This window comes from Bufo bufo, chromosome 5 (genome assembly GCF_905171765.1).
Source record: "Bufo bufo chromosome 5, aBufBuf1.1, whole genome shotgun sequence".
NCBI classification, from domain to species: Eukaryota; Metazoa; Chordata; class Amphibia; order Anura; family Bufonidae; genus Bufo; species Bufo bufo.
The window spans coordinates 523611178-523755356 of NC_053393.1; positions in this window are offsets into that span (position 1 = coordinate 523611178).

Sequence of the window (144179 nt, forward strand, 5' to 3'; positions counted from 1 at the left end):
AACAAATGTCAGATTGCCATGACAGAGGTTCAGTACCTTGGACACAGAGTAGGCAGCCAGACCCTGAAACCTCAGATAGGGAAGGTCGATGCCATTGTAGCATGGCCACGGCCTAACACCAAAAAACAAATACAGGCATTTTTGGGAACGGCAGGGTACTATAGGAAGTTTGTTCCATCCTATAGTACTCTGGCTAAACCGCTGACCGATGCAACGGGCAAAAAACAACCCAACACGGTCACATGGAACTCTGAACTAGAACAGGCATTTCGGGCCCTGAAGGAAGCGCTAGCTAGCGCTCCTGTCCTTCAAGCTCCCGACTTCTCCCGTCAGTTCCTAGTACAAACTGACGCCTCAGACCACGGTCTGGGAGCCGTCCTTAGTCAGGTGGACACAACCGGGAATGATCACCCTGTCCTCTACCTGAGCCAAAAACTACTTCCGCGGGAAACCGCATACTGCACCACTGAGAAAGAGTGCCTAGCGATCGTATGGGCCCTACAGAAATTACAGTCGTACCTATATGGACGATCCTTCATGGTCATCACAGATCACAACCCTCTCAGCTGACTGAAACGTACTTCTGGTACCAACGGAAAACTTCTCCGCTGGAGCTTAGCGCTCCAACAGTACGATTTCACGATTCAGCACAAACCGGGAAGTCGCCATCAGAATGCGGACGGACTTTCCCGCTGTAACGAGCTCAAATAGGGAGTTGGGATTGCTTCAGTCCCAGTCTTGCTGACCACTCCTTCCCCAATCTTCCAAAGGGGGGAGGTGTGACGCTTTGCGATACTAGGAAATCGCAAATGCGCCATATCAACATAGAAATATAGAAACATAGAATGTGTCGGCAGATAAGAACCATTTGGCCCATCTAGTCTGCACAATATACTGAATACTATGAATAGCCCCTGGCCCTATCTTATTTCGCAATCACAGAGACACCAGAGCCTTCACTAAGAATCTTCTCTTTTCACTAAAGGAGTAATTCACAGAGCAGAGGTGCCATTATCACCACCTTGTGACAAACCTTTCCTGCCCAGGCCAAGTTGAGTAGCCATCAATCTAGTTCTCTTATGACAGAACCTCATAAACCTGGTCTTTCTGCAGCCATAGTGTCTCCAATGCCAGCAGGGGTCTCACACCTTTAGCCTGGGCAGCAAGCTTCAGAAGAAAAGGACAGATCCTTATCACACAGCTGGTTGGTACAGGAAGGAAGATGACCTGAAAGTCCCCTTCAATCCATAAGCTTCATATTTTTCCCATATTTTCCTAATATTTCATGGGTTATGGAAATGTGAAAGGAACCATCTTTTCAGAGATGGTTTTGTTTCTTCTAACCCCCCTTCTAGGAAACCCGCAGGCAAATCAGAGATTCCCGCTCTGAGGTATAAAGATTCTCAGGCACCCTGTATTATCTTTTAGTCATATTTGTTATCAGATGATGCGTAAAATTGTACTGATTATCAAAATCAACTATATTTCTTGATTGGACTTACGGGATATGGAGAAATGGGCAAAGCAAAGATTCTGCCAGATTTTCTCCCTATGGGGCAAAGGACTGCCCCTGTTCCAATTACACAAGGCTGGACCTGAACGTGTCATAACCACTCCCCGCTTCAGAGTGGGTAAAAACAGTGACACACTCAGGTCCTGCGTCCTTCTTCTACCATCTGACGTCGACTAACATCATGACCGCCCGCTGGACACGGGCACACCCCACCATCTTGGATTATTATACAAAGACTTTGCCTTTTACTGGACACTACCACGGTAATTCTGAACTTACAGACATTCTATTCCCTTCCACCTCTTACCTATTTCTATCCAAACCAATCTGTTCAACTGGCAGGTATATTTATCTGTCAGCTTTAATATATATATTTTTGTGTATAGTTTTAGAATAAAAACTAACGATTTCATCGTTCCAGTTTTGCCCTTGTTACTTGATGAACTGATCTATGCTAAGAACTCTGTCCTCAGAAGACATACTACCAAATTGTTTTATTTTTATAAATTGTTAATGTACTAGCTAGGTTGCAAATAACCGTTTCGTCCCTTTAGGATTAGCTAGCCAGGGTCTCTTCGCCCCGATTCAATACGAAGAGTGGTGGCAGCAAATTAAGTTGATTTCCAGCGTGAAATCAGTAATTTTATTTTTACCGATTGTACATACAATCGTGATTGTATCATGTATGGGCACACCAACCAATCTTAAACGTCTTCTGTGCTCACAGTGGATTCGCCTCCAGAAGTCTCTAGTGGAGACCTGTATGGCAACTGTGGCCTAGTACGACGGGATTGGCGGGTGGTTGTCACAGCCTCAATTAAAGATTTGTGCACCAAATGGTAGTATTTCAAATATCTGTGTATAACCCAAATGTATCAAGGGTGTATCTCACAATGACATATGCAGCAAAGGCTGCCAAATAAACTGTTTTGGCCCAAACGGGTGTTTGTTTAATAATTAAATATGGCAGCAGTATATAATCCAGGAATTTCAAACGTCAAAATGCTGCAAGGCCTGAAATATTGTGTATTTTGCCCCAAAAAGTTTTATTAATGAAAGAATATAAGCCCTGTATAAACAGGGTGTATCTTACATAGCCTGACCCACAGTAGGCCTCAATTAAAGATTTGTGCACCAAATGGCGGTATTTCAAATATCTGAATATTACCCAAATGTATAAAGGGTGTATCTCACAATGACATCTGCAGCACATGTAAAAACATAAATGCAATAGCACTCTGCCCTGCCTCTATGTTGGATGTTGAATGAGGCATTGGTGTACATTTTGGCCAAAGCGTAATAAGCCACTCACCACGTCAAGGTCGCCTCTATGAGTGGTCCCTAACACTAGTTACTACCTGTTTATGGGCCATGATAGCCACACAAAGTCCAGGGAGCGCAGGTACAGCATGCACGCCAGGCACACTCTGCTTTTAACCCCGTCCGGGGCCGTGACAGCTTTCATCGGATCCAGGGATGCAAGTACCAACATGCATGCTGAGCCCACTATATACTTCTCCTGGAGCCAAATGGCTACTGGTAGGCGCTATAAAAGTAGACTCAGTTTTATACTGACTTTAAAACCAGCCTCCAGGGCAGACTAACTGGTCAGGTGTGCATGACTGCATGGAGATCGCCACACCTCCAATATATACTACAAAGAAAAAATGTGGGGGATTCAGTCAGTACAACCCTGTATGCAGGTGCACATCGCTATGGCGAAATACACATACAAACGTAAAAACATAAATGCAATAGCACTCTGCAACCAGCACTCTGCCCTGCCTCTATGCTGGATGTTGAATGAGGCATTGGTGTACATTTTGGCCAAAGCGTAATAAGCCACTCACCACGTCAAGGTCGCCTCTATGAGTGGTCCCTAACACTAGTTCCTTATTGTTTATGGGCCATGATAGCCACACAAAGTCCAGGGAGCGCAGGTACAGCATGCACGCCAGGCACACTCTGCTTTTAACCCCGTCCGGTGCCGTGACAGCAAAGGCTGCCAACTAAAAAAAAATTTCCCAAACAGGTGTTTGTTTAATAACTGAATTTTACAGCACTATATATCCCTGTAATTTCACACGTGCTGATGCTGCAAGGCCTAAAATAGTGTTTTTTGGCAAAAAAGTGTCTTTTTAAAACCCCAGAACATTATAGCTGTATTTCTAGCTTAAATTGCACACTGACTTATCCAGATGATGTATATTGCAAAAAAGTGTTTTTTTGGTAACAGAATATGAAAGCTGTATATATTAAACTTGAATTTAACACTTGCAGATCAGGAAAATAGTGGTTATGGGCAAAAAAAAAGTGTGTTTTTAAAACCCCAGAAAATTATGGCTGTATTTCTAGCTTAAATTGCACACTGACTAATCCAGATGTTGTATATTGCCAAAAAAGTGTTTTTTTTGGTAACAGAATATGAAAGCTGTATATATTAAACTTGAATTTAACACTTTTTCCGATCAGGAAAATAGTGGTTTTTGGCAAAAAAGTGTGTTTTTAAAAACACAGAAAATGATGTCTGTATTTCTAGCTTAAATTGCACACAGACTAAGCCTGCAAATGCACCAGATGTAAATTGCCCAAAAAATTGGGATTTTCAATGTCCCAAAAGCTCATATGCAGTGCTAGTGCACTGAGCTTACATAAAATGGCCGCCGCCGCCCACCTAACTGACTTATTAAAGTTATTTTTTTTTCGTCAATGGGCTCAGGGCAGGATAAAAAAATTGTGCCCTGCACCCACAAAACACAATGTATGTAGATCGCTGAGTTAGATTCAGATTTTGAGCAAAGACTCTCCTATTCTCTCCCTGAAATCACCAGCAGCAGCATCATCCTCTCCCTACACTAAGCACAGCAGAGTGACGTGCAGCGCTACTTGACTCCAGCTTATATAGAGCCTGGGTCACATGCTGCTCTGGCCAATCACAGCCATGCCATTAGTAGGCATGGCTGTGATGGCTTCTAAGGTCAGACAGTTAACCGCTTGTTGATTGGCTGCTCAGCAGCCTTACAAAAAGCGCCAAGAAAGCGCCGAACACCGAACCCGAACTTTTACTGAAATGTTCGGGTTCGGGTCCGGGGTCCAAAAATCCTAAAGTTCGGTACGAACCCGAACTTTACAGTTCGGGTTCGCTCAACCCTATTCCTAACCCCTCCTAAATCTATCCACACTTTCAGCCATTACCAGCTCCATAACTTTGCAGTACAGACAGTGATGGAATAGTTCCAAATTTTATTAAAAAATTGCACTTCCTTTATTTCTAAGCAGTTACTCGTGTTCTATGGTGGGTCCATGAAACAAATAATTTATAGCATAGGTTATTATAGGGACCATTTATGTATTTATCTAAATATATCATATCCCCCCCTCAGCCTTTGCTGTTCTGGGGGAAATAAATTGAGTTTTGATAACCCTTCTTCATAACTGAGATTTTTCATGCCTCATATTAATTTGGTGGCCCTTCTTTGTACTCTCTCTAACTCTCTGGTATCATTTTTTTATGGACTGATGTTCAAACCTGGCCTTCATGCTCAAGATATGGTCGCATCAAGGCTTTAAAAAACTGAAAAATAATACTCTTTTTCCCCTGGAAGCTATTCCTTTTGTCATGTGCCGGGACCCTGGGTAAGCCTCCGGGACGTCAGGAAAACAGGCACAGGTGAAACAGACCAAGGTACAACAGGACTTTATTACACAAGGTGTGAACCCACTGTGCCACTGACTGGAAGTACTCTAGAGCGGTGTAACTAAGCAACACCAGGTCTTCACTAGCGCCTCTGGTGGTGAGGATAGACTTGAGCCACGGTAGTTGCCAGGGGCTACTCCAGAGCGTAAACCGAGTCAGTGGCAGCAGGAACAGGTGGCCACGGAGATACCTATGAAGGTAACTATCAGGGATACATGGGTAACCAAGAACAACAGACACTGGAACCTAGGACAGAACAGAGCCAGAAGCAGATGCCTGCACCCCAAGCACAGTAGAAGCTAAGCGGCCCCCAGCAGAGTTGCACATGGATGGCGAAACCCCCTCTGGGGATCACAGGACCCTCTTCCGAAAGCAGACATAAAACAAAATACAGACAAGGACAGAAACTGACATGGACAGAAACAGACACAGATAAGCTCTGCTAAGCAAACGGACACAGGGCACAGCAACATCAAGGCATAACATAATCACAGAACAAGTACGGAACAGACAGGAAACATAAATGCAGAACTACAGTAGGCGATACCACACCGAAGTGTAGCCAGAAAGTCCCTTGTAAGCGACAAGGGACCTACACCCAGCAAGCAGGACCAGGACAGACATACTCACAGCCTGAACGGAACAGAGTAAACAGAACAGACTGACAGTCTAACTAAACCAGAACTGACCACAGAAACAGGACACACTGGGAGAAATAGGTGCTAGACGGGTGCACCTGCAGGAACAGGCCCACCCACAATTTAGGAGGATTAACCCTATCAGGCCAGGACCAGAACACAACAGAAGCACCGGACATTGCCCCAGGCAACCGGCATACATGGAACACCGCTGCCAGAACGCAAGGGCATACAACAATCCAGGCACCGGAACAGAACCACAGAACACAATCAGGGAGGGAAAACATACACAGGTGGTTCAACACGGATACCGCATCCAGCAAGCTGCCCCAAGTAACCAGCCTACACAGAAGGGCAGCCTGCAGCCAGTACACAAGAGGACAAGCAGCCAGCCTATGCCAGCCTATGCAGCAACTCAAGTACTGAAGCGCACTGTAATACCTTTCTTAATACGGACATATCCTGTGGAGTTTTGATAACCTTTCTTCATAACTGAGATCTTTCATGCTTCAAATTAATTTGGTGGCGCTTCTTTGTACTCTCTCTAACTCTCTGGTATCTTTTTTTATGGACTAATACCCCAAACTGTCCTCTATGCTCAATATACGGTAGCACCTGGGCTTTAAAAAGCTGAAAACTAATTCTTTTTTTCCCTGGAAGCTATTACTTTTTAAATACAGGACATATCCTGTTGACTTTTGATGCAGCAGACTGGCATTGAGTGCTATAAAAAATTTTATTGTTAAGATTTACACTCAAATCTTTGTCGATTGAAGACTCACCCAAATCTTTTTCGACTCAGGACAACTTTTTCTAGACCAGAATATTGTCTCACCGATTTATATCCTATGGGAAGTTCCTTGCGAGCTTCCATTTTAGGTGGTCGTCTCTAAAAGGTCTACACTATATGGAGCTAATGTAGAATTCTTACTCCCACAGAAGTCTTCTCCTTTACGCTTACAAGAAAATTTCCATTTTATGGAGTTTAAGCTGTATTATTCATGAAATGACATGAGTTATATGGAGTCTGGTCCAGAAACCACCTCGCAAGAGCACCTGTTTCTAATAATTGTATAAGGAATTAATCTTGGTGAGATTAAATTTTTTAGAAGGAAAATAAAATGTCAGAGACATATTAATATAGACTCCATAAATTATGTCGCGTTAATTATAACCATTTGGAAGTCAGTCAAGTTCTAAGCAGGAATAAATTGTAAGTTTATCAGATACTTTGAACTCTAGAATAGGCAGAAAATGACCAGTTCAGAAATCAAAGGGTGAAAATCATTGCAGAGGAAATCCTTAAGACTGCAATAATTTATACCAACATGATATAATAGAACAAAAGAGGATAGATCATCAGTTTAAAAAAACTGCAGAACCCCTTTAAGTTTTAAAATCAGGTTAGTAGTTGAGATTGAAAATGTTATAGAAGTAAGTTGTGTAAAATGGGTTAATGGAAAAAAGAGATGTGTCTTCGTTTTGAACACGTTGTTAAGGTGTAAAGATGGATGATTAGATGTTATAGCTTAACCAAGGTTATTAGGAGAAGTATGAACGTTGATTGATGAGTTCATTGAGGTGATTGATACAAAGTAACTCTTTCCTGTTTTTTTATTATACAGAGGTGCGTCTTATAGGCAAAGAAATACATATCTATTTCACCCACTGCCATTTCCTGTGTAGCTGCTCTTCCTGTGGGGCTGCAACAGTGATGTGCACAATATACTCGTGAAACCACTGCAACCAATCACTGGCCTCAGGACTTAGTGGGGCATGACCAATGAGGGCAATGATTGGCTGCAGCAGTCACATGGAGTATTTGGGGCACGTCATTGCTACAGACGAAAAAAAGGTCAGCTGGGAGGATCGGGGCAGCGATGGATGAAATAGGTAAGTATATGTTCTTTTATTATTTTATGCCTATTACTACCACCTAGTTAATAGCTTATAGCCAGCTTCTTGGTATTTACTGGTGATAGTGAACAAAATCAAGCAATCTAGTTGTAACAGCGGCTGCTGTGTGCCGCTGTTCCCCTGCTTATCTCCGCGGTCCCAGGCACTGTCGAGGTCCTTGTGTCCTGATAAGGTTACTGTTATCTCTGCTTGTGTTACTGTGTACCTGACCTGTGCTTGTGTTTCTGGACTCTGCTACCTGTTTGATCCCTGCCTGCTTGTCTTGACTCCACTGTTGCCGACCCGGATTGCCTGAACTGTACCTGTGCCGCCTGCCCAGACCTATTGCTTGTTTGACTTCACCTCTGCCTCATCCTTCGGTCCTGCACTGTTGCTCCTGGTTACGACTCAGCCTGCTGAATACGTCTGTATTTCTGGTACCTTTCTCAGGTACCTCCTGGTCCGCCCGGACCTGCTGCCTTGTGTGCTAATCCTCCTCAAGAAGTAGAAACCTGGTATTCCCCTTGGAAAATTCTATCCCCAACATCAGGGGTACTGTGAAGATCGAGGGGTTCACTTACACAATGCCCTTAGAGGAGGTAGGACATGTGGCACAGTGGGTTCACTCCCGCTGGTTCTTGACACTAGTACACTGATCAGGAGAAATAGTGAGCCCAAGGTCTGTCTCCCATATATTGATGTATAGCAGTCTAAAAACTGAGAGTGGAGAGTTATGTTAGAAACATATAGGGATCAAATAATGAGTGTAATGAGAGGCCCAGAACCAGAGCAGGCCTTTTCAAACAAAGTTAGGGACCTATCCTATACACCCGAGGAAGGAAATTAGGTTAAAAAATGGACTGTGTGGCTCTCCAAGGGCCTAAAGAGCATAGGTCAGATTAGTTAAGCAGTTCAGCATACAAAAACCAGCAGCCCCATGATCTAAAATGAGGCACTCATTATTTCCCCACTGAGCACCATAATTTTAAGGGATTAGTGGAGGAAACTGCAGGAAATTTTTGGTTCCCTAGCATAGGGAACATTTGAGAAGGAGCATGCGAGATCCACTTCCTTGGGAAAAGTATTTGACATATCAGGAGTGTCCGTCCTACGGTGGGGTGAGATTTCGGGGTGGTAGGGATTCGAAGATCTGCCCAGGGGAAAATATGGATAGCGAAAGAAGTAAAAGTTTGCTCAATATTGACCCATTGTTTTAAAGGGGCATGACAGTGCCACTCTAGGACCCACTGGAGCAGAGAGGCTTTAAAGTAACTATGCAAGTCAGGTAAACCAAGGCCTCCATGATGAGATGTCCTCATAGGCAAGAGAGATCAAGCAAGTCTAGCCTTCTTACCAGCCAGACAAATTTTCTCAAGGCCTGGCCAATCAGTGTGAAGAAATATGGAGGTTTAGAAGAAAGATAAGCTGCACTTCAAGCCGCTTAGTGGGATATATCCATATTCAATGTTCAAGTCACCTGGTATGCATCCAGGGAAATGCGGTGCATGCGGTGAGGGGTCCTGGCTCGGGATCCCAGTAGAAACATCAATGTTGAGAAATCCACAGCACTCGTCCAGTTCAGTCAATGGTGTTTTATTTAGTAGTTAGGCAGTATACTGTTATGCAAGCGGGTGTGGACCCACTGCGCCACTGAGTATACTAAGTATACCACTGGGTATACTCCGGAGGGGCGTAACTAAGCAGCTACCTGGTATTCACTTGAGCCCCTGATGGTGGGGATAGGCTTGGGCCATAGGGTAGCTACCAGGCTCCACTCCAGAGTAGTCCCCAAGTCAGTGGCAGCTGACCAGGGGGTCATAATGCTCGGTGCAAGCACCAAGGGGACTTACGAGACCTGGAGGTACGGGTCAGGACAGGCGGCAATCAAGCGAAGTCAACAAACAGGATCTGAGGTCAGGAGCAGGCGGCAAACAGGCAAAGTCCATAAACGAAGTCCGAGGTCAGAGGCAGGTGGAAGAAAGCAAAGTCCAGGAGTACAATAGCAGGATTCGGTACACAGGAAGGCAGACAAGATAAACACCTTTGCACAGGAACTAGACAGGCTAGACACTGAGGTTGCTCAGGCAACTTCCTGTAGTAGGAAATGCCTTTAAATACCTGCTGCAGTCCAGCCATTGGCTGCTGAGACAGAGGGCGTGTATGTGTTGCCACATAGGAAAGAGAGACACACCCACGCAAGCTTCAGCACCAGTGCAAGTCTCCAGCAGCAAGGAAACACTGCCATGGATCACATGTAGCAGAGTTAAGTTAGTTGCTGCCCGTGTTTGTCAGCTGGGTGGCAGGAGGGAAAAGAGGGAGCCCGTGCCTGCAGATAGGGGCAGCGATGCCGGCACGGGCCGCTGGGCTAACAGTATTGGTCATAAAATGTGATCTGATCTTCATCTAAGTCACAACAGTAGACAATAACAGTCTGCTTAAACTAATAACACACAAAGAATTAAGTGTTACCATGTTTTTATTGAACACACCATGTAAACATTCACAGTGCAGGTAGAAAAAGTATGTGAACCCCTAGACTAATGACATCTCCAAGAGCTAATTGGAGTGAGGTGTCAGCTAACTGGAGTCCAATCAATGAGATGAGATTGGAGGTGTTGGTTACAGCTGCCCTGCCCTATAAAAAACACACACCAGTTCTGGGTTTGCTTTTCACAAAAAGCATTGCCTGATGTGAATGATGCCTCGCACAAAAAAGCTTTCAGAAGACCTACGATTAAGAATTGTTGACTTGCATAAAGCTGGAAAGGGTTATAAAAGTATCTCCAAAAGCCTTGCTGTTCATCAGTCCACGGTAAGACAAATTGTCTATAGTTGGAGAAAGTTCAGCACTGCTGCTACTCTCCCTAAGAGTGGCCGTCCTGTAAAGATGACTACAAGAGCACAGCGCAGACTGCTCAATGAGGTGAAGAAGAATCCTAGAGTGTCAGCTAAAGACTTATAAAAGTCTCTGGCATATGCTAACATCCCTGTTAGCGAATCTACGATACGTAAAACACTAAACAAGAATGGATTTCATGGGAGGATATCACAGAGGAAGCCACTGCTGTCCAAAAAAAACATTGCTGCACGTTTACAGTTTGCACAAGAGCACCTGGATGTTCCACAGCAGTACTGGCAAAATATTCTGTGGACAGATTAAACCAAAGTTGAGTTGTTTGTAAGAAACACACAACACTATGTGTGGAGTAAAAGAGGCAAAGCACACCAACATCAAAACCTCATCCCAACTGTGAAGTATGGTGGTGGGGGCATCATGGTTTGGGGCTGGTTTGCTGCGTCAGGGCCTGGACGGATTGCTATCATCGAAGGAAAAATGAATTACCAAGTTTATCAAGACATTTTGCAGGAGAACTTAAGGCCATCTGTCCACCAGCTGAAGCTCAACAGAAGATGAGTGTTGCAACAGGACAACGACCCAAAGCATAGAAGCAAATCAACAACTGAATGGCTTAAACAGAAGAAAATACGCCTTCTGGAGTGGCCCAGTCAGAGTCCTGACCTCAACCCGATTGAGATGCTGTGGCATAACCTTAAGAAAGCAATTCACACCAGACATCCCAAGAATATTGCTGAACTGAAACAGTTCTGTAAAGAGGAATGGTCAGGAATTGCTCCTGACCGTTGTGCACATCTGATCTGCGACTACAGGAAACGTTTGGTTGAAGTTATTGCTGCCAAAGGAGGTTCAAACAGTTATTAAATCCACGGGTTCACATACGTTTTCCACCTGCACTGTGAACGTTTACATGATGTGTTCAATAAAAACATGGTAACATTTTATTCTTTGTGTGTAATTAGTTTAAGCAGACTGTGATTGTCTATTGTTGTGACTTAGATGAAGATCAGATCACATTTTATGACCAATTTGTGCAGAAATCCATATCATTCCAAAGGGTTCACATACTTTTTCTTGCAACTATATACTGTATATATCTATATGTGTATATATATATATATATATATATATATATACATACAGTGGATATAAAAAATCTACATACCCCTGTTAAAATGTAAGGTTTCTGTGATGTAAAAAAATGAGACCAAGATAAATCCTTTCAGAACTTTTTCCACCTTTAACCCCTTAAGGACTTAGGGCGTACCGGTACGCCCTATTTCCCGAATCCTTAAGGACTCAGGGCGTACCGGTACGTCCTGAGTTTAAATCGCGATTGCGGCACCGCGGGGGTTAATCCGAACAGGATGCCGGCTGAAATCATTCAGCTGGCATCCTGTCACAACACCAGGGGGGGTCATGTGACCCCCCCGTATCGGCGATCGCAGCAAACCTCAGGTCAATTCAGACCTGCGGTTTGCTGTGCTTTCTGCAGTTTCTGATCCCGCGGTCCCTGACCGCTGGGTTGAGAAACTTCAAAATGCCCAAAATGTAGATTTTTCACCCCCCCTGCACCCCTGAATGATTTTATGCCGGCGGCTGGTGCGGGGGGGGGGGTTGCAGTGTGGTGCGGGAGGCGGGCGGTGCGGGAGGTGGGATCCCCCGCCCGCCTCTTCTTGAATAATCATTGGTGGCCAGTGGGTATACTAGAGTGTCAGCACATTGCTGACACTCTGGTATAAACGGCTTACATCTGTGCAGATGTCAGCCATTTAACCCTTTCCATAGCGCGGTCCGTACGGACCGCTGTATGAAAAAGGTTAACAGTAAGAGGGGGCTCCCTCCCTCTCCCAGCGGGGGGGGGGGGCTGCTGTGCCTTTGGTAGCCCCCCGACAGGATGGGGTCACAGAGGGACGGAGCCCCCCTCCTTACCCTTCCCCGTCTCCTCTGTTGTGGCCACAACTGAGCAGACGGGGAAGGTTCCCATGGCAACAGGACGCCTTCTCAGGCATCCTGCTGTCCATGGTGCTGAACAGATCTGTGCTAAAGGCATAGATCTGTTCAGACAAAGTGTAAGTAAAATACAGTATAATACACTATATAGTGTACTGTAATGTATTATACAGACATCAGACCCACTCGATCTTCAAGAACCAAGTGGGTCTGGGTCAAAAAAATGAAAAAAAAGTGAAAAAAGCAAAGATAAAAAAAACATTTAGCACTGAATAAAAAAAAAAAAAATACACTACACATATTAGGTATCGCCGCGTCCGTAACGACCTGATCTATAAAACGGTCGAGTTACTTTCCCCACACGGAGAACGCCATAAAAATAAAAAAATAAAAACTATGAGAAAATAGAAATTTTGCCCACCTTACTTCCCAAAAAAGGTAATAAAAGTGATCAAAAAAGTTGCATGTACACCAAAGTAATACCCTACCCAAGATAATCGCCCAAAAACTGAAAAAACTATGACTCTTAGACTATGGAAACACTAAAACATGATTTTTTTTGTTTCAAAAATGAAATCATTGTGTAAAACTTACATAAATAAAAAAAAGTATACATATTAGGTATCGCCGCATCCGTATCGACCGGCTCTATAAAAATATCACATGACTTAACCCCTCAGGTGACCACCGTAAAAAAATAAAAACTGTGTAATAAAAGCCATTTTTTGTCATCTTATGTCACAAAAAGTGTAATAGCAAGCGATCAAAAAGTCATATGCCACCCCAAAACAGTGCCAATCAAATCATCATCTCATTCCACAAAAGATGAGACCCTAACTAAGATAATCGCCCAAAAACTGAAAAAACTATGGCTCTCAGACTATGGAGACACTAAAACATGATTTTTTTTGTTTCAAAAATGAAATCATTGTGTAAAACTTACATAAATAAAAAAAATTGTATACATATTAGGTATCACCGCGTCTGTGACAACCTGCTCTATAAAAATACCACATGATCTAACCTGTCAGATGAATGTTGTAAATAACAAAAAAAAAACGGTGCCAAAAAAGCTATTTCTTGTTATCTTGCCTCACAAAAAGTGCAATATAGAGCAACCAAAAATCATATGTACCCTAAACTAGTACCAACAAAACTGCCACCCTATCCCGTAGTTTCTAAAATGGGGTCACTTTTTTGGAGTTTCTACTCTAGGGGTGCATCAGGGGGGCTTCAAATGGGACATGGTGTCAAAAAAAACAGTCCAGCAAAATCTGCCTTCCAAAAACCGTATGGCATTCCTTTCCTTCTGCGCCCTGCCGTGTGCCCGTACAGCAGTTTACGACCACATATGGGGTGTTTCTGTAAACTACAGAATCAGGGCCATAAATAATGAGTTTTGTTTGGCTGTTAACCCTTGCTTTGTGACTGGAAAAAAAATATTAAAATGGAAAATCTGCCAAAAAAGTGAAATTTTTAAATTGTATCTCTATTTTCCATTAAATCTTGTGCAACACCTAAAGGGTTAACAAAGTTTGTAAAATCAGTTTTGAATACCTTGAGGGGTGTAGTTTCTTAGATGGGTCACTTTTATGGAGTTTCTACTCTAGGGTGCATCAGCGGGGCTTCAAATGGGACATGGTGTCAAAAAAAACAGTCCAGCAAAATCTGCCTTCCAAAAACCGTATGGCATTCCTTTCCTTCTGCGCCCTGCCGTGTGCCCGTACAGCAGTTTACGACCACATATGGGGTGTTTCTGTAAACTACAGAATCAGGGCCATAAATAATGAGTTTTGTTTGGCTGTTAACCCTTGCTTTGTAACTGGAAAAAAAATATTAAAATGGAAAATCTGCCAAAAAAGTGAAATTTTTAAATTTTATCTCTATTTTCCATTAAATCTTGTGCAACACATAAAGGGTTAACAAAGTTTGTAAAATCAATTTTGAAGAGGCGTGGCTAGGCTGCTGAGCGAGATGGCTGCCTGAGTACAGAGCTCCTGCACCTCAGCGACTGTAACCCTGCCTGCCTGCCTTTGACTGTACTACAGTACTACCTAAAGTGCTCCCATAGATGAACAACACCCCAGGCGACATCATGGGGAAAACAAAAAAGCAATTGCAGAAGCTGCAGGACGGTAATCTTGAGAGCTACTTTGATTGGGGAAGATTCAAAGATGGCGCCGACGACGCTGACAGAGCGGCACTAACTTCACCGATAACTGCAATGTCACCAACGCATCCTGCACGGTCGCCCTCCCCACCGGACATCTCCGACAGCACTGTCCTCCTGCATCACTCACCTCCGTCTCTCCCACCGACACCGGAGGAGGCCAAAGCTGCAGGACAAGCTCACCACAGGATCCAAGATGGCGCCCGTCCTCCTGCCCAGCGTGACCAGCCGCCTAATCCTCCGCACCCCCAACTGCATATGGGACACACCGGGTGTAGAACCCAGCTGAGTGAGTACACCTCAAATGCTAATACCACCCCAGATCCCTTCCAACTGCTCCCCACCTCTGACAAGCCAGTCACTGAGGATTCCTTAAAGAATATGCTACTAGCTCTGAAATCCTCTCTACAGACGGACATAGCAGGGCTGATTAACCCTCTCACTGCTAGACTGCAGAAAGCAGAAGAGAAAATCCAACATGTGGAAACAAAGATGGGCGAGTTTGCTGTGTCCCAGAATACTATTATAGACGCCCACAACACCTTAGCTGATGAGCTAGAAGCCATTAAATTAAAAATGGCAGACCTAGAAGACCGTTCTAGGCGCAATAATGTAAAGTTCAGGGGTATTCCTGAAGAAGTCGCCCCTCAAGAGTTGCAAACTTATTTAAAGGGTTTAATAAAAGTACTCCTACCACAGATTCCTACACCGGACATGATTATTGACAGGGCCCACAGGCTTCCTAAGCCCCAACACCTGGGTCCGAGTGTCCCGCGTGACACTTTGGCGCGCATTCATTTCTTCCACACCAAAGAGGCACTTATGGCCGCGGCGCGTAACATGAACTCATTACCTGCTCCGTATCAGAAAATTAAGCTTTTTACGGACCTTTCTATGGTCACCCTTCGCCGGCGCAGATCACTGATGCCCATCACGACAGCCCTCCGGGATAATGATTTTCCTTATAAATGGGGTTACCCCCTGAAGATTCTTGTCCGGAAAAATGGACAGACCCATGCTATCAAAACCCTAGAAGAGGGGAAACAGCTGCTTCATCTGTGGCAAATCCCACTATCTTTAAATGCAGCGGACACAGACCCTGCTTCCGTATCCTACAATGCCGTCCCTACAGCGGTGGGCTGATAACCCTGGATACCCCCGCAACAGAAGACATCATCTACAGCAGGGCTGACATAAGGGTGAAGTTCTGATCACTCTTCCCCCCTTGGCTTCTTTGGGACATTATATTCGGGCATCCCAGAAGCATCCTATAGTTATGGTGCAGGCCCTCTGATACCTTGTCTTTTTCTTCTTTGTTTAGTTCAATTTGGTTCTAGCACCGAACTCTCGCCTTACCTATACTTAGACGGTTACCACCGTCTCGTTTATTGCATACTAAGATTTAGACGGCGATCCCCGTCTTATCTGTCTTGTTTGTTATCTCACCCACCCTCCCTCCTTCCTCCCTTTCTTTCCCTCAATAGTGCCTAGTAATTGTAATCTCACGATTTGATATTGCATACTTTCACTGTGTACTTTTATTTTTGCAGGAGTTGGGATAATTATACTCCTTTGACATCATGGGCCTCAAGATTATGTCCCTCAATGTCAAGGGCCTTAATTGTCCTCAGAAAAGATCCTACATGTGGAAAGAGGCTTTGGCAGCTAATGCTGATGTTTTATGTATTCAGGAGACTCACCTACTACAAGCAGACGCCGATAGAATACGCCACCGCCTGTTTCCTAATCTTCTACATTCCCACTGTGACAGGAAGAAGAGAGGTACCTTGGTTGCTGTCAAAAACACTGTTGCCTATACTCCCATCAAAACCAAAATTGACCCAAGCGGTCGCTATGTTATTCTAGTTTGCTCCATCAATAACATCACATATACACTTGTTAACTTATATGCCCCTAACTCCAGACAATTGACATTCCTACACAAACTGATGCGCAAAGTAAATAAGCTCAAACAGGGGAAAGTAATCCTCTGCGGGGATTTTAATACCGCCTTACAACCTGACATTGACTCCACATCTCCTGCAAGGAGACTTAATAAAGGAGTTGCCTCCTTCCTGCGTTCTGAGGGCCTAAATGACGTATGGAGAGCCCAACATAGCCTAGAGAGGGACTTTACCTTCTTCTCCCCGATACATATGACATACTCAAGGATAGATATGTTTATGGTGGACCATTCCTCCCTACTCCACACAATATCTACCGAGATCGGTCTTATAAAATGGTCAGACCACGCCCCGATTGCTATTACCCTTGAGGAGCAGTTTCAATCTCCAAGAGCCCCTATTTGGAGAAATAACGCATTTCTCTACAATAACCCGAAGCATGTTTTGGAACTTTCCAATCAGTTGAACGAATACTTTCATTTTAACAATGGATCAGTTTCAAACCAATTTGTCTTGTGGCAGGCCCACAAAGCGTTTATACGGAGATCTTTGATTAAGCTGAACTTCACGGTAAGGAAACTTAGAGAGCGAGACATTACACAAACTCTAGAACACATTGCCGACCTAGAGGCCACAAATAAACCCTCCCCCACTCCCCAGACTTCTAATGAACTTAGACTTGCACGGAATAAACTTAGCAACCTACTACTCCAAAACTACCATAAATCCCTTTTAAGGCTTCGATCCAAATTTTATTCCCAAGGAAATAAAGCGGGCAGACTTTTAGCACAACAGTTAAAGGCCCAGCAATCAAAGTCAAAAATCTCCCATCTGATACACCCTACCACTAAGGCGAAATTAATAGATCCCAGAGACATTGCCAACCAATTTAAATCATATTACCAAGCGCTATACAACTTAAGGGATGACACTCCACTACCTGAGAACTACTCTGCTTTAGTAGAGGAGTTCCTCTCGCAAGCGTCCCTTCCTACCCTTTCCCAGCCACAATTACAATCACTTAACGCACCACTTTCAATCACAGAAATCAAGAAAGTGATCTCATCCCTCCCAATAGGCAAATCCCCTGGCCCAGACGGACTTTCTAATGAATATTTTCGCCACTTCCAACATATCTTGGCTCCTTACATGTTGGAACTATTTAGCGCATTACAAGAGGGACACTCTTTCCCCCCAGCCATGCTAGAGGCACTTATTGTCACCATCCCAAAACCTGGCAAAACACCAGATGTACCCCAGAATTTCCGACCCATCTCATTGCTTAACTCTGATGTTAAAATTTTTGCCAAAGTCATCGCTAACAGATTAGCTCCTCTTCTCCCACTACTGATCCACCCGGACCAAACCGGGTTTGTGCCAGGCCGACAAGCTTCTGATAATACCAGGCGAATTGTGGACTTATTCAATTACGCTGAGGTGCGTGGCCTCCCAATGCTCGCGATCACATTGGATGCAGAAAAAGCGTTTGATCGCCTGCATTGGGACTATGCATTTTCGACACTCCGTCACATGGGTTTTTCAGGACAAATATTACAAGCCATCCACTGCCTATATTCTTCTCCCTCCGCGAAAGTTTGGGTCAATGGAGTACTGTCAGATACATTTGGGATCACTAATGGTTCTAGACAAGGGTGCCCCTTATCACCCCTATTATTTATTTTAGCATTAGAACCTCTAGCACAGACTATAAGAAACTCATCTTCAATAGCAGGGATGGAAATAGGGGGAAAATCCCATAAAATCACTCTTTACGCAGATGACATCATTCTCACTCTAACTGACCCCATCAACTCGTTAGACACAGCCCTCAGAGTGATCTCACACTATAGCTCCCTTTCCTACTATAAGATTAACAACACTAAATCCCAAGCACTGCCCATTAACATACCCCAGGAGGAAAGGACCACCCTACAATCTTCCCATGAACTAGACTGGCAATCATCAGAGATCCCATATTTAGGAGTAAAGATCACTTCGCCTTGTTCCCTTCTTTATGATAGGAACTATCACCCCCTTCTAACCACTCTATCGCGCGGCTTGACCAGCTTCGCCATGAAGGCATTGTCTTGGGTAGGTAGAGTAGCTTCTTTCCAGATGATGACCCTCCCCAAGCTCATATATATATTCCGCGCCCTACCGATCCCGGTCCCTGCAACATTCTTCAAAAAAGCACAGTCGATTTTAGGCAAATATATCTGGGGACCGACCAAACCCAGAGTAGCACGAGCATTATTGATTCAGAAAAAATATGCTGGAGGGTTAGGCCTCCCTGACATTAAGGACTACTTCAGAGCCATAACACTTTCCTTTGCTCGGGAATGGTGGGTCCCTGACAATACAAAAGCCTGGTTTCAGATTGAGTCCCATACAATCAAACATGCTACCTTAAAAGATTATCTGATCCGCTCGTTATGGAACCCTTCCAAATTACACAATGAATTATTGACAGTACGGCATGTTGGCAACCTATGGTCCACGGTCCACAGAGCGCAGGCAAACTCCTAATCTACCCTATTATCCCAAGCAGACATAAGCGTACTGGAACTCAGCATCACTGACATCAACCTGACAGTTTGGCGGGAAAAGGGGATCATCTCCTTATCCCAAATAATGACAGATGACTGCTTACTTCCCTTTGAATCACTTCACAGTCTATTCGCATTACCGCACACAGAATTCTATAACTACTTGCGAATACGACATTTCATTGCAAACATTAAACAATCTCCACCTTCAATAAATTCTTGCATTCTAAGACTATTTCAATTCCCTTCCCTCTTCAGAAGACACACCACACGATATATATACGACATATTAGGAGACAAAACTACGTTCACTAAGACCTTACCTATAAAAAATTGGGAAACTGAGCTAGGGAAGACCTTCTTAGATGATGATTGGAACCTGGCTATTGGGTTTCTGGCGTCTAATTTTAAATGTGTCACCCATTATGAGGCAGGACTTAAGACCCTATTACAATGGTACCTCACCCCACAGAGACTTCACACAATCTACCCCTCATCCTCCCCACATTGTTGGCGAGGTTGCGGCGCCAGAGGATCCTTACTTCATATTCTGTGGGATTGTCCAATACTCACCCTCTACTGGCACAGTGTTTTTGACTTGATATCAGGGATGGCAACCCAAAAGATTAAACCTATTCCGGAGCTAGCTCTCTTATTTCTGGGTATACACACTATCCCCCCGGTATTTAGGAATATCATAGGGCATGTTTTACTCAGCGCTAAGCTTATTATTACTCGTCACTGGAAGCAACCAACCTCCCCGACCTTAGCCGAGGTCATACAAGAGGTTAACTCGTCGTGCAGATATGAAAATTCATTATCTTGCACGACTATCTCTCCTAAATCTAAGCAACTTACCTGGGGTCCTTGGCTCCACAATCCTAACTACTCACCCTAAATTTATGATGAATGTATACCACTCAATGCTGAAAGATATCACCAAATATTACTTAAAGACCCTTCCTTTCCTTCCCCCTTTTTCCTTCCCCCCTGTTCCCCTTGGTTGTTATGGTCTTTTGTTGTAAACTTTAATATACTATGTTTACACTACAATTACTATATCCATACTACGCTTTAGGAGCAAACCTATCGTATAAGCGTGTACAAATGCTTTCTTGATGGAGAACATCAGATGTATGACTTTATTGTTATGCTTTATTGAAATACCAATAAAAACGATTTACTCTAAAATCAATTTTGAATACCTTGAGGGGTGTAATTTCTTAGATGGGGTCACTTTTATGGAGTTTCTACTCTAGGGTGCATCAGCGGGGCTTCAAATGGGACATGGTGTCAAAAAAACCAGTCCAGCAAAATCTGCCTTCTAAAAACCATACGGCGCACCTTTCCCTCTACACCCTACTGTGTGCCCGTACAGTAGTTTACGGCCACATATGGGGTGTTTCTGCAAATTACAGAATAGGGGCAATAAATATAGCATTTTGTTTGGCTGTTAACCCTTGCTTTGTTACTGGAAAAAATAGATTAAAATTGAAAATTTGCCCAAAAATCTAAATTCTGAAATTTGAACACCATTTGCCATTAATTCTTGTGGAACACCTAAAGGGTTAACATTGTTTGTAAAATCAATTTTGAATACCTTGAGGGGTGTAGTTTATAGAATGGGGTCATTTTTGGGTGGTTTCTATTATGTAAGCCTCGCAAAGTGACTTCAGACCTGAACTGGTCCCTAAAGATTGGGTTTTTGAATTTTTTTTAAAAATATCAAAATTTGCTTCTAAACTTCTAAGCCTTGTAACATCCCCAAAAAATTAAATATCATTCCCAAAATGATCCAAACATGAAGTGGACATATGAGGAATGTAAAGTAATAACTATTTTTGGAGGTATTACTATGCATTATAGAAGTAGAGAAATTGAAACTTGGAGATTTGCAATTTTTTACAAATTTTTGGTAAATTTGGTATTGTTTTATAAATAAAAATATTTTTTTTTACTTCATTTTACCAGTGTCATGAAGTACACTATGTGACAAAAAAACTATCTCAGAATGGCCTGGATAAGTCAAAGCGTTTTAAAGTTATCAGCACAAAAATGGCCAAGTCCTTAAGGTGAAATAGAGTCCTTAAGGGGTTAAAGTGACCTATAAACTGTACAACTCAATTGAAAAACAAACTGAAATCTTTTAGGTAGAGGGAAGAAAAAATTAAAAAATTAAAAAATATGGTTGCATAAGTGTGCAAACTAATACTTTGTTGAAGCACCTTTTGATTTTATTACAGCACTCAGTCTTTTTGGATATGAGTCTATCAGCATGGCACATTTTGACTTGGCAAAATTTGCCCACTCTCCTTTGCAAAAACACTCCAAATCTGTAAGATTGCGAGGGCATCTCCTGTGCACAGCCCTCTTCAGATCACCCCACAGATTTTCAATCAGATTCAGGTCTGGGCTCTGGCTAAACCATTCCAAAACTTGAATCTTCTTCTGGTGAAGCCATTCCTTTGTTGATTTGGATGTATGCTTTGGGTCGTTGTCATGCTGAAAGATAAAGTTCCTCTTCATGTTCAGCTTTCTAGCAGAAGCCTGAAGCTTTTGTGCCAATATTGACAGGTATTTGGAACTGTTTATAACTCCCTCTAGCTTAACTAAGGCCCCAGTTCCAGCTGAAGAAAAACAGCCCCTTGGCATGATGCTGCCACCACCATGCTTCACTGTGGGGATGGTGTTCTTTTAGTGATGTGCAGTGTTGTTTTTGCGCTAAACATATCTTTTGGAATTATGGCCAAAAAGTTCAACCTTGGTTTCATCAGACCATAACATCTTTTCCCACATGCTTTTGGGAGACTTCAGATGTGTTTTTGCAAAATGTAGCCTGGCTTGGATGTTTTTCTTCGTAAGAAAAGGCTTTAGTCTTGCCACTCTACCCCATAGCCCAGACATATGAAGAATACAGGAGATTGTTGTCACATGTACCACACAGACAGTACTTGCCATATATTCCTGCAGCTCCTTAAATGTTGCTGTAGGCCTCTTGGTAGCCTCCCAGACCAGTTTTCTTCTTGTCTTTTCATCAATTTTGGAGGGTCGTCCAGTTCTTGGTAATGCCATATTTGATGATGACTGTCTTCACTGTGCTCCATGGTATATCTAATGCCTTGGAAATTCTTTTGTCCCCTTCTCCTGACTGATACCTTTTAACAATGAGATCCCTCTGATGCTTTGGAAGCTCTCTGTGGACCATGGCTTTTGCTGTGGGATGCGACTAAGAACATTTCAGGAAAGACCAACTAGAGCAGCTGAACTTTATTTGGGGTTAATCAGAGGCACTTTACATGATGGCAGGTGTATGCTGACTCCTATTTAACAGGATTTTGAATGTGATTGCTTAATTCTGAACACAGCTACATCCCCAGTTATAAGAGGATGTGCACACTTATGCAACCACATTATTTTAGTTGTTTTTTTTTCTTCCCTCCACCTAAAAGATTTCAGTTTGTTTTTCAATTGAGTTGTACAGTTTATAGGTCACATTAAAGGTGGAAAAAGTTCTGAAATGATTTATCTTTGTCAAATTTTTTATAGCACAGAAACCTGACATTTTAACAGGGGTGTGCAGACTTTTTAAATCCACTGTATATATATATATATATATATATATATATATATATACTGTATATAATCTTGTATCATCGTTTAGTAAACTTTAATGCACCTGGTTGTGTTAAGTCTATTTTTTCCTGAATCTCATAATTCACAGTGCAAAAATCCGAATGCGTTAATCTCTGTTTAATGAAAATGATGAAAAAGGTCATACATTCCCCCAAATGATATACAAACTATAGCTCATCACAGCCAAAAGCCCTCACATATCTCCATAGATGGAAGTATACAAATCTATGGGTTTCAGAATATAACAATGCAAAGATATATTTTTTCAAAGTTTTTAAATTTGTAAAAGTATTTTAAAAAAATGCTAACATTAGTATTATAGTGTATTATAGTATAATATAGTACTATAATATAAACAGTATTATAGTACCATATTTTCCGCCCTATAAGACGCACCGGCCCTTAAGACGCACCTAGGATTTAGAGGAGAACAATAAGAAAAAAATATTTTCCATTACACCTCAGGTCAGACCAGCAGTCAGACCACCAAAGTTAATCAGACCTCAGCTTACAGCCCCAATGAGACCCCCAATGTCCATCAGACCTCAGATCAGACCCCCAATGTCAATCAGACCTTAAATCAGACCCCCAATGCCTCAGATCAACCACCCAACCTTCAGCCATCTATCAGCCCCCATATGTCAGCCATCTATCAGCCCCCATATTTCAGCCATCAGCCCCCATATGTCAGCCAGAAGCCCCCATATGTCAGCCATCAGCCCCTATATGTCAGACATCAGCCCCCATATGTCAGCCATTAGCCCCTATATGTCAACCATCAGTTCCATATATTCAGCCATCAGCCCCATATATTCAGCCATCAGCCCCTATATGTCAGCCATCAGCCCCCATATGTCAGCCAGCAGCCCCTATATGTCAGTCATCAGCCCCATATATCAACCCCCATATGTCAGCCATCAGCCCCTAGTGCAAATAAAAGAAAAAAACTCACTTACCTCTTATGCTCCTGGACGCCACCGCTCCTCACCATCGCGATCTTCTTCATCCTGCTGTCGGCTGTGTATCGCAGCGCACAGTGTGAGGTCACAGAACACCCGCAGCCCTGCACAGCCGATAGCCGAGCTGAGGACCAGGAAGCGGTGAGTACAGAGCCTTCACCGCTTCCTGGTCCTACGGTACTAATATGGCGCTTCCATAATGGAAGCGCTTCATTAGTATTCGCCACATAAGATGCAGGGGCATTTTCCCCCCACTTTGGGGGGAAAAAGTGCGTCTTATGGGGCAAAAAATACGGTATATCATAGTTAGAGATAAGCAAAGTTTTGAAAAATTCGATTTAGCAGCTTCGCTGAAGTCCCCCAAGAAATTTGTTTAGTTACAAATTAATTTGTCACGAATAGCTATAAAACAGGTATACCCAGGCCACTTTGTCTTCGGGTATTGCTGTGCTGCGGGCGAGTTGCAGCCATGCTGCAGTGAAGAACCAGGCAGCCAATTAGTCTGCAGCTGTCTTTCATTTAATAAGGAAGACCACACTGTACAGTCTTTCATTGTTAATGACTGCGAGGCAACTTTAATGCGGGGTTTGGTATGGGGTTTGGCTGGTTAGGTGGGGGGGGGGAGATATGCATATTATTGCTGTTCTTGCCTGCAATCTCCTGCAGGTTATTTGCCAGTAAACACAGAACATTAGTCAGCTCTGGCATACCCACTTCTCCAACCGCAGTGCTCTCCTGCCTACAGGTAGGAGCCCTTCTTCTGCCATTTGCTTTTCCTCCTTTTCCACATCATCTGCTATCGATGAGAATATGTCATCAGGAACATGCAGCTCCTCCTCTCTCTGCATCTTGCTGACTTTTCTAGGACATGGAAACTTTGAAGGATGATTTGGAATAAGTGAAGCCAGCAAAAGATGGGATTAGTCATCATTAAGACCTGACCCCTCTAAGGGGTGCAGACTGGATGGTATTGGTTGGCACACTGGCAGTGGAATATTAAATTACATATCTTAGTTTATGGCTGATGTAGGAATAAATAAATAAAACTGATGCAGAATAAGTCTCCCTACACTCTCCCTGCAGTCTCCTTGCACTCACCCTGCAGTCTTCCTGCACTCTCCCTGCAGTCTCCTTGCACTCTCCCTCTCTAATATTCTTCTATTAATCGTTTTCAGCAACACTGTTCCTAGCGCATAAGTGCTAGCAACATCTTTCCCTATACTCACAGTTCACAGGACAATGGTGGAAACCGCATGGAATGGGTTGTGACATCACAGGGATGGCTATCTGCGGATTGTCTGGCTGCACAGCATTATGGATGATCTTGCATTCACGGGCTTGTCTCCTCTACAGTTAGTTTCACTTTGTAACATGTGCAGCCACCATTTTAGGAAAACCTGATTGCTTACCACAAAGTACAAGGAAATTTGGATTTGTTGCGAATTTAAGTTTTCCTAATCTTTGGATCGAATTTCCACTTCGATACACTAATCATAGTATATATAGTATTACAATAAATTATAGTATGATATAAAGTAATATAGCCAAAAAGCATTTAAATTTGGTATTGCTGTAATCGGAATGACCCTCTGAATAAGCCTCATGCATATTATATATTGTCTTTATTGTGGTCTGCAAACCATGGATCCACAAAATACGAATACCTTTCTTGTGCAATCCACATTTTTCTTACTCCCATCACCAGAAATAAGACATGTTCTATAGTTTACGGAACAGAAATACAATGTCCACATATAGACTTTTTTTAAGGAGCCATAGAAGTGAATAGGACCATGTGCGATCCACCAAAAAAGCGGAATGCAAAATACGGTCATGTGCATGAAGCCTAAAGGTAACATAATTTTTACTACACACGGAATGCCTTAAAACCAAAACCCGTATAACAATTGCACAATTATATAATATTTTTCCATTTCGGCCCCATTAGTATTTTTTTTTCAGATTGCCACTACATCATTTGGAATATTAAATGGATTAGAACTTTCAATTTGCCCAGCTAAAATAGGCTGTTATATGTTTATGTGAACAAAAGTATAAAAATGTATGGCTTTTGGAAGGCTGGGAGTAAAAAAATGGAAAATGGCTTTGGCAGGAAGTGGTTAAAATATTGGGTGCAAATATTTGGGTGATCTCTAGCCCTAATAACAAATCCCTAAACTTAATATAATTTGTTAAAGGGGTTGTCCTCACCATTGTCATCACAGGACAAGGGATAAGTATCTGATTGGTGGGGGTCTAAATGCGTGTCGCTGCTCCATTCAACTCTATGTGGCTGCTGAAAAAAGCTGGGTGCTGTACTTGGCTTTTCTTCAGCAATCCAATGGAATTGACTGGAGTTACAGCTCACACATGTGACTGCTGCTCTATTCATTCCAGGGACTCCAAAACCTCATTCTTGTGATTGGTCAGGGTCCCATCAGTTGGACTCCCATTGATCAGATGCTTATCCCTTATGCACAGGTAAGTTGTTATGGCTTGACAATCCCTTTAAAAAGTACCTGAGTTTTCAAAAAAGTTTGCATAATGGCTTTGATTCTTTGTACAATCATAACTGTGAAGGAACAGTTATGTTTGGACTTCCCTAATATTATTTTGAGCCACATTATTCCCTGTTTCAACTACACAGCTAGATGCACTTCTCTCAGAAGCAGAGGATCATGTTTCCCTTCTGCCAGCACTGTACCGCCATGACATTCTTTCTCTTACTTCACACTATGTTTGTATTCAGCTCGTGACTTTTCAGCTATATTTCAGGTGGATGCAGGATGATTTTTTAAATTAGGTGATTTACAAATTTACTAATTACACCATTCTCTATTAAATGAAGTAAAATTGTGTGAATAAACAGTGTCTAAGTATTATTAAGCTGCAGTTAGGTAAGTAGAAATTCCTTCTGCTTGTGAAGGATTGATTCTGACTGTCAGGCTTTAATAGGGGATGTATATTTATGCAATGCTCTCAGTTATTAGTATAGGATTTCCAAATGTTAGCCTGTAACAAGTTTTATTGTAAAACTCTGCACTTTTGCTTTACTGCAGAATAAACTTAAAGAGTTTCCAGTTTTCTCAGCATCTTGAATTCCTACGATACATTTCGTTACAGTACAAATTAATTCATGAAAATGCAAATAATTCATAGAAATTAGCACATCCATTTCCCAGTAATTGCAAGCAATTAAACGATGATGTGCCTGGTTTATGCTCAGAGAATTTTTATCTTTTATTTCAGAAAGATTAGAAACCTCCAATGAAGATCTTAACCATGAAAAGAGCACAAAAGCCAAATGAAAAGAGCAATCTGTGGGATAAATGAAATTAGTGGATTTGACTGGGTTTCATGGAACTGATTATTCTGAGTTGCAGATGTAGCAGAGCTGAAATTTTCATTTAATTGTTTATTTTCTGCATCATGTCAGCTTTCTGAGATAAGAAATGTTTAAATTGTTCATTTTCCAGTTTTTCTAGGGTCTTTTTCAGCTGTCTCCCTGGCTGTTCCACTCTTCTAACATCATCATGCAGTCTCACCATCTCACAGATTCTTCAGATAAAATGAGAAGGAGGTTTATGCTTTCCTTAAAAAAGTCATATACTGGTAACTAAAAATAATAAGTAAGCTTTCAATTATAAAATTGTATCTACCAGTAGCATCCACTAGGGGAACTTAAAAGTTTGGAAAATTGCGACTTTTGTTAATCCATCTGCAGTAAGCTCCCCCTAGTGGTAGCTTCTAGAATGTTATAATTTAGCTTTAGAGCTTTGTGAAGGGCTTTGAAGAAATATGGAGCTCTTACCCCCATAAGGGTATATTGCCTTAATTCTACAAAAATCTACATCCATACAGCACGGGACACAGGCAGGAAGAGGCCTGCATCTCGTCGCTGACAGCCTGATGGAGGTAAGTATGTGAGTTATTTTTTATATGCTACAGTACAGGAGAGAAGCGCTGTGGCCGCACTTCTTACTGGCACATGATTGGGGATGGGGCACTTCTTACTGGCACATGATTGGGGGCATCTATGGGGGCACTTCTTACTGGCACATGATTGGGGGCACTTCTTATTTGCACATTATTGGGGGGGGAATCTATGGGGGCACTTCTTACTGGCACATTATTGGGGGGCACTATAGAGTAATTTTGCAAATACCATCTGTGTTTGAGTTTATGGCAAAGTCTATGTCACTGTTACCGTTAGTGCCATAAAAACTTTACATAGAGAGTAATTGTGCCTGATTGACCATCAGTCCACTCAGACTCCTCCTAGCTACAGTCTTATGGCTGAAAGCAATGCATCTGTGGGGTTGAGGCAGCTGGAGCCCCACAGTTCTAATCTTTATCGCCATTCAGTGGCTAAGCGATAAATGCTTCAAGCCCCTTTAAATTAATATATAATGATTGGCTCACCAGGTAGATACAGAGGTACTGGAAAGTTTTTGAATGTATAAGATTTTTCTATATTTCTTCCTAATTGTGATCCAAAACTACATCAGAGTTTTATACCTAGTCCTAAAAATACCAAGTCCTAAAAATAGATAAAGATAACAAAATCAAACAAATGAGTAAAAAATATTAGACTTGGTAATTTATTTATTGAGGGGAATGATCCAATATCACATATATTTGATGGACAAAAATACGAAGCTTTGCTTTCAGTTTCTGGCGTGGAACCTTTGTACAGGGTGGGCCATTTATATGGATACACCTTAATAAAATGGGAATGGTTGGTGATATTAACTTCCTGTTTGTGGCACATTAGTATATGTGAGGGGGGAAACTTTTCAAGATGGGTGGTGACCATGGTGGCCATTTTGAAGTCAGCCATTTTGAATCCAACTTTTGTTTTTTCAATAGGAAGAGGGTCATGTGACACATCAAACTTATTGGGAATTTCACAAGAAAAACAATGGTGTGCTTGGTTTTAACGTAACTTTATTCTTTCATGAGTTATTTACAAGTTTCTGACCACTTACAAAATGTGTTCAATGTGCTGGCCATTGTGTTGGATTGTCAATGCAACCCTTTTCTCCCACTCTTCACACACTGATAGCAACACCGCAGGAGAAATGCTAGCACAGGCTTCCAGTATCCGTAGTTTCAGGTGCTGCACATCTCGTATCTTCACAGCATAGACGATTGCCTTCAGATGAGTTACGTTAAAACCAAGCACACCATTGTTTTTCTTGTGAAATTCCCAATAAGTTTGATGTGTCAAATGACCCTCTTCCTATTGAAAAAACAAAAGTTGGATTCAAAATAGCCGACTTCAAAATGGCCGCTATGGTCACCACCCATCTTGAAAAGTTTCCCCCCTCACATATACTAATGTGCCACAAACAGGAAGTTAATATCACCAACCATTCCCATTTTATTAAGGTGTATCCATATAAATGGCCCACCCTGTACAGTGATAAATGCAACTTAACACTTTGTTTTAATTGTTGATTTCTCCTGCACATCGCTTCACAATTTTAGCCGATTCCTCCTTACAAATGAGGTTCAGCTCGGTTCTTTAGTTGCTAAAGGTTACCATTGGTTCCTCTGTGATCTTGCAAACTAATAAACATCTCGCTTGTGGCATGATCTTTGTTGGTCAACTGCTCTTGAATTTCCTCCATTTGTACACAATCTGGCTGTGGATTGATGGAGTCCAAACTCCTTAGAGATTGTTTTGTAACATTTTACAGTCTGGTGATGATCAACAACTCTTCTTCTGAGGTCCTCTGAAATTTTCTTTGTTTGTGCCATGATATCCTTCTACAAACATTTGTCGTGAATATCAGACTTTGACAGATCCCTGCTCTTTAAAGGGGTATTCTGGTAAAGTAACTTAATTTTTGAAAAACTGCATTAAGGCTGCAAGCTGTGCCCCAACCAGAACCCATACCTATACATGTAACCATCAATTTACCTTGCAATCCATTTGTCTAGCTCCTGTGTGAGCCTGCAACACACTGAGAGTATCATGGTGCCTGATCTTCCCTCACAAAACTTCAAAGACTACAATCCCCACAATGCCTAGTTTTTCTGCTGTGAGCAGGGCCGCACCGCCAATTAGGTGAGGTGAGGCGGCGCAGCCCTGGTGACAAGTAAGGGGCGACGGCAGGGCACAGGGAGAGGAGCACTTCCATTGTGGAAGTGCTCATCTCCATAGTCATCTGTATTGCCGTCCTCAGGACAGCGATACAGATGGATGCTGCAGGGCAGGGGAGAGGCATCTCCCTTTCCCATTCCTCTAATAGGCTGCAGGCACTAGGCCTGCAGCCTATCAGAGGCCGATGCAGGCGGCGCTATGACATCATTGTGCCGCCTGAGCCATACAGCGCGGGACACAGGCTGGAAGAGGACTGCATTGCATCGCTACCAGCCTGATGGAGATACTTTAAGTATGTGAGTTTATTTTTTTTTAGATGCTACAGTACAGGAGAGGAGCGCTGTGGGCGCACTTTTTACTGGCCCGTAATTGGGGGGCGGGCACTTCTTACTGGCACATGATTGGGGGCATCTATGGGGGGCACTTCTTACTCTCACATGATTGGAGGCATCTATGGGGGCACTTCTTACTGGCACATTATTGGGGTGCACTATGGGGGCACTTCTTACTGACACATTATTGGGTGGCACTATGGGGGCACTTCTTACTGACACATTATTGGGGGGCACTATGGGAGAATCTACTGAGGCCACAAAGAAGGGGTATTTATATGGGGGGCATTATGTGGGAAGGTGGAGAGGAACACTATAGGGGAATCTACTGAGGCCACAAAGAAGGGATATTTTATATGGGGGCACTATTGGGGAGAGGAACACTATGGGGGCATCTACTGAGGCCACAAAGAAGGGGCATTTTATATGGGGGGCTCTGTATAGGGGCATTTTATATTGGGACACATTATGGTGGGTACTATGGGGAAGGGGGGAGAGGAGTACTATGGGGTCATCTACAGGGGCATTAAGAAGTTTTTTTTTTATACTTGCAAATTATGGGGGACACTGGGGCACTATATTGGAGTATTTTATACTTTTATATGGGGGGCACTAGGAGGAAGGGGGGAGAGGAGCACTATGGGGGCATTTACTGAGGGCACTATATAGGGGTATTTTATACTGGCATATTATAGGGGCACTATGGGGACATTAGCTCAACTGGGGGCATTAAAAATGGGTATTTTTTGCACTGGTACACATTATAAGGGGGCATTTTTTGTACTGTCATAAGGAGAATTATTACTACTGGGTGGGGGGCATTTTGGTTGGCTTTATTACTACTGGGTGACTATGGGGAACATAATTACTAGTATGGGCACTATGGGAGCATTATTACTTCTGGGGCACAGTTGGGACATGTTGGGGGCACTGTAGGAGCACTATTACTACCATATGTGCTCTAGCAGAGAATTATTACTATTGGTGGGACTTTGGGGAGCACTATTACTTGGGGGCACCTTGGCACAGTATCAGCTTATCACAGTTATTTTTGGAGGACAGTATGTTTACACTATTAGTGTCTGGGACACTTTTTGCTGGGCGCAGTTATTTTAGGACACTGCGTGCCAATAATTATTGATGGGCACAATCTGCATGGTACTAGTATTATCAAGGGGTTTATCTGTTTCTGCAGTATAATATTGGAGAGCACAGGATCATATACATAACAAACAAGTGTGAAACAACTGAAAATATGTCATATTCTAGGTTCTTCAAAGTAGCCACCTTTTGCTTTGATTACTGCTTTGCACACTCTTGGCATTCTCTTCATGAGCTTCAAGAGGTAGTCCCCTAAAATGGTCTTCCAACAGTCTTGAAGGAGTTCCCAGTGATGCTTAGCACTTGTTGGCCCTTTTGCCTTCACTCTGCGGTCCAGCTCACCCCAAACCATCTCGATTGGGTTCAGGTCCGGTGACTGTGGAGGCCAGGTCATCTGGCGCAGCACCCCATCACTCTCCTTCATGGTCAAATAGCCCTTACTTTCAAAGTTTTCCCAATTTTTCGGCTGACTGACTGAACTTCATTTCTTAAAGTAATGATGGCCACTCGTTTTTCTTTACTTAGCTGCTTTTTTCTTGCCATAATACCAATTCTAACAGTCTATTCAGTAGGACTATCAGCTGTGTATCCACCTGACTTCTCCTCAACGCAACTGATGGTCCCAACCCCATTTATAAGGCAAGAAATCCCACTTATTAAACCTGACAGGGCACACCTGTGAAGTGAAAACCATTTCAGGGGACTACCTCTTGAAGCTCATCAAGAGAATGCCAAGAGTGTGCAAAGCAGTAACCAAAGCAAAAGGTGGCTACTTTGAAGAACCTAGAATATGACAAATTTTCAGTTGTTTCACACTTGTTTGTTATGTATATAATTCCACATGTGTTAATTCATAGTTTTGATGCCTTCAGTGTGAATGTACAATTTTCATAGTCATGAAAATAAAGAAAACTCTTTGAATGAGAAGGTGTGTCCAAACTTTTGTTCTGTACTGTACGTAATGTTAGGAGGAAAGGGGTTAGGTTGAGAATTTGGTATGGGTGAGGGTGGGGCACTTTTTCAATTTTTTCCTCAGGCAGCAGAAAGGCTAGGTGCACCCCTGGCTGTGAGTGTTGATGTTTGCTGATTGGCTGCCTGATATCACAGTCCAGTCTCGCCCCCTCTGCTGAGTAATCACCATCACACTAACACGCCCATTGTTTTACAAGACATTTAGCTAGAGAATTGATAGCAACACACTGAGCATGCTCGACCTAACAAAGGCTCAGAACTACAGGTTTATGCCATGCTAATTTATGAGGAAAAGCAGTGGGTAGCAGAAGAAGAAAACAACTTTTATAACTACTGAACGTTAAATATGTGAAATTTACATTATATTTAGAGTTGAGCGAACACCTGGATGTTCGGGTTCGACGAGTTCGGCCGAACTTTCGAAAAATGTTCGGGTTCGGGATCCGAACTCGACCCGACCTTCATCCCGAACCCGAACCCCATAGAAGTCAATGGGGACCCGAACTTTTGGGCACTAAAAAGGCTGTAAAACACACCCGGAAAGGGCTAGAGTGCTGCAAAAGGCAGCAAAATGTAGTTAAATCCCCTGCAAACAAATGTAGATAGGGAAATGATGAGTTAACATAAAATAAATAAAAATTAAACAATATTAATTGGAGTGAGGTCCCATAGCACAGAATCAGGCTTCAAGTCACCCACCAATGGAGAAGGTCACTTACTATTATTTTGACCACAGCACCCAGACAAAGGAGAGAGGTCCCACAGCAGAGAACCAGGCATCATATCACCCACCACAGGAGTAGGCCACCATTTAGTTACTTTGACCCCTACACCCAGACGGAGGAGAGAGGTTACACAGCAGAGAATCAGGCATTTAGATCACCCACCACAGGAGTAGGCCACCATTGAATCAGACCCCGGCAACCATGTCAGATGGCACAAGCATAAGCTTTATATCAATCAGCACAGGAGAAGGCGACTTTGACAGACTTTGACCCCTACACCCGGACGGAGGAGAGAGGTTTCAAAGCAGAGAATCAGGCATTTAGATCACCCACCACAGGAGTAGGCCCCAATTTAATGGGACCCCGGCAACCATGTCAGATGGCACAACCATCAGCTTCATATCAATCAGCACAGGAGAAGGCGACTTTGAAAGACTTTGACCCCTACACCCAGACGGAGGAGAGAGGTTTCACAGCAGAGAATCAGGCATTTAGATCACCCACCACAGGAGTAGGCCCCCATTGAATCAGACCCTGGCAACCATGTCAGATGGCACAACCATCAGCTTTATATCAATCAGCACAGGAGAAGGCGACTTTGAAAGACTTTGACCCCTACACCCAGATGGAGGAGAGAGGTTTCACAGCAGAGAATCAGGCATCATATCAACCACCACAGGAGAAGCCACCATTTAGTTACTTTGACCCCTGCACCCAGGAAGAGGAGAGAGGCACCACAGCACATATTCTGGCATCATATCAGCCACCACAGGAGAAGCCACCATTGAGTTACTTTGACCCCCGCACCCAGGAAGAGGAGAGAGGCACCACAGCACATATTCTGGCATCATATCAGCCACCACAGGAGAAGCCACCATTGAGTTACTTTGACCCCCGCACCCAGGAAGAGGAGAGAGGCACCACAGCACATATTCTGGCATCATATCAGCCACCACAGGAGAAGCCACCATTGAGTTACTTTGACCCCCGCACCCAGGAAGAGGAGAGAGGCCCCACAGCACATATTCTGGCATCATATCAGCCACCACAGGAGAAGCCACCATTTAGTTACTTTGACCCCTTCACCCAAACAGAGGAGAGAGGTTCCACATCAGAGAATCAGGCATCATATCAACCACCACAGGAGTAGGCCACAATTTAATGGGACCCCGGCAACCATGTCAGATGGCACAACCATCAGCTTCATATCAATCAGCACAGGAGAAGGCGACTTTGAAAGACTTTGACCCCTACACCCAGACGGAGGAGAGAGGTTTCACAGCAGAGAATCAGGCATTTAGATCACCCACCACAGGAGTAGGCCCCCATTGAATCAGACCCTGGCAACCATGTCAGATGGCACAACCATCAGCTTTATATCAATAAGCACAGGAGAAGCCACCATTGAGTTACTTTGACCCCTGCACCCAGGAAGAGGAGAGAGGCCCCACAGCACATATTCTGGCATCATATCAGCCACCACAGGAGAAGCCACCATTGAGTTACTTTGACCCCCGCACCCAGGAAGAGGAGAGAGGCACCACAGCACATATTCTGGCATCATATCAGCCACCACAGGAGAAGCCACCATTGAGTTACTTTGACCCCTGCACCCAGGAAGAGGAGAGAGGCCCCACAGCACCTATTCTGGCATCATACTAACCACCACAGGAGAAGCCACCATTGAGTTACTTTGACCCCTGCACCCAGGAAGAGGAGAGAGGCCCCACAGCACATATTCTGGCATCATATCAGCCACCACAGGAGAAGCCACCATTGAGTTACTTTGACCCCCGCACCCAGGAAGAGGAGAGAGGCACCACAGCACATATTCTGGCATCATATCAGCCACCACAGGAGAAGCCACCATGGAGTTACTTTGACCCCTGCACCCAGGAAGAGGAGAGAGGCCCCACAGCACATATTCTGGCATCATACTAACCACCACAGGAGAAGCCACCATTGAGTTACTTTGACCCCTGCACCCAGGAAGAGGAGAGAGGCCCCACAGCACATATTCTGGCATCATATCAGCCACCACAGGAGAAGCCACCATTGAGTTACTTTGACCCCCGCACCCAGGAAGAGGAGAGAGGCACCACAGCACATATTCTGGCATCATATCAGCCACCACAGGAGAAGCCACCATTGAGTTACTTTGACCCCCGCACCCAGGAAGAGGAGAGAGGCACCACAGCACATATTCAGGCATCATATCACACACCACAGGAGAAGGCCTCTTTCAGTGATTTAGGCCTTTGGACCCAGACAGAGGAGAGAGGCACCACAGCACATATTCTGGCATCATATCAGCCACCACAGGAGAAGCCACCATTGAGTTACTTTGACCCCTGCACCCAGGAAGAGGAGAGAGGCCCCACAGCACATATTCTGGCATCATATCAGCCACCACAGGAGAAGCCACCATTTAGTTACTTTGACCCCTGCACCCAGGAAGAGGAGAGAGGCACCACAGCACATATTCTGGCATCATATCAGCCACCACAGGAGAAGCCACCATTTAGTTACTTTGACCCCTTCACCCAAACAGAGGAGAGAGGTTCCACATCAGAGAATCAGGCATCATATCAACCACCACAGGAGTAGGCCACAATTTAGTTTATTTGACCCCTGCACCCAGGAAGAGGAGAGAGGCCCCACAGCACATATTCTGGCATCATATCACACACCACAGGAGAAGGCCTCTTTCAGTGATTTAGGCCTTTGGACCCAGACAGAGGAGAGAGGTCAGAGATTAGCTTCATATCCCCCAGCACAGCAGAAGACCGCTTTATTTGACTTAGGCCTCAGCACCCAGACAGAAGACAGAGGTAGCATGGCAGAGGTTATGGCTTCATGTCACCCGTTAGTTTAACCGGCCACTTTCATCTGGTTAGGCCCCGGCGCCCAGACAGAGAAGAGTTTCATTCAACTGTGGGTTTCATAAAATTTGTATCAAATAAAGAAGTGGCCCGTAGCACAACAAGACATGTTTTAGGCAGTTAATAAGGACTACTCTGCACAAGGGAGGGACAGGTCCTGTGGGATCCATGCCTGGTTCATCTTTATGAAGGTCAGCTTGTCCACGTTGGCTGTGGACAGGCGGCTGCGCTTGTCAGTAATGACGCCCCCTGCCGTGCTGAATACGCGTTCAGATAAAACGCTGGCCGCCGGGCAGGAAAGCACCTCCAAGGCATAACATGCTAACTCTGGCCACGTGGACAATTTCGAAACCCAGTAGTTGAATGGGGCCGAACCATCCGTCAGGATGTGGAGGGGTGTGCAGACATACTGTTCAACCATGTTAGTGAAATGCTGCCTCCTGCTAACACGTTCCGTATCAGGTGTCGGTGCAGATAGCTGTGGCGTGGAGACAAAACTTTTCCACATTTCTGCCATGCTAACCCTGCCCTCAGATGAGCTGGCCGTGACACAGCTGCGTTGGCGACCTCTTGCCACTCCTCTGCCTTCACCTTCCACCTGTGACATGTGGGAATGCTCTCAAGAGCGCCTCTATCAGCGTGCGCTTGTACTCGCGCATCTTACGGTCGCGCTCCAGTTCAGGAATTAAAGTGGGCACATTGTCTTTATACCGGGGATCCAGCAGGGTGGCCACCCAGTAGTCTGCACACGTTAAAACGTGGGCAACTCTGCTGTCGTTGCGCAGGCATTGGAGCATATATTCGCTCATGTGGGCCAGGCTACCCATGGGTAAGGACAAGCTGTCCTCTGTGGGAGGCGTATCGTCATCGTCCACCGTATCCCCCCAGCCACGCACCAGTGATGGGCCTGGGCTGCCACCCCGCTGTGAACTTGCGTCATCCTCGTCCCCCTCCACCTCCTCCTCCTCATCCTCCTCGTCCTCCAGTACAGTGCCTTGGCTGGCGACTTGTGAACCTGTCCTCTGCTGCTTAAACAAACCTCCCTCTGAGCCACTTCGAACAGACTGGCCCGAAAGTGTTAGAAACGAGCCCTCATCCTCCTCCTCCTCCTCCACCTGGGCCACCTCCTCTAACATCATTGCCCTAAGTGTTTTCTCAAGGAGACATAGAAGTGGTATTGTAACGCTGATAACAGTGTCATCGCCACTGGCCATGTTGGTGGAGTACTCGAAACAGCGCAGCAGGGCACACAGGTCTCGCATGGAGGCCCAATCATTGGTGGTGAAGTGGTGCTGTTCGGCAGTACGACTGACGCGAGCGTGCTGCAGCTGAAACTCCACTATGGCCTGCTACTGCTCGCACAGTCTCTCCAGCATGTGCAAGGTGGAGTTCCACCGGGTGGGCACGTCGCATATGAGGCGGTGAGCGGGAAGGCCGAAGTTCCGCTGTAGCGCAGACAGGCGAGCAGCGGCAGGATGTGAACGGCGGAAGCGCGCACAGACGGCCCGCACTTTATGCAGCAGCTCTGACATGTTGGGGTAGTGGTGAATGAACCTCTGCACCACCAAGTTCAGCACATGCGCCAGGCAAGGGATGTGCGTCAAACCGGCTAGTCCCAGAGCTGCCACGAGATTTCGCCCATTATCGCATACCACCAGGCCTGGCTTGAGGCCCACCGGCAGAAACCACTCGTCGGTCTGTTGTTCAATACCCCGCCACAACTCCTTTGCGCTGTGGGGCCTGTCCCCCAAACATATGAGTTTCAGAATGGCCTGCTGACGTTTACCCCGGGCTGTGCTGAAGTTGGTGGTGAAGGTGTGTGGCTGACCGGATGAGCTGGTGGAAGCAGTGGAGGAGGAAGCCGAGTAGGAGGAGGAGGCTACAGGAGGCAGAGAATGATGCCCTGCGATCCTAGGGGGCGGAAGGACGTGCGCCAAGGAACTGTCCGCCGGGGGCCCAGCCGCCACTACATTCATCCAGTGTGCAGTTAGTGAGATATAGCGTCCCTGGCCGTGCTTACTGGTCCACGTATCTGTGGTTAGGTGGACCTTGCCACAAATGGCGTTGCGCAGTGCACACTTGATTTTATCGGACACTTGCATGTGCAGGGAAGGCACGGCTGTCTTGGAGAAGTAGTGGCGGCTGGGAACCACATACTGCGGGACAGCCATGGCCATCAGCTGTTTGAAGCTGTCTGTGTCCACCAGCCGGAATGACAGCATTTCAAAGGCCAGCAGTTTAGAAATGCTGGCGTTCAGGCCAAGGGCTCGAGGGTGACTCGGGGGGAATTTGCGCTTCCTCTCTAAGGTTTGAGATATTGAGAGCTGAACGCTGCTGTGTGATATAGTGGAGACGCTAGTTGACGGTGGCGGTGGTGGTGGTGTCGGTGGCACATCCTCTGTTTGCTGCTCGGCAGGTGGCAACATTCCTCTCGAGGCGGAAGCCGAGGCAGCAGCGGTAGAGGGAGCAGGGGGAGCCTCAGCGAGTGCCTGGTTTTTAAGGTGTGTACCCCACTGCAGTTCATGCTTTGCATGTAGATGCCTGGTCATGCAGGTTGTGCTGAGGTTCAGAACGTTAATGCCTCGCCTCAGGCTCTGATGGCAGAGCGTGCAAGTCACTCGGGTCTTGTCGGTAGGACATTGTTTAAAGAAGTGCCATGCCAGGGAACTCTTTGAAGCTGCCTTTGTGGGGCTGGGTCCCTGTTGGCGATGTCCAGTAGCAGGCGAACTCTGGGGGCGGCGGCTCGTCTGCTTTGGCCCCCTGCTCCCTCTTTGGCTTCGCTGTTGTCTCGGTCTCACCACTACCTCTTCCTCTGAACTGTGAAAGTCATCGCCACGACCTTCAGTCCATGTGGGGTCTAAGACCTCATCGTCCTCTGCATCGTCTTCCACCCAGTCTCCCTCCCTGACCTCCTCCTGTTCAGTCTGCACACTGCAAAAAGACGCGGCAGTGGGCACCTGTGTTTCGTCATCATCAGAGAGTCGGTGACTCTGCTGTGGTGGTATTCCCATGTCCTCTTCATCTGGAGACATAAGTGGTTGTGCGTCAGTGCATGGTATGTCTTCCTCCACTGGGGAAGGGCTAGGTGGACGCCCCTGGGAAACCCTGGAAGCAGAGTCTTCAAACAGAAGAAGAGACTGCTGCATAACTTGTGGCTCAGACCGTTTCCCTGATATGCTTGGGGGTGATGTGACAGACTGATGGGCTTGGTTTTCAGGTGCCACCTGTGCGCTTTCCGCAGAAGACTGGGTGGAAGACCATGTGGTGAACGTGCTGGAAGCACTGTCGGCCACCCAATCGATTAATACCTGTACCTGCTCAGGCCTTACCATCCTAAGAGCGGCATTGGGCCCCACGAGATATTGCGGTACATTCTGCCGGCTAGTTGAGGGAGTTCGTTCCCTACTGTGTGCGCCTGGGGCCGAACGGCCACGTCCTCTACCAGCAACAGAGGCTCCACGGACACCACCACGACCGCGTCCTCGTCCCTTAATAGTATTTTTCTTCATTGTTGCGATTCAACTCGCACCACAATGAAATATATTATTTTTTATAAGCAAAATCCCCTCACTGGAATACTTTCAGTCTTTTGACTGTATGGATTACAGATGGAATGACTGTTATATGTGAGTACCGCTTTCTTTGACAGATTCTAGTATGGGTACATATATGTTTTCCCAACCCCAGCACATTAGTTTGCTAATTCCAGATGTATGAAACGCAGGCCTAACTGTATCTAGTATATTGAACGCCAGATAAACTAACTTGGCCTTTTTTAAATAAAAAAAATCCCCTCACTGGAATACTTTCAGTCTTTTGACTGTATGGATTACAGATGGAATGACTGTTATATGTGAGTACCGCTTTCTTTGACAGATTCTAGTATGGGTACATATATGTTTTCCCAACCCCAGCACATTAGTTTGCTAATTCCAGATGTATGAAACGCAGGCCTAACTGTATCTAGTATATTGAACGCCAGATAAACTAACTTGGCCTTTTTTAAATAAAAAAAAAATCCCCTCACTGGAATACTTTCAGTCTTTTGACTGTATGGATTACAGATGGAATGACTGTTATATGTGAGTACCGCTTTCTTTGACAGATTCTAGTATGGGTACATATATGTTTTCCCAACCCCAGCACATTAGTTTGCTAATTCCAGATGTATGAAACGCAGGCCTAACTGTATCTAGTATATTGAACGCCAGATAAACTAACTTGGCCTTTTTTAAATAAAAAAAATCCCCTCACTGGAATACTTTCAGTCTTTTGACTGTATGGATTACAGATGGAATGACTGTTATATGTGAGTACCGCTTTCTTTGACAGATTCTAGTATGGGTACATATATGTTTTCCCAACCCCAGCACATTAGTTTGCTAATTCCAGATGTATGAAACGCAGGCCTAACTGTATCTAGTATATTGAACGCCAGATAAACTAACTTGGCCTTTTTTAAATAAAAAAAAAATTCCCTCACTGGAATACTTTATGGCTTTTCACTGTGTGGATTACAGGTGGACTGGTATTAGTAGGGGTGACACAAGCACACCCAAGTCCCTGATGTAGGATTTCTATGGCACAGACCACTATTACAAGTGATTAATGGACGTTGGGAGAGATTGTGCTGCAGCACTAGTCCCAAGATGGCCGCCGCCTATCAGCCCAGTAACATGTGCCACAAAATGGTCTGCACAACCTTTAAAAAAAATAGCCTTGGACTGTGCTGCTAAATCGCTATTGGTCTGAATCCCAGGTGTAGATGTCTGACTTGTTTGGAGCTTTGGAATGCACACTGTGGCAGCTTCTGCTGCAGCACTACAAGTCGCAAAATGGCGGCCGGCGGTCAGCCCAGGTACATGTGGATGGAAAAATCACTCTGGCCACTCTAAAAATAGCCAATCCCTATCAAAAAAGCAGCTCAGCTGCAGTTGTTCAGATGAATCACAGGTGGAGGAGAGAAATTTGCTTCCAGTTATTCAATTATCCCTGCCTATTCTCGCCCTAGCATCAGCTGCGTCTATCCCTGTTCTATTCACATCGGGAGTGAGCACGTCCCGACGTGCGCACAAGCTTATAAAGAGGCTGAGTCACATGCTGCACTTGGCCAATCACAGCCTTGCCAATAGTAGGCATGGCTGCAATGGCATCTTAGGGCAAGTAGTATGATGCATGTTGATTGGCTGCTTTGCAGCCTTTCAAAATGCGCCAAAATACATGCCGAACGACGAACCCGAACCCGAACTTTTACGAAAAAGTTCGGGTTCGGGTCCGTGTCACGAACACCCCAAAATTCGGTACGGACCCGAACTATGCTCGAACTGTTCGCTCAACACTAATTATATTAAGTAATTATTGATGATGAGTTAGTCTAAAACATAAGTTATATTAATGGTAACCGGAATACCCCTTTAAATAAAACAGTGAAAACCCCTGAATCTAATTTCCATATTAAAGGGGTTGTCTCACTTCAGCAAGGGGCATTTACCATGTAGAGAAAGTTAATACAAGCCACTTACTAATGTATTGTGATTGTCCATATTGCCTCCTTTGCTGGCTGGATTCATTTTTCCATCACATTATGAACTGCTCATTCCAAGATTACGACGATCCTGAAATCCATCAGTGGTGGTCATGCTTGCACACTATAGAAAAAAGCGACAGCCTCTCTGGTGGCCAGGACTGTGGAAGCGCACATAGGCTGGTGATTTTTACTATAATGTTCAAGCACGACCACTGCTGCTGGATTGCAGGGTGGTCATAACCATCAAGCCAGCAAACAAAGCAATATGGATAATCACAATACATTAGTAACGGGCTTTAATAACATTCTCTACATAATAAATGTTATTTGATGAAGTGAGACAACCCTTTAACATTATCTGCTGACTATAAAAGTTCATCTATTCTTGCCGCTCATAGACATGTGATATTGGATCATTTCCCTCAATAAATAAATTACCTAGTCTAATATTTTGACTCATTTGTTCGATGTGGTTATCTTTATCTGCTTTTAGGACTTGTGGGAAAATCTGATGTATTTTTAGCTTGAATTTATGCAAAAATAAAGAAAATTCTGGAGGGTTTACAAACTTTCAAGCATTATTGTAAAATGGTGCTCGTGGAAGACCCAGACAATCAAGTCCACACCAACAGTCATCAGTTTCTGAGGAGCTGATACAAAAGGGGCAACCAATATGGCTGCTCTTCCTGTTGGTATTTTATTCCTAAACGGCTACCACAACAAAACAGAAGAATGAGTAAAAGTAGTTACCAAACTGCTGCTCTAACTTCTAATTTCCTATTATATAACAAGTTCTACATTTCGGTCCTTGTTAATGTTCAAATATCAGCTGTAGCCGTTGCTTCCATTTCACTTGATTCCCTATCTGTGATAACATTATCTGATCAACTTTCAGAATTTCTGCTGCTATGGGTGGCGAAGAGCAAAGCACTTGGTTGTGTGTTTTAATCTGCTTGTAACCCTCCATTTATTTCTATAAAATCAAAGATCAGATAGCCCGTCCTGGGCACAGAACAGCTTTGAAGCTTTAGTACAATAAAAAACAGATAAGTCCTGAGCTGCTCTGATATCATCTAGGGCCCCGGTAAGGAAAGAGATAGAACAGAAATTGCCCAAATATCCATAGACTGTTCTATATTGCACATCAAACAAACTGCATTCATCCACACCAGAGGCTTTTCTATTCCTCAGCTTGAACATCCAGGTGTTCCGCAGGAGATATAAAGACGCAGCCGAAGGATAAAACACTTTTTATTCTACTCAGGATAGAAATATAAAATTGTGCATGAGTATTTCCAACATTGACCTCCCTTGTGGATCCACAAACTCAAGTTTCGCCTCTCCAGGCTTTTTCCATGGCTTGCTTGCATGCGATAGAAGTCTCTCCTGACTTCTTCCACGACATGCTCATTGTCTTTAGACTTCCTTGTGTTATTTAGAATAGGCATTGTGAATACTTAAAGGGGTTTCCAATTGGTTGTTTATTGACATGTGACTCAAAAACCCAAGCAAATCGTGTAGCTTCGTATGATTGGGTAAAAGGGAGCACATGGCTTCTAGGGTTGAGCGAACCAGAACTGTAAAGTTCGGGTTCGTACCGAACTTTAGGATTTTTGGACCAGAACCCGAACATTTCAGCAAAGTTCGGGTTCGGTGTTCGGCGCTTTCTTGGCGCGTTTTGAAAGGCTGCAGAGCAGCCAATCAACAAGCGTTTAACTGTGTGCCCTTAGAAGCCATCAAAGCCATGCCTACTAATGGCATGGCTGTGATTGGCCAGTGTAGCATGTGACCCATCCTCTATATAAGCTGGAGTCACGTAGTGCTGCACGTCAATCTGCTGTGCTTAGTGTAGGGAGAGGATGCTGCTGGTGATTTCAGGGAGAGAATAGGAGAGAATCTTTGCTCAAAACGTGAATCTAACTCAGCGATCTACATACATTGTGTTGTGTGGGTGCAGGGCACAATTTCTTTTATTCTGCCCTGTGTCCTGTGACCGAAAAAAAATAACTTTTATAAGTCAGTTAGGTGGGCGGCGGCGGCGGCAATATTATGCAAGCTCAGTGCACTAGCACTGCATCTGAGCTTTTGGGACATTAAAATCCAAGCTTTAAAAACAGCACAAATAATCTGTTTGTAAAAAAAAAAAAAATCAAAATTTTTTGGGCAATTTACAACATCTGGTGCATTTGCAGGCTTAGTCAGTGTGCAATTTAAGCTAGAAATACAGCCATTATTTTCTGGGTTTTTAAAAACACAATTTTTTGCCAGATCTGCAAGTGTTAAATTCAAGTTTATTATATACAGCTTTCATATTCTGTTACCAAAAAAAACACTTTTTTGGCAATATACAACATCTGGATTAGTCAGTGTGCAATTTAAGCTAGAAACACAGGCATAATTTTCTGGGTTTTAAAAAACACACTTTTTTCCCAAAAACCGTTATTTTCCAGATCTGCAAGTGTTAAATTCAAGTTTAATATATACCTACACGAGTTACCTTATGATTATCAAGCTGCAAGGTAACCCAAACTGACTCTAAATTGTTCTCGCTAAGGCTACTTTCACACTAGCGTTCGGGTGTCCGCTTGTGAGCTCACAAGCGGCCCCGAACGCATCCGTACTGCCTTAATGCATTCTGAGTGGACGCGGATCCGCTTAGAATGCATCAGTCTGGCAGCGTTCAGCCTCCGCTCCGCTCAGCAAGCGGACACCTGAACGCTGCTTGCAGCGTTCGGGTGTCCACCTGGCCGTGCGGAGGCAAGCGGATCCATCCAGACTTACAATGTAAGTCAATGGAGACGGATCCGTTTGAAGATGACACAATATGGCTCAATCTTCAAACGGATCAGGCTACTTTCACACTTAGAATTTTTTTCAAACTATAATGCAGACGGATCCGTTCTGAGCGGATCCAAACGTCTGCATTATAGGAGTGGATCTGTCTGTGCAGACATCAGACGGACCCGCTCCGAACGCTAGTGTGAAAGTAGCCTAACTTGTATCAAATTAGATTTTATGCTATCTTTCACATACAGGGCTACCCCTTCCCCTTCTTGCCTGCTATGTCTTTCCTGTATAGAGAACCCTGGTATTGTTATATCCCAGTCTTTACTCCCATTGAACCACGTCTCAGTAACAGCTACTAAATCTATATTCTCAGATTCCATTATAGCCTCAAGTTCATTGATCTTATTCCCTAAACTGCGAGCATTTGTAGACAAGAATCTGAGCTTGTCATTTCTTAACTAGAGTTGAGCGAACACCTGGATGTTCGGGTTCGACGAGTTCGGCCGAACTTTCGAAAAATGTTCGGGTTCGGGATCCGAACTCGACCCGAACTTCATCCCGAACCCGAACCCCATAGAAGTCAATGGGGACCCGAACTTTTGGGCACTAAAAAGGCTGTAAAACACACCCGGAAAGGGCTAGAGGGCTGCAAAAGGCAGCAAAATGTAGTTAAATCCCCTGCAAACAAATGTAGATAGGGAAATGATGAGTTAACATAAAATAAATAAAAATTAAACAATATTAATTGGAGTGAGGTCCCATAGCACAGAATCAGGCTTCAAGTCACCCACCAATGGAGAAGGTCACTTACTATTATTTTGACCACAGCACCCAGACAAAGGAGAGAGGTCCCACAGCAGAGAACCAGGCATCATATCACCCACCACAGGAGTAGGCCACCATTTAGTTACTTTGACCCCTACACCCAGACGGAGGAGAGAGGTTACACAGCAGAGAATCAGGCATTTAGATCACCCACCACAGGAGTAGGCCACCATTGAATCAGACCCCGGCAACCATGTCAGATGGCACAAGCATAAGCTTTATATCAATCAGCACAGGAGAAGGCGACTTTGACAGACTTTGACCCCTACACCCGGACGGAGGAGAGAGGTTTCAAAGCAGAGAATCAGGCATATAGATCACCCACCACAGGAGTAGGCCCCAATTTAATGGGACCCCCGGCAACCATGTCAGATGGCACAACCATCAGCTTCATATCAATCAGCACAGGAGAAGGCGACTTTGAAAGACTTTGACCCCTACACCCAGACGGAGGAGAGAGGTTTCACAGCAGAGAATCAGGCATTTAGATCACCCACCACAGGAGTAGGCCCCCATTGAATCAGACCCTGGCAACCATGTCAGATGGCACAACCATCAGCTTTATATCAATCAGCACAGGAGAAGGCGACTTTGAAAGACTTTGACCCCTACACCCAGATGGAGGAGAGAGGTTTCACAGCAGAGAATCAGGCATCATATCAACCACCACAGGAGAAGCCACCATTTAGTTACTTTGACCCCTGCACCCAGGAAGAGGAGAGAGGCACCACAGCACATATTCTGGCATCATATCAGCCACCACAGGAGAAGCCACCATTGAGTTACTTTGACCCCCGCACCCAGGAAGAGGAGAGAGGCACCACAGCACATATTCTGGCATCATATCAGCCACCACAGGAGAAGCCACCATTGAGTTACTTTGACCCCCGCACCCAGGAAGAGGAGAGAGGCACCACAGCACATATTCTGGCATCATATCAGCCACCACAGGAGAAGCCACCATTGAGTTACTTTGACCCCTGCACCCAGGAAGAGGAGAGAGGCCCCACAGCACATATTCTGGCATCATATCAGCCACCACAGGAGAAGCCACCATTTAGTTACTTTGACCCCTTCACCCAAACAGAGGAGAGAGGTTCCACATCAGAGAATCAGGCATCATATCAACCACCACAGGAGTAGGCCACAATTTAATGGGACCCCGGCAACCATGTCAGATGGCACAACCATCAGTTTCATATCAATCAGCACAGGAGAAGGCGACTTTGAAAGACTTTGACCCCTACACCCAGACGGAGGAGAGAGGTTTCACAGCAGAGAATCAGGCATTTAGATCACCCACCACAGGAGTAGGCCCCCATTGAATCAGACCCTGGCAACCATGTCATATGGCACAACCATCAGCTTTATATCAATCAGCACAGGAGAAGCCACCATTGAGTTACTTTGACCCCTGCACCCAGGAAGAGGAGAGAGGCCCCACAGCACATATTCTGGCATCATATCAGCCACCACAGGAGAAGCCACCATTGAGTTACTTTGACCCCCGCACCCAGGAAGAGGAGAGAGGCACCACAGCACATATTCTGGCATCATATCAGCCACCACAGGAGAAGCCACCATTGAGTTACTTTGACCCCTGCACCCAGGAAGAGGAGAGAGGCCCCACAGCACATATTCTGGCATCATACTAACCACCACAGGAGAAGCCACCATTGAGTTACTTTGACCCCTGCACCCAGGAAGAGGAGAGAGGCCCCACAGCACATATTCTGGCATCATATCAGCCACCACAGGAGAAGCCACCATTGAGTTACTTTGACCCCCGCACCCAGGAAGAGGAGAGAGGCACCACAGCACATATTCTGGCATCATATCAGCCACCACAGGAGAAGCCACCATTGAGTTACTTTGACCCCTGCACCCAGGAAGAGGAGAGAGGCCCCACAGCACATATTCTGGCATCATACTAACCACCACAGGAGAAGCCACCATTGAGTTACTTTGACCCCTGCACCCAGGAAGAGGAGAGAGGCCCCACAGCACATATTCTGGCATCATATCAGCCACCACAGGAGAAGCCACCATTGAGTTACTTTGACCCCAGCACCCAGGAAGAGGAGAGAGGCACCACAGCACATATTCTGGCATCATATCAGCCACCACAGGAGAAGCCACCATTGAGTTACTTTGACCCCTGCACCCAGGAAGAGGAGAGAGGCCCCACAGCACATATTCTGGCATCATACTAACCACCACAGGAGAAGCCACCATTGAGTTACTTTGACCCCTGCACCCAGGAAGAGGAGAGAGGCCCCACAGCACATATTCTGGCATCATATCAGCCACCACAGGAGAAGCCACCATTGAGTTACTTTGACCCCCGCACCCAGGAAGAGGAGAGAGGCACCACAGCACATATTCTGGCATCATATCAGCCACCACAGGAGAAGCCACCATTGAGTTACTTTGACCCCCGCACCCAGGAAGAGGAGAGAGGCACCACAGCACATATTCAGGCATCATATCACACACCACAGGAGAAGGCCTCTTTCAGTGATTTAGGCCTTTGGACCCAGACAGAGGAGAGAGGCACCACAGCACATATTCTGGCATCATATCAGCCACCACAGGAGAAGCCACCATTGAGTTACTTTGACCCCTGCACCCAGGAAGAGGAGAGAGGCCCCACAGCACATATTCTGGCATCATACTAACCACCACAGGAGAAGCCACCATTGAGTTACTTTGACCCCTGCACCCAGGAAGAGGAGAGAGGCCCCACAGCACATATTCTGGCATCATATCAGCCACCACAGGAGAAGCCACCATTGAGTTACTTTGACCCCCGCACCCAGGAAGAGGAGAGAGGCACCACAGCACATATTCTGGCATCATATCAGCCACCACAGGAGAAGCCACCATTGAGTTACTTTGACCCCTGCACCCAGGAAGAGGAGAGAGGCCCCACAGCACATATTCTGGCATCATACTAACCACCACAGGAGAAGCCACCATTGAGTTACTTTGACCCCTGCACCCAGGAAGAGGAGAGAGGCCCCACAGCACATATTCTGGCATCATATCAGCCACCACAGGAGAAGCCACCATTGAGTTACTTTGACCCCCGCACCCAGGAAGAGGAGAGAGGCACCACAGCACATATTCTGGCATCATATCAGCCACCACAGGAGAAGCCACCATTGAGTTACTTTGACCCCTGCACCCAGGAAGAGGAGAGAGGCCCCACAGCACATATTCTGGCATCATACTAACCACCACAGGAGAAGCCACCATTGAGTTACTTTGACCCCTGCACCCAGGAAGAGGAGAGAGGCCCCACAGCACATATTCTGGCATCATATCAGCCACCACAGGAGAAGCCACCATTGAGTTACTTTGACCCCCGCACCCAGGAAGAGGAGAGAGGCACCACAGCACATATTCTGGCATCATATCAGCCACCACAGGAGAAGCCACCATTGAGTTACTTTGACCCCCGCACCCAGGAAGAGGAGAGAGGCACCACAGCACATATTCAGGCATCATATCACACACCACAGGAGAAGGCCTCTTTCAGTGATTTAGGCCTTTGGACCCAGACAGAGGAGAGAGGCACCACAGCACATATTCTGGCATCATATCAGCCACCACAGGAGAAGCCACCATTGAGTTACTTTGACCCCTGCACCCAGGAAGAGGAGAGAGGCCCCACAGCACATATTCTGGCATCATATCAGCCACCACAGGAGAAGCCACCATTTAGTTACTTTGACCCCTGCACCCAGGAAGAGGAGAGAGGCACCACAGCACATATTCTGGCATCATATCAGCCACCACAGGAGAAGCCACCATTTAGTTACTTTGACCCCTTCACCCAAACAGAGGAGAGAGGTTCCACATCAGAGAATCAGGCATCATATCAACCACCACAGGAGTAGGCCACAATTTAGTTTATTTGACCCCTGCACCCAGGAAGAGGAGAGAGGCCCCACAGCACATATTCTGGCATCATATCACACACCACAGACTGTTGGCACCATAAGGAATGGGAAGGGGAACACCGAACCTTCCTCTAGCCCCAACATACCAACCCCAACTAACCCCTTTAATAACGACACTGACACCGTTCCACTTTTAACCTTTTATTTTGTTGGGTGGTAATCGGCCACAGCTTTATTCAAACGGCAAAACCATAACCTAGAACCGTGCTCTCCGCCAGCCGCTGGTCTCCCAGCGGGCGGATACGCCCATTTTTCCTCCAACACCTTTACGCTGCAATAACTAGCCGCCAGCTGTGACTTTAAACATTCCAAGGAGGCACTTTGCCTATATAACCATTCCCCCGAATCACTTCTGATCACACCATCCGAACGAAACACCACACTATCAACTCACAGGGGAGGGAGGGAGGGACAAAGCGCTTCCGCTCAAAGAGGAAGAGGGAAGGCGGGACAGAGGCATATATGCCCTCCTGGCTGACCGCCCACTCTCCTAACCGGATCCCTTCATTAACCCCTGCATGCCCCACCAGAACAGGCATCAGAGGAAATATATATTAACAGGGGTAGGAAAACAGGGGGGGGGGGGGGGGCCACCAGTCCCTGCCCACCCTCCCTAAGCCGTCGGGTGGCCACCAGACTGTTGGCACCATAAGGAATGGGAAGGGGAACACCGAACCTTCCTCTAGCCCCAACATACCAACCCCAACTAACCCCTTTAATAACGACACTGACACCGTTCCACTTTTAACCTTTTATTTTGTTGGGTGGTAATCGGCCACAGCTTTATTCAAACGGCAAAACCATAACCTAGAACCGTGCTCTCCGCCAGCCGCTGGTCTCCCAGTGGGCGGATACGCCCATTTTTCCTCCAACACCTTTACGCTGCAATAACTAGCCGCCAAGGAGGAGCACCGCCCTCAAACGGGGCTCCGACCACCACCCAACAAAAACATGGCTTGCTCTACCCCATCCTGGATACCTGAAAGAAAAATATCTAAACCTATATCATTCAGGTGTACCCCATCGGGCCTCATCAATGAACGGTTATCGCCCTCAAGCTGCCGGTGTCTGACAACCACACCACCCCGGGACCTGACGAAACGGGAAATACGGGCATTAATCGTTCTCCTACACCTCTCGACCGCCTCCCCACCCTGCCATACCACCCGAGGAACAACCTCAGACCAAACCAGGACCACCTCACGAAAAAATGAAGGGAAGCGCTCCAAATCGGACCTGATGAGGGTCAACAATTCCACCAGGGGAACAGAACACATATCGTTCCCCCCAGCATGTAAAACTAAAATAACCGGGCCCCTGGCCTGCGAACCGATTTCGACCACTTGCGACAGGAGCTGAGCCCATCGCAAACCCCGGATTCCTCTCCAGGCTACGTCCACTTCACGGAAGCCGAGGGACCTCCCCCCAGGTCGGCAATCAGCTCTCTGAGCCGCCCAGAAAACATACGAATGGCCCACGATCCACACGGCCGGACGCCCCGGACCTGCAAGAAAAAAGAGTTAGCGCCAAGCAAACGCCATACAAAACCAAGAGACCTGCAAATAAAACAATCTTATTGACCAACTCATACAAGTAACATGTACATAAATAAATTATAATCACATTCTTCCCATATCTTTTTTTTTTTTTTTTTTTATAACAGAAGGTCCGGTCTAATATACCTTGCAAAGCAGGCTGACTTCCACCTGCCAATTCTCATAACCTCCGATTCGGGTAAACCTGCCCTGGCCGCTTCCGTAGCCGCCCCAATACGGAATGAATGAGTACCGAACTCCCTGGGATTTACCCCAACTAACTCCAAACAAGACCTCAAAACCCGGGTGAACTGGAATTTGGTCAAGGGAGAACCGTCCGCATGCGCCAAGAAATTACAGCACTCCGGGCGAACTAAGCTATAGCTACCCACTAACCTAACAGGGCAAGAAATACCAGCCACCGGATATAGCGGAATCCAGGCACCCCTGCCAAACTGGTCCGTCTTAGACCGTCGGACCCGAATCCTCAAAGAATCATTACCTAACACCACGTCCTGACAAGAAAGACCTCCTGGCTTGCTACCAGAAGGGGCCACCAATTCTCCTAACCTCAGGGCCGCAAAGAAGGCTACGCTAAAACTACACGAAAACAACGCTACTTCAAAAGGCGATGTGCAAACTTCAGGAAGCCTGGACAGAAGCCTACCCAGCAAGTTAAACGAGATCGGTCTTCGGCTCTCCCGAGAGACAAACTCCTTTCTCCAACCCTTCATGGCCTGACGGATAATGAACTGCTTAGTCACATCAACCCACCCGCGCAATTTGAAATGAAAGGCGACACCAGCCAGGCGTCGTTGCGCGACCGCTGCAGAAACTCGCGTAGCCCGCAAGCGCAATAACCAATCAATTGTGACATCCAATCGTAGGTCATCCCGGGAAACCACGTCTCTGCCATTCACCATTTCCCACCACTGAGCCCACGCCTTACCATGCGCCTGCCAAGTCGCCGGGGAAACAGATGAACGAACCAGCGACATCAGCTCCTGTCCACCAGGTCCCACAGGTACGACGGGCATTCCCTGCCCTCCAAATCCGCTCCCGGAAGAAAAGACCTGAAATCCTGCCAACGAAAACGGGAAAGAGCATCAGCAATTTTATTATCAACACCTGGAACATGACGAGCCCTAAAACAGATATTACATTCGAGGCACCGAAGTACGAGATGCCGGAGCAACGCCAGAACCGGGAGAGAAGAGGAAGACAAGGTATTGACAGCATAAACCACACTCAAATTGTCCGTCCAAAAAGAAACATGCTTATTGGCTAGCCGGTCCTTCCACAATTCCACCGACACCACAATCGGGAACAACTCCAATAACGTGAGGTTCTTGCACAAACCAGCAGATCGCCAGGCGTCAGGCCACTCACCGGCACACCATTCCACCCCCAAAATCGTACCAAAACCACATGACCCGGAAGCATCTGAAAACAGGGACAGTTCAGAGTTAGGGGTAACCACCGACATGTAACAGGTATGACCATTGAAAGATTGTAGAAAAGCCCTCCAGACCCGCAAGTCCTCCTTCAGTGACGCAGTGACCCGAATGCGATGGCGGGGGGACTGCACACCCCTGGTAGCTAAAGATAAACGGCGGGCAAAAACACGGCCCATGGGCATCACCCTACAAGCAAAGCACAAGAGGCCCAAAAGAGACTGCATCTGTAGGAGGGTAACCTTCTTAACTGCCAAAAACCCATCAATTAAATCTAAAAGCTTCTGAAGCTTATCACCTGGCAACCGAAAAACCATATCAACCGTGTCAATCTCAATACCCAGAAACGACAAACACGTGACAGGGCCTTCTGTTTTCTCCATGGAAATCGGAACCCCAAACTGCGCCATCCTCTCTAAAAACAAATTCAGCAATAACAAGCAACCATCCCCAGATCCTGGAGAAACAAAAAGAAAGTCATCCAAATAATGTAAAACCGATGTAGAGCCCGACTCATAACGGACGACCCATTCCAGAAAAGAACCAAACAACTCAAAATAATGACATGAAATGGAGCAACCCATAGGGAGACACGTATCATAGTAATACTTACCGTCTACACAGCAACCTAGTAAATGAAAACAATCAGGGTGAACAGGGAGCAGACGGAAAGCTGATTCAATATCCGACTTGGCCAGGAGGGCCCCCTTGCCCGCCTCCCTGACCAATGCAACCGCTCGGTCAAAGGAGACGTAAGACACAGAAGCGTCCTCCGGACTAATGGCATCGTTCACTGACGAACCCTTGGGGTGGGACAAATGATGAATCAACCTGAACTTACCCGGTTCTTTCTTAGGGACCACGCCAAGCGGGGAGACCCGTAAATTAGGGAAAGGTACCTCATCAAACGGACCCTTAATCCTGCCCAATGAAACCTCCTTATAGACCTTGTCCCTGAGAACCTCTGGTAACTCCCGAGCCGACTTCAAGTTATCCGAAAAAACCGGAGAACGGTTAAGAACAAAGGGGATAAAAAACCCAAAGGAAAAACCAAACCGGAGTTGAGACGCAGCCTGTTTATTGGGGTACCTGTCTAACCAGGGGCCCATCTCTGCCACGCTCACCGGGGTCCTTATATCCCCCTTGTTCAAACTGTTTGGCAGACCTAACTGCGGGGCGGGTGCACTTACTAGCTGGGTGAGGGCCTCCACAGGCGGAGCACTCATGCTTGAATCTACACAACCCAGCAAACCTGCAGCTCCCTTCGTTAAACAACCAGCAAGACCCGGGACGGCGGACGGCCACCGGTCCATGGGAAGGTGATCCCCCTGAACCAGCGGCCGCCGCTGGAAAGGGAGGGGGCCTCTGTGCCACCATTAATCTCAACCACACGTCCGTCGCCTTCACCCCCCACCCCATCTCTGGATGTAACGCCAAGCGACGACGAAACTCCTCATCGTATCGCCACCAGGCGCTGCCCCCATGCGATTTGTAGGCACTATAAATAATATCCTGATAAACGAACAGCTCGGAACATCGCTCAGGATGACGCTGTCCCATAACACAACCCAAAACAGAAAAGGCCTGCAACCAATTGTTCATGGTCTTGGCCACCCGAGGTCTACGCTCAGAAGGTTTATCCGAGAAGCGCCTCTCCTTGTCCACCGTGTGTTGGTCCACCGATATGAGGGACCAAACATCCACGTACTGGTTAGCCCACACCTTCTCCCTAACCGCTTCCTCCAGGTGGGAACCAAGGAGGCTGACCCCGCAATAGCATGAATCCTTGTGAACCCCCGCAAGTACCGGGGCCTGTTTAACACTGGGAGGAGGGGGTCCCTGAACCTGGGCAGGCTGTTGCAAACGCTCTAACAACATCTTCATTAACTCGGCTGTGTTCATATCCCCCGCCCCCAAAACTTCAGTAGGTTGGTACTCACCAGAAGAAGCGACTGGAACCACCGCAGGAACGGGAACTGAAACCTCAGGCTGAACAGCCGTCGCAGGAGCCAGGCTACGGACCCTGGATGACTGATGACGCGACCGCCCACTGCGACGCGAACGTGCTGCTCTACCAGACTCCACCGATGCCGCCAACGACCCTTCAGAGGAGGACGGCGAGCGCCATCTGGAGGATCTGGAGCGCCTGCTCCACGCCGAGCCTCCAGACCTGCAGCGGGAGTGACGCCTGCGTGAACCCCGCCGACCGCGTCTCCTGCTCTCCGGAGAGGAGGATGACGAACTGGACCGGACCCTGCGCTGGCGTGACCCATGGGGGAGGGGAGAGGGGGGTGGCAGCGGGCAAGAATTAAATGCAGGGGTGGAAAGGGAGGCCACCTGCACCACATCATCATTGTGAGAATGGGGGGCAGCCACCTCTATAACTGCTGCTGGTGGCAAAGCCCCATCTACTTGTAACTGCCCCTGGGGCTCATGAGGGGCCAAGGGCTGAGAAGCTGGAGGGGTGAGGGGGAGACCCTGGGAGGAGGAGCTGCTTGCCTGCGCTCCCATGATAATACTTCTGCCCCAAGCTGCAGTCACACAAGCGGCAGCAGGACGGGACACAAGGGAGGAGGAAACAGGAAGGGGCGGAGCCACCGCTGACTCGGCAGCACAGGGGACCTGCCGGCCAGCCAGAGCTGCATCAGCACTGATAGCAGCACCTAAGGTACGGGGAAATGAAGGGGGGGGACTGTGCCCAAACCTAGCGGGGGGGCGGATGAACCGAGCGGACCGCCGGCCCCCCACTGCAGTACTGGGATCAGCTAACATTACCTCCCCAGGGGTGCACGCCAAGCCAGGGGAGGAGGAAGGCTGAGGGGAACCGAGGCTGCTCAAAAATGAGCGCAGCCATCCCTCACCCCCCTCCACCATTCTCGCCCTCAAAGCCTCCAGCAGGGGGGCATCTGAGGCGGACATCTTCATGCGGACAGAGCGCTGCTTCCTTACCCACAAAGCGCTTCCGCTCAAAGAGGAAGAGGGAAGGCGGGACAGAGGCATATATGCCCTCCTGGCTGACCGCCCACTCTCCTAACCGGATCCCTTCATTAACCCCTGCATGCCCCACCAGAACAGGCATCAGAGGAAATATATATTAACAGGGGTAGGAAAACAGGGGGGGGGGGCCACCAGTCCCTGCCCACCCTCCCTAAGCCGTCGGGTGGCCACCAGGAGAAGGCCTCTTTCAGTGATTTAGGCCTTTGGACCCAGACAGAGGAGAGAGGTCAGAGATTAGCTTCATATCCCCCAGCACAGCAGAAGACCGCTTTATTTGACTTAGGCCTCAGCACCCAGACAGAAGACAGAGGTAGCATGGCAGAGGTTATGGCTTCATGTCACCCGTTAGTTTAACCGGCCACTTTCATCTGGTTAGGCCCCGGCGCCCAGACAGAGAAGAGTTTCATTCAACTGTGGGTTTCATAAAATTTGTATCAAATAAAGAAGTGGCCCGTAGCACAACAAGACATGTTTTAGGCAGTTAATAAGGACTACTCTGCACAAGGGAGGGACAGGTCCTTTGGGATCCATGCCTGGTTCATCTTTATGAAGGTCAGCTTGTCCACGTTGGCTGTGGACAGGCGGCTGCGCTTGTCAGTAATGACGCCCCCTGCCGTGCTGAATACGCGTTCAGATAAAACGCTGGCCGCCGGGCAGGAAAGCACCTCCAAGGCATAACATGCTAACTCTGGCCACGTGGACAATTTCGAAACCCAGTAGTTGAATGGGGCCGAACCATCCGTCAGGATGTGGAGGGGTGTGCAGACATACTGTTCAACCATGTTAGTGAAATGCTGCCTCCTGCTAACACGTTCCGTATCAGGTGTCGGTGCAGATAGCTGTGGCGTGGAGACAAAACTTTTCCACATTTCTGCCATGCTAACCCTGCCCTCAGATGAGCTGGCCGTGACACAGCTGCGTTGGCGACCTCTTGCCACTCCTCTGCCTTCACCTTCCACCTGTTCCCCTGTGACATGTGGGAATGCTCTCAAGAGCGCCTCTATCAGCGTGCGCTTGTACTCGCGCATCTTACGGTCGCGCTCCAGTTCAGGAATTAAAGTGGGCACATTGTCTTTATACCGGGGATCCAGCAGGGTGGCCACCCAGTAGTCTGCACACGTTAAAACGTGGGCAACTCTGCTGTCGTTGCGCAGGCATTGGAGCATATATTCGCTCATGTGGGCCAGGCTACCCATGGGTAAGGACAAGCTGTCCTCTGTGGGAGGCGTATCGTCATCGTCCACCGTATCCCCCCAGCCACGCACCAGTGATGGGCCTGGGCTGCCACCCCGCTGTGAACTTGCGTCATCCTCGTCCCCCTCCACCTCCTCATCCTCCTCGTCCTCCAGTACAGTGCCTTGGCTGGCGACTTGTGAACCTGTCCTCTGCTGCTTAAACAAACCTCCCTCTGAGCCACTTCGAACAGACTGGCCCGAAAGTGTTAGAAACGAGCCCTCATCCTCCTCCTCCACCTGGGCCACCTCCTCTAACATCATTGCCCTAAGTGTTTTCTCAAGGAGACATAGAAGTGGTATTGTAACGCTGATAACAGTGTCATCGCCACTGGCCATGTTGGTGGAGTACTCGAAACAGCGCAGCAGGGCACACAGGTCTCGCATGGAGGCCCAATCATTGGTGGTGAAGTGGTGCTGTTCGGCAGTACGACTGACGCGAGCGTGCTGCAGCTGAAACTCCACTATGGCCTGCTGCTGCTCGCACAGTCTCTCCAGCATGTGCAAGGTGGAGTTCGACCGGGTGGGCACGTCGCATATGAGGCGGTGAGCGGGAAGGCCGAAGTTCCGCTGTAGCGCAGACAGGCGAGCAGCGGCAGGATGTGAACGGCGGAAGCGCGCACAGACGGCCCGCACTTTATGCAGCAGCTCTGACATGTTGGGGTAGTGGTGAATGAACCTCTGCACCACCAAGTTCAGCACATGCGCCAGGCAAGGGATGTGCGTCAAACCGGCTAGTCCCAGAGCTGCCACGAGATTTCGCCCATTATCGCATACCACCAGGCCTGGCTTGAGGCCCACCGGCAGAAACCACTCGTCGGTCTGTTGTTCAATACCCCGCCACAACTCCTTTGCGCTGTGGGGCCTGTCCCCCAAACATATGAGTTTCAGAATGGCCTGCTGACGTTTACCCCGGGCTGTGCTGAAGTTGGTGGTGAAGGTGTGTGGCTGACCGGATGAGCTGGTGGAAGCAGTGGAGGAGGAAGCCGAGTAGGAGGAGGAGGCTACAGGAGGCAGAGAATGATGCCCTGCGATCCTAGGGGGCGGAAGGACGTGCGCCAAGGAACTGTCCGCCGGGGGCCCAGCCGCCACTACATTCATCCAGTGTGCAGTTAGTGAGATATAGCGTCCCTGGCCGTGCTTACTGGTCCACGTATCTGTGGTTAGGTGGACCTTGCCACAAATGGTGTTGCGCAGTGCACACTTGATTTTATCGGACACTTGCATGTGCAGGGAAGGCACGGCTGTCTTGGAGAAGTAGTGGCGGCTGGGAACCACATACTGCGGGACAGCCATGGCCATCAGCTGTTTGAAGCTGTCTGTGTCCACCAGCCGGAATGACAGCATTTCAAAGGCCAGCAGTTTAGAAATGCTGGCGTTCAGGCCAAGGGCTCGAGGGTGACTCGGGGGGAATTTGCGCTTCCTCTCTAAGGTTTGAGATATTGAGAGCTGAACGCTGCTGTGTGATATAGTGGAGACGCTAGTTGACGGTGGCGGTGGTGGTGGTGTCGGTGGCACATCCTCTGTTTGCTGCTCGGCAGGTGGCAACATTCCTCTCGAGGCGGAAGCCGAGGCAGCAGCGGTAGAGGGAGCAGGGGGAGCCTCAGCGAGTGCCTGGTTTTTAAGGTGTGTACCCCACTGCAGTTCATGCTTTGCATGTAGATGCCTGGTCATGCAGGTTGTGCTGAGGTTCAGAACGTTAATGCCTCGCCTCAGGCTCTGATGGCAGAGCGTGCAAGTCACTCGGGTCTTGTCGGTAGGACATTGTTTAAAGAAGTGCCATGCCAGGGAACTCTTTGAAGCTGCCTTTGTGGGGCTGGGTCCCTGTTGGCGATGTCCAGTAGCAGGCGAACTCTGGGGGCGGCGGCTCGTCTGCTTTGGCCCCCTGCTCCCTCTTTGGCTTCGCTGTTGTCTCGGTCTCACCACTACCTCTTCCTCTGAACTGTGAAAGTCATCGCCACGACCTTCAGTCCATGTGGGGTCTAAGACCTCATCGTCCTCTGCATCGTCTTCCACCCAGTCTCCCTCCCTGACCTCCTCCTGTTCAGTCTGCACACTGCAAAAAGACGCGGCAGTGGGCACCTGTGTTTCGTCATCATCAGAGAGTCGGTGACTCTGCTGTGGTGGTATTCCCATGTCCTCTTCATCTGGAGACATAAGTGGTTGTGCGTCAGTGCATGGTATGTCTTCCTCCACTGGGGAAGGGCTAGGTGGACGCCCCTGGGAAACCCTGGAAGCAGAGTCTTCAAACAGAAGAAGAGACTGCTGCATAACTTGTGGCTCAGACCGTTTCCCTGATATGCTTGGGGGTGATGTGACAGACTGATGGGCTTGGTTTTCAGGTGCCACCTGTGCGCTTTCCGCAGAAGACTGGGTGGAAGACCATGTGGTGAACGTGCTGGAAGCACTGTCGGCCACCCAATCGATTAATGCCTGTACCTGCTCAGGCCTTACCATCCTAAGAGCGGCATTGGGCCCCACGAGATATTGCGGTACATTCTGCCGGCTAGTTGAGGGAGTTCGTTCCCTACTGTGTGCGCCTGGGGCCGAACGGCCACGTCCTCTACCAGCAACAGAGGCTCCACGGACACCACCACGACCGCGTCCTCGTCCCTTAATAGTATTTTTCTTCATTGTTGCGATTCAACTCGCACCACAATGAAATATATTATTTTTTATAAGCAAAATCCCCTCACTGGAATACTTTCAGTTTTTTGACTGTATGGATTACAGATGGAATGACTGTTATATGTGAGTACCGCTTTCTTTGACAGATTCTAGTATGGGTACATATATGTTTTCCCAACCCCAGCACATTAGTTTGCTAATTCCAGATGTATGAAACGCAGGCCTAACTGTATCTAGTATATTGAACGCCAGATAAACTAACTTGGCCTTTTTTAAATAAATAAAAAATTCCCTCACTGGAATACTTTCAGTCTTTTGACTGTATGGATTACAGATGGAATGACTGTTATATGTGAGTACCGCTTTCTTTGACAGATTCTAGTATGGGTACATATATGTTTTCCCAACCCCAGCACATTAGTTTGCTAATTCCAGATGTATGAAATGCAGGCCTAACTGTATCTAGTATATTGAACGCCAGATAAACTAACTTGGCCTTTTTTAAATAAATAAAAAATTCCCTCACTGGAATACTTTCAGTCTTTTGACTGTATGGATTACAGATGGAATGACTGTTATATGTGAGTACCGCTTTCTTTGACAGATTCTAGTATGGGTACATATATGTTTTCCCAACCCCAGCACATTAGTTTGCTAATTCCAGATGTATGAAACGCAGGCCTAACTGTATCTAGTATATTGAACGCCAGATAAACTAACTTGGCCTTTCTTAAATAAAAAAAATTCCCTCACTGGAATACTTTCAGTCTTTTGACTGTATGGATTACAGATGGAATGACTGTTATATGTGAGTACCGCTTTCTTTGACAGATTCTAGTATGGGTACATATATGTTTTCCCAACCCCAGCACATTAGTTTGCTAATTCCAGATGTATGAAACGCAGGCCTAACTGTATCTAGTATATTGAACGCCAGATAAACTAACTTGGCCTTTTTTAAATAAAAAAAAAATTCCCTCACTGGAATACTTTATGGCTTTTCACTGTATGGATTACAGGTGGACTGGTATTAGTAGGGGTGACACAAGCACACCCAAGTCCCTGATGTAGGATTTCTATGGCACAGACCACTATTACAAGTGATTAATGGACGTTGGGAGAGATTGTGCTGCAGCACTAGTCCCAAGATAGCCGCCGCCTATCAGCCCAGTAACATGTGCCACAAAATGGTCTGCACAACCTTTAAAAAAAATAGCCTTGGACTGTGCTGCTAAATCGCTATTGGTCTGAATCCCAGGTGTAGATGTCTGACTTGTTTGGAGCTTTGGAATGCACACTGTGGCAGCTTCTGCTGCAGCACTACAAGTCGCAAAATGGCGGCCGGCGGTCAGCCCAGGTACATGTGGATGGAAAAATCACTCTGGCCACTCTAAAAATAGCCAATCCCTATCAAAAAAGCAGCTCAGCTGCAGTTGTTCAGATGAATCACAGGTGGAGGAGAGAAATTTGCTTCCAGTTATTCAATTATCCCTGCCTATTCTCGCCCTAGCATCAGCTGCGTCTATCCCTGTTCTATTCACATCGGGAGTGAGCACGTCCCGACGTGCGCACAAGCTTATAAAGAGGCTGAGTCACATGCTGCACTTGGCCAATCACAGCCTTGCCAATAGTAGGCATGGCTGCGATGGCATCTTAGGGCAAGTAGTATGATGCATGTTGATTGGCTGCTTTGCAGCCTTTCAAAATGCGGCAAAATACATGCCGAACGACGAACCCGAACCCGAACTTTTACGAAAAAGTTCGGGTTCGGGTCCGTGTCACGAACACCCCAAAATTCGGTACGGACCCGAACTATGCTCGAACTGTTCGCTCAACACTATTCTTAACCTTTGTGCTACTGGCATCTCCTGGCATTGTTCCGGGGGGCAGTCGGACTGCTGGATTATCACTCTTTTGCCCCCCTTTCCTACTTTAAATGCTCCTTAGCAAATACTTGGAACTGTTCACTGAGGACATTCGTTCCCTTGAGAGAAAGATGCAAACCATCTTTCTTGTACAGTTCTTTTCCATTCCAACAAGAGCTAACATGAGACACAAAGCCAAACCCTTGGTTCAGACACCATTCACCTTAATGCACATCTTAATTCCTTAATGCGCATCTTCCTTTCATGCTGAAGGTTATGCACAGGCAAAACTGCAGAGAATTAAACAGTTGATGCAACCTCCCATATATCCTTTCCAAGTGTGTGAAAAGCTTCTCTCACCTTTGAAACCTCATTGCAAGCCAGATCATTTGTCCCAAGATGGACAATAACATCCACCTCCCTTTCCTGCTTTGCTTGCCTAACAATATTAAGGATCCGTCGTCTATCCCTGCTAGCGGTAGCACCAGGGAGACATCTCACAACACCATTTTCCTCAAACTTCACACCTCTTATGATGGAATCGCCCACCAACAGCTGCTTACTATCAGTCCTCACCTTCTCCTTTTTGTCTTTGGATGCAGTCTTGCATACTTTAGGCATGGGAGATGATTGTTCCTCACCCACTGTGCTTGAGCCATCCTCCATGTTGCACTCTGAAAGTGCGGCAAATGAATTATGGAGAGCCACAGACTGTGGGACATGTCTTCTATCCACAACTCTCAGTCTACCAGAACCTGCAGTAACCCATCTTCCAATTTTAGGGGGCCTCTGTGGCAGTGGCATTGCAACGTTCTCAGCTTGAGTTTGTTTAACGGTTAATTTACAAATCTCATATTTCAAAAAGGTTATTTCCTGCTGCATTATGGAGAGCTGTCTACAGACCAGACAGCATCCAAACCTCCGAAGAGTGGAACCTGAATTAAAAGCACAACAATTCCTGCACAGAACCAGGTCTGCCATTGTAAAGAGGGGAAAGATTTTAAACAAACAAATCTTACTTGTTTAGATTGTATCCACCTCCAGATTACCTCCTGAGTATCTCCTGAATATCTCCAATACACTTATAAAAATCAGCACTTGAAAAATTTAGCAAGCTATAATTAGGCAAGCTAATACTATGTTGCTATATATACACACACTCCCACAAAAGCTCCTCCCCAACAGCAATTTAACACCTTACTCGCCTATGCTCATTTGCAATCAGACAATAGTGAAAACCTGTCTAACAAATTCCTTACCTGTTTTGAAACACAGTGTCTGAGTATCCACCAGAAACACCACTGAAGTTCTGCTGTTTTGTGCATGCTGAGCCCTTACAGCCTGGAGACCAGGTCTGGCTAAAAACAATCACCCTGTAAGAAAACTGGATAGTCGCTGGGTGCGTGAGCCATATACAATAGTGGCCATTCCCTCATCAGAGGTCTACGAAATCCAGAGAGAGGATAAAGGTACTCATCGAGTCCATCGTAACAGGCTCAAGAAATGCCTACAGGAACCTGTTCAGGAGCAGCCAAGAGAAGAGGATACATTACTTGAGCTGCCATTGTCTTCGGAAAGTAAGACTCAAACAGAGTTGCCTTCCATGCTTGCCCCCCTTCAGTGGTTACTCCAACCTCAAATTAGAGTCCTGATGCCAGTTGCTGAGACTACTCCAAGTCAGACAGCTGATCCTCCTGCACAAGTCCAAGACTCTACTTCTACCCCTAGAGACTCGGAACTGTTCTTGCGGAGATCCCAATGGACCAATAAAGGTAAACCACCTGCCCGTTATCGGGAATTCTTTTGGATGGACCTTTAGTAACAGAGACAATAGGAGCCAAGCCATGGACACATTTTGACTGGTGAGAAACATTGCCTACTGTTTATTGTTTACATTATCGGTTCCTTCATCTACCTTTTTGTGCCTGGACTTCATGGACTCCATCTATCAGCTAAGCCATACCTCATGTTGGATTACAAATTATTTTAGATTTTTGTATTTTTTCCTACTTGTTACAAGTTATGCAACGTTAAAAAGCTTGCACCCAAAGAAAAGACTCAAACGTATACCTGAGCTCTTTGTGATTTCCATTGCTATATTTTTGCACTAATTTTGCTTAAATGTTTATAGGTTGAGCAACGTTCAAGTACTCGTGCCCAATGTATGGATTCTTTTACAGATGCCGCAATGTGAATTTATGCATTTATTGTGAAACTGCACTAACTTTTGCCTTCAGCCAGAACAGTAGCGCCTTGCTTTTGTGTGCCTTGATTTACAGCTCTGTTCTCTTTATATGGACTGCCTCTGCAGATGCTTAATACTAATGGCCTACATCTGAAGTCATATATCCCGGGCATCCATGTACGACCAAGTGGTAAGTCCTGGCAGGTCTAGTAACTACACGGGTAACCCCGCTGCTTCGGGAACAGTTAGAAGTCATAGACCCCTCCTTCCCACTTGTTATATTTTCAGGATTGCTTCCATCCTGAGGTGTTTCTTCCAGGAGTTCCATGGGATTATAAAACCCTCCTCCTGTGACATTGCCAGAAGTGCATGGAGACGCTAATACCTCCCCTTCTGAGCCTTTGCCTAAGGTATGGTACCTCAAGCCTTAGAGCCTTTTAGCTACCCATTGTCACCATATTGATCGTGCTATAAGCCATATTTTCCAGACTTTGGTGCAGGAAAGGGAATACAGGATAACGCCACCCTTCCATTTGCCAGTATTTCATTACACCATGGTGGGACAACAGAGTAAGGACACCCCCATGCTTTCTTTGGTGTTTAAAGGATCCAGAACACTTCAAAGTTAGTCAATAGTGATTGCTTAGTGCAGACCTGGGTTCACTGGTTATACCGAGAGGGAAACTGTTAATTAAGGACACCCTACTCATGTGGGCAGGAACCTCGGGTAGCCGTTATATGTTTGTCTTTGTCTGCCTTATGTGTATTTCAGGCAGCCCTTTGTGTTAATTTGGGTACCCCCAGAGCTCATTCCTCTTTTCCCAAGCACAAGCTGAGGACTGCTTGATTCAAAGTAAGGGGGAATGTAACACCCCAGAGTTGGGTTACTAAACGCTTTTACCCTGCTACAATCTGCTAAGAGCATTAACATTGTCATTTGATGTGGTTTCCCTCATGTCATTCACAACTGTGCAGATAAAACCATTTAAATGTAGTTTTTTTCTTTGTAATGTTTCAGGTCTACCAGCAGGTGGCAGCATCAGTGGTAGGAATAGTTTTAATGTTATGGCAATTCAGAATGGAATGTTCCTGTTCTGTTTTTTCCCCTGCTTAAGGGAAGTGGAGTTTCCCACATCCTGCAGAAAGGGAGGAAAACACCAGTTAGAGACAGTTCTAGCTCTCCCTCCATGGGGAAGACAGCAAGGACCAAGTCTCGTCCTGAGATTTGATCAGATTCCCAGTCTGAGCTTTACAGCTCAGCTGGACGAAACCAAGTAGAAAGCTTCAGATCACTCCAGTTCCAGGAAGAAGCATACCCTGTGAAGATAACTGTGAGTAGAGACCAGAGACCTAGGAGAAGCCTTATTCCTCCTCAGCTAGTCAGTCCCAATTCAGCAGAAGATAGTCAGTGCAGAAGCCAAATTCCTGCCACATTACAGAGCTAACAAGCAGACGTCCTTTTCCTGCAAAAGCTCCAGGCACATGATAGAGCAGAAGACAATTTCCTGCCACACATTGCCAATACCTGCTGGGACCAAAGACTATTGCTGTACCTTGTTTGGATGAAAGCTACTACCAGTAAAGCCAAGTCTGAACTTCACCCAAAGTCTGGATCTCAATTATTGCTACCAGTTCCACTATTACTCCTACTAGCACAACACTCATTTTATTGCAAGTGAGCCAGGATCCAGGAGTCCAGCCGTACCGAGGTAGGAGACACCGCTGACACTATTGCCATTACCACACAGAGACATTATACCACTCTGGCATCCCTAAACTGGTACGCGAGTTACAACACCTTAAAGGGCCCTGTGTTAATACCCTGCGCACGCTGCAATTGGCGTCACGAACAAACAATAGACTATTAGATACATTTCGAGACCCACTGCATAATTTGGCATCCATGTAACTGCACCCACGGTCCTGCTCATTGCAAATGCACCATCTGTCTTTGGTTTTGCTTTAAAACTTTTATTTAACTTTACTGTAAATATGAGTGATTAGATGAACTTTTTTGTTTCTTCTACTTATCGTTCTCTAAGGGACAAATCAGCCTTTACAACAAGAAGATCCAACAAACCTCCCATCAGCTGGAGGCCGAAAAAAAACATGACAACTTCTCTGAACATACAACTTAATTCTATTCAGGTACGAGAAGAACCTGTGGATGAATATTAGTCGATCACAACAATAAAATCTTCTTTGGTCAATTACTGTACGCCTTTTACTGTAACGCAAGAATGAACAATGAGCGCCATTTTTTAAGAACCCAGTAGAGCAATATTCTGTATAATATAGAAACCATTCAGAAATTTCTGTTGAAGGCCTCATTGGGAGTCGGGACAGCCTTTGTCAATAGACCATATGGACTTCATAGAGTGGCTTTTTCTACTCTGAACCCCATTCTGGTAATCAAAGAAGAGCATCTCTAGCACTGGTGGACTCAACTTATCCACGTGATAGACTGTAATTCACTTTTATAGCCACAATTTAATAATACCATTTTCTTCAGCTACCATTGCATGCAAAATGAATAGGAGTTGTTTTGTTAAGGCAATTACTTTAAAGCAACTGTTCAGTACCTTGACCCGACAAATATTAGGGTCCCCAGTATCAGTTAATAATTATTAGATTAAAAAATATATATTACCCGCCATTTCCCCACAGCTTTCATTTCAAACCTCAGAATGGAATGGGTGGTTAGATGTCATCCACTCATATTTTATTTTCTGGTTGTAGTTTATTTTATTTTATTCCATCTCCTCTATATGACTATTGGGGCAGTCATATTGCCTGAGCTGCTAATGCAGTACCCAGCCTTCGGGATATTTGCAATTTTATTGTATATACACTGCTCAAAAAAATAAAGGGAACACTTAAACAACACAATGTAACTCCAAGTCAATCACACTTCTGTGAAATCAAACTGTCCACTTAGGAAGCAACACTGAGTGACAATCAATTTCACATGCTGTTGTGCAAATGGGATAGACAACAGGTGGAAATTATAGGCAATTAGCAAGACACCCCCAATAAAGGAGTGGTTCTGCAGGTGGTGACCACAGATCACTTCTCAGTTCCTATGCTTCCTGGCTGATGTTTTGGTCACTTTTGAATGCTGGCGGTGCTTTCACTCTAGTGGTAGCATGAGACGGAGTCTACAACCCACACAAGTGGCTCAGGTAGTGCAACTTATCCAGGATGGCACATCAATGCGAGCTGTGGCAAGAAGGTTTGCTGTGTCTGTCAGCGTAGTGTCCAGAGCATGGAGGCGCTACCAGGAGACAGGCCAGTACATCCGGAGACGTGGAGGAGGCCGTAGGAGGGCAACAGCCCAGCAGCAGGACCGCTACCTCCACCTTTGTGCAAGGAGGAACAGGAGGAGCACTGCCAGAGCCCTGCAAAATGACCTCCAGCAGGCCACAAATATGCATGTGTCTGCTCAAACGGTCAGAAACAGACTCCATGAGGGTGATATGAGGGCCCGACGTCCACAAGTGGGGGTTGAGCTTACAGCCCAACACCGTGCAGGACGTTTGACATTTTCCAGAGAACACCAATATTGGCAAATTCGCCACTGGCGCCCTGTGCTCTTCACAGATGAAAGCAGGTTCACACTGAGCACATGTGACAGACGTGAAAGAGTCTTGAGATGCCGTGGAGAACGTTCTGCTGCCTGCAACATCCTCCAGCATGACCGGTTTGGCATTGGGTCAGTAATGGTGTGGGGTGGCATTTCTTTGGAGGGCCGCACAGCCCTCCATGTGCTCGCCAAAGAGGTAGCCTGACTGCCATTAGGTACCGAGATGAGATCCTCAGACCCCTTGTGAGACCATATGCTGGTGCGGTTGGCCCTGGGTTCCTCCTAATGCAAGACAATGCTAGACCTCATGTGGCTGGAGTGTGTCAGCAGTTCCTGCAAGACGAAGGCATTGATGCTATGGACTGGCCCGCCCGTCCCCCAGACCTGAAACCAATTGAGCACATCTGGGACATCATGTCTCGCTCTATCCACCAACGTCATGTTGCACCACAGACTGTCCAGGAGTTGGCAGATGCTTTAGTCCAGGTCTGGGAAGAGATCCCTCAGGAGACCGTCCGCCACCTCATCAGGAGCATGCACAGGCATTGTAGGGAGGTCATACAGGCACGTGGAGGCCACACACACTACTGAGCCTCATTTTGACTTGTTTTAAGGACATTACATCAAAGTTGGATCAGCCTGTAGTGTGTTTTTCCACTTTAATTTTGAGGGTGACTCCAAATCCAGACCTCCATGGGTTGAAAAATTTGATTTCCATTTTTTTATTTTTGTGTGATTTTGTTGTCAGCACATTCAACTATGTAAAGAACAAAGTATTTCAGAAGAATATTTAATTAATTCAGATCTAGGATGTGTTATTTTTGTGTTCCCTTTATTTTTTTGAGCAGTGTAGTTATGTAATGTTATGTATTTTAATGTTTTGACCGTGTGTTCCAGGAGAGGTGGTTATGGTTGGCAATGGTTGGTAGGTACAGGGTTAATCACCCTGTTCCTCCCCTCTTGGTAGGAGTGGGCTGGTCCTACTTCCTGCCAGGAGGGGGTAGTTCCAGTTCAGCTAGAGAAGGGACAGGAAGCACGTCAGAGCTCCAGATCCAGTTTCTCCTTTGAGACCAACACTCCAGAGATATCAGAAAAATCAAGAACACAGCTTCAAGACAGAAGAGTGATCAGTGAAATTAAAGCTTTATAGACACTGCTGCAAGACTACGACTCAGACACTCATCACCTAAACCACCACTAGACCACACTAATATCAAGCATGCATTACAGTGGACACGTTTATGAATAAGTGCCTGAAAGGGCTATTAAATTGCCATCTAACCTGCCACCCACCATACTTCCTCATCTTGTACCAAAAACTGCACTTGGTGCTCAATGCTGCTGGATGTGCCACAAGTTATATTTTGCACTAAGTAAAGAGAGACTCTTATATGTTCACTTCTGGACTAATTCTTCAAATTAACTTTCCACTGCCTCATCCCCAGGAAGCAACTGCTTGAAAGAGCACACCATTACACAAGACCTCATTAGGGCCACTACCCCTCCCATCCTCTCAGGGGCTTTCTGCACTAAATACATTGTTACCTGTCATTGTAATCCAGTCTGTGATGACAATGAAATTACCACTGGGAAGTGATCTCTACAGAACAGGAAGTGTCAGCTTACTAGTAGTCAATGTGAAAACAGCAAGATTTCAGGATGTTTATAGTAAATTACATGAAAATTTTTAAAAATCACCAAATATGTTTAACCCTTAGTTTCCATTGACATGTATGAGAGCATGTTTTTTGTGGGCTAAGTTGTACTTTCTAATGGCACCATTAAATATTGGATATGATGTAGCAGAGAGCAGAAAACACAATTTTGCCACAGTTTTATGTGTTTTGTTTTTATTGTATTCACTTTGCTGTCAAAATAACCAGTTACTTTCATTCTCCAGGTCAGTACAATTATGATGATAACAAGTTTTTCTTGCATTTTAATACTGAAAGAAAATCCTCGAAAAAAATTAGGGGGTCATCTAGCAAACTGGTGTAAATTAGAACTGGCTTAGTTGCTCATAACAACCATTTAGATTCCACCTTTCATATTTGACAGCTCCTTTGGAAAATGAAAGGTGGAATCTGATTGGTTGCTATGGGCAACTAAGCCAATTCTACTTTACAGTTTGATAAATTACCCCATTAGTTTTTTTTTTCTTTGCCATATTCTGACCCCTATAACTTTTTTGCAGTTATGTTTAAATTTTTAAGTGTTTGTGGCTATTTGATCACTTTTTGTTCAATATTTTTGGAGGGAGATGAAATAACCAAAAATGGTGAATTGGAGAAATGGCATATTTTTTTCCGTTTTGCCATTATGTATGTCATGCCACCGTATGTGATACATATGTATCTTCGGATGTGGAGAAGCCTATGTTTTTTTTATATTGTTTATTTTAATTTTAAGGAAAGGGGTGGTTTGAACTTTTAGATTTCTTATTTTTAAAAATATTTTCAAACACTTTATTTGTTTTTACTTTTTTATCTAGGTGACACTGACTATAACTAGCAATCTTTAGATTGCCAGTTGTGTTCTGTGATGGGTATATTCCAGTACAGTGCTGCCACCTGCTGGCCTGTATTGGAATATCCAAGTGATGGGTATCAGAGCCTGCTTGCGGCTCTGAGCCATTACCGGCACATAACAACTTCCCTAATAGCCGGGGAATGCTGTTACGGGCACGGGAGAGGGAACTATTAAAATATTTTATTAAATTCTCTGCATGGTAAATGCCGTAACATAAAGAAAAAGAAAAAAATTGATAATTTGCTGTTCTTTTGTCACCTTGTCCCTAGACAGTTAGGTGTTTTTTTTTTTTATAAGTAGTAAGATATAATAAAAACAATATAAATTTGGTATTGTTGTAATCATACTGACCAGCAGAATAAGGTTGTCATGTCCTTTTTAGTGCAAAGTGAATGATGTTGAAACAAAACAAAAAAATAAAACGGTTTACCCCAAAAATAAAATAGAAACATAGAAACACAGAATGTGTCGGCAGATAAGAACCATTTGGCCCATCTAGTCTGCCCAATATACTGAATACTATGGATAGCCCCTGGCCCTATATTATATGAAGGATGGCCTTATGCCTATCTCATGCATGCTTAAACCCCTTCACTGTATTTGCAGCTGCCACTTCGCAGGAAGGCTATTCCATGCATCCACTACTCTCTCAGTAAAGTAATACTTCCTTATATTACTTTTAAACCTTTGCCCCTCTAAAAAAAACTATGTCCTCTTGTAGCAGTTTTTCTTCTTTTAAATATTCTCTCCTCTTTTACCTTGTTGATTCCCTTTATGTTCTTAAAAGTTTCTATCATATCCTCTCTGTCTCGTCTTTCTTCCAAGCTATACATGTTAAGGTCCTTTAATATTTCCTGGTAAGTTTTATCCTGCAATCCATGTACTAGTTTAGTAGCTCTTCTCTGAACTCTCTCCAAAGTATCAATATCCTTCTGGAGATATGGTCTCCAGTACTGAGCACAATACTCCAGATGAGGTCTCACTAGTGCTCTGTAGAGCGGCATGAGCACCTTATGCAAAATTATGCTAAAGTAAACAATACTATTAAAAATACATCTTGTCCCACAAAAAAACAAGCTTACAGCTATATTATTAGAAAACTAAAAAAAAATTATGGCAGGAAGGAAAATATGGAAATGAAGCAATAAAAATAGGCTGTGTCCTGAAAGGGTTAAAACAATAGGTAATTTTCTTCCAACACTTTCCCTTTAAAGCAAAAACACTAATGTGAATGTGGCCTTATATTACCTAACAAACAAGTGACATTCATTGGATCAGGGATGGGCTATTGGTATAAAAGATTTAAAAAAGGGGGAAGGAGAAAAAGTGTTCCTGTTGCAATAAATACATAGATGTTTGAACTACCATTTTTTGCTCTTACAGGTGAAAAATTCTAAATATCTTCCTTTGATTTGCTTTAACCTGATTCCTGCAGCTACCATTACTGCCCGAGTGTCCTTGGTAGTCAAAACAATTGGAATTTCATCTTTCACACTTGTATAAAGAATTGGAAAACTTGGAAGCACATTCTAAGTCGAAACTTTTTGATTTGTCATTGGCTCAAGGTCTTGTGCAAGCTGTTCCCATAGTGAATTACGGTATGCTGAAGTTTTCTGTACTATTTGAAAGAGATTATTATGACTACTACTGCTGTAATCACCATCAATATTTTAATAGTGTTTATTATGATAATAAAACAATGATTGTTGTTTATGTTTTGTACAAGTAAAGTTATTAATAATGATGTAATGAAATATCAGGAGAAATAAAGATCAATCCCATTTGCCAGTTAGACAGGAGGGCGTGTAATTTCTGCCAACATAATACCATCAAAATATCATATAAAATTGTACATAGTGCAAAATGTAGTTTACAAATAAAACTCCCTTAGAACTCCTTTTTCTTGTAAAATCATCCATGAATTTCAAGTGGTTTTAATTGCTTTTTGACAAGCATTGTTGATATTTTTTCAATGTGTTAATGTGCATTTTCCGAATGTTTTTTAACTGTAATATAAAAGCCTAGGTAGAAAAAAAATTGATAGATAGAACATACTTGGACAGATTTACTAATCATGTCTAAAAAATAGACAGCGTAAACTCAGGGTCTAATATATCAATTGCACTGCACCAGAAAAGTTGAGTGGTTATACAGTTAGGTCCATATATATATTTGGACACTGACACATATTTTGTTTTTATTGCCTGTTTACTAAAACATATTCAAGTTAAAGTTATATAATGGACATGGACATAAAGTCCAGACTTTTAGCTTTCATTTGAGGGTATCCACAATAAAATTGGATGAAGGGTTTAGGAGTTTCATCTCCTTTACATGTGGCACCCTGTTTTTAAAGGGACCAAAAGTAATTGGACAATTGACTCAAAGGCTGTTTTACGGCCAGGTGTGGGCAATTCTTTCATTATTTCATTCGCAATTAAGCACATAAAAGACCTGGAGTGGATTTGAGATGTGGTGCTTGCATTTTGAAGATTTTGCTTAGAAGTAAACATGCGGTCAAAGGAGCTCTCCATGCAGGTGAAACAAGCCATCCTTCATCTGCGACAACAGAAAAAACCCATCCGAGAAATTGCTACACTATTAGGAGTGGCAAAATCTGCAGTTTGGTACATCCTGAGATAGAAAGCACTGGTGACCTCAACAATGCAAAAAAGACCTGGAAGCCCACGGAAGACAATAGTGGTGGATGATCGCAGAATAATTACCACAGTGAAGAGAAACCCCTTCACAACAGCCAACCAAGTAAACAACACTCTCCAGGATATAGGAGTATCAATATCCAAATCCACCATAAAGAGAAGACTGCATGAAAGTAAATACAAAAGGTTCACTGCACAGTGCAAGTGTCATGGTCTTACCTGCTTGCTGCTCTCCTTCGTTTGACATGTGCTGGCGGCCATCTTGGGTTCTGGGTTTCTTGTAGCCTTCCACCCTGCGGCTCCTCCTTCCCCTGGGAGGAGCTGGATGCCTAGCTCATATATATAGGAGGTCTGTGGCTTCAGTTCCTTGCTTGGTCCTCCTGTGTTCACATGCTTCTAGACTGCTGCTGCTTCTGGTTCCTGATCCTGGCTTCGTCTGACTACCCTGCTGGTTCCTGATCCTGGCTTCGTCTGACTACCCTGCTGGTTCCTGATCCTGGCTTCGTCTGACTACCCTGCTGGTTCCTGATCCTGGCTTCGTCTGACTACCCTGCTGGTTCCTGATCCTGGCTTCGTCTGACTACCCTTCTGGTTCCTGACCTCTGGCTTCGCAAAGACTCTGCTCGGTTTCACCATCCGTTTGGACTTTTGCTTTACAGCTTTATTTTCAATAAAGCCTTCTTATTTTCACTTATCTCTTGTTGTACGTCTGGTTCATGGTTCCGTGACATTAGGACCAAGCCATGAATTCTGACGGTACAGGGACTTTTCCATGCTGGCCAAGCCTCTCACGGATCTGACCAGGAAGGGCAGTAATTCCCAGGTCTGGCCGCTCGAGGCCATCCGAGCTTTTGAGGCCCTAAAGTCCGCCTTTGTGTCGGCTCCGATTCTGTCGCATCCCAACCCTGGGTTGCCCTTTGTCCTCGAGGTGGACGCGTCTGAGACGGGAGTAGGCGCCCTTCTGTCTCAGCGTAGAACACCAGAGGGTCCTCTGCTTCCTTGTGGGTTTTACTCCCGGAAACTGTCTTCCGCGGAGTGCAACTATCAGATTGATGACAGGGAGTTATTGGCCATCGTGCAGGCCCTTAAAGAATGGAGGCACTTGCTCGAGGGTTCGGTGGTTCCGGTTCTCATCCTGACGGACCACAAGAATCTGACCTACCTTTCTGAGGCCAAGAGATTGACACCACGTCAGGCCAGATGGGCTCTGTTCTTGTCACGTTTTAATTACGTGGTCTCCTACCTACCCGGTTCCAAGAACATCAGGGCGGATGCCTTATCACGGCAGTACTCCGAGCTGTCCAGGGAGGAGTCGATTCCGACTTCGGTCATACCTCCGAATCAGATCCTGGCCGCCATTCGCACCAGCCTGACCTCTCCCCTGGGTGAGCAGATTTTGGCGGCTCAATCTGGTGCTCCCTCTGGGAGACCCAACGGCAGATGTTTTGTGCCTGAGGAGTTGCGCACTCGGTTGTTGCGAACCTACCATAACTCCAAGACCGCGGGGCATCCTGGAAAGAATCAGCTGTCCTGGGCTGTTTCACGTCTGTTCTGGTGGCCTTCCCTACGTTCCGACATCGCCGCATATGTAGCGGCATGCTCCGTTTGTGCCCAGAGTAAGTCCCCTCGGCACCTTCCGTTGGGCCTTCTGCAACCCATAGCCACCGGGGAGCGCCCATGGTCACACCTGGGGATGGATTTCATTGTGGACCTCCCTGCATCCCGAGGCCATACGGTCATTCTCATGATTGTGGATCGGTTTTCCAAAATGTGCCACTGTGTTCCTCTCAAGAAGTTACCCTCTGCACAAGAGTTGGCCACGATTTTTGCCAGGGAGGTCTTCCGGTTGCACGGTTTGCCTAAGGAGATTGTGTCGGATCGGGGGAGTCAGTTTGTGTCCAGGTTCTGGCGCGCCTTTTGCTCCCAGTTGGGGATTCATCTCTCCTTCTCCTCGGCCTACCACCCTCAGTCCAATGGGGCCGCAGAACGATCCAATCAGGCCTTGGAGCAATTCCTTCGTTGCTATGTCTCCGATCACCAAGACAATTGGGTTGACCTCCTGCCTTGGGCTGAGTTTGCCAGGAACACGGCGGTGAACTCTTCCTCTGGGACGTCTCCCTTCATGGCCAATTATGGGTTCCAACCTGCCGTGTTACCGGAGGTATTCTCTCCCCAGGATATTCCGGCTGTGGAGGATCACCTTTCCGTCCTACGTGCTTCTTGGGTACAGATCCAGAAGTCCCTTGAGGTCTCTGCGCAGCGCCAGAGACTCCAGGCTGATCGCAGACGAGCGCCTGCTCCTTCCTACCAGGTCGGAGACCGTGTATGGTTGTCCACCCGCAACCTCAACCTTCGAGTGCCCACTCCCAAGCTGGCGCCTCGCTTTGTTGGTCCCTTCCGAGTGCTTCGCAGGGTAAACCCGGTAGCCTATGCCCTTGCGCTTCCTCCTGGCATGCGGATCTCCAACGTGTTTCATGTCTCCCTGTTGAAGCCACTGGTGTGTAATCGTTTCACTTCCTCGGTTCCTCGGCCTCGTCCGGTCCAAGTGGGCAATCGTGAGGAATATGAGGTGAGCAATATCCTGGACTCACGCCTGGTCCGCGGTCGGTTGCAGTTTTTGGTCCATTGGCGTGGTTATGGTCCAGAGGAGCGTTCCTGGGTTCCCTCCGCAGATGTCCATGCTCCTGCCTTGCTCCGAGCCTTCCACGCACGCTTCCCTCAGAAACCGTTTTGTGCTCCGCGGAGGAGGGGCCCTTGAGGGGGAGGTACTGTCATGGTCTTACCTGCTTGCTGCTCTCCTTCGTTTGACATGTGCTGGCGGCCATCTTGGGTTCTGGGTTTCTTGTAGCCTTCCACCCTGCGGCTCCTCCTTCCCCTGGGAGGAGCTGGATGCCTAGCTCATATATATAGGAGGTCTGTGGCTTCAGTTCCTTGCTTGGTCCTCCTGTGTTCACATGCTTCTAGACTGCTGCTGCTTCTGGTTCCTGATCCTGGCTTCGTCTGACTACCCTGCTGGTTCCTGATCCTGGCTTCGTCTGACTACCCTGCTGGTTCCTGATCCTGGCTTCGTCTGACTACCCTGCTGGTTCCTGATCCTGGCTTCGTCTGACTACCCTGCTGGTTCCTGATCCTGGCTTCGTCTGACTACCCTTCTGGTTCCTGACCTCTGGCTTCGCAAAGACTCTGCTCGGTTTCACCATCCGTTTGGACTTTTGCTTTACAGCTTTATTTTCAATAAAGCCTTCTTATTTTCACTTATCTCTTGTTGTACGTCTGGTTCATGGTTCCGTGACAGCAAGCCACTCATAAGCCTCAAGAATAAGAAGGCTAGATTGTACTTTGCTAAAAAAAAAAAAACATATTAAAAAAACAGCCCACTTCTGGAAGAACATTCTTTGACAGATGAAACCAAGATCAACCTCTACCATAATGATGGAAATAAAAAAGTATGGCGAAGGCATGGTACAGCTCATGATCCAAAGCATACCACATCATCTGTAAAACATGGTGGAGGCAGTGTGATGGCTTGGGCATGCATGGCTGCCAGTGGCACTGGGTCCTAGTGTTTATTGATGATGCGACACAGGACAGAAGCAGCCGGATGCATTCTGGGGTTTTCAGAGACATACTGTGTGCTCAAATCCAGCCAAATGCAGCCAAACTGATTGGTCGGCATTTCATAATACAGATGGACAATGACCCAAAACATAAAGCCAAAGCAACCCAGGAGTTTATTAAAGCAAAGAAGTGGAATATTTTAATTGAATGGCCAAGTCAGTCTCTTGATCTGAACCCAATAGAGCATTTCACTTGTTAAAGACTAAACTTCAGACAGAAAGGCCCAGAAACAAACAGCAACTGAAAACCGCTGCAGTGAAAGCCTGGCTGAGAATTAACAAGGAGGAAACAGAAACTGGTGATGTCCATGAGTTCAAGACTTCTGGTAGCCATTGCCAACAAAGGGTTTTCAACCAAGTATTAGAAATTACCATTTTATTTACAATATTTAATTTGTCCAATTACTTTTGAGCCCCTGAAATGAAGGAATTGAGTTAAAAAAATGCTTTAGTTCCTCATATTTTAATGCAATCATTTTGTTCAACTCACTGAATTGAAGCTGAAAGTCTGAACTTCAACTGCATCTGAAAATCCATTGTGGTAATGTACAGAACAAAAATTTAAAAATGTTGTCTCTGTCCAAATATACATGGACCAAACTGTTCCTGTTTAGTGGAGTACGCATTTGCATCTACACTGAGCAAAAATATAAACGCAACACTTTCAGTTTTTCTCCCATTTTGCATGAGCTGAACTCAAAGATCTGAAACATTTTCTACATACACAAAAGACCTATTACTCTCAAATATTGTTCACAAATCTGTCTAAATCTGTGTTAGTGAGCACTTCTCCTTTCCCGAGATAATCCATCCCACCTCACAGGTGTGGCATATCAAGGTGCTGATTAGACAGCATGAATATTGCACAGGTGTGCCTTAGACTGCCCACAATAACCAGAGTGAAGGAAGGAAGCATAATTGAGAAGCATAATTGAGAGCTCCTTCTCCAAGGGACCATATCCAACTCTCCTGTGAGACCCTTACTTCATGGAGATCACAGACTTGAAGATGGCGGCTCGTACACCACGCGAGGCTCAGCGTCTCCTCAGATTTTGCAAGTTAGCAGTGTTATTCCTGCTAATTTCAGGTCTGTTTGTTCAGAACAGCTTTGCCTTTCTGTATATAACATGTTTTTATTGCACTTGCTGCTCTTGCTCTTTGCACTTCTGATTAGATGCAAACTGCATTTCGCTACCCTGTATTTATGCATGTGTAATGACAATAAAAGTGAATCAATCAATCAATCAAAATAAAAGGCCACTCTGAAATGTGCACAGTTTTGCCTTACTGGGGTGGGGGGTGGGGGGGGGGTCAGAAAACCAGTCAGTATCTGGTGTGGCCACCATTTGCCTCACGCAGTGCAACACATCTCTGTCACATAGAGTCGATCAGGTTGTTGATTGTGGCCTGTGGAATGTTGGTCCACTCATCTTCAATAGCTGTGCGAAGTTGCAGAATATTGGCAGGAACTAGAACACGCTGTCATATACGCCAATCCAGAGCATCCCAAACATGCTCAATGGGTTAAATGTCCGGTGAGAATGCTGGCCATGCAAGAACTGGGAGTGGGAAGTATTCAGCTTCCAGGAATTGAGTACAGATCCTTGCAATATGGGGCCATGCATTATCATGCTGCAACATGAGGTGATGGTCGTGGATGAATGGCACAACAATAGGCCTCAGGATCTCATCACGATATCTCTGTGCATTCCAAATGCCATCAATAAAATGCACCTGGATTCGTTGTCCATAACATACACCTGCCCATACCATAACCCCACCACCACCATGGGCCACTCGATCCACAACGTTGATGTCAGCCAACCGATCACCCACACGACACCACACACGATGTCTGCCATCTGCCCTGAACAGTGAAAACTGGGACTCATCCGTGAACAGAACGCCTCTTCAACGTGCCGGACACCATCGAATGTGAGCATTTGCCCACAAAAGTCGTTTACGATGATGAACTGCAGTCAGGTCCAGCCCCCGATGAGGACGACGAGCATGTAGATGAGCTTACCTGAGATGGTTTCTGACAGTTTGTGCAGAAATTCTTTGGTTATGCAAACCGATTGTTGCTGCAGCTGTCCTGGTGGCTGGTCTCAGACGATCATGGAGGTGAACATGCTAGATGTGGAGGTCCTGGGCTTGTGTGATTACACGTGGTCTGTGATTGTGAGGCCGGTTGGATGTATTGCCAAATTCTCTGAAACTCCTTTGGAGACGGCTTATAGTAGAGAAATGAACATTCATTGCACGGGCAACAGTTCTGGTAGACATTTCTGTAGTCAGCATGCTAATTGCATGCTCCCTCAAACATTGTGAACTCTCGACATCTGTGACATTGTACTGTGTGATCAAACTGCACATTTCAGAGTGGCCTTTTATTGTGGGATGTCTAAGGCACACCGGTGCAATATTCATGCTGTCTAATCAGCACTTTGATATGCCACGCCTGTGAGGTGAGATGGATTATCTTGGCAAAGGAGAGGTGCTCACTAACACAGATTTAAACAGATTTGTGAACAATATTTGAAAGTAGTGAGTCTTTTGTATGTAGAAAAGGTTTCAGATCTTTTAGTTCAGCTCATGAAAAATGGGAGCAAAACCGAAAGTGTTGCGTTTATATTTTTGCTCAGTATAATTAATGTGTTTGCACCATCTTTAGGGCAGTTGTTTAAAAAAAATGCAAAAAATATGCCAGTGTGGACACAGCATTAGCAAAAGAAAACTGGGTACACAAAGGAATTTAAAATTAGAGGAGGGAAAGAAGGAGACTGTAAAATAAACCAAAAGATGGTAAGTTAAATGGTGTAAAGGAAATTTAAATAAGTAACTAAGGAAAGAAAGGGGCAGTTGAGCGGACACCTAGATGTTCGGGTTCGACGGGTTCGGCTGAACTTCAGAAAAAAGTTCGAGTTTGGGACCCGAACTTGACCCCGAACCTGAACCCCATTAAAGTCAATGGGGATCCGAACTTTTGAGCACTAAAATGGCTGTAAAAATGTCATGGAAAGGGCTAGAGGGCTGCAAATGTCGTCAAAATGTGGTTAAGAGCATGGCAAGTGCTCTGCAAACAAATGTGGATAGGGAAATGACTTAAAATAACATAAAATACGTAAAAATAAAAAATAATAATCTTGATCTAGGAGGACAAGGTCCATATGGAGTAGAAGGTTGAGGAGGGGGTGGATGTGGCGGTGTAGGTGGAAGTGGCGGTGGAGGAGGAGGAGGAAGCCTACACTGCTTTTTGTTTTAAAATTTATTTTTATTTTTTTACATTACGGTTGAAAGTGATTTTTCATAATCTTACTTTTGATACATCACAGATTAGACATAGATTATACAAGCCTCATCTCTTGTGGAATACAGTACCCCAAATTAGCACATCTCACACCCTTTGCCAGTTGCTGGACACAATAGCAGCCTCCCTTAACAAAAGGCTATTTAACATCACACCTCACATACAATGACAGCAACCTATGACAAATCATTCAACTTATTAGCATGTAGAGTAAACCTGTTCAATATGTAAAATAACCCTTCTCATGTATTGTATATAACAGATACCAGTATTGTTTAACAAAATTTCAGCTGTATCTTGCCAAACATGTTCCCCAAGGCCTCCTAAGAAAACCAGGATTGTTTCAATTGGTTCTTGCCAGACAATATGCTCCCACCCCCAAAAAGCCCTATAAGTATGTGCTGGGAAATAAAGATTTCAGGTATATGACAACCCAAGTTCAGTCTGGGCTGATATTTACCTCCTGATCAGAAGCAAACCAGATATTCGTTGTACAGGGAAATATTCACGGGTTGGAGGTTTGATGCCTCATCATTTAACCATCTTAAACCTGCCAGAAGAAAAAACGCTAACAAGGGTACACCCCAAAACATTGGGAAATATAACCCTCCAGTCGTGCTAAACACTTGTTCAGACAATACACCGGCTGCAGGGCAGGCCAGCACCTCCAAGGCGTAAAGGGCAAGCTCAGGCCATGTGCCCAATTTGGAGACCCAGAAGTTGCAGAGGGTGACCCCTGTCAGTTAGTTTGTGTAGGCGTGTGCATACTTACTGCCCCACCCACCATGTCGCACGTCCCCGTGATGTTCACGATCAAATTTGATATCTGCTCTATCAACTTTCAATGTTCTTTTATGCTCCTACCATGTTGATTACGGGTGGCGGGGAATCAGGGTTCCAGGCCTGAGAGAGAGCGAGAGAAAAATAGACCAAATTTAAGGGAGATAAATTCATTTAAAAAAATTGGGATCGAGAAGAAATGTGGGAAAAGCTATTGAGGCGCAAATGTGGGACAAATTACAGAAGCCTAAATGTGGGCCAAAAGAGTCAAGCGGAATTGTGAGAAACGCTATTGAGGCGGAAATGTTGGCCAAAAGAGTATAGCGGAAATGTGGGACAAAGTATTGAAGCTTAAATGTGGTACAACTTGTTTAAGCTTAAGCATTGAATCAAAGGAGGTGGCGCGCATCAATTAAAGAAGCATTTCAGAAATTTTTATTCCCTGTCATCTATGCAGAGCAGGGGTTTATTCACGTCTAAAATTGTATAATGTCAACCCAAGAATGTAAAAATTACAGAAATTAATTAACCTGTCTGGTAGAGCAAGGGGTCTATGACAGAAAACAATTGTTTATTGTCACCCGAGAATGTAAAATAAAAATTCTTGAAATGTATTAAGCTGTCAACTAGGGAGAGGAAGGGTATATTACACCCAAAAATTGGTGAATTTGACCCTAAAATGTAACTGACAAATGTTTTTTTTTTTTTTTTTACCGGTCTACTAGGTATAGCAATGGTACATCACACCCAAAAATTAGTGAATTTCACCATGAAATGTTAATGACAATTTATTTTTAATTTTTTAACCGGCCTACTAGGTATAGCAGTGGTACTATACACCCAAAAATTGGTTAATTTCACCCAAAAATGTTAATGATAATTTTTTATTTTTTTTTAACCGGCCTACTAGGTATAGCAGTGGTACTATACACCCAAAAATTGGTTAATTTCACCAGAAAATGTTAATGACAATTTATTTTTATTTTTTTAACCGGCCTACTAGGTATAGCAGTGTGGTACTATACACCCAAAAATTAGTGAATTTCACCAGAAAATGTAAATGACAAAGTAGTGAAATGATATAAAATAAAACACGTACAAAAAAAAAAATAGATTTATGAGGTGGAGTTCTATATGGAGTAAGAGTTTGAGGAGGCGGTGGACGTAGCGGTGTATGTGGAAGCGGACGAGATAGCCAACACAGGTTTTTGGTTTTAATTTAATTTTGTAAAATTAAGGTACACTCCAAAAGAGTGTGAAATATCAAAAATACAAACATGAGCATTTGTGCTGCAGTATAACAATGGCTGCTTAGTGCCGGTATACATGTCTATTCTGCACAAGGTACGGACAAGTCCTGAGGCATCCATGCCTGGTCCATTTTAATGAACGCGAGCTTGTTCACATTGGCTGTGGACAGGCGGATGCGCTTGTCTGTGATGACGCCCCCTGATGTGCTAAACACGCGTTCAGAAAATACACTGGCTACAGGGCAGGCCAGCATCTCCAAGGCGTAAAGGGCAAGCTCAGGCCATGTGCCCAATTTGGAGACCCATAAGTTGAAGGGGGCAGACCCGTCATTCAGTACGTGTAGGCGTGTGCACACGTACTGCTCCAGCATGTTGGTGAAATGCTGCCTACTGCTAAGACGTTCCATATCAGCTGGTGGTGCTGGTTGTTGTGACGTGCTGACAAAGCTTTTCCACATTTCGGCCATGCTAACCCTGCTTTCTGAGGTGCTAGCGGTGCCCCAGCTGCGTTGGCGACCTCGTCCTCTGCCTTCGCCTTGTGCTTCCACTTCCGTCTGTGTCCTCTGTATCCCCCCATCCACGCACCAGTGATGGCCATGAGCTGGTCTGGGTGCCACCCTGCTGTGAACATGGTTCCTCCTCCTCCATCTCCTCCTCCTCATCCTCCACCTCGTCATCCTCCAGAACTGTGCCCTGGCTGGACAATTGTGTACCTTGGGTTTGTGAGTGCAGGAACCCACCCTCGGAGCCACTTGGGAATGACTGGCCGGAAACCCTACGAAATGATCCCTCTTCCTCCTCCTCCTCCTCTGTGCCACACCCTCTTCCATCATTGCCAGGAGCGTTTTTTCAAGGAGGATAGAAGTGGGATAGTAACGCTGAGAACGGCGTTATATCGGCACTGGCCATGTTGGTGGAGTACTCGAAACAGCGCAACAAGGAACACAGGTCTCGCATGGAGGCCCAGTCATTGGTGGTGAAGTGGTGCTGTTCCGCTGAGTGACTCACCAGTGCGTGCTGCAGATGAAACTCCACTATCGCCTGCTGCTGCTCGCACAGTCTGGCCAGCATGTGCAAGGTGGAGTTCCACCTTGTGGGCACGTCGCATATGAGGCGTGATCGGGAAGGCCGAAGTTACGCTGCAGCGCTGACAGGCGAGCAGCAGCAGGGTGAGAATGCCGAAAGCGCGCACAGACGGCCCACACTTTATGCAGCAGCTTTGACATATCAGGGTAATTTTGAAGGAATCTCTGCACCACCAATTTCAGCACATGCGCCAGACAAGGGATGTGTGTCAAACCGGCTAGTCCCAGAGCTGCTACGAGATTTCGCCCATTATCTCACACTACCAGGCCGGGCTTAAGGCTGACTGGCTCAAACCACTCATCGGTCTGTTGTTCAAGGCCCGTCCACAGCTCCTGCGCGGTGTGGGGTTTGTCCCCCAAACAGATACGTTTTAAAACTGCCTGCTGTAGTTTTCCCATGGCTGTGCTGAAGTTGGTGGTGAAGGTGTTACGCTGACCGGATGAGGACCGGTAGAGGATGAGGAAGCAGAGTAGGAGGAGGAAGCAACAGGAGGTAAACTGAAGTGCCTTGCAATCCTCGGTGGTGGAAGGACATGCGTCAAACTGCTATCCGCCTCAGGCCCAGCCGCCACTGCATTTACCCAGTGTGATGTTATGGAGATATAATGGCCCTGACCATGCTTACTGGTCCACGTATCCATAGTCAGTTGCACTTTGCCACAGATGGCGTTGCGCAGTGCACGCCTGATTTTGTCCCCTACTTGGTTGTGAAGGGACGGGATGGCTCGCCTTTAAAATTAGTGGCGGCTGGGCACGATGTACTGTGGGACAGCCACCGCCATAAGGCCTTTAAAACTATCCGTCTCCACCAAACGGAATGACAGCATTTCAAAGGCCAGTAATTTAGAAATGATGGCATTCAGGGCTAGGGATCGCGGGTGGGTAGGGGGGTACTTCCTCTTCCTCTCCAGCGTTTGGGATATGGAGAGCTGAACGTTTCCGTGGGACATTGTGGAGATGATTGGTGACCCAGGTGTTGGTGTTGCTGGCAGATCCTCTGTTTGCGGGGTGCCAGGTGGCACTGTCACTCCAGAGGTGGATGAAGAGGCCGAGACTGCAGCAGAAGAGGAAGCAGGAGGAGCCAGAGACCTTTCTTGGTTTTTGAGGTGTCTACTCCACTGCAGCTCGTGCTTTGCACTTAAATGCCTGGTCATGCAGGTTGTGAACAGGTTGAGAACGTTTATGCCTCGCTTCAGGCTCTGATTGCACAGCGTGCAAACCACTCGTGTCTTGTTGTCAGCACATTGTCTGAAGAACTGCCACGCCAGGGAACTCCTTGGAGCTGGCTTTGGTGTGCTCGGTCCCTTGCTGCTGTGGGCAGTAGGAGGCGTACTGTCTAGAGGACAGCCGCTCCGCTTTTGCACCCTGCTCCCTCTTCTGCTGTGCTGGTGGCGCTGTGTGACCACCGCCTCTTCCTCCAAACTGCATAGGTCACTTGCATGACCTTGCTTACATGTGGGGTAGAGGACCTCATTGTCCTCCACATCATCTTCCACCCAGTCTTTACCCCTGCCTTCCTTGTCGGTCTGCACACTTTCGAAAGCCCCAGCAGTTGGCACCGGTGTTTCGTCATCATCCGAGACGTGCTGCGATGGTCCCGTACTGAATGACGGATCTGCCCCCTTCAACTTCTGGGTCTCCAAAATGGGCACTTGGCATGGCCTGAGCTTGCCCTTTACGCCTTGGATGTGCTGGCCTACCCTGCAGCCAGTGTATTATCTGAACGTGTGTTTAGCACGGTACGTTGTCCTTGTAACGGGGATCCAGCAGCGTGGCCACCCATTAATCAGCACAAGTTAGAATGTGGGCAACTCGGCGGTCATTGCGGAGACACTGCAGCATGTAATCGCTCATGGGCAGACTAGATGGGCCAAATGGTTCTTATCTGCCGACACATTCTATGTTTCTATGTGTGCCAGGCTGCCCAGAGTCAACAAAAAGCTGTCCTCTGTGGGAGGTGTATCGTCTGTGTCCTCTGTATCCCCCCCAGCCACGCACCAGTGATGGCCATGAGCTGGTTTGGGTGCCACCCTGCTGTGAACATGGTTCCTCCTCCTCCATCTCCTCCTCCTCCTCCTCTACCTCGTCATCCTCCAGAACTGTGCCCTGGCTGGACAATTGTGTACCTGGCGTTTGTGGGTGCAGGAACCCACCCTCGGAGCCACTTGTGAATGACTGGCCGGAAATCCTATGAAATGATCCCTCTTCCTCCTCCTCCTCCTCCTCCTCCTGTGCCACATCCTCTTCCATCATCGCCAGCAGTGTTTTTTAAAAGAGGCATAGAAGTGGGATAGTTACGCTGAGAACGGCGTTATCAGCAATGGCAATATTGGTGGAGTACTTGAAACAGCGCAACAAGGAACACAGGTCTTGCATGGAGGCCCAGTCATTGGTGGTGAAGTGGTGCTGTTCCGCCGAGCGACTCACCCGTGCGTGCTGCAGCTGAAACTCCACTATCGCCTGCTGCTGCTCGCACAGTCTGGCCAGAATGTGCAAGGTGGAGTTCCACCTTGTGGGCACGTCGCATATGAGGCAGTGAGCGGGAAGGCTGAAGTTACGCTTCAGCGCTGACAGGCGAGCAGCAGCAGGGTGAGAACGCCGAAAGCGCGCACATTATGCAGCAGCTCATAAACAACTCACCAGTTACCTCCAGCATGTAACCATGCTAGCAATAGGAGGAGTCTGCGAGTCCCACTCAAGACTGGCTGGTATGGCCCAGGCCTCACAGGTGCACCTAAATGTAGCCTGTGGATGAAAAGCAGGCACATTTAAATTGGAGCTTATACACCTCCAGGGATATATATATATATATATATATATATATGCAAACTGAAAAGAATCGCGTGGTATTAAACAGGCAGGGAGTGCTCAAACCCACATGCAATTGTGCATATATATACAGGGGAGCAAATCCTGCACTTGTGGCCCGTTGCTAATGCCAATCCCCAGCAAAAATGCATTCAGTGGAGGATGCCTGCAGCGAAACACAAGTACCACAGTAGACATCCTACACAAGATAGCAATTGTGTGGATGTGATAATCAATATAACAATATAACAATAGCAAAGACAGGTGCACTCTGCGGTCTAAACACTCAAACTGATTTTAAAATTGAGAGATTAGCCTGGAGGTGTATAAACTCCAATTTAAATGTGCCTGCTTTTCATCCACAGGCTACATTTAGGTGCACCTGCAAGGCCTGGGCCATACCAGCCAGTATTGAGTGGGACTCGCAGACTCCTCCCTCCTCCCATTGCTAGCATGGTTACATGCTGGAGGTAACTGGTGAGTTGTTTGTGAGTCGGACCTTTACGCTCCTGTAATTTGACCACTGGCCCCTGGTATTGCCCATACGGCACAGGTAGGTGAGTGTTAGGTCCCAAACTACTTGAGAAACCTTGGGGCGGTGCTCGGGCTCAGACATGTCCTACACCGTAGAACATGTTGGCCAATCTCTCAATTTTAAAATCAGTTTGAGAATTAGTAAGACCGCAGAGTGCACCTGTCTTTGCTATTATTATATTGCTATATTGATTATCACATCCACATAATTGCTATCTTGTGTAGGATGTCTACTGTGGTACTTGTGGTTCGCTGCGGGCATCCTCCACTGTATGCATTTTTGCTGGCGATTGCCATTAGCAACGGGTCACAAGTGCAGGATTTGCTCCCCTGTATATATATGCACAACTGCATGTGGGTTTGAGCACTTCCTGCCTGTTTAATACCACACCATTCTTTTCAGTTCGTATATATTGTGATGTACCACTGCTATACCTATTAGACTGGTAAAAAAAAAATAATAATAATTGTCAGTTACATTTTCTGGTGAAATTCATCAATTTCTGGGTGTGAAGAACCACTGCTTTACCTATTAGACCAGTAAAAAAAAAAGTTACATTTGTCAGTTATATTTTCTGGTGAAATTCAGCAATTTTTGGGTATGATGTACCACTGCTATGCCTATTAGACAGGTTAAAAAAATAAATAAATTGTCAGTTACATTTTTGGGTCAAATTCACCAATTTTTGGGTGTAATATACCCCTCCTCTACCTAGTTGACAGCTTAATAAATTTCAATAATTTTTATTTTACATTTTCGGGTGACAATAAACAATTTTTTTCTGTCATAGACATCTGCTCTACCAAGTAGACAGGTTAATACATTTCTGTGATTTTTCTGTTACATTGTTGGGTTCACATTTTACAATTTTAGACGTGAATAAACCCCTGCTCTGCATAGGTGACAGGGAATATAATTTCAGGAATTCTTCCTTAATTGATGCGCGCCACCTCCTTTCATTCAATGCTTAAACTTTAACAAGTTGTACCACATTTGCGCTTCAATAATGTGTCCCACATTTCCGCTTGACTCTTTTGGCCCACATTTGCGTTTTTGTAATTTGCGCTTCTGTAATTTGTCCCACATTTGCGCCTCAATAACTTTTCCCATATTCCCGCTCGATCCCAAAATTTTTTTATAAATTTATCTCCCTTAAATTTGGTCTCTTTTTCTCACGCTCCCTCTCAGGCGTGGAACCCTGATTCGCCGATAACCATGATCAACACGGTAGGCTCAGAAAAGAACATCGAAAGTTGATAGAGAAGATATCCAAATGGATGGTGGATGTCACTGGGGCACCTCTACATAGGTGACAGGAACATAAATTAAAAAAAATCATCAATTACATTGTCAGGTGACATTTTTCAAATTTTGCCGGATAGAAACCCCTGCTCTGCATAGTTGACAGGAAATAAAATTAAAGAAATTCTTCATTAATTGATGCGCGACACATCTTTTCATTCAATGCTTAAACTTTAAAAAGTTGTCCCATATTTCCGCTCTATATTTTACATTTTAAAAAATTCATCCTCCCTTGGATGTGGCCTCTCTTTCTCACGCTCCCTTTCCGGCCTGGAACCCTGATTCCCCGCCACCCGTGATCACCATGCTAGGCGCATAAAAGAACATCGAAAGTTGATAGAGCAGATATCCAATTGGATGGTGAACATCACGGGGACGTGCGACATGGTGGGACAGTAAATGTGCACACGCCTACACAAACTGACTAACAGGGGTCAGCCCCTGCAACTTCTGGGTCTCCAAATTGGGTACATGGCCTGAGCTTGCCCTTTACGCCTTGGAGGTGCTGGTCTGCCCTGCAGACAGTGCATTGTCTGAACGTGTGTTTAGCACGACTGGAGGGGGTTATCACAGGTTATATTTCCCAATGTTTTGGGGTGTACCCTAATTTAAAAAAATATTAATAAATATAAAACCAAAAAACAGTGTAAGCTACCTCCTCCTCCTCCACCGCCGCTTCCACCTACACCGCCACATCCACCGCCTCCTCAACCTCCTACTCCATATGGAACTCGTCCTCCTAGATCAAGATTATTATTTTTTATTTTTATGTATTTTATGTTATTTAAAGTCATTTCCCTATCCACATTTGTTTGCAGAGCACTTGCCATGCTCTTAACCACATTTTGATGCCATTTGCAGGCCTCTAGTCCTTTCCATGACATTTTTACAGCCATTTAAGTGCTCAAAAGTTCGGGTCCCCATTGACTTCAATGGGGTTTGGGTTCGGGGTCAAGTTCGGGTCCCGAACTCGAACTTTTTTGTGAAGTTCGGCCGAACCCGTCGAACCTGAACATCCAGGTGTCCGCTCAACTCTATTCCTGAATCCTCTTTCTTTCTGTGATCCATTGAGATGATAGTAAAAAGTTGTGATTGGTAACAGCGGTGATAGCAAAAAGAAAAGTTCCTGTATTCTCTTTTCTCCTGTGATCCCTTGAGATGAAGGTAACAGGCTGTGATTGATAAGAGTGGTGATAACATAAAGAAAAGTTATTGTATCCCTGTCAGGATCATAAGTGTTAACATAGGGAAGTTCCTGTTTCTCCTCTGTGGTTACTGCAGGGTCTACAGTGGAGAGATAATAAAAATAGACTATGTTCTGTATTCCTAGTGAAACTTGCAGCATCCCCTCGCACCTCTCCCTTACACAGACACAGAACCAGGAAGCAAAACCTTTCATCCTGCTCCTAACTACAAATGAGTACCTGGCCCCGAATATACACCCAATACTTCGATCCTGGAACCTCTCTACCACATAAGACAAAAGCAGAATTATAATCGGCACCCGGTAGGTGGGGTAACCTGGTATAGATTTTGCATAGAGGTCCAAGAGTTTCCAGTTACAACATACCTTAGAGTTGGTGAGTTTATAATGACTTTACAAAAAAAAAAAAAAAACATAAATGAAAAATGTTTATGAAAGGCTCTGTGATTACCGAGAGGGAGATGCAACCTAGGGACGACAAGCAAGATGAGCAAACATAATGAAAACAAGGTTCAGCCTACACTGCCTTCCAACAGTAATTCCTTTAATCACCCTCCTGTCTGCAGTACCCACACATAAACAGTGCATGCTGATGGCTGTGACAGTGAAGTTCTGATGAAACGTGAACTGTGCTACAGATTTTAATTACATCTAGTTCTAACTCAGAGAAAAGGTGCAGTTTTTATGTCATCTATGAAAAGGTAACAAAATGAAAAAAAAAAATAAAACATCTTGAAATATGAGCATGAATGTAATGAAATCAATAAATGTCAACACGAAAAAGTAATCACAACTCGAGAGACACACTGACCTTTCTGCAAATTCCATATTTAATGCACTGGCGTGAGATACAAACATGACAGTCGGAAGCTGACACAATTATTAAGAGAGGGAGAAATAACAAATAGATAGATTTTGCTGGTAAAAAACATTGCATTTTCGGTGGTAGGAAGGAAATCAATAGGTACTTACTGAGAATTGTTCAAAACTAAGATAAAGCGGATGAGACTGCTTGCAGTTGTTAGCATTAGATAATGTGCCATTCATATCGTATTGCAATGCGTGGCAGGAAAATGGAACTGTTCTCAGTCTACTGTCTTAAAATCAAGTGTTAAAGTCTTAAAGGGGACTTTTGAAGAGAAGCGGTCTGCTCTCCTGACATGTCTGTTTTAAGAGATACTTGAAATTTATTGAAATAACTATTCTGGAGCATCTTTTGCATTGCCCCATCCCTCTGTTATTCTTCCTCGAAATTCACAAATGTATTTACTAGTGTTGAGCGAGCATGCTTGGCCGAATACCAGTCACTATGCTCGGCACATGGCGATACTCAGCCGAGTACCGCATGTGCTCGAGTGCAATGCTCGAGTCTCCTCCCCACACGTTTCAGGGCTGCTTAGCAGCCAATAAACGTGCAGGTAATTACTGCCCTCACTGTAATGCCAGTAGCAATGTTGGCTACTGGCATTACAGTGATTGTCTGGCCGGAACGCGTCATCGGGTGCTATATAGCAACCGATGACACGTGTTCGGCTCATTCGAAGTCAGGGAGAGCTAAGCATAGGAATGAAAAAGAGAAGAAAATCCGGCTCTCTTCGGTGAAAAAATGAAAAACTTTATTCCAGCGAATTAAAATCCGTACAGGTGTACATGAAACAGTCAATGCATTTCAGACCTCAAGGAAATGTGGGTCCTTCCTCATGACAAGTTGTGTTACTTAAGAGGGAGCTCCCATTTCATAAACATGTTTGTCATGAGGAAGGACCCACATTTCCTTGAGGTCTGAAATGCATTGACTGTTTCATGTACACCTGTACGGATTTTAATTCGCAGGAATAAAGTTTTTCATTTTTTCACCGAAGAGAGCCGGATTTTCTTCTCTTTTTCATTGCATATACCGCATCCAGGAGCGGCATCCGTGCACCTCTGGTGATTCTACTACTGCAGGTGAGAGCTGCCTTACGTCTTCTTCTAAGCATAGGAAGGGACAGAGAGTGTAGGGAGTGTAATTGAATTTTTTTTTTTACAAAAACGTTTCAGAGACCCAAAAGTCCTTGTAAGGAATATTGTGTGTGACAACTGCAATATATGTTTGTAGCGCAACCTGCGCTAAATTGCTCAGTATTAGGGAGAGTTGTGCATAGGAAGGGAGGGAGTGTAATAGGAAGATTTTTATACCAAAAACTTTTCAGAGACCTAAAAGTCCTTTGAAGGACTATTGTGTGTGACAGCAGCAATATATATTTTTAACGCATCCTGCGCTAAATACCGTGTAATAGGACGCTGCAGACAGTTAAATTATCCGCGCCACATCTCCTGTTTAAAGTGTGCGCAACCCTAAAATATTAAGAGAAAAAAAAGACAATGCAGCAGCACCCTGCAAACCGAATAAAGTACAATAATGCCATAGTCACAAAAAATATTATAGTGCTAATACTACGCTTATTTATAAAGTGAGATGCTTGGCAAATACATTTTGTACAAAACCATTTGAGCCTGTCTGCCGAACGTCAAGGCGATCTCTGTAAGACGGGTCCTAACACAAAAAAATACATGTTATGCGTCAGTACAAAGCTGTGGCCTGCTCTCACTACATTCATTGGAAGCTGTCTGGCACAAGGAAAGGTATGGAGTGGGCTTGGCATGCATGTTGGTACCTGCCTCCCTCGTAAGTAATGGTCAGCTAAGCAGCAGGCACGCTCCCATAAGAGTCTGGTCAACACAATCCTCACCGCTGGGGGTCACATAGAAAATTAGCACGGAGGAGTCTCGTTGGTTATCAGAATTAACCAGACAAATCGCTCCACCAACTCTGAACGGCCATGCACCCCCACCCACAGAATCGAGAAAGAGCTATCAATCTGTCAATCCTTTCCTTGTCCGGGCCGGATGAGGTTTCCCGTGTTGATTCAAATTAAGCCACAGGCTCCACTCCTGGTGGTGCCCTTCCATCAATTAGTTTAAGTTTCAGCTTTGCAACCATACTCCACCTGGAATCCAAAGACTTTGGTTTCCTGGAAGCTGCTCGGCGGGTCATGGGAATAACGCCGCCGGATCGCCTGTCGGATCGTCTTCGAACCTCCGACTTTCATTGTTGATTAATGAAAACATTCTTGGCAAATGCTTTTACTGTGGTTCGTCTTGCGCCGGTCCACGAATTTCACCTCTAGTGGCACAAAACGGATGCCACCAGCCGTCCCTCTTAGTCATGTGTCCAGTTCCAAAAATCAACAACATTTTTTGCTGAACTTGCACTTTATATACAAGTAAATATACAGGAAAGAATGTTTCCTATCAATTTTTTTCTCTAAAATAATATTTTTGCTTCGGTTTGGTGCGTATTATTGTCAGTCTGTAAAAGTGGCGTACTATACGATCCCAGCAGCAACCTGGGAGTCCAAGATGCATCCAGACATCCTCCCCATGCTGTTACAGAACCATTTCGGTGGTGTTTCCATAAATTTCTGACATTTTCCAATAAACCAGGCACCCTCCCCTCTTCAGAGCAGGGGGTACCTGGTTTAATGCTCGGGTTCTCCCATTGACTTCTATTATACCCAGGTGCTCCTGATGTGTTCGACCCGAGCCCCCAAGCACCCGAGCACTACGGTGCTCGATCAACACTAGTATTTACAACCGTACATTACCACAGTAATAGTAATTGACCTATTGTCAATGTATTTATTGATATTACCAGATTATAAAGATAGTTATCTCTTCTTCAGATAATCAGTTTGCAACTTGTTCCTTATCCAGACTTTTCTCATGCAGACATGTCCCTCCCCATCATACATGCTGGATGTAAAGTCCATGTGTTTAGGATGCTGCTGTCTTCAATAGTGATGAGCGGCAGGGACAATATTCGAATTCGCGATATTTTGCAAATATTTGGTAGAATATTAGTCATATATTCACGAATTCGAGATTATTTTTTTGATCGCGAAAAATCGGCAAAGTAATATTCGCTTAATGAGCGCGGAATACAGCTACGTTTTTCAAGCTGCTAGAAGTTTCCTGAGACTGGAGAAAATGGTTGGCACGGCAGAACATTACAATAGCTTTATATGCAGATAGAGTGCTCCGATATATTCACGATTGCGAAATCGGCACTAATGATGCAAATATTTTGGCGCAATATGTGCAACTTCACATTTTAACAGGTCTGACTACTTATTAGTGATTGGTGCACTAAGTATTGTTGTGACATCACAGCACTATGTATGTATGTATGTATTGTAAGGGATCGTCTCTTTTCAGGGGGTCACACTCACAGATATCTCACTAGACAACGGATTTTTATGTTCAAACTGCATTTATTGCATTTATTGTTGCACACGGCATAAGAAAAAAACATACAAATAAACTCCTGCCTGTCTAGGCGCTACCTAAACAAAATACGTCCCTATCTCACTCGTAGAGTACAGTTCACACTTGAACGTCATATGCGGCTTTCCTCAGCCAACCTCAATACAGCAGCCTCCAGGCTGTGGCAATTCCAGTACCTTTTGGGGAATGTGGCCCAGTAGTACTCCCGACTCTGGCCGTGCAACCCTCGTTCTCTAGGCGTCGCTAGGTCCTCCAAACTTCAGGCTATTCAAAGCCTTGTGGCCCCTCAGTCCTCCTGACTGAGACCACACGCAGAGCCTCTGCTTCACAAAACAGTCTCGGTCTCCCTCCTCAGACTGACACCCTGGGAGGTGCTTTATGCCGGCTTGATTACAGCAGGCCTCACCTGCGATCCCCTTCCTGCTAGGGAAAAACCTGCCCCGGACTGGGGGAGGGGAAGTGAATTGGGAGGTCCCACTGCCAAAACCTAGCATCCCAATCCAAGTAAAATCCAGCCCTGAATAAATAAAGAAAATAGCTCCACCAACTATATTTAGTGAGGCCAGCGTCATTCTGGATTTGACCCACCTCAGCCAGTTGAGGAACCTGGGAAAGATATACCCCCCTTCCGGGACTTTCCCATGCATTTTACAGTTCACATCACCACAGTATGTATGTAGCATGTATGTATGGATAGCAGAACCTATCATGTACACTATATCACTATCTAGTGCAGAAACACAAAGTTTTATAGATGATTACCCGTCTCTTGTCATGCAAGGTGCTCAAAGTCTGACTGACTCAGACTCAAAGGCTCAGCTCTCTCTGCAACTGCCGTGCCCTCTGCACTTTGAATGACGTGATCACTCCTGGCCCTGTCAATTAAATTGCAGAGGGCACGGCAGTTGCAGGGAGAGCAGAGCCTCTTGGTGTAAGGGCAACGCCCCCGTTGCTCCTAGAGGTTCATTTACATATATTAAAACATTATTTTTCTCAGTAATGCGGGCACATATGGACATGGGACCAACACAGATGTCTTCAGCTGCCAAGCGCACATGTAACAGGTCAGCCAGTTTCAAAAGTACAAATCTACTGACAGATACCCTTTAAACTCAATAATATGTCTTCAGGTATTCCCATCTGGGACATAAATGTCTGACAGATGCAGACAGGCTCGGACTGGCCCACAGGGGTACAGGGGAATTCCCCGGTGGTCCCCTGAGCAAGGTGGGCCCCTAGTCTCCAAACCCCTGCACAAGTGGTACATAACACAGCAGACTTACTGCACTACATACATATATTCAATGTACAGCACCTCACCCAGCCTATGTTCATATAAAAAACGTGTTAGATTATTTATTATATTTGAATGTATCCGTACGGTGGGCCCCAAAATAAATTTTACTGGTGGGCCCTAGGTACCCCAGTCCGACACTGGATGCAGATCCCACCTCCGGGAACCACTCCTATCTACTCCAATCGGCCCCTGAAGTGAATGGAGAGCAAGCCATGTATGTGAGGCTTGCTCTCTATTCACTACTTTGGGACGATGGAAAAAAAAAGCTAAGCATGCTCACTCGGCTCCTTTTGGAAGTCCCGTAGCATGTACAATGTGATATCTGTTTACAGCAGGGCCCTGTTCTGGGTCCCAGATGGAGGCCCGCATATTTTGGACATTTACAGCTTATCCCCTATTTTTGGATGATCCATTGCAGTGAATGGAAGGGTGGTTTGCTCTCTATTTCCTTTAGGGTCCTGTTCTTGAGATAGGAGTGATCTCAGCGGTGGGACCTATTAGACATTTATGGCCTTTCCTAACAGTATGCTATAAATGTGCCGGATCGGATATATCCCTTTCTGCTCCTACGCTCCCTCTAGTGGTGGCTGCAGGCAAACAGAATGCCATAATGTAACTCTGTATAAAGAACATAGAGGTATGTATCGAAAAAACAGATAAAGATAAATTATAAGATATATAGATATGATAAAGATATGTTATGAATAGTGTTGAGCGAACAGTTCGAGCATAGTTCGGGTCCGTACCGAATTTTGGGGTGTTCGTGACACGGACCCGAACCCGAACTTTTTCGTAAAAGTTCGGGTTCGGGTTCGTCGTTCGGCATGTATTTTGGCGCATTTTGAAAGGCTGCAAAGCAGCCAATCAACATGCATCATACTACTTGCCCTAAGATGCCATCGCAGCCATGCCTACTATTGGCAAGGCTGTGATTGGCCAAGTGCAGCATGTGACTCAGCCTCTTTATAAGCTTGTGCGCACGTCGGGACGTGCTCACTCCCGATGTGAATAGAACAGGGATAGACGCAGCTGATGCTAGGGCGAGAATAGGCAGGGATAATTGAATAACTGGAAGCAAATTTCTCTCCTCCACCTGTGATTCATCTGAACAACTGCAGCTGAGCTGCTTTTTTGATAGGGATTGGCTATTTTTAGAGTGGCCAGAGTGATTTTTCCATCCACATGTACCTGGGCTGACCGCCGGCCGCCATTTTGCGACTTGTAGTGCTGCAGCAGAAGCTGCCACAGTGTGCATTCCAAAGCTACAAACAAGTCAGACATCTACACCTGGGATTCAGACCAATAGCGATTTAGCAGCACAGTCCAAGGCTATTTTTTTTAAAGGTTGTGCAGACCATTTTGTGGCACATGTTACTGGGCTGATAGGCGGCGGCCATCTTGGGACTAGTGCTGCAGCACAATCTCTCCCAACGTCCATTAATCACTTGTAATAGTGGTCTGTGCCATAGAAATCCTACATCAGGGACTTGGGTGTGCTTGTGTCACCCCTACTAATACCAGTCCACCTGTAATCCATACAGTGAAAAGCCATAAAGTATTCCAGTGAGGGAATTTTTTATTTATTTAAAAAAGGCCAAGTTAGTTTATCTGGCGTTCAATATACTAGATACAGTTAGGCCTGCGTTTCATACATCTGGAATTAGCAAACTAATGTGCTGGGGTTGGGAAAACATATATGTACCCATACTAGAATCTGTCAAAGAAAGCGGTACTCACATATAACAGTCATTCCATCTGTAATCCATACAGTCAAAAGACTGAAAGTATTCCAGTGAGGGAATTTTTTTTTTATTTAAAAAAGGCCAAGTTAGTTTATCTGGCGTTCAATATACTAGATACAGTTAGGCCTGCGTTTCATACATCTGGAATTAGCAAACTAATGTGCTGGGGTTGGGAAAACATATATGTACCCATACTAGAATCTGTCAAAGAAAGCGGTACTCACATATAACAGTCATTCCATCTGTAATCCATACAGTCAAAAGACTGAAAGTATTCCAGTGAGGGAATTTTTTTTATTTAAAAAAGGCCAAGTTAGTTTATCTGGCGTTCAATATACTAGATACAGTTAGGCCTGCGTTTCATACATCTGGAATTAGCAAACTAATGTGCTGGGGTTGGGAAAACATATATGTACCCATACTAGAATCTGTCAAAGAAAGCGGTACTCACATATAACAGTCATTCCATCTGTAATCCATACAGTCAAAAGACTGAAAGTATTCCAGTGAGGGAATTTTTTTTATTTAAAAAAGGCCAAGTTAGTTTATCTGGCGTTCAATATACTAGATACAGTTAGGCCTGCGTTTCATACATCTGGAATTAGCAAACTAATGTGCTGGGGTTGGGAAAACATATATGTACCCATACTAGAATCTGTCAAAGAAAGCGGTACTCACATATAACAGTCATTCCATCTGTAATCCATACAGTCAAAAGACTGAAAGTATTCCAGTAAGGGAATTTTTTTTTTATTTAAAAAAGGCCAAGTTAGTTTATCTGGCGTTCAATATACTAGATACAGTTAGGCCTGCGTTTCATACATCTGGAATTAGCAAACTAATGTGCTGGGGTTGGGAAAACATATATGTACCCATACTAGAATCTGTCAAAGAAAGCGGTACTCACATATAACAGTCATTCCATCTGTAATCCATACAGTCAAAAAACTGAAAGTATTCCAGTGAGGGGATTTTGCTTATAAAAAATAATATATTTCATTGTGGTGCGAGTTGAATCGCAACAATGAAGAAAAATACTATTAAGGGACGAGGACGCGGTCGTGGTGGTGTCCGTGGAGCCTCTGTTGCTGGTAGAGGACGTGGCCGTTCGGCCCCAGGCGCACACAGTAGGGAACGAACTCCCTCAACTAGCCGGCAGAATGTACCGCAATATCTCGTGGGGCCCAATGCCGCTCTTAGGATGGTAAGGCCTGAGCAGGTACAGGCATTAATCGATTGGGTGGCCGACAGTGCTTCCAGCACGTTCACCACATGTTCTTCCACCCAGTCTTCTGCGGAAAGCGCACAGGTGGCACCTGAAAACCAAGCCCATCACTCTGTCACATCACCCCCAAGCATATCAGGGAAACGGTCTGAGCCACAAGTTATGCAGCAGTCTCTTCTTCTGTTTGAAGACTCTGCTTCCAGGGTTTCCCAGGGGCGTCCACCTAGACCTTCCCCAGTGGAGGAAGACATACCATGCACTGACGCACAACCACTTATGTCTCCAGATGAAGAGGACATGGGAATACCACCACAGCAGAGTCACCGACTCTCTGATGATGACGAAACACAGGTGCCCACTGCCGCGTCTTTTTGCAGTGTGCAGACTGAACAGGAGGAGGTCAGGGAGGGAGACTGGGTGGAAGACGATGCAGAGGACGATGAGGTCTTAGACCCCACATGGACTGAAGGTCGTGGCGATGACTTTCACAGTTCAGAGGAAGAGGTAGTGGTGAGACCGAGACAACAGCGAAGCCAAAGAGGGAGCAGGGGGCCAAAGCAGACGAGCCGCCGCCCCCAGAGTTCGCCTGCTACTGGACATCGCCAACAGGGACCCAGCCCCACTAAGGCAGCTTCAAAGAGTTCCCTGGCATGGCACTTCTTTAAACAATGTCCTACCGACAAGACCCGAGTGACTTGCACGCTCTGCCATCAGAGCCTGAGGCGAGGCATTAACGTTCTGAACCTCAGCACAACCTGCATGACCAGGCATCTACATGCAAAGCATGAACTGCAGTGGGGTACACACCTTAAAAACCAGGCACTCGCTGAGGCTCCCCCTGCTCCCTCTACCGCTGCTGCCTCGGCTTCCGCCTCGAGAGGAATGTTGCCACCTGCCGAGCAGCAAACAGAGGATGTGCCACCGACACCACCACCACCGCCACCGTCAACTAGCGTCTCCACTATATCACACAGCAGCGTTCAGCTCTCAATATCTCAAACCTTAGAGAGGAAGCGCAAATTCCCCCCGAGTCACCCTCGAGCCCTTGGCCTGAACGCCAGCATTTCTAAACTGCTGGCCTTTGAAATGCTGTCATTCCGGCTGGTGGACACAGACAGCTTCAAACAGCTGATGGCCATGGCTGTCCCGCAGTATGTGGTTCCCAGCCGCCACTACTTCTCCAAGCCTTCCCTGCACATGCAAGTGTCCGATAAAATCAAGTGTGCACTGCACAACGCCATTTGTGGCAAGGTCCACCTAACCACAGATACGTGGACCAGTAAGCACGGCCAGGGACGCTATATCTCACTAACTGCACACTGGATGAATGTAGTGGCGGCTGGGCCCCCGGCGGACAGTTCCTTGGCGCACGTCCTTCCGCCCCCTAGGATCGCAGGGCATCATTCTCTGCCTCCTGTAGCCTCCTCCTCCTACTCGGCTTCCTCCTCCACTGCTTCCACCAGCTCATCCGGTCAGCCACACACCTTCACCACCAACTTCAGCACAGCCCGGGGTAAACGTCAGCAGGCCATTCTGAAACTCATATGTTTGGGGGACAGGCCCCACAGCGCAAAGGAGTTGTGGCGGGGTATTGAACAACAGACCGACGAGTGGTTTCTGCCGGTGGGCCTCAAGCCAGGCCTGGTGGTATGCGATAATGGGCGAAATCTCGTGGCAGCTCTGGGACTAGCCGGTTTGACGCACATCCCTTGCCTGGCGCATGTGCTGAACTTGGTGGTGCAGAGGTTCATTCACCACTACCCCAACATGTCAGAGCTGCTGCATAAAGTGCGGGCCGTCTGTGCGCGCTTCCGCCGTTCACATCCTGCCGCTGCTCGCCTGTCTGCGCTACAGCGGAACTTCGGCCTTCCCGCTCACCGCCTCATATGCGACGTGCCCACCCGGTGGAACTCCACCTTGCACATGCTGGAGAGACTGTGCGAGCAGCAGCAGGCCATAGTGGAGTTTCAGCTGCAGCACGCTCGCGTCAGTCGTACTGCCGAACAGCACCACTTCACCACCAATGATTGGGCCTCCATGCGAGACCTGTGTGCCCTGCTGCGCTGTTTCGAGTACTCCACCAACATGGCCAGTGGCGATGACACTGTTATCAGCGTTACAATACCACTTCTATGTCTCCTTGAGAAAACACTTAGGGCAATGATGTTAGAGGAGGTGGCCCAGGTGGAGGAGGAGGAGGAGGATGAGGGCTCGTTTCTAACACTTTCGGGCCAGTCTGTTCGAAGTGGCTCAGAGGGAGGTTTGTTTAAGCAGCAGAGGACAGGTTCACAAGTCGCCAGCCAAGGCACTGTACTGGAGGACGAGGAGGATGAGGAGGAGGAGGTGGAGGGGGACGAGGATGACGCAAGTTCACAGCGGGGTGGCAGCCCAGGCCCATCACTGGTGCGTGGCTGGGGGGATACGGTGGACGATGACGATACGCCTCCCACAGAGGACAGCTTGTCCTTACCCATGGGTAGCCTGGCCCACATGAGCGAATATATGCTCCAATGCCTGCGCAACGACAGCAGAGTTGCCCACGTTTTAACGTGTGCAGACTACTAGGTGGCCACCCTGCTGGATCCCCGGTATAAAGACAATGTGCCCACTTTAATTCCTGAACTGGAGCGCGACCGTAAGATGCGCGAGTACAAGCGCACACTGATAGAGGCGCTCTTGAGAGCATTCCCACATGTCACAGGGGAACAGGTGGAAGGTGAAGGCAGAGGAGTGGCAAGAGGTCGCCAACGCAGCTGTGTCACGGCCAGCTCATCTGAGGGCAGGGTTAGCATGGCAGAAATGTGGAAAAGTTTTGTCTCCACGCCACAGCTATCTGCACCGACACCTGATACGGAACGTGTTAGCAGGAGGCAGCATTTCACTAACATGGTTGAACAGTATGTCTGCACACCCCTCCACATCCTGACGGATGGTTCGGCCCCATTCAACTACTGGGTTTCGAAATTGTCCACGTGGCCAGAGTTAGCATGTTATGCCTTGGAGGTGCTTTCCTGCCCGGCGGCCAGCGTTTTATCTGAACGCGTATTCAGCACGGCAGGGGGCGTCATTACTGACAAGCGCAGCCGCCTGTCCACAGCCAACGTGGACAAGCTGACCTTCATAAAGATGAACCAGGCATGGATCCCACAGGACCTGTCCCTCCCTTGTGCAGAGTAGTCCTTATTAACTGCCTAAAACATGTCTTGTTGTGCTACGGGCCACTTCTTTATTTGATACAAATTTTATGAAACCCACAGTTGAATGAAACTCCTCTCTGTCATGGGCGCCGGGGCCTAACCAGATGAAAGTGGCCGGTTAAACTAACGGGTGACATGAAGCCATAACCTCTGCCATGCTACCTCTGTCTTCTGTCTGGGTGCTGAGGCCTAAGTCAAATAAAGCGGTCTTCTGCTGTGCTGGGGGATATGAAGCTAATCTCTGACCTCTCTCCTCTGTCTGGGTCCAAAGGCCTAAATCACTGAAAGAGGCCTTCTCCTGTGGTGTGTGATATGATGCCAGAATATGTGCTGTGGGGCCTCTCTCCTCTTCCTGGGTGCAGGGGTCAAATAAACTAAATTGTGGCCTACTCCTGTGGTGGTTGATATGATGCCTGATTCTCTGATGTGGAACCTCTCTCCTCTGTTTGGGTGAAGGGGTCAAAGTAACTAAATGGTGGCTTCTCCTGTGGTGGCTGATATGATGCCAGAATATGTGCTGTGGTGTCTCTCTCCTCTTCCTGGGTGCAGGGGTCAAAGTAACTAAATGGTGGCTTCTCCTGTGGTGGCTGATATGATGCCAGAATATGTGCTGTGGGGCCTCTCTCCTCTTCCTGGGTGCAGGGGTCAAAGTAACTCAATGGTGGCTTCTCCTGTGGTGGCTGATATGATGCCAGAATATGTGCTGTGGTGCCTCTCTCCTCTGTCTGGGTCCAAAGGCCTAAATCACTGAAAGAGGCCTTCTCCTGTGGTGTGTGATATGATGCCTGAATATGTGCTGTGGTGCCTCTCTCCTCTTCCTGGGTGCGGGGGTCAAAGTAACTCAATGGTGGCTTCTCCTGTGGTGGCTGATATGATGCCAGAATATGTGCTGTGGTGCCTCTCTCCTCTTCCTGGGTGCGGGGGTCAAAGTAACTCAATGGTGGCTTCTCCTGTGGTGGCTGATATGATGCCAGAATATGTGCTGTGGGGCCTCTCTCCTCTTCCTGGGTGCAGGGGTCAAAGTAACTCAATGGTGGCTTCTCCTGTGGTGGTTAGTATGATGCCAGAATATGTGCTGTGGTGCCTCTCTCCTCTTCCTGGGTGCGGGGGTCAAAGTAACTCAATGGTGGCTTCTCCTGTGGTGGCTGATATGATGCCAGAATATGTGCTGTGGTGCCTCTCTCCTCTTCCTGGGTGCGGGGGTCAAAGTAACTCAATGGTGGCTTCTCCTGTGGTGGCTGATATGATGCCAGAATATGTGCTGTGGTGCCTCTCTCCTCTTCCTGGGTGCAGGGGTCAAAGTAACTAAATGGTGGCTTCTCCTGTGGTGGTTGATATGATGCCTGATTCTCTGCTGTGAAACCTCTCTCCTCCATCTGGGTGTAGGGGTCAAAGTCTTTCAAAGTCGCCTTCTCCTGTGCTGATTGATATAAAGCTGATGGTTGTGCCATCTGACATGGTTGCCAGGGTCTGATTCAATGGGGGCCTACTCCTGTGGTGGGTGATCTAAATGCCTGATTCTCTGCTGTGAAACCTCTCTCCTCCGTCTGGGTGTAGGGGTCAAAGTCTTTCAAAGTCGCCTTCTCCTGTGCTGATTGATATGAAGCTGATGGTTGTGCCATCTGACATGGTTGCCGGGGTCCCATTAAATTGGGGCCTACTCCTGTGGTGGGTGATCTAAATGCCTGATTCTCTGCTTTGAAACCTCTCTCCTCCGTCCGGGTGTAGGGGTCAAAGTCTGTCAAAGTCGCCTTCTCCTGTGCTGATTGATATAAAGCTTATGCTTGTGCCATCTGACATGGTTGCCGGGGTCTGATTCAATGGTGGCCTACTCCTGTGGTGGGTGATCTAAATGCCTGATTCTCTGCTGTGTAGCCTCTCTCCTCCGTCTGGGTGTAGGGGTCAAAGTAACTAAATGGTGGCCTACTCCTGTGGTGGGTGATATGATGCCTGGTTCTCTGCTGTGGGACCTCTCTCCTTTGTCTGGGTGCTGTGGTCAAAATAATAGTAAGTGACCTTCTCCATTGGTGGGTGACTTGAAGCCTGATTCTGTGCTATGGGACCTCACTCCAATTAATATTGTTTAATTTTTATTTATTTTATGTTAACTCATCATTTCCCTATCTACATTTGTTTGCAGGGGATTTAACTACATTTTGCTGCCTTTTGCAGCCCTCTAGCCCTTTCCGGGTGTGTTTTACAGCCTTTTTAGTGCCCAAAAGTTCGGGTCCCCATTGACTTCTATGGGGTTCGGGTTCGGGATGAAGTTCGGGTCGAGTTCGGATCCCGAACCCGAACATTTTTCGAAAGTTCGGCCGAACTCGTCGAACCCGAACATCCAGGTGTTCGCTCAACTCTAGTTATGAAATAAATCAGTAGAGAACATAGGACCTGAAAACAACATTAAAGGAAATCTTCACTATCCTAGACCATTTCTAACGGGTTGTCCAGAACTGTAGCTCTGCTATAGCCCTTTTCAAATATACCTTTATGTCCAGAACAATGTTTACTATGCCCCATAAAACAAATTTTTATAAATATGCCAATTCGGTTGAAAAGAGCCTAAGGGGTGTACTTAACGGTGCTGGAGCCCTGTTGCACCCATGAGCAGTGAGCCCCGCTCCTCTCCTCCTCTTCTTTCCACTCTCTAGCTGCAGTGACATCATCATGCTAGTGCCCCAAATCTCACGCAGGATGCCAGTTCACTTAATGAAGCTGCTGCCAGCAGAAGGTAACAGACCGCACGTTTCCTTTCTGTGTGCGCCCGCAGCCTGCGCAAGAGCTGCATGATGACGTCGACACAGCTATGGAGGTGGAGAGAAGAAGAGGAGGGGAGGAGCGGGGCTCAATGCTGATGGGCATGGCTGTGCACGGTTAAGTACAGCCCCTTGGACTCTTTTCAACCAAATTATATGTTATCATATGTGTTTTTTCTGGTGGAAGGTGAACATTGTTCTGGACAAAAAGTTATATTTGAAACGGGGTATAGTAGAGCTAAAGCGTCGTAAGAACGGTTAGAAGCGGTCTAGGGTGGCGAGAGATTCCCTTTAAGCATGCCGTAGGGCAAACATTCCCTATTTTTTCATGTATTTCTACCTTTCAGTCTCACTTACCATATCTCTCGGTTTCGCTGGAGCATGGAGCCACACTGCGAAATTTCAAATGGCATCGGTAAACCGTATGCTTTTATTAAACCCTGTTTTGAATACTTATTCTAAATTTATTTCCTAATATAGATCCAGAAGATTGCCTGTCATCCATTACATAGAAATTAAAAGAAGCAAGCAAAGCAATTTGAATTCAAGAATGCTTGTAACAAGTTTGCATAATTCATATTTTACATAAGACAGAGCACGGAACAGATTAGTCAAGTGATATATATCAAATAACTGCAGACGCTGGGTTCGTGCCTCTCATTTGCATTTAACTCCATAAATGTAGCTTGAAACTGTCATCGACAAGGTATTCATCTTAATGTAGCATTAGTCAATGAAAATTACTTTATCAGAGAGCATTAGTCAACGTAGAATATAACTACTTGATGTTACACAAGGACCAAAACAGGCAGCCATGCAAATCTGACATTTAAATGTGCATAAATCTTTGCCCGCATCTCATCTGTATGCAGAAATAATAAAACAGTATTTCTTTTGGAGAATGATATTTTATAAACAAAGTCAGGCTTCTTCCTCCCGGAGTAATGTGTTACCGATGTCGTTTTAATACTTGTATAATAATATCTCCGATGCATCCGTTTCTTTAAATCTATGGAGAAATGTCAGCATATTCTGGGGGATAATGTATGAAGCTAAGAGATGTTCTTCTTATCTAACTATGCAAGGTTCAGTGCTCTACTAGGATGACAGCTAAGGAGCTCTTGTGAGAGAGTGAGTTAAGAAACCCAAGCATGTTAGATAATAGTATTGAGCGTGAATATTTTAATCGCAAATTTTTATTGCGAATATAGTTTTGACTCTGGCGTGGTCTAAGTTCCTGCTAACGGCCTGTATCTTACTACCAGTTACCATCCTGTGTCTTGCTACCAGTCGCCATCCTTTTTCTTACTACCAGTTACCATCCTGTGTCTTGCTACCAGTTGCCATCCTTTTTCTTGCTACCAGTTACCATCCTTTTTCTTGCTACCAGTCGCCATCCTTTTTCTTGCTACCAGTTACCATCCTGTGTCTTGCTACCAGTCGCCATCCTTTTTCTTGCTACCAGTTACCATCCTTTTTCTTGCTACCAGTCGCCATCCTTTTTCTTGCTACCAGTTACCATCCTGTGTCTTGCTACCAGTTGCCATCCTTTTTCTTGCTACCAGTTACCATCCTGTGTCTTTCTACCAGTTGCCATCCTTTTTCTTGCTACCAGTCGCCATCCTTTTTCTTGCTACCAGTCGCCATCCTTTTTCTTGCTACCAGTCGCCATCCTTTTTCTTGCTACCAGTTACCATCCTGTGTCTTGCTACCAGTTGCCATCCTTTTTCTTGCTACCAGTTACCATCCTTTTTCTTGCTACCAGTTACCAGCCTGTGTCTTGCGACCAGGTATTCTGTCACTAGCATGTGTCTTCCTACCAGTTACCAGCCTGTGTCCTGCTACTAGTGGTTACCAGGGGCGGACATACCGCCTGTGCAGCCGATTCAGCTGCACAGGGGCCTAGCGTGGGAGGGGGCCCATTCTAAACCATGAACTACATAGATATACTTGTGTGGCCGCTGCCACAATTCAGTGGCGTAGCTATAGGGTTCGTAGTGGTCACAGTTCCGACCGGGCCCCTAAGTTAGGGGGTCCCGCAGGGCCCCTCTTGCCAGTAGCGCACTGCTAATTATCATATCTTTCACTTCATAAGATGCAGTGTGTCTTACAAAGTGAGTACTAGTAAGTGGTTCCAATATGGAATCGCTCACTAGTCTGCAGGAGGCGGGGGAGTGAATCGCTGTGAGCGCTGTATTCACCCCTCCTCCTTAGTCTCCTCCGAGCCACGCTGCACTGTCCTGACTGTGTACAGCGTCAGGATGTACAGTGCGCACTATGAACTGACGCTACACGCAGTCAGGTGACAGTGCAGTGCGGGCCAGAGGAGACCAGCCAGTGGGGACTGTAGGAGAGGACACCGGACATGGAGAGCAGCGGCGGAGCAGGAGAGGTAAGTTTAGTTCTTTATTTATTCAGTTTTAGCTTGATCTGAGGTATGATGGAGGTCTGAGCCTCTGATATGTGGGTCTAAGCATCTGATATTGGGGCTTGAGGATGTGATATGAGTATCTGAGGCTCTGATATGGAGGTCTTAGGATCTGATAATGGCATCTGAGGATCTGATAAGGGGGTCTGAGGGTCTCATATGAGGGTCTGATCTCATATGGGGGTCTGAGGATCTGAAATTGCAGTTTGATTTGAGGTCTGATCTGTAAGGAAGGGAATATTTTTATATTGTCACACATTATAGGGTGGTGCTTTTGTACTGGTGCACATTGTAAAGAGAATTATTACAACTGGGGAACTAGGAGGAACATGATTATTAGTATGGGCACTATGGGGGCATTATTAATTTTGGGGCACAATAGGGACATTATTACTATTGAGTGCACACTGGCTGACAGATAAATATTTCTATTGGTGAGACTTTGTGGAGCACTATTACTGTGGGGGGCACGTTATCAGCTTAGCGCAATTATATTTGAGGGACATTATGGATACATTATTGGTGTCAGAAATACTAATTCCTGGGTGCAGTTATTGTTGTTTTAGGCTTCTTTCACACTAGCCTTAGGCTTGTCCAGCAGGCTGTTTCCGTACTAACGCTTGCACACGTGTGCTGCCGAAAGTCCGGCAGTCCGGCGGCACACTTGGGCTAGCGTTAGTACAGATCCGGCAGAACAGATCCCCTGCGGGAACAGCCTAACGCTAGTGTGAAAGAATCCTTATTTATTTATTGTCTTTTTGTTAAACTCTGCAGAGACAAGAAACGGCTGAAAGAAGTCATCATGGCAGTTTGTTCTGAATGGAGAAGATGAGGAAAGAGAAGATCTGCATCAGAGAAAACATCACTAGATGTAAGAGGTATTTGGGAGCACTGTAGTCTCCTGTATATTATGGTCTCCAAGTATGTCTTTAACAGTAGGGCTGGAGAGAAGGGGTTAAGTTGAGGATTTGGCATGTGGGGGGGGGGGGGGGGGTGCCACTTCAATTTTTGCAGAAAGGCTAGATGCACCCCTGCCTCTTGCTACAAAGCACTGAGGGATGGTGGGGCAGGCACATTCTTTGCACAACCTTCCACCCCTTGCTGCCAGTTACCATCTTCCATCCTGCTCGTAGCCTGTTTTCTGATACCCACTGCCAACCTTTGTTCTGCTGCCAACTTCCAGCCATTGTTCTGCTACCTGCACGGCCTGCTGGATGAAGCGCCAAGTTATGTAGAGGCCTGCGCCCCCACGTACATTTGGCATTTTCTCCAGCAATACAGAGACACTTAAGACCAATGTGTAAATTGCCGGTCCTAATACACAAGCCCCTAAGTCTTTTCAGATCTTTTTTTTTATTTATCCCCTGTAAAGACCATCACTTTTAACCTCTTCATGACCTTGGGATTCTCCATTTTTGCATTTTAGTTTTTTAGTTCCTGCCTTCCCGCAAACATAACTTTTTTATTTTACTATTCACATAGCAATATGAGGGCTTGTTTTCTTGCAGAACATGTTGCACTTTCAAATGACATCACTTAATATTGTGGACGATGTAGTGGGAAGTAGTGATGGACGAACATCTGCCGGGACGGTTCACGAACGCGATCGCGCGAACGCGATCAAATGTTCGCGAAACGCAAGTTTGCGGCGGGTCCCATTCATTTTAATGGCAGGCGAACCTGAAAATACTTCAGCTCATATTTGCAGCCAAGAAATAATTACTAGAAGTGCACAAATAGTCCCACAACATGGACAGTGACATACCAGATGTATTATTTGAATTTGCGATCTCCATTCATGAATTTTTTTCAATGTGAAAAATCAGCAATATGATTTTCACGTACGCGCATGCGCAAATGCACTATACAGTACCCAAATGCACTATAAAGAAAATATTAGTATATAACACCCCGCTTCAATCAGGTTTTTTTGGGGGCGACTGGTATATCACACCAGTAGAAATTGTTTGTTCCAATAACGCCATTCATTCCATAGCGCTGTACATATGAGAAGCGGTGCACATACATAATACAGACAATTGCACTAATCATAAACAAGACGAGTTACAAACTGGTACAGAAGGAGAGAGGGCCCTGCCCGTGAGGGCTTACAATCTACATGGTATGGGAGAAGGACACAGTAGGTGCTGGTGAAGTTGGTCAAGGCGGTATAGAGGCAGCAGGGTCACTGGTTGTAGGCTTGTCTGAAGAGGTGGGTTTTCAGGTTTCTTTTGAAGGATTCCACTGTAGGTGAGAGTCTGATATGTTGGGGTAGCGAGTTCCAGAGTATGGGGGATGCACGGGAGAAATCTTGGAGTCGATTGTGGGAAGAGGCGATAAGAGGAGAGGAGAGAAGGAGGTCTTGTGAGGATCGGAGAGTGCGTATGGGGATGTATCGAGAAAGTAGCTCAGAGATGTAGGGAGGGGACAGGTTATGGACTGCCTTGTATGCATTTGTTAGTACTTTGAAGTGAATTCGCTGGGCTTTGGTGAGCCCGTGAAGGGATTGGCAGAGGGGAGAGGCAGAGGAGTAATAGGGTGAGAGGGGAATTAGTCGGGCAGCAGAGTTGAGGATAGATTGGAGGGGTGCGAGAGTGCTAAATAGAAGGACACAGAGGAGAGTGTTGCAGTAGTCTAGGCGGGAGATGATGAGGGCATGTACAAGCATTTTTGCAGATTCAAAGTTAAGGAAAGCACGGATGCGGAAGATGTTTTTGAGTTGAAGGCGGCAGGTGGTGGATAGTGTTGAGCGCAAATATTTGAATATCGATTTTTTTAGCGAATATCGGCACTTCGCTAATTCGCGAATATTTTGAATATAGCACTATAAATTCGCTATTTCGAATATTATGTATATTTTTTTTATTGTTATATTTTTTTCTTTCCCACTTCCCAAAAGTAGTTCTTACCTGTCCTGAGGATTCCTGGCTTCCTGGCTGCTCCAGTCAGTGCCCGTTGCCGCTTCTGTCGACTTCCGTGCTCATGGAGCGCCCCCATCACCATGGGAACGCCTCCATACTAGAATGTACTGTCGGATGTGAAAATTAAGTTGAAATTGCAATTCGATTATTATAACTTGAATTAATCAAATTGCGATTTCAACTTTAATTCTAGCAAGCAGACCCATTAGAAACACAGCTCTAAGTTGAAATCGCAATTCGATTATTATAACTTAAAGTAATCGCATTGCGATTTCAACTTAGACCTGGTTTACTATGAAAATCAGAAAAATGCTCCGGCACTCGAGGACGTTCTGTGCAAGGAATCCCGATCTTTATTATCTTCAACCAAATACAGGTACAGACAGCAAACAGTGACACACGAACCCCACTGCTCCCCACGATCTACGCGTTTCGAACGCTATCGTTCTTACTCATGATCTAAAGTGTCTGGCGTGCTCCCCGCTGAAATAAGGCCCAACCGTCAAGAAATCCGCCCATAAGGAGGAGTCTCAACCCTGGTGAGTCAAAAATCAGCACGGCTAACGCAAGACACCTGTGCACACAGGTTCACCCGTGACATAAAAACATTTCCATACCTGCAGTGCTACAACATGATTATATAATACAATACAACAGATAAAAAGTAGCAAGATGTGATTACTCAACTCCAGAACAATGAACAACTGTGTTGTACAAAAATGCAAAAATACATGTATACATAAAATTCATGATTTGGCATTCCAGCAATTAAAATCTTTAGACACTGGGAATAAGCGAGTGGTATATATCATAGGGAAAAGCATATCAGGGAGACTGTGCATACATGCACGGACGCATATAAGCACATACACACATGCATATACGCATATATATACATATACATGTGTGTGTCCCCACAGAGACGCACTCATATAGTACTCACAGGGTTAATGTGGAGGGAAGTTGGTAAATTTCCATGGCTCTATGTCTGCAAGGCCCTGGCGCAACAGGTTTCCCACAATGGGTTAAGTGGGTAAACCATTGGAATATTAGCTCTCAATTTCGTAATGTGTGAACCAAATCAAATTTATATGCAGAGATCGATCCAATATGTTGTAACATTTATGGTGCACAAGGGCATTTACCGACAGAGAGCATCCCTCCACATCGGTCTATTAGGAAAAGACGCCCTGTCTGAACTCCGTCATATTTTCCCAAAAGACGGATTGGTCTATAAAGAAAGACTAGACATGCTGTTTCAATATATTGTAATTTTGATGTTGTTTTTTTATATATATATAGCCCTAGCATTATTAAGGTATTATAAAGTAAAGCTAAAGCCCTATAGTGTGCAGCTGAGACAAGTGGTTCATAAAATTATATACCGGTGTGTTTTGTTATTATTATCCATAATTAGGTTCTCAGTATGGTTGTATTATCTCACTGACATACTATGCTTGGGACAAATATTAATATATCGCTAGTTTTTATATGTTTTCTTGTCTATCTGTCTAAGTGTTCGCCATTCAGTGTAATAGGTTCCCATATATGCTGGAACACAAGAATCAATGATACTGAGCCTCCCAGCTGTGACATCACATCGTCTGTCTCCCAAGAGAGCCATACGAGACATTCTGTGTTATTATACATGTCCGAATGACATAACAGCTGTGAGGCAGTTGAATCATAGTTATTGGAGCGAGTGCATACAATTAGTTAAAATTGACTATAAAATAAAATGTCTACATGTATGGTAAATATAAAAACAGGGCGAAACCATGTTTAGCTGCATGAGAATATTAGTATAGGTACATTAATTCTCTTTTTAGATTGAGACCGTATGGGACTCTGGTTTTGAGTCTCCAGATCCAAAATGCTTCTCTGAGAAGAATTTTTTGTTTAATATCACCACCTCTCTGGGGTAAAGTGACACGTTCAAAAGCGAAAGTGTTTAATGTATCTGTACTGCGGTTATGTGTATGTATAAAGTGATATGCCGCATTAGATACTCCTGTAGTTGTTGGATTGTGTATATAATTGAGATGTTCACGCAATCTGTCCTTAAATTTTCTGGTAGTACAACCCACATATATTAAATCACAGGTGGTGCAAGCAATAATATAGATTACTCCCGTCGTGTTACAATTTATAAAACTCCTAACAGGGAAAGTCTCAGTATGCGTGGAATTATAGAATTGTTTGGTGTTTTTAGCGACTTTACATGTCTTGCATCTTGTGTGTCCACATTTTGAAAAGCCAGTATATTTTAACCATGTAGATGGATTTTTGGGGCATGTCGAGGTGTACATAGAGGGGGAGAGTGTTTTTCCCAAGGTGTCGGGTCTTTTATAAACTATCCGACAACCCTGTTTCAGAGTGTCCCTCAGGATGTCGTCCTCATATAAAATGGGTAAACATCTGTGAATAATATTCTTGATTTCGGCAAACTGTCTACTATATGTAAGTACTATTGTAGGTACAGTATTACTTTCATTTTTTTCATCTTTTTCACAGATGACATCGGGTTTGACACCATTTTTTTCACTACATCCCTCACACACATCTTTGATGGTAAGATTTGTCAGTTCTTTTTTGGTATTAAGATTGAGAAGTCTGGCTCTGGATTTATTTTTCGCAATTTTGAGACCCCTGTGTAGCATCCATTGGGGGTAATCTCGCATCTGTAAACGTTTCCACACTTCAATACATTCCCTGTCAAAAGCTTTTTCTGTACTGCAATTGCGTCTGGCTCTTGTAAATTCACCAACAGGAATACTTTTGATAGTATGGAGTGGGTGATGAGAGTTGGCCTTAAGGATGGTGTTGCCAGACACCTCCTTGCGGTAGGTCTCCGTCAACACCACTTCACCTGCCACTCCGCTCAATGTCAAGTCCAAAAAGTGTATGGTTGTAGGATGATATACCTGTGTGAATTTGAGGTTATATGTATTCTGGTCAAGATATCGGGCAAAGTCTGGTATGGCAGACACATCTCCCCCCCAAATGAGGAGCAAATCGTCGATGTATCTGCCATACCAGACAATGCACCCAGAATAAGGGTTATCAACCGAGAAGATGTACTTTTCTTCCCAGAATGTCATAGCTATATTAGCCAGGGATGGGGAGAATTTGGCTCCCATAGAAACACCTGAGATTTGGACATAAAAGACGTCATCGAATACAAAATAGTTGTGTGTTAGAAGGTACATAGTAACCTCCAACACATAATCAATGAAGACGTCAGAGTAGCCACTATATTTATACAGGCTATATTCTAAGGCCAGGAGAGCATATGAATGGGGAATGGAAGGATACAGTGCTACAACATCCAAAGTCAACCATGTGTATTCTGGGGACCAAACAAAGTCATACATATATCTGAGTACACTATTTGTATCCCTAATGTATCCAGGTGATCTTTTCGCTAAGGGTTGCAGCACTGAATCCAGCCATTCTCCCAATTTCTCTGTCAGTGAACCAATGCCCGACACTATAGGTCGTAGAGGAGGGGGGTTGAGCCCCTTATGCATCTTAGGAAGGGCATGGATTATGGGAGTGACAGGATGTTCTACATTCAAAAAATCAAATTGTTTTTTGGTTATGTGTCCTTGATCTATGCCCTTGTTTAGAATGAAAATTAATTCCTTTTTGTATGCTGTGAGAGGGTTTAGTTTTAAAATATGATAAGTGGTGATGTCAGACAATAACTCCAACATCAGTGAGTGATAACATAACTTGTCAAGCACCACCACAGATCCTCCCTTATCTGCCATTTTTATTATCAGATTTTTATTGTCTTCTAGTTGTTTTAGGGCAGTTTTTTGTAGCATATTTAGATTATGTTTTTTGGCCAGAGGGATCGAGTCCTGGATCTTCAACAATTCTTTTTCTATCACCTCCTGAAATATATCCATACTGGCAGTACGGAATCTCAGGGGGTAGTAGTTTTTATTGGTGGTCTTGAAACTATGCTGTTTGTTCTGATCATGTGTCTTTCGCCCCTCCCCATGAAGATCCACAAGACAAAGTAGGGACTGTTGTTCTTTAAAAGACAGATCAGTATATATATTATCATCTGTCAGTTTGTCCTCATTTGTCCCTGAGTCTTCATGCGGAGGGGGGGCCTCAGAAAAACACCTTCGTAATGTGAGGTTCCTGATGAATCGATTCACCTGTAAGATCGTAGTAAAAGGATCAAAATTGTTGTTAGGTACAAAGTTTAAGCCCAAGGAGAGTACATTTTTTTGGTCAGGGGTTAATTCCTGACTAGACAGATTTATTACATCTAACGTTGTACCACTCTCTAAAAGTCCAGCATTCATTTTTTCTGCAGGCGGGTTGACATCTGGTGGGGTCTTTTTGTGTTTACGGCCCCCCCTCCTGCGCCGTTTTTTGGTTGTTCCAATTTGTCCCTATTATTTCTATTTTTTTGATAGTAGGATAATTTGGGTTGGTGAGATTCATGGATCCGAGATTCGTTATTTGAATCTTCACCTGTAGATTCACAGGATTCAGAGGTTTCAAGTTCAGAATTGCTGAAGCTAACCCTTCGGGGTAAGTCCTGTTTGGTGGGGTTTTTTTTATTTTTAGTATATTTCTTATTGTTGGTGTATTTCTTTTTTAGAATGGATCTGGGAGTACTATGCGGGTTTTCCCTTCTTCCCCACTCATATACTTGGTTGTGACCATAATCATAGAGATCCCTCTGAAATTTGCGATGCTTCATCTCCATTATATTATCTTCCATTTCTTTAATAGATATCATAATTTCTTCTTCTTTTTTAACGAAGTCTTCACATGTTTTGTATTTTTCAAGGGTTTCTCTGCATATATCCATTTCCTTTTGTATGTGGATGAGTCTCTCTGCTTCATGCTCTATAATTAAGGACATCAGCTGCAGTGAGCAATCGCTAAGTGCTTTATTCCAATTTAACACAAATGTATCCGAGAAAATTGTGGTTGGGATCTTTTTTAGTCTCAGACCTCGTGGTATCATTTCTTTTTCCACGTATTTTATCAGGGTCGTGTGATCCCACCAAACTTTGATCTCATGAGTTAAAAGTCTTTCCAGTTCTTGTAATTGGAATTTCATACCACTTTCATCATTCAATGGTAGTTCACAGGTTGAGAAGACTTTGTCCGCTTTGGACTTACGGTCTATACATGCAGCAAAAGCCATGTTTGGCTCGGGGGGTAGTGGGTCGGTGTTCACACTGTGCTGTTTTTAAATACAGGATAAATAATATACGTCCAATTGAAATGTGTATAATAATCACTTAGAATCAGGTGAGCACGAGCACTTGCGGTAGTATATATAGAAAGAGGTTACAGCCAGCTCACCTTCCGATCCTATATAGCGGTGCACGGGGCGGACTCAAGCCAGTCCAGTGGTAAATAGAAAATCAGAAAAATGCTCCGGCACTCGAGGACGTTCTGTGCAAGGAATCCCGATCTTTATTATCTTCAACCAAATACAGGTACAGACAGCAAACAGTGACACACGAACCCCACTGCTCCCCACGATCTACGCGTTTCGAACGCTATCGTTCTTACTCATGATCTAAAGTGTCTGGCGTGCTCCCCGCTGAAATAAGGCCCAACCGTCAAGAAATCCGCCCATAAGGAGGAGTCTCAACCCTGGTGAGTCAAAAATCAGCACGGCTAACGCAAGACACCTGTGCACACAGGTTCACCCGTGACATAAAAACATTTCCATACCTGCAGTGCTACAACATGATTATATAATACAATACAACAGATAAAAAGTAGCAAGATGTGATTACTCAACTCCAGAACAATGAACAACTGTGTTGTACAAAAATGCAAAAATACATGTATACATAAAATTCATGATTTGGCATTCCAGCAATTAAAATCTTTAGACACTGGGAATAAGCGAGTGGTATATATCATAGGGAAAAGCATATCAGGGAGACTGTGCATACATGCACGGACGCATATAAGCACATACACACATGCATATACGCATATATATACATATACATGTGTGTGTCCCCACAGAGACGCACTCATATAGTACTCACAGGGTTAATGTGGAGGGAAGTTGGTAAATTTCCATGGCTCTATGTCTGCAAGGCCCTGGCGCAACAGGTTTCCCACAATGGGTTAAGTGGGTAAACCATTGGAATATTAGCTCTCAATTTCGTAATGTGTGAACCAAATCAAATTTATATGCAGAGATCGATCCAATATGTTGTAACATTTATGGTGCACAAGGGCATTTACCGACAGAGAGCATCCCTCCACATCGGTCTATTAGGAAAAGACGCCCTGTCTGAACTCCGTCATATTTTCCCAAAAGACGGATTGGTCTATAAAGAAAGACTAGACATGCTGTTTCAATATATTGTAATTTTGATGTTGTTTTTTTATATATATATAGCCCTAGCATTATTAAGGTATTATAAAGTAAAGCTAAAGCCCTATAGTGTGCAGCTGAGACAAGTGGTTCATAAAATTATATACCGGTGTGTTTTGTTATTATTATCCATAATTAGGTTCTCAGTATGGTTGTATTATCTCACTGACATACTATGCTTGGGACAAATATTAATATATCGCTAGTTTTTATATGTTTTCTTGTCTATCTGTCTAAGTGTTCGCCATTCAGTGTAATAGGTTCCCATATATGCTGGAACACAAGAATCAATGATACTGAGCCTCCCAGCTGTGACATCACATCGTCTGTCTCCCAAGAGAGCCATACGAGACATTCTGTGTTATTATACATGTCCGAATGACATAACAGCTGTGAGGCAGTTGAATCATAGTTATTGGAGCGAGTGCATACAATTAGTTAAAATTGACTATAAAATAAAATGTCTACATGTATGGTAAATATAAAAACAGGGCGAAACCATGTTTAGCTGCATGAGAATATTAGTATAGGTACATTAATTCTCTTTTTAGATTGAGACCGTATGGGACTCTGGTTTTGAGTCTCCAGATCCAAAATGCTTCTCTGAGAAGAATTTTTTGTTTAATATCACCACCTCTCTGGGGTAAAGTGACACGTTCAAACACATCTTTGATGGTAAGATTTGTCAGTTCTTTTTTGGTATTAAGATTGAGAAGTCTGGCTCTGGATTTATTTTTCGCAATTTACTATGGTTTACTATGGTTGGCTTGGTAGAATTAGCGAAGATGACGAATATGACGAATGTATTCATCATATTCCTCAAAACGAAGATAACAAAGTATTCTCGATCTTCGTTTTAGCTCCATATTCGTCAACTTCGCTAATTCTAGCAATCAAATAGGAAAGTTGACTATAGAGACAGCTGTGTTTAATTCACTATGCGATAATATTACTTTGCTTTTTAAAAAAATTTTAATAATTATAATAATTATTAAGTATTATAATTATTTTATTTATTTAAAAAATAAGCAAAGTAATATTATCACATAGCGAATTAAAAACTTAGATGTCTCTAGTCAACTTTCCTATTTGATTGCTAGAATTAGCGTAGTTGATAAATATGGAGCTAAAACGAAGATGGAGAATACTTCGTTATCTTCGTTTTGAGGAATATGACGAATACATTCGTCATATTCGTCATCTTCGCTAATTCTAGATATCAAACCATTAGGAAAGTTACCTTAAGTAAATATCGCAATACGTGATTATTTAAATAGCATATTAATCGCGATAACTAGAATAATGACGAATATTCGATTTCGACGAATATGAGACGAATATTCAAGCGAATATTCGCGAATTTCGCCGAAATCGAATATGGCACCTCCCGCTCATCACTAGTGGTGGAAAGGGCTTGGATGTGTGGTCAGAAGGAAAGGGCAGAATCCAAGGTCACTTCAAGGCAGCGGACTTGGTTGACCGGAGATAGTGTGCAGCCATTGATCGTAATAGATAGGTCTGTTGGGGGGGGAAGGGGGGGTTGAGAAAGATGGGGGAAAGATGATGAATTCTGTTTTATCCATGTTAAGTTTTAGAAAGCGAAAGGCGAAGAAGGATGATATAGAAGATACCAAATCAGAAACCATATGTCCTACCACAATCCGGGGGGTTCCAGTGCACATCCATGAATCCCAGAGGGAAAGCAAAAAACATCTATCCCTGGGCTAGATGATGATGTGGTATTGAAGGTCAGGATGGGCAAAGAACTGTCCCTGATATTGCCCTACAGGGGGGTGCTATTCTTGCCCTGATAGCCTAACCACAGACAACCCTCCCTGATAAGAGTGACCCCGTCCGGAACCTTACCCTATATAAAAATGGCCCTGGTAAGCCCCTAGCCCTTAGGCCCCTGACTTCCAGGCAGGCTCGGACTGGCCCACAGGGTTACAGGGGAATCCCCCGGTGGGCCCCTGAGCTAGGTGGGCCCCTAGTCTCCCACCCCCTGCACAAATGGCACATAACACAGTAGACCTACTGTACTACATACTGCCTATGTTCATATAAAAAACTTGGTAAATTATTTATTATATTTGGATGTATCCGTATGGTGGGCCCCCAAAATACATTTTACTGGTGGGCCCTAGGTACCCCAGTCCGACACTGCTTCCAGGTGATCACTATATAGATCTATGTGTTTTGTGACCTTTTGTGACCCTATTAGCTAGCGTTTGGTGTCCCTAACAGCCTAGGGGGTATGTCCATGTGCTCAATTGGCTGTCCTGTCCTGTACCACCTGATGGATGTGTCATGGGTCAAAGTTGTTCACAATGTAAAAGAATATGGCTGTAAAAGAATATGGCGAGCGTGAATATCACCTTATGTTCGCATGTTCGGCGAATTGCGAACACGCAAAGTTCGCTGAGAAACGACCGCTGGGTGAACCGCAAGGCCATCTCTAGTGGGAAGGTGGAAAAAATTCCAAATAGGGTAGAACTGAAAAAAAAAAACTGTTTTATAGGTTTTATTCTTATGGCATTCCTGATTCAGTAACACTGCGCAGATAACTTCATTGTGTGGGTCAATATAATTGCAGTGATACCACCTACAAAGAATGGAGAGGTCTGTAATTTTTATCGTAGGAACACTTTGAGAAACAGTTCTAAACAGATCTAAAAAAAAAATATTTAAATCCAAAAATCCGAATTGCATGAAATTTGATCACCTACCAACCAGCACGAATTCTGGCTCTCACAGATCTGTTAGTTTTTCTTTAACCACTTCCCATCTGGGCCATTTGCCCCCTTCCTGACCAGGCCTAATTTTGCAAAACTGACATATCTCACTTTATGTGGTAATAACTTTGGAACGCCTTTATTTATCCAAGTCATTCAGAGATTGTTTTCTCGTGACACATTGTACTTCATGATAGTCATAAATTTGAGTCAAAATATTTCACCTTTATTTATGAAAAAATCCCAAATTTACCAAAAAGTTTGAAAAATTCGCAATTTTCTAAATTTCAATTTCTCTGCTTTTAAAACAGAAAGTGATACCTCATAAAATATTTATTACTTAACATTCCCCATATGTCTACTTTATGTTGGCATCATTTTGGAAATGTCATTTTATTTTTTTAGGACGTTAGAAGGCTTAGAAGTTTAGAAGCAATTCTTTAAATTTTTAAGAAAATTTCCAAAACCCACTTTTTAAGGACCAGTTCAGGTCTGAAGTCACTTTGTGGGGACTACATAGTGGATACCCCCATAAATGACCCCATTGTAGAAACTACACCCCTCAAGGTATTCAAAACCGATTTTACAAACTTTGTTAACCCTTTAGGCGTTCCACAAGAATTAAAGGAAAATGGAGATCAAATTTTTAAATTTCACTTTTTTGGCAGATTTTCCATTTTAATCAAATTTTTTCTTTAACACATCGATGGTTAACAGCCAAACAAAACTCAATATTTATTACCCAGATTCTGCGGTTTACAGAAACACCCCACATGTGGTCATAAACTGCTGTATGGGCACACGGCAGGGCGCAGAAGAAAAAGAACTCCACATGGTTTTTAGATGCCATGTCCCATTTGAAGCCCCCTGATGCACCCTTACAGTAGAAACTCCCAAGAAGTGACCCCATTTTGGAAACTAGGGGATAAGGTGCCAGTTTTATTAGTACTATTTCTGGGTACATATGATTTTTTGATCATTCATTATAACACTTTATGGGGCAAGGTGACCAAAAAATTGGTTGTTTTAGCACAGTTTCTATTTATTTATTTTTACAGCGTTCACCTGAGGGGTTCAGTCAAGTGACATTTTTATAGAGCAGATTGTTACGGACGTGGCGATACCTAATATGTATACTTTTTCTGATCTATTAAAGTTTTACACAATAATAGCATTTTTGAAACAAAAAAATTATGTTTTAATGTGTCCATGTTCTGAGAGCTATAGTTTTTTTATTTTTTGAGAGATTTTCTTATGTAGGGGCTCATTTTTTGCGGGATGAGGTGACTGTTTTATTGGTACCATTTTGTGGGACATACGCGTTTTTGATCACTTGGTGTTGCACCTTTTGTGATGCAAGGTGACAAAAATTGCTTGTTTTGACACTGTTTTTTTTTTTTTTTTTTTTACGGTGTTCACCTGAGGGGTTAGCTCATGTGATATTTTTATATAGCTGGTTTTTACGGACGCGGCAATACCAAATATGTCTATTTTATTTTATTTTTTTACTTGGGGACTTTTTTTTTTTTACATGTGAAACTTTTTTTTATTTTATTTTTTCAACCCTTTATTTTTTTATTTTTTTATTTTACACTTTTCGTCCCCCATAAGGTCATACAAGACCTCTGGGGGACATTTACTTCACTTTTTCTTTTTCACTGTTGATTTCTCCTGTAACTGGGGCTGACATAGTAGCCCCAGTTACAGTGGAAATACACCCCCCAGAGAGGCTGTACAGCATAATTCAGCGCTGTACAGCCTCAGAGCAGGGCTGATCGAGGTCTGTGAAAGACCTCACACAGCCCCTGCACTCTCCGGTCACGGCGGTCACATGTGACTGCCGGGCCGGAACAGGAAGCGCATAGCGGTGAGCGCTGTGTATGCAGCGATCCAGGAGGCAGGGACACCTGGGCACTGTCCTTGCCTTCTCTCTGGGTTGCCCTGCTGTCACTGACAGCGGGCAACCCGATCAGCAGCTGCACGATTAGCGTGCAGCTGCAGTTTCTGAACGGACGTTTTAAAACGTGCTTTCAGAAATAGAGATCCACCCATAGGACGTTTATATCCTATGGGCGGACGGAAAGAGGTTAAGAAGCGCTCCTACTCTGCACTCATTACCTGTATTAATTGCAGGTAAAATCCCCCTAGGGGCTTGAACATGCAATCTTCCGATACCCTTCTGCCATAGATTTCAAAGAATTATTACTGCAGTCTATGGGATACTATGGGGGTCATTTATTAAGACCAGCGTTTTAGACACCGGTCTGTACAAAGTCCTGCACTGGCAGTGGATCCGCCGCAGTTATGTAGAGGTGCCATCTGGTGCTGATTATTTCACAGCTCATTTCCTCTTTATTTACAGGCATCACCTTTGTAAAAAGTTTCAGTTTTCTATTGTGAAAAATATTGAATAATCCCAGTTTCCGTCCTCCGCAGTCATATTATTCAGAATTCATAAAAACCTTTCAATTTTTCATTAAAAATAAACAAATAAACCGGATATAAAGTGAACCTAAACAATGCGATACATAATAGACTCTTGTATAGCAAAATGATAGATATTTAGGAAAAAAAACACTATAGTTAATGTGACTGGTGATGAAAAAGACGGCGGAGGCCCTGCCTTGTATACAACTCCTGTAACATTTGTCAGAACGGGTGTAAAAGCATATTGTGATAAATAATGCATAAAATGCAGAGGACGCTTTCTAAGGCACAGTTGGTGCGTTTTTCGCCTTTGTGTTTGAAACGAGTGGTTATTAGGAAATAAATGAGTTATTATTTTGCATCGCGCTCTCTTCTCCCATACTGCTTCCGCGTCTTTCAAAAATAGAGGAAAACAAATTATTTAAATCTACACAATTTGTCACATTAGCATATGTATTAAAGAGAGTCAAATTAATGGGAAAATTCTGGATACGGCTATATTCGTGTTTGTCAGGTGAGGCAGGATCTTCTCAGAGCACCTTTACCTGGGGCATCAGAGATCCTAGATAATACTAAACTACATGGGGGTATGAGATTAGACAAAAGGCTACAACACGGGAGATATATGATAGTTCAGCATTACAGTGAGTTAAAGAGAGCTGAAATACCAGACGCAACCCATAGACAAGAGTGGCGCTGTTTTCTATGGAAAGTATACTTAGAAGGTCTCCTAATGAGAGGGAACCCAACAGCAAGCGATGAGTTCCCCTACAGCGGTAGCACAGGGGGAAATGAAGTATACTCGGTAATGGCATGTCACCATTTTTATTTACCGCTGTAGAAATGTCCTATCCTTCTCTGCAAAACAGACAAGAAAAAGACATGTTCTAAATTTTTTGCAGGCTGGCAGAACACTAATGGGTGGAAACAGCACATGGTGTCCAGTCTTCATCTTTTTCGGCCCCCATTGGAATGATTGGGTCTGCTAAAAAATGCTTATCGGATGCGGACCAAAAAAAATGGTTATGTGCATGGAGTCTAAAGCAAAGCTAGAGAGGAGACATGCTGAAAACCATCTGAAGATGTGCATCTGTACATCTCTGAAATTGTTGGGTTTTGGAGCCACACTCCAGTCAGGAAGCAAAGTACAGTGGTATACCAGAGGGGCTGTGCTCACGTGGGTCTATGGACGGGTGAAGCAGTGGGACAGTGGAATCGTGCATTAGTGGCACCATGGAGGTACAGTACGTACTATTTAGATTGCAAATCTCTGGGACTAAGCAGCTGTGCACTGTGCGCCTGTAGAGCTGTGAACCAGTGCGTACATGAAGCTGCACAAAAGTGGGTCTGTGGAGCAATGCTCTAGCTGGAATGCAGAATTGTGTGGGACTGTAGAGCTATGCAGTTGTGCAACTGTTCACATGTGGAGCAGCACTTTGTGGGACTGTGAACCAGGCACAGGCCTGGAAGGGTTAAGCCATTGAAAGTTAAAGGGGTTGTGTCATCTCAGACATTGATGGCATGATCAGCTGTCAATGTCAGATAGGTGCTGGTCCTACCTCTGGGATTCACATCTATCTCCAAAACCGGCCCCTCACAGTGAAGGAGAGCACACTGTGCAAGCGTGACCACCTTCCAATCACTGCTATGGTAATTCCAAAAATAGTTAGGCTATTTCCAGCAGTCCCATAGAGGTGAATGGAGAGGTGGACGTGCATGCGCAGTGCACTCTCCATTCACTGCTATGGAACTTCCGACAACAGCCAAGCACGCTCACTCGGCTATTTTCTAAAATCCTACAGCAGTAAATGGAGAACTCCCGTGCATGCGCGGTGTGTTATCCGTTACTGTGGAAGCCTTGTTATGCAGATAGGAGTGGGTCCCAGTGGTGGGACCAGCTCCTATCTGACTTTGATGGCAAATCCTAGCAATATGCCATTGAAGCCTGAGATGGGCCTGTAATGTCCCGGAGTGCCATTACCACTCCTTTTGACACCTTGCTACCATCTTCTTTGTGCTAATGTATAATATCTAATGTATTCTATGTCATCACCTGATAATGTGCATATTTATTCCTGAAACTGTTATGTTCAAGTGTAATAACCTGGTCTACCAGCATATGGCGGCAACATTGGCAATATTAGTTTCTCTGGAGAGGAACCTTCCTTCCAGCCCTCTGTAGCTAGAGGGAGGAGTTTAGTTAGTGAGAGGTGAGTGTCTAGTCCACCCTCCTTAGGAAGAGGTTGTGTGCTGGCTAGCAGAGCACCGCCTGCTCTGCTAGCCAGCAGGCCCTGCCTGCAATATTGACATGGTTGCTTGACCCCTCCTGGGCTTGCATTGCCTTCACCCAAAGTTAAGCCAATACCTGCTGATGACCAAAATATTGTTTGAAACCTGTTTGGATTACCAATTTATGCCAAGTAAAAGCAACTGTTCAACGTTACTACAAAGTCTGGACTCCATTTATTCTACTCATCCACCATCCAAGTTCACCTACCCCTTTTGCACTGCTTCGGACCACATTATGTCTGGGATCCACCGATATCCAGGTAGGAACAACGTGATACATGTACATAACATCTACAGAGACTGTAGGCCACCCGCCCCCACTTGGGCAATCCTACTTCCGGGTACCAACAGTACCATCTACAGAGGGAGCCTTGAGCGTCTACTGCTTAACCGTAGTTGGCGTCGTGTTTGCTTGCTCTATAAGAGGGACATACTTCGTAGAAACCTCCCAAGGGGCAAGGGATACCCCAGACGCTGAACTGGGCCGTTGCAGGCCAAGACTTGTTGCAACTGTATATGTACGTGTTAAAGGGCATCTGTCAGCAGATTTGTACCTATGAAACTGTCTGACCTGTTACATGTGCGCTTGACAGCTGAAGGCATCTGTGTTGGTCCCATGTTCATATGTGTCCGCATTGCTGAGAAAAGTAAGTAAATGAGCCTCTAGGAGCAATAGAGGTGTTTCTGTTACACCTAGAAGCTCTGCCGTCTCTGCAACTGATGCACCCTCTCCATGTTGATTGACCGAACCAGGCATTATGATGTTTTCACTGCCTGGCCCTGTCAATCAAAGTACAGAGGATGCAGCAGTTGCAGAGAGAGCAACATCTAGGTATAACGGCAACATTGTTTTCAGGAATGCGGGCACATATGCACATGGGACCAACACGGATGCCTTCAGCTGTCAAGCGAACATGCAACAGGTCAGCCAGTGTCACAGGTACAGATCTGATGACAGATGCCCTTTAAGTACCAATTGCAAGTTTGCTGCATCTGTATGCTGCACATTAGTTGACCCCTGGAGCTGTGCACCAGTGACACCGCAAACAGATATTGACCAGTGCGCTTTATGAGTCTGACTATTGGTTTGGAGATATCTTTTTTCCATCACTTATTAACCAAGGGTCCATTATCTTCTCTTACCCTGAAAATAGGATTCCAAACTGCGGTAAATGTGCTAATTGTCATCTTATTATTTTGCTGTGCTATCGCTGTACACAGTCCTACTGAATGCATCTGCTTACATTTGGAGAATACCTTACCTTGTAGTATCTGAAGATGCGTGCCCTTTGCATTTTCATTGCAGGAAGATTCATACAAGCTGACAAGTATACCAGGATTAAGCACAGAAATCTGTTTTATGAAATTTCATTTATTTTCCTCCTCTGTTTTATGTTGATCGTAGCCCCTGGACCAGATGGTAGAACAAGAGAATTACATAAAATATTTTGGCATGTTGTCAAAACAGAGGCTTATAATGGCACAAAAAATCTGGGGATCTGCCAACAATCTGAAAATAAATAATTGGAAAACTAGTGAGAAACGTGTTTCATAGGAAAATAAGAACAACTGTCTTCCTCCAGCTAGGTGGAGTAGGAGGCGGAGTGACGCACTTCACAGATCAGTGGACTAGAAGATATCCTGTATAATCAGGGTCGGACTGGCCCTCTGGAGTATCAAAAGATCCTTGGACAGGCGCAGGATCTGATGCAATAATGGCTCTGAAAGGTCCAGGAGAAGACAACCTCATTTAGAGGTGACTGGAGCAATCTCTCACTATGAGGGTCTGTTTGCTATAGGATGGTTCACCAGTAACCTATTAGACCTTATTCATGTTCATCCATATATCCAGTGGGTACAATGCTATCAACTAGAGATGAACAAGTCACTCAAAATTCGATTTATGTTCAATTCAGATGAATCTGTCAACTGATTCAGTTTGTGATCTAATCGATTCCACCTGAATCAAAAGTGCTCCAACTGGCCTGAAAATGTTTGTATGACATCTTGAGGTCTCTTAAAAATGATATATTTTCTCTCATTTCTCGTTTTTTTTCTTTCTCTCCAAACGTCATGTAGAATCTGATTTATTTACCAATTCGCCCATCTCTAATATCAACAAAGATGACTAGACTTCACTGGACGTGTTCTGTATAGATGGAGGTGGCCCTCAGGGTTTCTTCATCTAGTAGAACTTAGGAACTCCAATATCACGCTGTGTGTCAGATATTATGGCACCAGCTACATAGCAGAGTGTTGCCACAGAATTCAGCTTTGGCCATATGAGACAGTTGGATGAAGCAACGATTTGTCAAATGGACTTAGGGTGCATTTACTTGTCTATGGCGTCTGGCATTAGTTAGCCTTCGGAGAAGCCAGACATAGCATGTACTGTATGTGAGAGATGGGCTTTGTTCCTCTATGTGTATGTGGTGTGAACATTCTGTAGTACACATTTTTGTGTAGTACACATTTTTGTCCACTAGATGGCCGCAAACCAGATGCATGAGCCATGTGTGAATTCTTTTGTCTTAAGGTCAATAGGGAAGGGGGGAGTTAGGTTGCAGTTTTCAAATCTACCTATGAACTCAGAGTTGAAGTTGCTGAAACCACTCCTATCAGGTTAAGGAGCCAATAGTCTCTACTTAAGGAACACCCGTTTCGTGATGTTATGTCTGCTATTTAAGTCAATGTAACTTGAATAAAGCTCTCTCTTCTACCATGGCTCAGGGGGGATTAGAAGATGCTTTCATGAAACCACCTAGTGTGTCTGGTCTCAATATGAAAGCAGTATAGCACGTGCATACTTATACTTGTCATTGTAATTCATACAATTTACTTCTTCTTTGTGTGGTTTTTCATGTGGTAGGACATGCTGGAACTAAGCGGAAACTGGTAGATAGCTGAGTCAGATATCCGTGACATAGAATTGGATCCCAGCCAAGCTCTGATGAGAGAGTCTTGGACCAAGCTCTGATGACAGTTTGAAGATTCATGAGTAGTGACCAGGGGTCCTCACAAAATTGCATATTAAATAAGCAATTGGAGGTTATTAAGTTGGTGCCCTGCCCAAGAGAATTGTGGGCTTGGTGGTGATTGGATATCGTTTGATCTTTGTGCAACTGCTCTTAGCTAGCGGGTTCAATAGTAATTTAGATACCGTTTGATCTGTGTGTAACCACAAAAAGGGGCCAATTCTAATGTTATAGGATATAGTGAGGAGATGTTAACAGCGGCTCAGCAAATGCCGGAGAGAAAAATGTTTCAGTTAAAAAAATAAAAATAAAGTTGAAAGTATTTTGTCATATTAAGTAGCAGAGATTTCCGGTATTATCCGGAAATATGTAGTATTGTGTAAGAGTTCCCCCTAGGGGCTGAAATATCGAAACTAAAGTTTTAGTTTTTAAGTTAAGATCTTTCATATGTGCAATTGGTATGCCAGAAACCGGTAGATTAAATGAAGTATTGTGGAAAGTGTATTGAAGGAAAAGAGAAGTGTATTGAAGGATAATAATAGGCTGGTGCAAGCTGAGTTATGGTAAAAATTAGAGGTGGGATGAATTTTTTTCAAATCCGAATCCGAAAAGGTTCTCGAATATATCGAATCTTTCGAATCTCGAATCCTACGAATCCTGTACATAATTGTGTGAACGGTGTAAGAAACAAAGTCAGACCGCTTCAGTTTGTCTGAACTTCCACCTCCACCTCCCAGTCACGGTCGCACCCTATATGACCGCGATCGTTACGCCTCTGCTCCTATCACTCCAGAACATACAGGGTAATACAGCGCCACATACCTCTTACATCCAGTGACGTCTCCTTTGATGTAGATGTTCTCTTTCCTCATCTTCTCCTTTCAGACCTTCAGACCAGACCTCCATTTTTCAGCCATTTTTCGTCTCTGCAGTTTGACAAAAAAAATCTTAGTTTACTACTTTTCCATCATCCTCCCATCTTCTGGACAAATCATCCTAACACCCCCAATACTGTTCCGCTGTGCTCCCCAATACTATACTGCAGAAACAGATAATACCCCTGATAATACTAGTACCACACAGAGCCCCCCATATAAAATACCCCTTCTTTGTGGCCTCAGTAGATGCCCCGATAGTGCCCCCCAATAATGTGCCAATAAGAAGTGGCCCCACAGTGCCACCCAATAATGTGCCAGTAAGTGTCCCCATAGATGCCCCCCTAATCATGTGCCAGTATCAAATGTCTCTCTCCTCCCCCCATGTGCCAGTATCAAGTGCGGAGTGCCTCTCTCCTCCCCCCCATGTGCCGGTATCATAGTGCCACCCCCCCCCAATGTGCTAATATTATAGTGCCATCTCCCCCCATAATGTGCCAGTATCATAGTGCCATCTCCCCCCAATGTGCTAGTATTATAGTGCCATCTCCCCCCCATAATGTGCCAGTATCATAGTGCCATCTCCCCCCCAATGTGCCAGTATCATAGTGCCATCTCCCCACCAATGTGCCAGTATTATAGTGCCATCTCCCCTCATAATGTGCCAGTATCATAGTGCGATCTCCCCCCATAATGTGCCAGTATCATAGTGCCATCTCCCCCCCAATGTGCCAGTATCATAGTGCCATCTCCCCCAATGTGCCAGTATCATAGCGCCATTTCCCCCCATAATGTGCCAGTATTATAGTGCCACCTCCCCCCATAATGTGCCAGTATCATAGTGCCATCTCCCCCCATAATGTGCCAGTATTATAGTGCCACCTCCCCCCATAATGTGCCAGTATCATAGTGCCATCTCCCCCCATAATGTGCCAGTATCATAGTGCCATCTCCCCTCATAATGTGCCAGTATCATAGTGCGTCCCCCCCAATGTGCCAGTAGTATCAGTGCCATCTCCCCCCATAATGTGCCAGTGTCATAGTGCCTCCCCCCCAATGTGCCAGTAGTATCATAGTGCCATCTCCCCCCATAATGTGCCAGTATCATAGTGCCTTCCCCCCCCCAATGTGCCAGTAGTATCATAGTGCCTCTCACTTCTCCCCCTCGCCAATGTGCCAGTAACAGATAAAAAAAAACTAAAAACTTTTACTTACCTCTGCTGCGATGCAGGCCTCTTCTGGCCTGTGTCCCGCGCTGTACGGCTCAGGCGGCGCGATGACGTCATCGCGCCGCCTGCACCGGCCTCTGATAGGCTGCGGGCCTTGTGCCGGCAGCCTATCAGAGGAACAGGGAAAGGAAACGCCTCTCCTTCCCCTGTCGCAGCAGCGAAGCGCTCATCTTCTAGAGTGCCTGCCGCCGCCACCACCAGTCTGGGCACCACTGGGATTCGTCGGATTCGTATCCGGTAAATTACGTCGGGATTCGAGTCCACGAATCCCACGAATCCAGCAAGATTCGAGGGATTCGTGGATTCGACGAATCCCCCGTCCCATCTCTAGTAAAAATTGTTTTTCGAAAGTGACTGTTAGAAAGTTTAAGCAAGATGGAGGATTTTGAATCCCATAGAGAACAAAGAACAAAAACCATGTGGCATCCCATCCCTCTTTCTCCAAATCTGCTGAAACCCAAACTGGTTAATCTGTGTTTTGTAGTACCACAATAACTTTTCCTGTTTTCCCTCTGGAATGTGCTCTCAACAGGAACACCTCCCATCTGTATTTTGCTCTTTCCTTCACATCCCCTCCTGTGCTCTTACTGCAGAAATTCAACCCCCTCCATATGGGGGTTGGGGGAGGGGGGCTGGTAATGCATCTGCAGACTGTGAAGATACTAACATGTGTTATCTATAGATCTTCCAGACAGGGCTCCAGCATTGCATTAGATACAATGATGTCTGCAAATAACCTTTCCCAATTGTATGTGTAGTATCCCACTGGGTAGGTGTGGGCACTGCCCGGTGTCAATTGGGCCACGTTGTTCTCCACCTCCTGTGGGACAGTGGCAGTGTATTTCACAGTACATTTTAGTGCATTTTAATGTGTGTTTAATGTGTATTTTTCCTGTGATATGTGCAGCAGGCCTATTATGGTGTAGTTCAACATTCTAGACACTAGAGGGAGCTAGAGAACACTTAGTATATATACTTAGACCCAGACAGGGAGGGGAGAGACAGAAGTGAGAGGGCACCAGCCAGAGACAAGCTGAGGGCCTCCTCCTGACATGCAGCTAGACAGTCCAGGCTTCTAGTTGCCCCCAGGAGGCTAGTGAAGGATTATAGCCTGCCTGAAGATCCTGAGCCTTTGTTAGCTCAGAAGACGTCACCCCAAGAGAAGAGTTTGCCTCCTGGGAGAAACCTGCAGTTCCCACAAGCCAAGCAGAGCCAGTGTTCCAGCTAGTCAAGTAAGCTGAAGGGCAGAAGGATTATTAAGCTAAAGCAAGGGATAAATACCTGAGGAAGATTGTTTACCAAGGATAAAAGCCAGTATTAGGGCATCCGGGCCTTGGGATAAAACCAGACAGGAGTTCTGAGGAACAGTGTACAGTATTTCTGAGGAGAAGGTACAGCCTGGTCTGAGTGTGTTGTTGTTACCCTCTGAGTATCTTGCAAGGAACAGTATACCTGCCATTGATGTGAAAGCCTGCTTGTGATGAGAACCTGCTATATGGAACTGTATTGACCACCAACTGTACAAAGTTGAACTGTTGCTAGTAAAATAAAAGTTTAGTTCACCACAACACTGTGTTCCTCACTTATTACAACTATCAACCTGTGCCACCATTACAGGCACTGGCGTCACGAACCTTAAAGGGACCTTGCCCTAGGCACATTAAACTTCTGCAACATCCAGGGCACCTCACCCACCATCAGGCCTGGTCCCTATATACAGAGAGTGCCCCAGAGGACTACTGTGGAAGCCTCTCCATCACTGCTGTACGCTGCCCAGGGTCATCCTACAAACTGTGAGTAACCCATAGCAACCCTCGTTTGCCTAAGTAACCGTGACCTCACATCGCTACACCCTGCAGGGCTGCGTACTGCATATGTTTCACTAGTTAAGAAAGTGCCCGCAGTGATTGCCCCATGATGCCAATTGGAAATGTCCAATCCTATCAATCTAGGGACTCTTAGTCCTTATCCAGACTTAGTTGGGTTGCAGTCAGAGAAAAGTGAAGAGATATCTGTATCATTGTATGATGCATGACATCTACCACCCCCAGTTGTAACATCCACATCTGCCCTACCTTAACCAAGTCTACCCCATTGTACACCTAGGCACTTAATCCCTGAAATTGCTCCTCCCAGAAGGCCAAAATAATGGCCCTGATGAAACAATATATCGTCCTTGATCCCCTAGTGAGATGCCATAATGAGTAGAATTCAAAATTTTGAGGATTTACTTATGTTGCTTTGTAGAAAATTAGTTAAAATATGGAGAGTTTTCTCATGTTATTGGTGAGATTTGGAAAATGTAGTCCAATGTAGAGCTGGGGATTTAATGCATAGTGAAGATCATTGAGTCTGGGATGAAGCATTTCTGTGATTATTCTGTCACATTGTCTGAATATGCATCAGGACAGAACAGAGTGTGGAGAAAGTTTTCACTAGACTCAAGGAAAGTTGGGTGGATTTGAGTTTTTTTGAGCTTACCTTAGATATCCATTTGAAAATCTTAAGTGCTGCCTTTGTGGATGGTCTTAAGGATCATCTGGAAAGATCTAGTGTTGGCTAGGCTGGAGAGAAGTTCATTTTGTCCCTCCATGTTGTTACAGTTAAATTGAATAAAGGCCTAAGGCGGGCATGGCTGCCTATCAGTCCTCCCCACTAGAGGGGGGAAGGTAGACATTGTATGTACTTGCCCACTTCCTTGCCCGTGGGAGGAGCTACAAATGTTCAGCCCTTCAAGTGCAACGCCCATAGGGAATTAACAATCCAGATTAAAATGTTGGATCCTTATTATCTATAGAATCCTTAGGATCTAATTCCATTGCCTCATAGCAAACATGTTCCATTATCTCTCATGACTAAGGGTAGTATCACATGTGTAGGAGTACATAGTAATGCAGTTCCAACTCCTCTCACCAACTGTTCACCGCCTTTAAAGGTTGACAGATATTGATCTGACTACTCTGCTGCATCTGGAGTGGGGAGGGAGTAGTAGTTCCCACCTCTATAAATTAAAATAAAAATTCAAATTCACATGATTGTCTTCAATTAATAACCACATTTTTGAGTTTCTGGTAGATAATTTCCGGTTCATGGAAGATGGATCATCTCGGACAAGATATACTGTTCCTACTTAATCTGATGTTGTCAAGAAAGAACCACTCCCTCCAGCAATGTTAGTGCAGGAGACAGAGCTGAAGACACTCGCTGAGGTTTGTAAAATGGCTGAGGGTTAGACTGCTAACATCAATATTAATCCAAGTATGCCTTTGGTATCACTTATTATTATGGTCTAATATGGTGAAGCAGAGATTTTGTTTGATCCATGGGTAAGCTTATCATTAATGAATGCTGAGTGTATGAAAGATGTTTGATGCCCTGATGCTGCCTGAGAAGGTAGAGGCTAAACTATTACCTGGAATCTACGCTAAGTGGATATCTGTGTGATATGGGATGGCTTAGGGCCTGTGGACTTCCAAAAAGTTTGTCTTTTTCAGATACAGGCTACGGAGGCTGAAAGGAAACATCAAAGGATAAAGGTAGAAGTGATGATTGAGAATGAACTCTGGAGAGTTGGTAAGAAACTTTTCCTTCAAAAGGCACTCTACCTAAAGAGGATGGATTTAACATATGGGCAAATCAAGAGAGAGAAGGTGTGATTGGGTTCTGTGGTGGATGGCTCCTGGGTCCAACAATGCTGCCACTAGGTTAGTTAAAGGTGAATGCTGTAATAATGATGGGAGAACTATGGGAGTTCTAGGAAGGCATATGCCAAGGTCATCTTACTCATTTCAGAGACTGCGGATTGACTACATACAGAACAAAGGTGGAACAGTGTGAATATGTCTATGTCTGTGTTGATCTCTTTCGAGGATATTCGATGATTTGGCCTGTAGCAAAGGCTACAGCTAAAAGTTACTGACTGAGGTTAGAGTACCTACCCCTGGGGCTTTTCGCCATCCGGTACACATCTAACCGGAAGATAGGCCTGAGTCCTTATGAAAACTGTTTCTTTAGCATAAATTTAAATAATCAGGCGCCAGCCCTCATCTACTGTCTCTGTAGTGTGTGCATGTAATACACCTCTGTGACATATACAGTACTCCATCCTAAAACTGTTTCTTTAGCATAAATTTAAATAATTTGGGCCCAATCTAGTGTCCATAGTGTGTGGCTTTCTGTAACATATACAGTACGCCATCCGAAAACTGTTTCTTTAACGTAAATTTAAATAATCAGGGGCCAGCCCTCATCTACTGTCTCTGTAGTGTGTGCGTGTAATACACATCCATGACATATACAGTACTCCATCCGAAAACTGTTTCTTTAGGGCAAATTTAACTAATCTGGGCCTATTCTAGTGTTCATATTCTGTGGGTTTCTGTGACATATACTGTCCTGCATCCGAAAACTGTGTCTGTATTGCAAATTTCAATAATCTGGGCCTAATATAGTGTCCATATTCTGTGTGTTTCTGTGACATATACTGTCCTGCATCCGAAAACTGTGTCTTTAGCGGACTGTAAAACAATCTGCGCCACACCTAGTGATAAAACTATTAATATGAAGAAGGCGAGCACTAAGGGACGGGGAAGTGGGCGTGATGCTGATGGTGCACGCAGAGGCCGTGGCCCTGATGGCAATGAAACTGTGCCTGCTGCAAGTGCACCAGAAAAAAAAAATATCCACCATACCCAGCTTAATGTCCAACTTAGCTGGGCAGTGCAGGACAACACTGTCCAAGTCGGACCAGTGCGAACAGTTGGTCGGTTGGATTGCTGAAGATAATGCTACCAGTTGGCTAAGCACCACCCACCCTTCCACCAAGTTCAGTCTCTGCAGCCAATCCTTACTCTGATCATCCTTCCTCCCACCATGGAGAGGCTTGCCAAATGAGTGATCCCACACTCGTATATTCCGATAAGCTCTTTCCAGCGCCACTATTACATTTGGCCTGCGCACCAAGCACGCTTGAAGAGGCACCTGAGATATTGTGCCCTGATTCCCAACCTCTTGAGCCTTCACAGTCTCAAGAAGATGACGGTGGAAAATGGAAATCATTCGTTAACAAGGTGGATGATGATGGGACACAGTTGTCAATCACTGAGGTTATGGTTAGGTCAAGTCAGGAGGATGAGCAGAGTGAGGAAGTGGAAGAGGAGGTGGTTGACTATGAGGTCACTGACCCAACATGGGAAGGTGAAAAGCCGAGCGAGGACAGCAGTACAGAGGGGGAGGGATCCGCAGCACCGCAACAGGCTGGAAGAGGCAGTAGGGTTGCAAAAGGGAGAAGTCAGCCCACACCAAACAGGCCTGCAACCGTTACATTGAGCACCCCTATGCATAAATCAACCTTGCCAAAGGGTAGGTGTTCTGCAGTATGGTGCTTTTTTTATGAAAGTGCAGACAACAAAAGAGTGGTAGTTTGCAACCTGTACCGTACCAAAATGAGCCGGGGCGTGAACACTAGCAACCTCACCACCACCAGCATGATCCGCCACATGGCATCCAAGCACCCTAATAAGTGGCCCGAATGCCTGGGTCCACAATCTGCGTCTGCGGGTCACACCACTGCCTCCTCTTCCCCTGTGTTACGCACTGCTGGCCAATCCCCGGATGCTCCTCGCCCTGCACATGAACCTTCGCATGAACCATCAGCAACAATATCCACTTCCCTGTCACAGCGCAGCGTCCAAATGTCCATAACACAGTCATTTAAACGCAAGCGCAAATACCCACCCACTCACAGGCCATAGCGCTAAAGGTGCAACTTTCCAAATTACTGGCCCTTGAAATGTTGCCATTTAGGCTTGCGGACACTGAGGCCTTCAGCAGCCTGATGTCGGCGGCCATCCCTCGGTACGCAGTCCTCAGGCCACTATTTTTCACCAGCATGTCTCATAACATCACCCGTGCCCTGACCAATGCAGTTACTGGGAAGGTCCACTTAACCACGGACACATGGACAAGTGCTGGTGTCCAGGGATGCTACATTTCCCTGATGGCACACTGGGTGAACGTTGTGGAGGCCGGGAGTGAGTCGTACCCTGGGATTGCACAGGTGCTACCCATGCCCAGGATTGCGGGCACTACGTCCATCAGGGTCTCCGCCAGCAGATATGTTACTGGATCCAACCCCCACTTCTCCTCCTTCGCCGCCTCCTCTTCCACTTCCACCTCCAGCAGCAGTCAGCCATCAGTCGCTAGCTGGAAGCAGTGCAGCACTGCTGTGAGTAAGCGTCAACAGGCCGTGCTGAAGTTGATCTGTTTAGGGGACAAACAGCACACCGCTGCAGAGCTGTGGCAGGGTATAAGGGACGATACCAAGCTGTGGCTCTTGCCACTCAACCTACAACCAGGCACGTCTTAAACTTAGTGATTCAGCGGTTTATCAAAGCCTACCCCAATTTTCCTGAGCTACTAGTAAAGGCGGCGTACATTTCCGCAAGTTGTCCACAGCTTCAGCCGGTCTGTCAACACTGCAGCAGCTCTTCTAGCTCACCGACTGTTGTGCGACGTGAGCACGCGCTGGAACTCTATGTTCCACATGTTGGCCAGGCTTAGTGAGCAGCAGAGGGCAGTTGTGGAATACCAGCTGCAACATGATCATCACCTTTCGAGTCAACTGCCACTATTCCCAAGCGAGGAGTGGGTATTCATGTCAGACCTCTGTGAGGTTTTAAAAAACTTTGATGAATCCACATAGATGGTTAGTGGCGATAACGCTATTATCAGCGTAACCATCCCACTGCTGTGTCTACTCAAACGATCGCTGCTCACAATTAAGGACGACGCTCTGAATGTGGCAGACGAGGAAATGGGGGAGGACATTACACAGGGTGATAGCCAGACCACCCACAGTTTGTCTTCTCAGCGCGAATTGGATCATGAAGTTGGATCATGAAGAGGAAGAGCTGGAGACAGTTGCCTCTGCTCCAGAGGGTAGTACCCATGGAACTTTAATTCCATCTGTTCAGCATGGATGGGCAGAAGAAGAGGAGGAGGAGGATGAGGAGATGGAGAGTCATCCCGATGTCGACATCGACGTCTTGCCTGTTAGTACTCTGGCACACATGGCTGACTTCATGTTAGGCTACCTTTCCCGCGACCCTCGCGTTATACGTATTTTAAATAACACGGATTACTGGTTGTTCACCCTTCTCGACCCCCGCTACAAAGATAACTTCTTATCTCTCCTTCCTCTGGTGGAGAGGACAAGCAAAACGGTGCTATACCTGAAGGTCCTTGTTGAAAAATTGCTCCAAAGTTGATAGGGCAGACATCCAATGAGATCGTCGCCTTCAAGGGGACGTGCGATCACCTAGAAGTTATCTAGAGTCAACAAAGCGGCAGCAGGCCCTCACCTACAAGTCCAGTCTCAGTTGCCAAGAGTCTGATCAACACAATCCTTGTTGTACTCATTCCAATAACAGGGGCGCTTAGTAGTACTGTATTGTTATTTATCGTCACTACCTCCCCAGGAGTCAGGAGTGGGTAATTTCTGCGCGCCTGCTGCCTTCCTTGGATTCTTCTGCTTTAAAAACTTGACCCACCCTCTCTGGGTGGTTCACAATTAGGAAAAAAAAGGGGGCAAGGCAACAACAGCCAAGCAGATTTCCGCGATTGACCTCCCTTGGATGTGGTATCCCTTTTCTCAAGCTTCCTCTCCGGCATGGTACCCTAATTCCCCATTACCCGTGATCACCATGGTAGGCGCAGAAAAGAACATCGAAAGTTGATAGGGCAGACATCCAAATGGATTGTCGCCGTCACGGGGACGTGCAATCGCCCAGAGGTTATCTAGAGTCACCAGTGCAGCAAGCAGGCCCTCGCCCCTAAGGTTTTAGATGGTCAGATCAGCAGGCCCTTACTCCAAATGGTTTTGAGGGTCACCAGCAGGCCATCAATCATAATTTTTCAAGGGTGTGTATGATGCCTTTTATGTGTAACAAAGGGTGTTTTGGAGTGACGGTTACTTTTAATTATTGGCAGCCCTTTCACTTAGTGCATAGGCTTTATGAGTGTAGGAGTCCCACTACCTGAACAATTGTACCACAATGTGAATGAGGCACTCCTTTATGTGATATACAGGCTGTTTCGAAGTGCCTCTTGCTTGCAGTTTTTGCAGCACTTGCACTTTATATACAATTGAATATACAGGAAAGAATGTTTCCTAACTTTTTAGGGGGGGGGGGAGGTTTGTGCGTATTTTTGTCAGTCTGTAAAAGTGGCATACAACTCGACAACATGGTTCCCAGCAGTGACCTGGGAGTCCAAGATGCATCCAGACATCGCACCCATGCTGTTCCCGATACATTTCGGTGGTCTTTCTGTCATTTTCTGACCTTTTCCAATGGACCAGGCACCCTCCCCTCTTCAGAGCAGGGGGTGCCTGGTTGTCTCCCATTGACTTCCATTATACTCGGATGCTCGGCCGAGCACACGAATATCGCAATGTGTTCGGGCCGAACACCCAAATACTTTGGTGCTCGATCATCACTAGTAATGACTCTACAGAACCGACTGGTCCTTGATGGCCGAAAAAGGAGGGGTCTACAAAATCGTTGAAAGTTCCTGCTGCATCTACATTCCGGATAACATTGCCCCTGATGGAAGGATGGAAGAATCACCAAGGATCTGAAGAAACTGATGGACTTTATCAAATGAACTGACGAGAAAACATCTGAAATTAATCACATTATGGCCAGAATAATGTTTTGGGAACTGGTACAACGGCTACAATGTTTTTAGCATTTGGTTTTAACAGGCGGTTATATAGTTCTCCATTTTAGAAAAAATAAATAAAAAAAATGTAATACATCCATGCCCACACTATGTATATGTGCTGTGCCCCTGTCAAAGACAAAAATTATTCCATCCTGAAGTAAATAAAACCTTGTTGATGGTTATGTGGTAAATAGGACAAGGTGAAGGCAAACCCGAAAGGGAGTCGAGGGAACCTGGTGAAGTAATAAGGAAAGTCCAGCTCTTCGCTGTTTAGGGCATTGGGAGAGTACCTCACTTTGCCTGTTCACCTTTGGTCTATTTCCTGCAAAAGGAGGGATTTGTGAGAGATGGGCTTTGTTCCTCTATGTGTATGTGGTGTGAAAATTCTGTGGTACACATTTTTGTCCACTAGATGTCCACAAACCAGATGTATGAGCCATGTGTGAATTCTTTTGTCTTAAGGTCAATAGGGAAGGGGGGAGTTAGGTTGCAGTTTTCAAATCTACCAATGAACTCAGAGTTGAAGTTGCTGAAACCCCTCCTATCAGGTTAAGGAGCCAATAGCCTCTACTTAAGGAACACCCCTTTTGTAATGTCATGTCTGCTATTCAAGTCAATGTAAAGCTCTCTCTTCTACCATGGCTCGTGGGGGGGGGGGGGGGGGGTGAGAAGATGCTTTCATGAAACCACCTAGTGTGTTTGGTCTCATTATGAAATCAGTAGGTGCATACTTATACTTCTAATTGATTTGGCACCACACAAAGAAGAAGGAAATCGTATGAATTGCGATGACACTGTACCATAGCTATTTTCTCTTCGGTGCTAAGTTGGACCGGTGTACATTTTGTGCTCACAAATCTCCTCAGCTGTGTCCAAAAATAAAAATGGCCATGTCGCCTGGAGCAACTAACCACAGTGCACATTTTTTTCTAATTGAGCTCTAATTAATCTGGTCTGGCCCTGTTAATCAAGAGATAGAGAGGAAGGGGCTGGGATAGGAAGCAGGAGGAGCAAGGGAAGGGAACACAGAGTGGCTTGATTCCGCCCTCAGTGCACTTAAAGAGGTTTTCTCATCTTAGACATTGGTGGTATATCACTAGGATATAACACCAATTTTAGATTGGTGGGACTGCAGGAGATAGATGAGCTAGTGCTTGCCAACTTTCAGCAGTCCCAAATGAATGGAAGACGGCTGTGCACGCACTGCTGCTCTCCACTCACTTCATGGGTCCTGTACACTGATCTGATCTTGGTGGAATATCCTTGCGAGACTATCCCTTTAACTGCTTATATGCATGGATTAAACTTACTTTTTATTAAGAGGTAAGCCGTGAATTGGTAAGTGAAAGGTATCATTACATTTAGCTGAGCCAGCCCTACAAGGCATTGTGTCTGATTTACCAGTGAATTTCCAGGTGTCAGGCTTCCTTTACAAGTTTAAATGCTTCAATACTGTAAGCTGAGAAATATAAGTCCGTACAACTCCTACTGCGCCGTGGTCACAGTAATCTATAGGTTTCTTTGAATCACTTTTGTCTACTAAAACCCAATTTGTTCTTGAGTAGGAGACATCATTTCAGAGTAATATTTCATAAATCTCTGCAGTAGAAGATTAAAGTTATCTGTAATTTACAAATGCGGCAATCAGGCATTTCTGCTTACGCTGCAGTGTTCTTACCGGCTAGCAAGACAATGCCAAGCTTACAATGATTGCTTTAACTAGAATTTTATCTTTCTAAACAGAAATATTCTAAGGAGAGGAACGCGCTGATTTATAAGCTACAAAGAGCGAGATTTACTAAGCTCCATTAAATCAGGGCACATAATGCGATACTACTTTTGAACTGGAAAAGTTGCTGCTTTCCTTATTCAGTAAAGTTAATCTAGTCATTTATTTTGGATGTTCGAGAGAAGAAAAGAAGAAGACTTAGACAATAAAACTCGGGAGCCTTGAACTGAGATTGCACTTATTAACACAAGCATTTTATGGTCAGTCTCATTTACACTAGAATGTGATACATTAAAGGGGATTTCTTAAAATTTGCTTTATAGATCAAAAATTATGTGCTCATGAATTTTATTACACATTTTTATAATGCTCAGGCCTTTGTTTTTTTTACACAAATCTATAAATCTATTGTATTCTGTAGACTTAAAGGGAACCTGTCACCAGGATTTTGTGTATACAGCTGAGGACATGGGCTGCTAGATGGCCGCTAGCACATCCGCAATATCCAGTCCCCATAGCTCTGTGTGCTTTTATTGTGTAAATAAACCAATTTGATACATATGCAAATTAACCTGAGATGAGTCAGAGCTTGAAAATATGACTCTTCTCTGGTCACACAAGTAAGATATGACTCCTTTATGTTAATTTGCATAAAAGGCGGGAAGTACAAAAATGCATAATACTTATTGAATTTGACTGTAAATGAAATTAAAAGTGTAATTTATATGTTTAGGGTAACACAATGAACATTTAGAAACACTCAGTGAGGGTAGCATAGTAGAGGTGACAGGTTCCCTTTAACTCCTTAAGGACTTAGGGCATACCGGTACGCCATGTTTGCCGAGTCCTTAAGGACCCAGGACGTACCAGTACTTTAAAACTACATTGTGGCGTGGCGGGGGTTAATCGGAACAGGATGTCCGCTGAAATCATTCAGCAGGCATCCTGTCACAACGCCGGGGGGGTCATGTGACCCCCCCCCCCGCATCGGCGATTGCAGAAAACCGCAGGTAAATTCAGACCTGCGGTTTGCGGCTTTACCTGAGGTTTGCGGCGGCGATCGGCGGTGCCATCGGGTCCCCATGCGGCTGTAGGGGGGAACCAATGGCATGGAGGGCAGCGCAATGCCTTCCTTAGGCATCGCGCTGCCTTCCGGTGACGAGCCTGTGAGATCAAGCCCCCTGGATCTTACAGGCCGGAAGCTGTATGAGTAATACACACAGTATTACTCATACAGCCAATGCATTCCAATACAGAAGTATTGGAATGCATTGTAAACCCCAAAAGTTCAAGTCCCAAAGTGGTACAAAATATAAAGTGAAATAAAAAGTTGAAAAAAAAAAGTTTTCCCCCCAAAAAATTAAACGTTTCAAGTAAAAATAAACAAAAACTTAATTTTCCCTAAAAAAAAGTAAAAAAAAATTGGTAAAAAATAGGGGGAAAAAAAAGTATACATATTAGGTATCGCTGTGTCCATATCGACCGGCTCTATAAATATATCACATGATCTAACCCCTCATATGAACACCGTAAAAAATAAAAAATAAAAACTGTGCTAAATAAACCATTTATTACACTAATCACAAAAAGTACAACAGCAAGCGATCAAAAAAGCGTTTGCCCACCAAAATAGTACCAATCTAACCGTCACCTCATCCCACAAAAATGAGCCCCTACCTGAGACAATCGCCCAAAAAATTAAAAAAACTATGGCTCAGAATATGGAGACACTAAAACATATTTTTTTTTGTTTTAAAAAAGCTGTTATTGTGTAAAACTTACATAAATAAATAAATAAAAAGTATACATATTAGGTATCGCCGCATCCGTATCAACCGGCTCTATAAAAATATCACATGACCTAACCCCTTAGATGAACACCGTAAAAAATAAAAAATAAAAACTGTGCTAAATAACAATTTTTTGTCACCTTATATCACATTCACAAAAAGTGTAATAGCAAGCGATAAAAAAGTCATATGCAGCCCAAAATAGTGTCAAAAAATGAGACCCTACCTAATAATCGCCCAAAAACTGAAAAAATATGTCTCTCAGACTATAGAAACACTAAAACTTGATTTTTTTTGCTTCAAAAATGAAATCATTGTGTAAAACTTACATAAATAAAAAAAAAAGTATACTTATTAGGTATCGCAGCATCCGTGACAACCTGGTCTATAAAAATATCACATGATCTAACCTGTCAGATGAATGTTGTAAATAACAAAAAATAAAAACTGTGCCAAAACAGCTATTTCTTGTTACCTTGCCTCACAAAAAATGTAATATAGAGCAACTAAAAATCATATGTACCATAAACTAGTACCAACAATACTGCCACCCTATCCCGTAGTTTCTAAAATGGGGTCCCTTTTTTGGAGTTTCTACTCTATGGGTGCATCAGGTGGACTTCCCATGGGACATGGTGTCAAAAAAAAACAGTTCAGCAAAACCTGCATTCCAAAAACCGTATGGCATTCCTTTCCTTCTGCGCCCTGCCGTGTGCCCGTACAGCGGTTTATGACCACATATAGGGTGTTTATGTAAACTACAGAATCAGGGCCATAAATATTGTGTTTGGTTTGGCTGTTAACCCTTGCTTTGTAACTGGAAAAAAATTATTAAAATGGAAAATCTGCCAAAAATGTGAAATTTTGAAATTCTCTATTTTCCATTAATTCTTGTGGAACACCTAAAGGGTTAACGATGTTTGTAAAATCTGTTTTAAATACCTTGAGGGGTGTAGTTTATAGAATGGGGTCATTTTTGGGTGGTTTCTATTATGTAAGCCTCGCAAAGTGACTTCAGACCTGAACTGGTCCCTAAAAATTTGGTTTTTGAAAATTTAAGAAAAATTTCAAGATTTGCTTCTAAACTTCTAAGCCTTGTAACATCCCCAAAAAATAAAATATCATTCCCAAAATGATCCAAACATGAAGTAGACATATGGGGAATGTAAAGTAATAACTCAGAATGGCCTGGATAAGTCAAAGCGTTTTAAAGTTATCAGCACTTAAAGTGACACTGGTCAGATTTGCAAAAGATGGCCAAGTCCTTAAGATGAAATAGGGCTGAGTCCTTAAGGGGTTAAAGGGTAAAATTCTGATTACCCGCAGCCACCACTAGAGGGAGTATAGGAATCTACTGCTTGAATTAAAAGCATAAACAGATTCTAATCTCCCCCTGTTGGTGAGGAAGAATGTTATCATTTAGCTATATTCCTGTACATCACATTTAAAACTCTGTATCAGAAGAAAAACAGATCTCTGACCCATAAACAAGCATAGAAGACAATGAATTGGCACAGAATTGTAGATCTGAAAACTACATAGGTGGACATTCTATTTAACCACCATAAACAATTTTCATGTTTTCATTTTTTTTCCTCCATCTTCCAAGAGCCATAGCTTTTTTATTTTTCTGTTCACACAGAAAGCCACAGCTTTTTATTTTTTGGCAGGACAAGTCGATTTTTTTTAATGGCACCATTTACTACATCATATATTGAATAAGAAGAAAAACTCTTTGTGAGGTCAAGTTGAAAAAGAATGCAATTCCACCACTGTTTTGGGGTTTTCTTTTTTAAGTTTTCAGTTTCACCTAACAAATTTTTTTTTTCTGTCATTACCTTTATTTTGTGGGATAAGCACTGTTAAAGCTATATTAAATTTATAAACTCTTTACAATGCCTTTCCGCTTTAAAAAAAAATAAAAAATAAATTGCTTTGTGTCTAGTAAGTTTGGTCATATTCTCTGTCCATAGAAATTGTGAACCAGACTTTGAACTCATTTGCAACTGTGATCCCCCTATAGCTATGCCACTGTTCAGATGAACAGGACAGTTGTAGAAATGTCTGCAACAAAAGTGCTATGTGTGAATATGCCCTAAGTTTCCCACTACCCTTAGAAAGTAACTATAGTGTATGTTCAATATATGTTAATGATATACTATTGTACAGGGGCATAGCTAGGGTAGTGGTTGTCTGGTGGGTACCAACAAACCCTATTTAGATAAAGGGTAAGGCCAATAAATTGAACTTTGCTCCAGGTAAAGGAAATCTAAGCTACAGCTCTGCTTTTGTGCCTTGGGCTACATTTACATCTATGTTGGAGGCTCCGTTTGAGGACTCGTTCGCAGAGTTTGTCAAAAAAAGTGTAGGGAAAAATCTTGCAGGAATTCTTTCGCTGCTAAAAAAATGTTTCTCAAACGTAAACCTCACAGATGTCATTACAGTCAATGGGATCTGTTAGGCTCCATATCTGTCAGTTATGTGCTGAACCTGCCACTTCTTAAAGCGGAGCAGAAGAAAGGAAATAATAGCGGTGATTTGAAAGAGGCCTTATAACTTAGACATCTTTTCAGTTCCACCTGACATTTTATGATTTATTGCGTTTTCTGAATGAAACATGGAGATTTCATAACAGTTATTATTTTCTTGTGATATCATAATTGTGAATGTTAGAAATTGAGTGTTTCTCATTTGATGTTTTTTGCACATCCTAATTTCTTACAAAAAATAAGACAAGATGTAAAAGATGCTGCTGTTATACAAGGCACCGCCTTCAAGAGAGATAGCGAACAATACAGTAAAGTGCTTGTTGTCTGCAAATGCAAAAACACTTAATGGAAAACACGGGCTACCCTTTGACAGCAATTTGGAAGTGTCTCAGATCATTGCTGAGCCAGGAACATTCTTATTTACATTGTACATCCTTCCAAGTGAGTTGATGGGCTCAGCTTTAACTGTCCTGACCTTAATGGTGACCTTCTTCTATCATGTTGTGAAAGGCTTTAGAATGGTTAGATAAGTGACTCTTGCCAGCGTTTATGAGTCTTACTTAATGGTCAATGACTCTAACAATAAAAAAGTTTAAACAGAAGTTTAAATTCTATGCATAACATTTTTTAAATGTGCCGTTTTGCATGGGGGAGGGAGAATAGCATTCTGCTAGTAGTTCCCCTTGAAGAGCCCTCTGACCAGCTTTGCAATCTTCCCTTCTGCCATAGTAAATGTGATGCCGGCAGTCTGCACCCGCCTGCTTCTTACCCCTCCTAGCAGGCACAGATACTGGTATACTCACCCCTATTAAAGTTCTGGCTTGTTGTTGGCCCATGTCTTCCTACACATTTCGCCTTCTACCTGTTTTTTGAGAGTGCACAATAGGGCCAGTGTGTGGCTTTATTGGTCACCAGCGAATGGTGGCCTTCCCTGGGTTATTTAAGGCACCTATCCCTATTGAGTGATGTCTGAGCAAATAGATTTCTACCTTGCGTAGTACTGAAAAGGTGCTCTATGATATTCTTCTGACCTCTGCCTGTTTACTGGATTAACCCTGTGCTGCCTGCCTGACCCATGCCTGACCCCTGCTTGACTTCCGTATTGATCCTCTGCCACCTGTCCTGACCTATTGCCTGTTTGCTAGATTTAAAGAACTCTGCCTGACATGACATGTATCTGGGGTTGCTTGGCCCACCTGGATCAGTTGTCACTGAACAAGACAACTTCAAGAGAAAGCAGCTTTGTTGCTCTCCTGCAGCAGATTCCAGATCCCTGTATAATGGTGAAAGAGTAAAAACCAGGGACGTCACTTAGGTAACACCCTTAGGAGTAGCCCTAGGTCAAATCCATTTAGTGACACACTGGTCCACATCCATTGCATTACAGTAGAATTATAGAAATTGGTCCAGAAAACACTGAATCCAATCTACAAGACTTCTCCCAAGCTGCACCTATGCATATTGTAGAAGTGTCTGCAAAAAGCCTTTCTACATCCTTTTTAATTAGCCCTTGGTGATTACGAGGATATTGGTTCTCTGAACCTGGCCATACACATTAGATGTAGTCTGTAGATTTCAGTGGGACAAACCAACCATCAAATGTGCATCACTATATCCTGACTCTTCCAAATTGCAGATGTCGGATGAAGGAAGGGTTGGACATGTTGAACTTCAACATACTTGATCCTTTGTTCTCTTGGAAGATAAGTAGTTGCCAAAAATATCTAGCAGTATCTTGTTCCTATCTCCCTATCAAAAGCATGTACACATAACGAGTCATACATACATGTGAATGGGGGTCAATAGCCACCGAAAGTGTTTGACCAGATGGGTATGCAAGAAAAAGCGCAATTGAAGTAATTAATCACAAAGCAAATTTTTTCGTAAAATTCGTCGAAGCAGCTAAATCAAATTTTTGAATACTTCATTCATCTCTACTCAAAATCTTCTCATTGCTGCTCTGATGTCTCAATAGCTCAAAATCAGAGCTGCCCGATGGCTTGAAATCTGTCAGATCCACTCTAATGGCTCTGTCTGTAACCCTTATCATTGCTTGGGTAAGGCAGAACAGGATAGGTACTCCAGAGCAAAATTGGCACTTTGTAACTGCTCCATTTGGCCACAGATGGGGAATATAAATAGAAGACCCCTTCTTTTAGCTCCTCAATTTCATAATAAAGTATAAAATGGACAATCCTTTAAATTGGATTTGGTTCTCATGTGCCTGTGAGATATATAAGGAATAAATGGTTAGAAAGCTGCTGTCACAAACTTACCTGTCTGGGCTCCAGCGGCAAAATTTCCAGCTACAGTGCCACTGTGACTGGAGAAACACACTGTTAGGCTTCATTCACACGTCCGCATTTTTTTTCCGCATCTTTTCCGCAAAAATGCGGAAGAGATGCGGAATATATGCGGACCCATTCATTTAAATGGGTCCGCAAAAGATGCGGACAGCATTCCGTATGCTGTCCGCATCCGCAAATCCGTACCGTTCCGCAATGCGGATCCGTCAAATAAGTACCGCATGTCCTACTTTTGCCCGCAAATTGCGGACCGTTGCCCCATTGAAGTGAATGGGTCCGCAAAAAAAACGGATGACATGCGGAAAGATGTCAAATGTCATCCGCATGTCATCCGCAATTGTGTATCCTGAATTGCGGAACTGCAGGAAATAGAAAAAGAATCCTGCCCCATGTGACCTTGAATCTCCAGGGAGACAGGTGGCAGGAAGACAGGATTTTATCTTCTAAGCCGACCAGCACATAGATTAGCAGACACTATGTGCAATTTTGAGGTGGAAAAACTTATAGTCCTCATCCAAGAGAGGCCAGCCCAGTGGGACTCCAGGACAGAAATTTACCATGAGCGGTCCATCAAAGATCAGTCATGGAATGAGGTATGCGTCGAGTTGCTGGCCACTGCATGGACCTCTGCTTCAAAAGACAAGAAAATTAAAATGCGTGAGTAAATACTTTACTTAAAAGTTATGTGTATTTAATATTAGTTATGTCATGTTGCATGGTGTGTGTACAGGCAGCCTGCTATGCACACGTGTACACCCAGCCTGCCAATGCACACATTCATGTTGCATGGTGT